We start from the raw sequence: 144,179 nt of genomic DNA on the forward strand, positions 1-144,179 counted from the left end.
TTACATGTCCACACATCAGCACCGAAGCCTCTCAGAATGATGTCGAGGGCACGTCCTGAGAACGCCCAGAGACTTTAGTCTAAATCATGATCCTGCTTGGGGCTGTCTCCTGCTTCTATGGTTCTCAGGCTCTATGATCAGAGTCAACGACAGGACAAAATTAGTGATGTTTAGCATTTGGGGGGGGGGGGGTAGCACCTGGGTCCCCCTGGCCAGAAGTTGGATGCTTTGGGACTTAGAGATTAGAGGGTTGTTGTCCCAAAGCCTGACCCCAACCTGTCTAGAAAGGGAGAATCCCACTGTGTTCCCCTCTTCCCACTTCCTATCCTTTTGCTCTTTGAGTTTTCACTTAACCCTGGCAGTCAGCTCCCTCTCCCACCCTAACCCTAGACCCTAGTGGCTTTAGGTCCCTGCCTGCCTCCAGTGCCATCCTTATAGGCTGGGTCTCAGGAGATGAGAGAGGAATTTGTTTGAAGGAGAGGGCAGACTGAGTATGTTGGAGACAAGTGAGAGGCATGTCATGAGGAGGTGAGTGTATGTGTGTTTGGTATGGCTTGGGCCTGCTTTCCCTTCCCTGGTAAGAAGGCTTCCAGAAGAGAATGTCTTTTAGGCAGAAAGGAAAATGTGTAGAAAGGCTAAGAGAGTTTTTGGGGGTGGTGTTGGTCTTTATTAAAATAAAGAAGAAAGGCAGTCCCTTGTGTTTTCCAGAAGAAAAGAGCAGGTAGAGAAGAATGGGGAGTGTTTCAGTACCTAGGGTCCATCTAGAACAGATTGGAAAGGACCCAAATTTAGGCCACAGGACAAAGGGGCTCAAGGAAACAGCTACTTATTAGGCCACATGCTGGATTTCCCCAGGAGGTTCTTAATGGTCACTGACTTTGTGGCGAATGGACATCACCAGCAACCAGCCAGTCTGAGTTGGAGGCTCTGCTTCCAGAATATTCATCCCCCAGACTCCTAACTGGTTTTTACCTGTTTCTCTTATCTAATCCAGAACTAGCACCTTAAATTTCTTCAATCAGTGAGAGCCCAGTAACCCTAACAGGTCAGAGGGGTGGGTCCTACATCCCCTAACTGAGCCCCAGGGCCTAGGCACCATTGAATGGATCTGGAAGGAAGGCAGGCTTGTTTGTTTCTGGTGACTGGTACCTCTGATGAGTCCTGTGGCCACTGAGCTTGCTGAGCCTGCCTCACTGGTGTGAATGGGAAGACTGGGTGCAGTACACACTCAGGCATGATGCGCCCTTCCTTTGTAGTAGCCTACGTCTGAGACACACTGCTCTTGCATGTTTGTCTCAGAGGAAGAGGGGTTAAGAGAGCCACCACTCTTGAACCTGCAGCTTATTCTCCACAGGTTTTCTTTCAATCTAGACACAGTGAGGGAAGGGCCTCACTAAGAGATCTACAGCAAGGTAGCTTTTGAGCAGGTGTGGGAAGACACAATGGCTGGATCAGAACTGCTAGATGCCTCTAAGGCTCCGGAACTTTGGTGAGTTCCTCATGGTGCTCACACAATCCTTCCCAGCTCCTTGTGGGGGTCACAGTAGGTTTTCCCTCCACCTCCCCACCCCCATAGTGAAGCAACTTTGAAGCAAAGGAAATGGATCTCAATATGGCTAGATGCGAAAGAAAGAAAGAAAGAAAGAAAGAAAGAAAGAAAGAAAGAAAGAAAGAAAGAAAGAAGGAAAGAAGGAAAGAAGGAAAAAAATTCTGGGATCAATGGTGGTGCTAAACTATTTCCATATTTCTAATATTTTAATGGTATTTTTAAAATTGTTCTCATCACGTAAATGTAGTGTCCTCAGCCTGCCACTTTCCAGGTGTCCTCTATCACTTTGACAGGACTCTTTGGTCTGCAGAAAATGCTCTGTCTTGGCATGCTTCTAGACTGTAAGATTTGGGTTGGTTTTTGTATTTTGTTTACGTTTACATGCATCTTGTATTTCCCTGAAAACTAAATAAAATTTTTGGTCTTTTTAACTGAATCTAATCACCTCTTGATTCTCCCTGTCCCCAGAAAACCTATCCAGTGGAATGGCAAAAGCCCTGTTTTCTGTATGGGAAAGGAAATGCAGGTTGCAGGTGGGAGAAGGGGGTGGAGAACTCCTTCCATGATTGGTAAGAATCATGCTAGTGCTGGGGAGACAGCAAAATGGTAAGTTAATTAATTATAAGACTTAATCAAGCTCTTCCCACACACACACCACCACCCACCACTCCTTCTCTGTCTTCTGGAGGCTTTCTGGACTATGGCCCAGACTGAGAAATGCAGGGACCAAAGGCCCCCTGACCTGCTGGACTCTGGATAATAAAGGCTGGATGGGGGCCAGAAGATGGTGCACCCAGTTGGGCACACATGCTGCGGTGTGCAAGGACCCAGGGTCAAATTCCCAGTCCCCACTGCAGGGAGGAATCTTCACAAGTGGTGAAGCAGTCCTGCAGGTGTGTCTTCCAGTCTCCCCATTCTCTCTCAATTTCTCTGAATCAAAACAAGAGAATTTAATTTTTTTTTTCTATCAGAGCACTGGCTTATGGCTTATGGTGGTGTGGGGGGATTGAACCTGGAACTTCAGAGCCTCAGGCATGAGAGTCTCTTTGCATAACCATTATGCTATCTACCCCCACCCTTAAAAAGGGGGGGATTTTTTTAAAGGGTTAGATGGCCCTGAGTAGTGAGCATAGGTGTTCAAAGTCAGAGGCAGGCAGCAGAGCATCCTCCCAGAAATGGAGGCAGGAAGACAGCACCGCCTGTGCCTCTGAAGTCTGGCCCACCAGGTAGTCATGATTCCCACTGTCCCCGCCTTCTGCCTCTGAAGCCAGCTACGTCTCCCCTGCACTCTGCAAAGTCTCTTTAATGTCTCTATCCAGGGATCTCTCTCTCTCTCTGCCCAGCTGCCCCACCTACGTGGTAGAGGCGGGGAAGCTGTCATCTTCTGATTAGCCCCTAGATGGCACTGCCATCCACAAATCAGACCAGGCAGAGGCCCAAAGAGGAAGTAAGCTCTATGCTGCAGCCCTGCGATGCCACCGGAAGACAATGGCTTCTCCATTTACAACAGGGCTCACTCACCATCAGGTCCTGGGTGCCCAAGTCCCAGGTCACACTCCAGCCATCACCCCCCCCCCCCCCCGCCCCACTGCACACATAACACTTCAGTTTTCCCTGGCTGGAGGTGCCCTTCTCATCCAGGACAGCTTGTCCTCCCTTCATCTCAGCACAGCCCGAGGCTAGTACGAAATCATGTTTATTCACAATCACAATGACCCCCACACAAACAAGGAGACAATTGATGGATGGTTTCTTTTCCCAACCTCAGCCCATACAGCTCCTGCTCTTAAAACTTCTCTTTAAAATCCTCCTTTCCCTCTAAGATGGGCCCCTGACTGGATTCAGGGCCACCACCACTATTTGCCCCAATCCCACAGGAAGAGGCTCCAGGTCAATGTCAGGATTGAGACCCACAGAGGAGTAGTGAGTTCCCAAAGGCATGACCCCAGTGCTTCACCCCACCCACCCCCCATAGCTGCAAAGAACTCTCAGGAGACGGACACACACACACACACACACACACACACACACACACACACACACCAGTTACACAGCTGGCAGCTGAGGCTAAGAGGCCTGGAGCCACACAGCTGGTCTGGGGTAGGTCCAGAAGCCCATGTCCTGCCAGCTACCACAGGAGCAGGGCAGAGTGCTGGGTACGGAGCTGGCCCGCCCACACCTATCAGGACCAGACTGTGGGGGTCCAGATGGCTGTGGCCTCTGAGCAGGTGGGGGGCATACCCTTAGCAGCACCCTTAGAGAACCGTCCCTGAAAACAGGCTCCCCACCCTTCTCTACCTGGGCACCCTCAGCCCTCCTCCCTGTCCCACACTAGACTGCTCTCTCTCAGACTCCCCAGAACTTACTATGTGTGCATGTGTGTGGGGGGCTGTATGTTTATGAGCCAACTGAGATGACCACACAGGCCTGGGAGGAAGGGCACTTGGGGGCCCTGGGAACAGAAGGGGCTGAGTTTGCGTCTCTGTAAAACAATTTACCAGGCAGCCTCTCAACTCAGCCCCTTTTCACGGAGTCCTCATTCACACTAAGTGGAGTTGGCTCTGGGCTCTTAGGGGAGTCTGGGAAGATTCTGAGGGGTGACCCCCCATTCATACTGCATCTCTCACCCCCACATAAGAGGGCAGGGAAAAGGACACACACACACACACACACACACACACACACGTGCACACACGCACACACCCACCCACCTCCAAATAAATTAGTTCTATAAAGAAAGAGGCTAGTCTTACCCCAGGAAACCTGCCCCTCCCCCATCACACCCCCCAGCCCAGGGTCCTGGCCACTCCTGGTGATGCTACATCCATTGAGCACCAGCCAGGCCTGGGCCCTCACTGAGATGCGGGAGGACATGCCACAGAGCAGGTGGCAAAGGCAAGCCCTGCTCCGAGGCCCACACCAAGACGATGGACGGGGCAGCAGCATCCAGTGAGATGCCCAGGGCAGGAAGGCGGTGGCCCTCCACATCTCAGCTGGGACAGGGTGAGCAGGAGAGGGACATGGCATGGAGGCTGCAGTGAGAGGCACCCACTGGCCTTCTCCCTGGCACCCAGGGGCAGGGGGCAGGTAGAGGGAAAGAGGCAGGTGGGCACAGGGCAGAGTAAGGAGCTACCCATTCATGACTGCTGCTCACAGCTGGTTCGGGGACACATGGGGGCCAGTGGCCAGCCCACTCCCTTCTAGCCAAGCCAAGTGTGCTGGCTCAAAGCCTCATAAGCCCGGAGAAAGGGACACATTTTCTAATTCTCAGAAAGGTGCCATGTGGGCTGGAGGGACCTGCCAGAAACCTGCCTCAACTAGGGAGGGGTTGATGAAGGCAGACTGAGACCCCAAGTGAGCCCCTTGGCATGCAGGGAAAATGAGGTGCACAGAAAGGAAATACAGGTAGAGTGTGGGCTTCCTCCCCTCCGCTGGGTGAGCTGCTTCTGCCCACCCCCACCCCCATACCCCTTTTCTCCCTAAACCATCATGGGCCTCAGTTTCCTGTGTTTAATGGAAAAGGGAAAAGAGTTTCCAAAAAAGAAAAAGAGGAGGTGGGGCTTGTTGGTCTGCCCAGCCAGAGCTGGGCAGCGGTCTGAGCTGTCTAGGGGGACGGGGGGGGGGGGGGGGGCTAGGAGCTGCGGTAGGTCTTGATGATGTCCTTGATGGGGCGGCGGCAGATGGGGCAGCAGGCATGGAGAGCTTTCTTGAGGCGCAGGCCGCAGGCATAGCACAGGCACATGTGTCCGCACGTGTAGATGACCGTGTCCACCGCGTGCTCGTAGCAAATGGTGCACTCGTCGATCCACTGGCCAGGGCCTGGGGTCACGGGTGACTCAGGCAGGCTCACAGGCGAGTTGGGGGCTGTCCCTGGGGGCGAGGTGATATGGGTCAGGGGGACATGGGCCCAGCATGGCCCATGTTTAAAGAGAGCAGAGCCCCTGGGATGCTTGTTCCCCCACCACCTATCTCAGTCTGCCTGTTTACCCTGATGACCGGACTTCCAGGACACAAGAGGAAGTGGAGGTGCACTCATTCTGGTCCCTAACCCCCACCCAAGGCCAGAGGCCAAGATGGCCATGAGGCAGTGAGAAGAGGAATCAGAAGGAAGCAGGGACCCCAAAATCTCTTAAACCAGCCTCCTCCTGAGCTGTCCTTTGGTGTCCCCTGGACACAGTTGCCCAGCTGAGTAACAGGGTGAGAGGCACCCCATAAATCAGCACCTAGTATGCTCCCCCGGGGTCCCAGAGGTGCTGAGCAGCTGCAGCCTGCCTCAACAAGAGTCCGGGGCAGGTGACCTGGCAGAGCCAGCCTACTCACCGCCCACGGAGCTGCCCAGGAGTCCAGAACTGCACGTGCTGAACAAGGGATCAGAGAGGCGGCTACCCAGGGCACTGGGCGAGGTTGGCGTGGAGGCAGGGGAGCAGGGGAGAGATGGGATGGTCCGTTCTGCCAGGATGGTGGAGCCTGTGGACGGGCAGGAGGGAGGAACACACTAGCTGCACAGCTCTGCAGAGCTGAGGTTCAAGCCTCACCTCCCCAGGCCCCGGGTAGAAAAAGCAGGCAGCACAGCAGACCACACAGCCCGCCACCAAGCTCAGGGTACGAGTCCATAGACTGGCTCCGTGCCTTGCCTCTGCTCTCTGTCCCAGCCCTGAAACTGGAGGGCCACCCGGCCCTCAGCTGTTTCCACATCAGCAGCCTCCAAGCAAGTCCGCGGCCTAGAAGGTGCCTCCCCCTCCATGACATGCTGGGGACAGTCACCTGAGTCCCGCCAGGAATGGCCCTTCGGGTCCCAGCCTGCCCCTCTTATTCCGAGTCCCATGATCTCCACAGTCTGTGGGCACCTCCCGCTGTCTCCTCTGGCACCTCTGAAATGCCCTTCACCATCTCCCACACTTGTTCTTTCCCTCCTTCCTGCCCTCACTCCCATCTCCCCTTCCCTCCCCCTTTCCTAAGTCCTCACTGAGAGCACCAGGCACCAGGCACAGCGTGGGCATGAAACCTACAGCAAGACCAACAGGGTCCTTTCCCATCCCTGCAACTGCTAAGTGGCAGGCAAGAGGCCTTTCGAAGGGATCTTCTCCACACCACTCCACTGGGCAGCTCTCCCCTAGGGCACTATTCTCTACTGGCTACATGGGACTAAGCAAGCGCAGAGCTCAGGGTTGGACTCGTCTTTGCCCCACTAAACCAGGAACTTCCCAACAGCAGGAAGTCTCATTCACCTCAGACTCTCCCACAGGCCCTAGCATCGCCCTCCACATAGGCAGGTCCCTATGAGATCTCTGCTCTAAGTGAAACCACAGCCCCGAGGGACAGGGCTCCTCCTTCAGCGGGCCCTAGGAGGGCAAGGTGATCTGGCACTGAGAAGCCGAGTAAAACACAAGAAAGTGGCTTTTTTTTTTTTTTTTTTTTTTTTTTTTACAGAAACTTCTGCAGAAGGGGGCAGAGCTCAGGGGAAGAGCATTTGACTGCAGAAACTTCTGCAGAAGGAAAACCCATCATGATCCAGAAGGTCACGTGACTTGATGGCCAGAAAACTCATACTTGCCCAGGGTTGCTGCTTGTCATTTGCCTTCAGGGCAAACGAAAGAGCTTAAACCATGTCGGAAGACCAGGCTTGGTGTCACTTGGTGGTGACAAAGCCCTGTTTGCATAGCCCCAAATCCACCTCCAGTTTTCAGTTTCCAGACCCTCTACTACCTGTATAAATATCTAGAATGAAGTAAGGGGAGAGGGCAACTTGAGCATTGTTCTGGCCTCCACTGTTAATCTGAATGGTAAGAAAACTTCTCTTTGTGCAAGAGCTGGTGTAAGGTGTGGAGCAGGTTTTCACTGGCTGCATTTTGAAGATTCTCCAAAGTCTGTAGTGATGGCATTCGTTAATATGGGAGAAATGACTGATTTCACCTAATGCGGGTCAGAAGAAATGAGTTTTGGGTGAAAAGGATTGTTACACCTGGGAACATCTCACTGATTGTTCATCTCAGAAAGCTCAAAGAGACACCAAGAACACTGCCCTGTAGCACCTGTGGGACCCCAGGGGAGCATACTAGGTGCTGATTTATGGGGTGCCTCTGACCCTGTTACTTAGCTGGGCAACTGTGTCCAGGGGACACCAAAGGACAGCTCAGGAGGAGGCTGGTGCGACAGTATTTGGCTTTCCATGGCACTAGGCAGTGGGACCGCATTTGCTTCATTAGTAGCTATTGGCTGTAAATCATTAGTCTTACTGTTTCTTTTCATACGTATGTACTTTCTTTTTATTCTTTCCCTTTCTTTTATTTTCTAGGACAGAGAAAATTTGAGAGAGCAGGGGGGAGATGAAAAGAAAAAGACACCTGTAGCACCGCTTCAATGCTCATGAAGCTTCCACTCTGCAGATGGGGACTGGGGTTTTGAACCCACGTTCCTGGGTATAGCCATATGGACACTCAAGCGGGTGCACCAGCTCCTGGCCCCAGTCTTACTTTTTCTGAAACTATTCGCTAGACATTTGCAAGGTTTCCATATTACTGCTAATAATTTTCAAGTTCATTATTAGCTCCTTTCAAGAAGTCCTATCTCTCCTCCGCCTTTCTTGCCTTATTGCACTAGTGAGCAATTCCAGAACAATCCTGTGAGGTATCCCTACCACATTCCTGAGTTTGCCAGCACTGCACCATGTGAACCTGGGCAGTGGTTTTGGAGTAAAGGAAATACCTTCCATTCTTACCTCACTCCAGTAAAGCAAGGCATCCCACTACAAGGTGAACAGGTGCCCTGCACACACAAGTGTCACTGACTGATGTTTGCTTTGAAGGCTGTCGGGCTCTGCTCACATAGAAGTCTGAATTATTCTTCAATGTCCATTTTGGCCCATTTACCTCTTGGGACATTTAAATCCTGACTTGTTTTTTTAAGCCTCTCCTTTGCTCCAATCTAGTAAGCCTCTCTGGGCAACAGAAGCCTCACTGGAAAGCTCCTTATAGCTATTATTAGATGGTGCTGAGGCAAGAGAACACCTTGGCCTTATGCAGTTTCCTTCATGTGAGCAGCAGTGTCTCTTGGTGAGTGAGCCAAACATCCCGTTGCCTCAGCTTGATTTATTTCTCTGCAGCCTAGTCTCATCTCATCATTTTATTCCATTCTCAATTCGCACCCTCACTTCTTATCTTTCGGATGCCTTTCCATCTAGCCTGATTTCTTTTTATTGCCCCTGGTTTATTTTAGATCTATAAAGCCCAAATCTCTGGAGGTTGGGGTCTCTGGGGTCTGTCTCCACGCGAATCTAACGAAAGCAGCCCAGCTATTCGCTCTGGGAAACAAAGGTCCCAGTGGGTATTTTCTGAGAATTATTTTCTGGTCAGATCTGTCTGGAGAAGCTGTGTGCCCTATCACTGTCCCTTCCTTAATGATTCACCTGGAATCAGGGCCAGGATATAACTCACCCAGTAAGAACACACATCGCACCAAGCACAAGGCCCTGGTTCAAGCTCTGGGACAATATGGGAACAACAAAGACCATGCTAGGGAACCCTTCCAGGGATGGTGGAGCAATGTTATGGTGTCTCTCCCTCCATGCCTCTTTTCTGCTAAAATAAAGAATGGGGGGAAAAAAATCAGTCTGGAGAGGCTGAAGCAGTGGCATTGTACATACTTGAGGCTCTGAGTTCAGTCCCCAGCACTACAGAAAATAAAATAAAATAAGGTGTCAGGCGGTAGCGCAGCAGGTTAAGTGCACATGGTGCAAAGCACAAGGACCGGCGTAAGGATCCTGGTCCGAGCCCCGGCTCCCCACCTGCAGGGGAGTCACTTCACAGGCAGTGAAGCAGGTCTGCTGGTGTCTGTCTTTCTCTCCCCTCTCTGTCTTCCCCTCCTCTCTCCATTTCTCTCTGTCCTATCCAACAACAACGACAGCTATAACAACAATAACAAGTGCCACGATAAGGGCAATAAAATGGGGAAAATAGCCCCCAGGAGCAGTGGATTTGTAGTGCAGGCACTGAGCCCCAGCGATAACCCTGGAGGCAAATAAATAAATAATAAACTAGAGGAGTCATCAAAATAGCTCACTTGGATAGTGTGCTGCTTTGCCATGGGCCCGACACAGGTTTGAGCCTGGCCAGACTGCACTGAAGGAAGCCTCAGTACTGTGGTGTCTTGTCTGTCTGTCTGTCTGTCTGTCTGTCTCTCTCCCTGCACCACTGCCTCTGCCTTACTCAGAGAAGTTCTCTAGGATGAAGAATCTCCTGGCTAAAACAAACAAAAAACCGTGTCACTTCCCAAACTTTCTTGACCCAAAGGGCCTTTCTCAAAAGGAACCTAGAGCACCCTGGCCAGCACGGCTCTCACAACTCGCCGTCACCCGTCCGTTCAAACTCGGCACTGGCACCGGAACGGCAGGCAGGGCCCCACACCCGGCCCACCCTGCCGAGGACACGCCGACTCCGACTCGCAGTCACCCGCAGCAGCAGCCGCAGAGGCCTGGAGTCCCGGCTGCGTGAAATGGAAACTAAGCCCCAAAAAACCAGCTGGTGGGGGCCGCGCGCTGGCGAACATCCTAACCCGCGGACCCGCGCTAAGATCCGGGTTCGAGCCCCGGTCCCCCAACTGCACAAGCAGCGAAGCAGGTCTGCAGCTGTCTGTCTCCCTCTCCTCTCTCGATTCTCTTTGTCCTTTTAAATACTAATAATAAACCGCAGGAAAAGTGGATTCGTACCACAACCAGCGATAATCCTGGAGGCAAAAAAAAAAAAAAAACTGGTAGTGGAAATGTTTTTTTTTTTTTTTAATTTTAAGTGGCCACGGGGCCGTGCGTACCTGGGATATATACGCGTGCGTGTGTGTATACTATGTGTCCACATGTTCACACAATGCGCTGGATTCAACAGGCTGCGGTGAGCTCCACGGCCGCCGCCTTTCTCCCCCTGCCCCAGCAGCTGGTGAGACCTGAGGACCCCAGCGCTGAGGGACAGGCGCGCAGGAGCCGGACGACCCGCAGCCGGCAGGGGGCGCCGTGGGGGCGGCATGGCGCCATGCCCGGAGCACTCACCGAGGATGCGGATCTGCGTGACGGCTCCGTGCAGGCCGAAGAGCATCCAGAGCGGCTGCGAGGCGTCCACGCACAGCTGCATGCCCGCGGCCGCGCCGTTGTGGCTGAGGTGCAGCTCCCCGTCGGCGTTGACCACCAGGCCCAGGATGTCGCCGCTGTGCAGGGGCCCGGGCACGCGGCCCACGGCCCAGAATTCCTTGCGGTCCCCCAGGGCCTCGGGGCCGAAGGGCAGCTCGGCCGGCCGCAGCGTGCCGGGGTCGCACGTGGTCGCCCCGAAGGAGAGCGCGCCGGGCCGCGCGCCGCCGGAGCGCGTGACCTTGACGAAGATGGTCTCGGCCACGCGCACGGGCCGGCTGGTGAAGACGAGCGCGCGCTCGTCGCGGCCGTGCTCCAGGCGCGCCACGGTCTGCTCGTCCAGGATGCGGACGTGCGCGCCGGCGCGGAGCGCGTGGAAGCGCAGGTCGCCGTCGAGCTGCGCCGGGAGCGCGCGGCTGTGCTGGGAGTTGAGCGAGTTCTGCGGGATGGGGCAGCCGGCGGCCGGGCCGGCGTCGTCCGCGTCGGCGCCCGCGGGCACGTTGAGGTCGCACAGGCTCACGGAGAGGCGCGCCTCGTCCGCCTCGCGCCGCAGGGACGGGCGCCGCAGGGCGGTGAAGGAGCGCGGCCGCAGGCAGTCGGGGAGCACCAGCTCGCTGTCTGCGGGAGGGGAGGGGAGGCAGCGCGTCACCGCCAGCCGCCGCCAGCCGCGCGGAGCAGCAACGCGGGGCAGGGCGGGGCGGTGCAGCTCGCTGTCTAAGCAAAGCGCCGGAAGGGTCGGAAGGAATGACGCCAAAACTGAAAATACGTGTATTTTTTAGTGTCTCATGCTTAGTGTCTCTTTCATTTTAGTTTTATTTTATTTGATAGGACAGAGAGAAATCGAGAGGGAGAGAGACAGCTGCAGCGCTGCTTCACTGCTCTTGAAGCTTGACCCCCGTGGGGGTTTGAACCTGGGGCCTTGCGCATAGTGACACTGGCAGTCAGCCAGCTGCACCACACGCGCACTCCGCCTCTCCCCTCCCTGCGTCCTTCTCTCCCTCCTCCCCCTGCTAAACTCCCAGTGCAATGTAATCTCTTTCTCCTCCTTTCTCCTCTCTTCTCTCCTTCTCTCTCTGTAGGAAATACCATAATGGTTATGCAAACTTTTTATGCCTGAGACACCAGAAGTCCCATATTCAATCCCCAGCACCATCATATGCCGGAACTGAGTAGTACTTGGATTTTTTTTTTAAATTCTCTCTCTCTCTCTCCCCCACCCCCTCTATTTCTCTCTCTCTCTCCCCTCTGTCTTTGTATTTTTTTCTCTGTATCTCTCTCATTAAAATAAATAAAACTTTAAAAAAAAAGTAAGTGTCCAGGTTCAACACCCAGCACCACCATAAGCCCTAGCTGAACAGTGCTTTGATCTTTCTTTCTGTGCCTTTTCCATGTATCTCTCTCATTAAACAAAATTAATTAATATATTTTTAAGTGCCTTCTCCCTAAATCCAGTGAGTAGCTTCAGGGCATCCATGAATCACACATTCACAGGCACAAACTCCATGAAAACAGTGCTATACAGATGGCCTATTCAAAGCCAGGGTCGGCATATACTATGCCCTGAGCACCTTTCCAATACAATGAATGCCCCATTTTCTGACACACTCTTTGGAGGGTCTGTTGTGTCTGAGTTTGTGAAGTCCTTTAATTTATAATGAATGACTCCTTAAAGCAGCCCTGGGAGTTGTTCCCAATATGGAGGCCTGAAATTTCTATCCAACTCCCAGCATTCTTCCCTTCCTGGCTCTCCTGTTTATTGATTCCCTCTTGTGGGGGGAGGAGGGCAGGTTGAATGTGGCCAAATTTGGCTAATGCTAAGGCAGGTCACACTGTGGGCCAGTCCCTGGCCTGGTGACTTTGAACCTCCCCAAGGGAGAATCTGTACTTTCTCTCCAGGAGCTGATAAGGATGGTTAGGGCGCCCGGGTGTCAGAACAGAGGGATGCTGCTGCTCCGGGAGCCAGAAATTATCTCTAGTTGAAATCCAGAGACTGTTCTGAAAGCCTCCCTGTTGTGTGCCGCCCCCCCCCCCCCCCCCGCCCGCCCCACTCCCCCAGTGCTGTTTGGGCCCAGGCAGGGAGAAGGCACTGCAACCTCCCTGCAGGTCTCCTGCTGCTCTGGAGGAGCCTCCTGGGGCCTGGCTGGTTGGGGTTTCCCAGCATTGTGCTTGGCAAGGAGGAGGGAGCCAAGCGGAAAATGCGATTATTCCAGGGAATTGACTCTGTGACAGCCATGGTGCAGAGAGGCTGTGAGGCTGCAGAGGCAGGAGGAACTGAGCAGGAGGGGGGGCGGCAGGAGAGACAATAGCAGGGAGGGCTGTGGATTGACCTGGACCCCAGGGGACAGCCCTTGTTCCCCAGCCACTAGGGACTCCAAGCACTGATCCCTGAGGATGCCAGGGGGTTGGAGATGCCAGAGGGGAAGCGACAGGGACAAGGGGAAGGAGGAAAGAAGTGACTCAGAGGTGCCCAGCCAATCAGGGCCTGCAGGAACATGGCTGTCATGGGGGCCCCACACGCATGATGCCCACACTCCCCACCCACCCCACTGTGTATAAGCTCATCATTCCTGAGCTAGCCCTGAGCCATCATTCCTGAGAAGCCCCAGACTTCTAGATGGGGCTGGATAGGAGTGCTTCTGCGCTATGTACCTCCAGAAATCCTTTTCATCTTAAAGATGCTCAGTACCTCCACAAAACCTGTGCCATTGCTGAGTCAGTCTCAGTCTCTCTCTCTCTCTCTCTCTCTCTCTCACCTTTTACCAGAGCATTACTCAGCTCTGGCCTATGGTAGTGTGGAGGACTGAACGTGGGGCCTTGGAGCCTCAGGCACGAATCTGTCTCTCTTCTTGATAGGATAAAGGACAAACAGAAATTGAGATGAAAGATGAAGAGAGACAGAGGCACCTGCAACACTGCTTCACCACTCATGAAGCTTCCTCCCAGCAGATTGGAACTGAGGGCTTGAACCCAGGTCCTTGTGCCTGGTCATGTATGTGCTCAACCAGTGTGCCACTACCCCGACCTTGAAAGTCTTCTTCATCCTGGTTCGAGCCCCTGGCTCCCCACCTGCAGGGGAGTCGCTTCACAGGTGGTGAAGCAGGTCTGCAGGTGTGTCTTTCTCTCCCCCTCTGTCTTCCCCTCCTCTCTCCATTTCTCTCTGTCCTATTTAACAATGACAACATCAATAACAACAACAATAATAATAACTACAACAATAAAAAAAGAAACTCTTCTTCAGAAACTCTTTTTTTATATTTTTTAATCTATTTATTGAATGGAGACAGCCAGAAATCAACAGAGAAGGGGGATGAGAGAGAGAGAGACAGACAGACAGACACCTGCAGCACTGCTTCACCACTCGCAAAGCTTTCCCCCTGCAGATGGGGCCTGGGGGTTTGAACCCAGGTCCTTGTGCACTGTAATACATGCACTTAACCAGGTACGCCACCACCCAGCCCTTCAGAAACACTTTCTACAAGCACTGTTTTAAGAAAGTGTTTCCATTTCTTTATATAAAATATATCTCCCCATATTTTCTTTTTTAAGATTTAATTTTAATTTTCTGTTTCACATGAAGCAGAGAAGAGGCGGTCAGAAGGAGAAGCCAGAGCACCACTCTGATACATACAGTGCTGGGGAATCAAACCAGGAACCTCAAGCATGAAAGTCCAATGCTCAACCACTTGTGCTATTTTCCCAGCCACTGCCTCCCTCTCTATTATTTTCTATCCACTATCTCTGGGGCTGCCTCTCAGCCCCACGAGAAAGACAAGATTCCTAAACAGAAGGATGAACATGGGATGATCTTATTCACACGCAGAAGTTGAAAACCAAGATCAGGAGAGACAACACAAGTAGAACTAGAACTGGAGTTGGTGTATTGCACCAGAGTAAAAGTCTCTGGGATAGGTGGCGGGGAGAGTACAGGTCCTGAAAAAGGCTGACAGAGGATCTAGTGGGGGTTGTATTGTTATGTGGAAAACTGATAAATGTCATGCATGTACAAACTATTTTATTCACTGTCAAATGTAAAACATTAATCCCCCAATAAAGGGAAAAAATAGTAACAAATGCGAAAGAAAGAAAGAAAGAAAGAAAGAAAGAAAGAAAGAAAGGCAAGATTCCTTAAAGAATACTTGGACTCCCCACTCCCCCTCACCATGCATCTCCTTCCTGCTCTGTACGTGCCCTCTTAGATAGAGCACAGAACCTGACCCAGTACCTCTGATGTGTCCTGAACTACTCAAGGTACAGTGTGGCACCTAATAATGCACCCTAAATGTATTTCAGCTTTTACAATAACCAAAATCCATATGCTGGTGGACAAGAGAGGAGCATGCTTAAGTGCAAGGACTCAGAAGGCACCTTCTGGGTTCAAACCCTGCCTCCCCACTGTCTGGCTGGTTTCCATCGACAGATGACTGGTAAAAGATGTTATGGGATATATATTCCATGGAATACTACTCTGCAATAAAAAAGATATTGTATCCTTTGGGACAAAATGGATGGAACTGGAGGTGATTATGCTTAGTGAAATAAGATAAAGACAACTATCAGGTGGTTTCACTCATGTGGACTCTAAGGAACTGATACATATGAGCTTGCAAAAAAAAAATAAGAAGCAAACTTTGTAAGAACTGTGGAGTTATCTTTGGGAGGTGGGAGGGTGGAGACACAGAATTTTGATGGTAACCACTTTTGACATAAACCACTACTAGCCACAAATAAAATATGGCTTTTATAAAAAGAAGAAAGAAAGAAAGAAAGCGAGAGAGAGAGAGAGACAGAGACAGAGAGAGAGAGAGAGAGAGAATAGCTAGGGGACTGTGATCCATCGTTATTCCCATGCTGCAGGGCATAGACTCAGGAGAGTGAACTTCGGGGTGATTCAGGGCTAAGTGTCAAGGTGTAACCCAGTACTTGGCTGATGCTCTGTGGATGACAAATCTGAGGCTCCCAGCCTCAGATCACTTGCCTGGCAGACAGGGCTCATGGGACCTGCCTTAAGATATAGTTACCAAGGTCAGGGACATAGTGGGAAGCCCCTGGCACCTGAGTCCTGGAAAACTTCAGAGTTTAGTATTTGCTCAGGTCGGGCCTGCCAGTCAAGGTCACGTGCACCTGCACTCAGACAATCCACTTTCTGTGCCTTAGTGGAGGACTTAGACAACTGTAACCAACACCTGGATAATTGCTAAATGACATCAATGATTACAGACCAGGAAGGAGAAGCTACATGGGAAATTAGAGGAGAAAGAGAAGAAAGATGAAACAACAGTGGGGAGAGAGAAGGGGGAGGAAAATGTCCATCTGGCCTTGCTTCAGATGTTGCTGGCATTGGAAAAGGAGGCTCTGGAGATGCTGGGAAATAGCTAAAAACAGAATCCCGAGAGCCAGTGCCCAGGGCCAGTGTCTTCTCTCCCATCCCCTCCACCCCTCCGGTCAGAAGCAGCATCAGGCCACCAGCAGGCTCCAAAATAACCCTCCCATCAGTGGGCCCAGCTGCACCCGGGCCCAAAATAGACGAAACTCGAGATGGATTTGCTGGGCAGAACACACTCTGCAGAGGGCCAGCAAAGGTCACAACTACATGAGCCCACATCGAGTCAGAGGTCAGAAAGGGCCCAGCACCCCAAACCAGGCAAGAACACCAAGGGACCAGCCTCAGCTCAGGACTGCACCCCAAGGGGAGAGCTGAGAAAATCCCGGCAGGTAGCCTATAACCAAAAGCTGCGGGGGCCTTATGTGGAAGCAACATGCAATGTAATTTGTGCCTCAACCCATGCTGCCCCCTTTGGAGGACTTTATGATGGGGGATCCCCTATTCCAGAAAGAGCTTGTCAGTCCTCATCACCTGCCTCTTCTGGAGCAATGGATTCTGTAGACTCCCTAGGCCAGTGCAGCAAGAAGCAGGCCTCCAAAGGGCAGGGGGGTCCAGGACCTCCAAGGTGGCACTTAGTCACCCACTGACTATTCCACTGTGTGCCCATTCAAGGCAGGGGTGGCAGAAAGAGGAAGAAGCCATCACCCATAGGGGTGGGGAGGTGGATAAAAGTTGGAGGAAGGGGCTGGGGTGAGGTGCACCTGATTGAGTGCACACATTACAATGCACAAGGACCCAGGTTCAAGACCCTGGTCCCCATCTGCAGGGGGGAAACTTTAAGAGTGGTGGAGCGGTGCTGCAGGTGTCTCTCTATCGCCCCCTTCCCTTTGAATTTCTCTCTATATCCAAAATCAACAAAAATACTTATTTTTTTCAAATTAATGAGTCATTTAAAAATATACCTTAAAATAAGTAAATAAATAAAAATACACCTTAAAAGTAATAACAAAGCTCAGAAGCGTGAACATGTTTGGATACCATTTTTTTTTCTTTTTTCTTTTTTACCAGAGCTTTGGTTTATGGTGGTGCAGGGGATTGAACCTGGGACTCAGAGCCCGAGGCATGAGAGTTTCTTTGCATAACCATTATGCTATCTATCCCGCCCTTCTTTTTTCTTTTATTTGATATATAAGAGAAAAATTGAGAGGGATGGGGAGATAGAGGAGAAGAGAGAGAGAGAGAGAGAGAGAGAGAGAGAGGCCTGCAGCATTAGGTCACTGCTGTGAAGCTTCCCTTATAGGTGGGGAGTAAGGATTTGAAGCCAGGTCCTTGTGCATGGTAATGTGTGAGCTCAACCAGGTGTACCACCACTCAGCCCCTAGATACCATTTCTTTTTTAATTTTATTTTATTTTTTAAATATTTATTTATTTTCCCTTTTTGTTGCCCTTGTTGTTTTTTTTATTGTTGTTGCAGTTATTATTGTTGATGTTATTGATGTCATTGTTGTTACATAGGATAGAGAGAACTAGGCAGAGGAGGGGAAGACAGAGGGGGGGAGAGAAAGAGAGGCACCTGCAGACCTGCTTCACCGCCTGTGAAGCGACTCCCCTGCAGGTGGGGAGCCAGGGGCTCGAACTGGGATCCTTACACCAGTCCTTGTGTAGATACCATTTCTTATCTTAGTGCCTCCTGTTAGGATCTGAGACAGAAGAGAACAAGAAAGTCCTGTATCTTTCACCCAGACTAAGTTAGAATGCCCCTGAGGACAAGAGACTCACCACCACCCAAGATGTCTGCCCCCTATTTTTGAACACCATTGTGAAAACTCTCCTTGCACAAATCTTCAAGTCCCAGACCTACTCCCGGGGCCTCTTTGGTGCCTAGTCTTCTGGAGAATAAACATTCCTTTTAGGACAAAGCTCTTCAATTGAGGGCAGTCCCAGAATCAGAGTGCATCAGAGGAGGCATCTTGGAAGAAACAAATTTTGACTTGAGCCCTGAAGGACAGGAGAGTGTAGACTGACAGATAGACTTGAGAGTGGGAATCAGAGTGGGGAACTATGTTTGCAAATGCCTGGAGAAGAGTCGGAGCAGGGCCAGGAAGGTGGGGGGGGGCTGAAGGAAGACCAGGGGCCCAGCTGTTGGCAGGGGCCCCCGGGGCCTCCCCTGCCTCAGTGCAGGGTGGCCAAGGCAGGACTGGGCACTGGTGCAAGAGGCCTCCGGAATAGGCAGTGGGCCCCTTTGAAGTAGGCCCCACCATCAGCCCAAGTCTTGTTTGTTTGGATTCTCACATCCGGAGGCTGGATAATCTTTAACTGTGGGTTAGGCCGTGGCTGCCTGCTGGTCGGCTGGCGGGTATGTGCGGGCCCCATTTGGGAGGCGCTGCCAGCCCATTTACTGTCTCCATAAACATCCTTCTGCCGGTCTGCATCTGACACGGGGCAGGGGAAGGAGCTGGGAGGGTGGGGTCATGGCTGGACTGGCCCCCGGGTTCTCCACCACTCTGGGCAGCTCCTTGAGGCCCACACCCGTCTCCACCCTCTCCATAGAAGCCCAAGTTCAGGAACACCAGGAGAAACAGACACTTTCAAGACTCTGGGAGGGAGAGGCAGAAAAGTCCCAGAATCACTGGGAGACACAGCCTTAGAGTCAGTCTTCAAGCTCTTCTTCTGAGTATAGATTATCAGAAACATCAGGTGTCGGGGTTCTCAAATTTTCCTCCCCACCCCCTCTTTTTAACAGTGGGCTCCTTTTGTCCAACAGCACCAACTTTCTGGGTGAAGTCTAAAATGCAGGCATAGAGTCGGCCCTCCGACTTCCCTCTACATGTCTCAGCTACCTCAGAGAAACCTCAATAGAACCCTAGGGTGCCAAGGAACCCAGCTGACGAACCAGAGATCCTGTTCCTAGAAACCACTGAGACTGTGTGGTTTGCTTTCCATCAGACATAGAGACTTGGTTTCAAGATTTATTATTTTTCTTTTCTTTTTTTTTTATTGCCACCAAGGTTATTATTGGGTTATTATGTGCCTACATGTTGAACCCGCCACTCTGGTATCACTCTTTCTTCCTTCTTCCTTCCTTTCTTTCATCTGATGGGACAGAGAGATATTGAAAGGGGACAAGGGAGATAGAGAAGAAGAGAGAGACACCTGCAGCACTGCTTCACCGCTCGTGAAGCTGCCCCCCTTCTGGTTGGGACTGGGAGGCTTTAACCTAGACTCTTAAGCACTATAATGTGTGTTCTCAACTGGATTACCGTTACCCAGTTTGAAAGATTTACTCTTAAAGGCACTGGTTTGGAGGGTGGGGGGTGGGATGATTTGTCCTTTAAGAACACTAGCCCTAACACAAGTAGAACCTGAACTGGAATTGGCGTATCGCACCCAAGTAAAAGACTCTGGGGTGGGTGGGTGGGGAGAATACAGGTCCATGAAGGATGATAAATGACATAGTGGGGGTTGTATTGTTAAATGGGAAACTGGGGAATGTTATGCATGTACAAACTATTGTATTTACTGTTGAATGTAAAACATTAATTCCCCAATAAAGAAATAAATTTAAAAAACAACAAACAAACAAACAAACAAAAAAGAACACTAGCCCTTTCTGTTTGTGTCAACACTTTTACAGGAGCATTGTAGAGTCTCTGTGAGGTCAATGGTACCCAAAGAACAGATGAGACAGCTGAGAAGCTGAGAGACTTGCCCTAAGATAGATGTGGGCTAGGTCAAGTGTCTACTCAATCAGGCCTCCTGCTTCTGGAGAGCTTTGCCCCTAATACTGCCAAGTCCCAGCTCCTCCCTGACACACATGCCTACCTCACTCCTTCCCCCCAGGTCTCCCCAGAACAAGATCTTGGGCCAAAGAGATACTTTGAGAAGAAGATACTGTCATTTTTGTAAATCACAGTTGATAGTAGCAGTTATGTGTGGTTGTGCTTTACATGTCCCTGTGGTGGTTGAAAGCTAGAGCCCACCATGAACAACAGAGCAGAGGCCTGGAGGCCTCAGGGGAGCATGACTGAAAGGCTGAATCCTAATGCTGCCACCTGGTGCCTTCTCCCTCCTGGTGATGGCCTTGGAAGGGCCCTGCTGTGCGCAGCATGTGTAGCTGACCCCTGCCGACTTGAGCTCTGTTCTGGAAGACACAGGAGGGCCACAGTCCTCACCTATGGGAGGCATCCAGATGGCACAGAGAGACCAGATGGCTCATCTTTAGAGATTCTAGCAGGGGCTAGATAGTGGCACACCTAACAGAGTGCACATGTTACCATGCTCAAGGACCCAGGTTCAATCCCTGCAATTAAACACAGATTCAGTCTCCTGCAAGAGGAAAAGCTTTACAAGTGGTGAAGCAGTGCTGCAGGTATCTCTCTGCCCCCCACCTCCCCACGAGTGTCAGGTGGCCCACGGAGACAGTGAGCACAGAGGAGACTAGGCAAGACTTCCTAGCAGAGGAAAGACTAGGGGGTGGGCCCTCATGAAACTGGCCAAATTGGGGGTGAGAAGAAAGGAAGTGCTTGGAAGAATCTCTAGGGTCAGACGGTGGTGCCACACCCAGTTAAGCACACATATTACCACTCTCAAGGATCAAAGTTCGAGCTCCTGCTACCCACCTACAGGGGAAGGGCTTCATGAGCAGTGAGACAGGTCTGCAGGTGTCTCTCTTTCTCTCTCCTTCTCTATACCTTCTTAATTAATCTCTATCCTATCCAATAAAACATAAAGAGAGAGGGAAATAATGAGTCTCTGAAGCAGAAGGGATATATATATTCAAGAAGAAATGAGGGCCAGCAAAAAAACTCACTAGGACAGTGCATTGCTTTGCCATGTCATTGACTCTGGTTAGGGCCTCACCCCCACTACATTTGGTCTCTCTCCTTCTCTCTCTCTCTCTCTCTCTGTGTGTGTGTGTGCCCTTCCCCTCTTCCCTTTCTGTCTCTATCTGAGAAAGTCATCCCAAAGTGGTGAAATCCCAGAAATGATTTATGAAAAATAAAAATCAAGAAGAGGGCCCAGGTGATGGCGCACCAAACTGAGCGCACACATTACCGTGTGCGAGTACCCAGGGTCAAGCCCAGACTTTCCATCTGCAGAAGGAAACTTCATGCGTAGAAAAGCAGATCTTCAGAAATCTTTCTCTTTCCCTCTCTTCTCTCTCAATTTTGCTCTGTCTTATTAAATAAAATAGAAAGAAAAATAAAAGGGGAAAAAAGACCTCCAGAAGTGGTAGAGTCATAGTGCAGGCACCAAGCCCCAGTGATAACCCTGGGGGCAAACACAAAAAAATGAAAATTACAAGATGAAAAAAAAATCACCAGAGGAAGCAAATGACCACCAATATGCTCGGCTCTTTCCCCACCCTAAGAGCTTAGACCAGGCTCCTGAAACTAATGTTTGCCTCCAGGGCCCTGGCAGCCACAGCTCAGGGTAAATATTGGTTTAGCCTGGGAAGTGGAAGCTCCAGGGGGCAGTGTGATCCTCAGCCAGCCCACCCGCCCACACTGGGATGGCTCGAGCTCCTTGTGAGGCCCAGCTGAGGCACACCCTGCAAGCGGGACCTGGCTACAGCCCTCTCTCTGGAGAGGCCCAGGCCTCTTGTTACAGGGCAGCTGGCTGGCCCGCCAACCCAACAATGGGCCCAGCAGCAGCCTGGCCCTCTTCCTGGGAAACTTGACAACGCAGAAGATACTAGAAGCTTTCTACTCGTGTGACTCCTCTTCCCTCTCCCCTTGATCCGTGCACATACCCACAGCTATGCATAGAAGCCACCCTCTGAAAGCCACCCCTCTACCTTTCTACTGCCCTCCTTCTCCTCAACTATCAGCTCCTGGGCTGACAGCTAATTCTCCTCCTCTGTGCCCAGGCACCCCCATGTCTGCCTGGTCTAAATGGTTCCTCATAAGCCAGGCCATTCTTCCCATGTTCTTTGTTTCTGAGCTCAGAACTCATCTCTTATAGGAAGTCCTCCTGGAGGACTGGCTCCCCAGCAGCACCCAGAAGTTAGTGGTTTGTTTGTTGCCACCAGGGTTGTCACTGGGGCTCAATGCCAGCACTGTAAGTCCAGCTCTGAGCAAACATTTTTCCCTCTTTTTTTCTTTCTATTATTATTTTTTTACTTGATAGGGCTGAGCAAAATTGAGAGGGGAGGGGGACATAGAAAGGGAGAAACATAGATAACTGCAGACCTGCATCTCTGCTCATGAAGCACCCGCCCCTGCAGGTGGGGAGCAGGAGCTCAAACCCAGGTCTTTGAGCATGTGATGTGTGTGCTCAGCTGGGTGTGCCACCACCTGTGCCCCGCACCTGGCACTTTCATTCTCTACTCACACCGAACTGCAGGATGGTATTCAGGTCACCCTAGGGGAGGGAGGGTTATGATGTGTGTCCCTAACCCCATGTAAGCCTGGATCTGAGCTGACAGCACTCTAAGAGGGGTGGCATCCCACAAGAGGACTCTGCCACTGGCTGATCTTCCCCAGTCAGTATTTCTAAGAAGGGCAGGGAGACCTTGAAAAGCTGGGGTAGGAGCATATCTTCCCAAGTATTAATCACCCCATAAAACTCATGTTTATTTAGTTGTTGGCAGAACCTTCTTCCTGGAGGTAGGAAGCTGTTATTCTTGGAGAAACCACCTCGGCCTTAGGCCAGGGTGCCCCAAAGAAAGGGCGACCTGCTGAACTCCCGCATAACAGGGCGCCTGGAAGGCCTATAGTGGGGGGTGAGGAATGGATGGGGTACCAACATGCCTGAGGTATGGTCAGAGCCATGGGGTGGGAGGCAGAAATGGGGAACCTGCTGGTGGCATTGTACAGGGAGAAACACCACCACCCCTTCCCCACCTCTACTCTGCCAGAGGAGGCAGGCCATCTGCCCAGGCCCTAACGTGTGAGCCTACTGTGTGCCAGGCATCTTGGTGTCTCTGGCTGGAAGAGCAGATACTGAGCAGGTGGGCTTGGAGGGCCTGGGTTACAGACAGAGGAGGGGGGCAAGGATTGAGCAGGAAATCTCTCAAGTTGGCATGCAGACAGAGAGCACCTGTTGAGGAGGGAGCTGAGAGCAGGTCAGAGAAACTGGGGTGGGGTGGGCATCTGAGCAGAGAGGGGGGGAACCCCAAAAGACACAGATGCAGTGGCCCTGAGACTGTACAGGGCTGCCGGCAAAGAACAGAGGACAGGGGCCACAGGCGAGGGCACAGAGCAGCATGCCCAGCACCAAAAACAGCACACAGATCGCCTGGTCTGACCAAAGTAGAATCAATCTAGGAAGAATGAAGGGGAGATAGTTTAACCTGTCAGTTGGACGTAAGGACCACAATCAGCATCTGGGGAGTTGGGCGGTAACACAGCGGGCACAAAGTGCAAGGACTGGCCTAAGGATCCCGGTTCGAGCCCCCGGCTCCCCACCTGTAGGGGAGTCGCTTCACAGGCAGTGAAGCAGGTCTGCAGGTGTCTGTCTCTCCCCCTCTCTGTCTTCCCCTCCTCTCTCCATTTCTCTCTGTCCTATCCAACAACAATGACATCAATAATAGCAACAGTAATAACTACAACAACAATTAAAAAAAACATAATCAGCATCTGAAAAGCCCCAGGATCACAGTGCTTTGCAGCTCAGATGGGCACAGTGGGTGCACTCACACACTGCCACCACCACAGCCACCAGCAGCAGCAGCAGCAGCAGCAGGGAACTCCACGCCAGCTGAAAACACTGCATAAAAGTTCATTTCTAGAGGCCAGATGGTGGCACGCTTGTTGAGCACACATGATACCATGAGCAAGGAACCAGATTCAAGTCCCTGCTCCTGAGCAGTGAAGCAGTGCTGTAGGTGTTCTCTGTCTCTCCTTCTCTGTCTCCCCCTTCCCTCTCAATTTCTCTCTACCCTATCAAATAAAAACAAAAAGGTAAAAGAGGGATGGGGAAACAGCATAATGATTATGCAAAAGACTTTCTTGCGTGAGGTTCTGAGGTCCCAGATTCAATTCCCAGAACCACCATAAGCCAGAGTTGAGCAGTGCTGTGGTCTCTATCTCTACCTTTATTTCATTCTCTCCCATTAAAATAAAATATTAAAAAAGAAGAGGAAAAGCCCATTTCTAGTCAAAGATGGGGAATGGACCTGGTCTAGGCTGGGCACCTGGGCTCTGCTGCAGGGAAGAGCCCCACAGATCACCTTCCAGCCACCGTGCCCCCACCCCACACCCACAGCCCTGGAGGTTAGGAAGCTTCTTCTCACCTGACAATCCCAGCCCCTCCTGGGACTTGGGAGACCCCTCTAAGGGGGAGGGGCAGGGACAGGAGATGAGAGGAACAAGCATTGGTTGAGCTGGTACCTGAAACTGTGCTGGGTACTTGATTCACTTCCTGTCATTTAATCTTCCTACCACCCCACTTCTCAGAGGTGAAAGCTGAGGCCTATGCACTGCCTGGGGACACTGCCTGTTTGTGTCCGTAAACAGAGCAACGAAGGAGGGTTCAAGTCAGCCGGCTTTGAGATCCAAATAAATCACCAGCTTTCTGTGAGCCCAGGCAGTCTTGAGACTCACTGAGCAGTTTTTCAGGCCCAGCACTTGAGAATCCATGAGCACACTCTCTGGCTAGGACCTCAGCAGCCCCAGGCTCCCCACCTCATCTTTTTTTTTAGTTGTCACCAGGGTGATCACTGGGCCTTGGTGCCTGCACCACAGATTCACCACTCCCAGTGATCATATTTTTCTTTTCTTATTCTTTTTGATAGCAACAGAAAGAAACTGAGAGAGGAGGAGGAGATAGAAAGGGGAGAGGATACACCTACAACACTGCTTCAGTTTTTTGCTTTGTTATTTTTGCCTCCAGGGTTATTGCTGGGGCTCAGTGCCTGTACTACGAATCCACTGCTCCTGAAGGCCATTTTTCCCGTTTGTTGCCCTTGTTGTTTATTGTTGTTGTTGTTGTTATTGTTATTGCTGTCTTTGTTGGATAGGACAGAGAGAAATCGAGAGAGGAGGGGAAGACATAGAGGTGGAGAGAAAGATAGACATCTGTAGACCTGCTTCACCGCTTGTGAAGCGACCCCCCTTGCAGGTGGTGAACCGGGGGCTCAAACAGGGATCCTTGCACTGATCTTTGCATGACACGCCATGTGCACTTAACCCACTGTGCTACTGCTGGCTTCCTGCTTCACAGTTCTTGAGCCTTCCCACCTGCAGGTGGGGACCGAGGACTCAAGCCAGGCCCTTGCTCATGGTGATGTGTACACTTACCCGTGTGCACCACTGCCAGGCCGCTCACAAGCTTTTTAAAGATGTGTTGCCTTCTCCTCCCTTCACTGCTCCTCTCCTCCTTCCTCCTCTCTTCTCACGAGCTATCTGCCCTTTCTCCTCAAACAAACCACTTGGGCTAAAGTTCATGAGCAGTTAGAAGAGTCTTAGCCACTGCCCCCAACTCCTGCTCCCCACCCCAATGCTTGGTCCCTAACCCCCACCTCTCCCACCCTCACCTCTGCAGAAAGCTCCAGGGTGGGGTCAGGGGTCCCAGAAGGCTGCAGAGCCCAGGGCCAGGGGACTGAGAACCAGCTCCATCACCACCAGCTGTACCTCCAGGGACCAGTAATTTGGCCCCCCAGGACTTGAGCCTCCCCTTCCTGGACCCCCACAAAGTCTAGAGTCTTCTCCCTGCACAGCTACATGGAACAGCAATGACAGTGTGTCCAGTCTAGAATCCCTACTTGTGACTGATGTTCCCCACCTCCTGGGGCGGGGTCTGCCCAGCACGATGGGCAGGTTGCCCACTGCTCAAAGACACAAGCTGAGAAGCCTCACCCAGCCTCCACCTGCTGGACCACACATCAGGTAGTAGAGTAGCAGGTACTCACCGAGCAGCTGGACACCCCGAGTGAGGCCATAGACATCCACCAGGGCCCAGAGTGGGTCAGCCGTGCGGACCCCATTGAAGAAGAGCATGGCGGCCGAGTCGTTGATGCGGTAGAACACTCGGCCCTTCTTGTCCACCCAGAAGGCGATGATGTTGCCCTCATTGGCGAACTCCTCAGGCAGCGCCTTGGCCCAGAAGCCGCTCTGGGACACCAGGTCAGGACAGGCGTACTTGGGCAACGAGTCAGGATGGATGCAGGACGGGTCCTTGCTCGTGAAGCCCAGCCGCAGTGCCCCGCTCCAGCAGCACTGCTTCTTGGTGATCTGGGCAGCACAGGGTGGCCTCAGTCCCCACCCAACCTCCCCCCAAAACCATGGAGCCCCAGGGAGGCAGCAGGCCCACCCACCCAGCTGGCAAGAACTCGAGGTCCCCTTGGCCATCCTCACCCCCCAGTTCTTTCTTTCTCACATAAGCAAGACTGAGAACAGAGTAAGAAAGAGGGGAGAGAAAGGAGATGCAGAAAGAGCATAAGTGGCAGCAGAGAGGAAGGACTGGGTGTGGAGGGCAGCCATGACAGGGAGGCAGAGGTGGAGAGCAGAGAGGAGCCCCCACCTTTAGCCTGACTTGCTCGTAGATGAGGACCGGGCGGTTACTGAAGGTGATGGCATTGCAGAAGCTGGCCTGCCTCTTGACGGCCTTGTGGCTGAGGTCCATGAGGATCTGGGAGCCCTTGGTATGTGGGTGGAAGAGTAGCGGTGTGGCTGGGAGCCCCCCACCAGGCAGAACAGGCGGACAGTGCTTCTGCTTGTGGTGACATCGGTGAGAAGTGACAGGGAAGGAGCCCCCGATGGAGTCTACAAAAGAACAAGCCACAGTGTCAGAGAACTTGACAGGACACCATCTGGACCAGCCCTCCTCCAGGAAGGGCAGGACATAAGCAGAAGTAGCCAATATTCCCCCAGCACCACACCCAGCATCCCTGCTGCCTTTCACTTCCACCTACTGCTACTATCTACTGCTACTTCCCACATCACTGTCTACCACTATACTTCACCCACCACCATCTACCTCCATCTTTCACCAATTGCCACACCATCTACCATCATTCTTATCCACCACCAACACCCCCAACAACCACCATCCTTCACTCATGACCACCACCTCCGTCCTTCACCAATCATCACCACTATCACCAACAACTACCCCATCATCCTTCACCCACCACCAACCCCACCACCATCTACCACCATCCTTCATCCATCACCACACCATCTACCACCATTCTTCATCCACCACCAACATCCCAACAACCATCATTCTTCACCCACCACCTCCTACTACTAACATCTACCATCATCCTTCACCCATCACTAACTACCACCATCCCTCACCTATCACTTCCCATACCACAGCCATCTACTGATATCCTTCATCCATCATCCCCACCATCAACTACCATCTATTGTTTCTCATTGTTTTTTACCAGCTACTTTAATAATTAATGGTAATGCCAACATCCACCACCATTCATTGTCACTCACTACTGCCATAATTTATTTGTCCAACAAATATTTATGATGAATCTGCTGAATACCAAGCCCTGTTCTAGACCCTGTAAATTTAGACATGAGGGAGTCGGGAGGTAGCACAGCGGGTTAAGCGCATGTGGCACAAAGCACAAGGACTGGCATAAGGATCCTGGTTTGAGCCTCTGGCTCCCCACCTGCAGGGGAGTTGCTCCACAGGCGGTGAAGTAGGTCTGCAGGTGTCTATCTTTCTCTCCCCTTCTCTATCTTCCCCTCCTCTCTCCATTTCTCTTTGTCCTATCTAACAATGACAACATCAATAACAACAATAACTACTACAACAACAAGGCAACAAAAGGGAAAATAAATAATTTTTTTAAAAAAAATTAGACATGAAATATATATAGACCCTGTGTTCAAGATGCCAACAAGTCAGGTAGGGAGATAAGACTTGGACAGAAATTACAAACAGCACAGTGATTAGGGCGGGTCACTTCTCAGGAAGGTTTCCTGGAGGCGGGGAGGAGATGGTACTGGAGCTGGGCTGAGGTGGACACCTGACCTGAGTTGCTAGTGGGGACTAGCAAAGTGGGTGGGGCAGCTTGTGCAGAACCATCCCATCTCTCTATTCCCCAGGCCTTCCCTTGCCCCATCCCAGGCCTGAGGCCACAGTGTCTCAGACACATTGTGGAACTTGCAAATGAGCGAAACTCAGATCTGCCTTAAGAGCCTCTGCCCAGGGAGGCTTGTGCTGTCTCCCACAGATGCTTCTACCACATTCCAAAATGGGAGCAGGCCCTGTACAGGGCTCCATTCAGAAGAAGGTGCTTCCCAAATACCCAGGAGAAAGGGCAGAGGAGGAAAGAACATACCACAAGCCTTGTGTGACCCTGGGGAAGTCACTTCCTATCCCTTTCCTGTCTCTGGCCTAGGGGGAGGCCTCTCCTCTGTGACTCACAGACATTTATCAGCTGCACTAGGACTGTTACCACAAAGCCTGGGAAGATGGGGCAAGAGCAGGGAGTCTGAATTTCTTCCTCAAGATCTGGGTCCTGTCTGTCAGGAAGGGTAACCCCCAACCATGCTGCCATTTTGAGAAAGGGGTGGGGGGACAGAAAGAAAACAAGAGAGGTGTTCCAGCATCTGGGAGGACCCAGACTTCTGACCAAAGGTGTTTGCATAATTTTGCATCTTTGTTTCCTCTTTCCCACAGGTCCCAGCCACCATAGCCCAGGGCTAGCCAACACCCTTGCATTGGCCTCTAGGCTTCTCTGGGGCAGCTTCCTTCATGCTGGGTTCCCAAGGGAGGAAGTAGGGGTGCTTCTCACTCAGGAGACAAAATTGGAATCAACCCAGCTGAGCTCAGAGAGCTGAGATCACTCAGCGATAACCCTGGCAGTCTGGGAGGACTATCTGGAAAAGGCTGAGTGACCCCAGCTAGTACAAAGCAAGGGAGGTATTCCAAGGAAGGAGGCAGTAGGGGTGAAAGGCCAAGGATAGCATAGGTGCTCTCCCAGGTAAAGGTGCCCAGTGGGTTCAGGCCAGCTCAGACACAGCCTGATTCTTGGCTCCATACATTACTTTCAGGTAAAAGGCAGCTGTGTACATTGTTTGGGGCTGTGCAAATGTGGACAGGGCAGCAGAGAGGAAAACATGAAACATGGCAGCTGAGTGACAGATAAACAATTGCAGCACACCCCAACCGATGGGATACTACTTCAAAGTGAAAAAAGGATCGGACACCATGAGAGGCAACATGGCTGAAGTGCAACTATGCTGATGGAAATAAGCCAGCATTTTTCCCCCAAGCATACATAATCCATAGTGAAACTGCAGGGCCTCTGTTCTCTTCCTCTTCCTCCACACTAATGTCATTTGTATCAATTCTGAACATGTAAACTAAACTACAGTGATAGAGAGCAGATCAGTGGTCCCTGAGGCAGGTGTGGGGAGACGGAAGGATAAGGGACACGGGACATCGGAGGTGATGGATGTTAGATATGTTCACTACCTTGATCAGGGGCAAGTGGTGCAAATGTTAAAATTTATCCCACTGCTATTTTTAGATATAGACAGAGAAGGGGGAGAGACAGAGAGACAGAGAGAAAGGCACCACAATACTGAAGCTTTCTTCAAAGCAGTGGGGGTCAAGCTTAAATCTGGGTTGTGCACAAGACAAAGCAGCACACTGTCCAAGCAAGCTATTTCACCAGCCCCCACTGCATGCTTTTAACATATGTATCTCAGTACATATCAGTTATAGCTCTTTGAAGTTTTTTAATCTTTTTTTTTAAATCATCTTTGCTGAGCCCAGGAGCTTCTCCTTATGGGGAACCTCAGCCCAACCTCAGCTCAGAATCCACAGACCAACTGATGGACTCCAACTTCTTTCAAAACACCACCTCTCCTTCTCACATATCCCAGTTAAGTCCTCAGGTTCTGGGTCAAGATCCAGGAAACAATGACTCTGGGCCACATGGAGAGTAGGGGTAGGGGAGCATCAGACCCTGGAAAAGCCATTCCCAGTGAGAACTGGTATAGCCTCTATGGAAAGCAGTATATCCTCAAAGAGTCTTCAATAAAAAAGTAAATGTCTTATGATCCAGCAATACCATTGCTAGGCATACAGCCAAATGACGTGAACACTCTAATTCCAAGGGACATGTGCATCCTTATGTACACAGCTGCATTTTTCACAATAGCCAAGGAGTGGAAACAACCTAAATGCCCACTGACAGATGACTCAATAAAGAAGTTATGGGATATATATTCAATGGAATAGTGCTCTACAATTAAAAAGATGATATTATGTCATCTGGAACAAAATGGATCAAGCTGGAGGTGATTATGCTTAGCTAAGTAAGTTAGGAGGTGAAAGACAACTACTAGATGGTTTCTCTCATTCGTAAAGTAGAGAATCGAAACCCATGAAGTTGAGAAGAAAAAAAAAGGTAAATTGCTTCTAAGACTTTATGAGAAAGTTTTCAGGGGAGAAGGGGAGCACAGTAATTTGGTGGTGGGTGTGGTATGGAATGCACCCCCAAAATCTTATACTTTTGTAAACCATTATGAAATCACTAAAAAAAGTTTTTATTTTTTTTAAAAAGGAACCATTCCCCAGGGCCTTTCTTTCCCAAGGAGGGTGTCAAGTTGGCAAAGGCAGCACAGATCCAGCCACCCCACTTATAGCAGAACAGATAGAAAATGGGACCAGAAGCCTGTACCCAGATGTGTAGCTACAAAAATGCATGTTCACATCTGTGAACACACAAAGGTATCCCACACCCTGGGAAAGAGGAGAAAGGCTTCTCTAAGCCCTGAGACTAGAAGCCACACATCGGCATGTGTACCATGCACACACATACAAAACAGCCCACATAAAGCACATGAGCTTCCAGTGTGAACCATGAGCATGTAAGCATGATGGCAGCAATTCAGCAACTGTTACCACATGCTAGGGCCTCAACTAGGAGGCTCACCCTCCACAGCAGACTTAGGAGGAAGGAAGACAGTCTGTTCCATGCACCAGTGATGAGTCTGAGCCACTGTCCTAGTCACACAGTGGCAGGAAGGGGTGATGTGACTGCACAGCACACACCAGCCCCTAAGCATTAGTGGCCAAGAAGGTGTGGGTTTGGGGTGTTAGATACATTTTTAAAGGTGTTTTAAAGTACAATCATAGCCAGTGACATTTCTGGAGCCGCCTCACGTAGCACAAGGTGGGAGGGAGTATCTGGCAGCCTCTTCTTTTACCCCCACAATACACCTGTTTATGCCACCAAAACATAGAAGTACAATTAGTGGGGGGGGGGGGGGCTGTAGTGCAGCGGGCTAAGCACACATAGCGCAAAACTCGAGGACCGGCACAAGGATCCTGGTTCAAGCCCCCGGCTCCCCACCTGCAGGGGCGTCACTTCACAAGCAGTGAAGCAGGTCTGCAAGTGTCTATCTTTCCCCTTCTCTGTCTTCCCCTCCTCTCTCCATCCTATCAGACAACAACGACATCAATAACAGCAATAATGATAACCACAACAATGATAAAAACAATAAGGGCAACAAAAAAGGAAAATAAATAAATAAAATATGTTAAAAAAAAAAAAGAAGTACAACTCATGGCATCATACATCACCCTCATAATAGGTGGTGGGCAGGGAAATGGTGTGTCAATGTGGAAAATAGTTTGGCAGCTTACTTCTTTTGGATTTTTTTAAAAAGGATTTTTATTTGTTTACTAACATGAGAGAGAGAGTGCCAGAGCATTATTCTGGAATCATTCTGTGGTGCCAGAGATCGAACTCAGGAACTCATGCTTTTAAGTTCCATACTTTATCATGCGTCACTTTCCAGGATGCTCTATACTATTTGCGATTTAGTAAAGGTTATAAGAGAATGGGCTACAGGTGTATAGTTCCACACTACAGCCACCACCAAAGTCCTATGTCCTCCCCTCTTCCCCCCTCCCCCCCATAACATCCATAGTTCTTAAAAAGTCTTAGGGTTTGGCAGTTTCTTATAAACACCTTTCACACAACTCAGAAATCACACTTGTAGGTTCTTACTCAAGAGTAATGAGAAATATGCACACAATGGCCTGGGTGTAAATGCCTAATACCTTCATTCATAATAACCCCAAACTGAAAGATGTCCTATTAATGGCGAGAGCGGTTCACCTGCGTATCTGTCATCAGATCATACACTACATAAAGGAATGAAGATTGTCTATAAAGTATACTTCTAATGCAACAACAGACAAGGTTTTCACTAAGAAAATGGTGTCAGGGAAGTGGTTCAGCGGTAGAATACATGACTTGCCTGTGTGAGGTACTAGCAAGCCTCCGAGTAGGGTCCCAGGAAGAGCCTTAGAAGGAGATAAGCATTTGTAGGGGGTAAGCCATGGAAGGGGGTAAGGTCTCTCTCTCTCTATCTCTCTCTCTCTCTCTCTCTCTCTCTCTCTCTCACACACACACACACACACACACACACACACACACACCCCAAGGAAAGAAAGAAAGACTGGGATTCCTACAGCTTCTAGTAGGCTGTAGCCCCACAGGCTGTAGGGAAACTGGATTTCCCAACAGCCACCCCAGGCAGTGCTGATATTTAGACCACCAAACAGGATTCCCCCTCCCCCAAAGTCTAGCAGGACATGGCACTCTCAAGCCTGGCATGAATGGAGTTCCTGACCCCTGCCACCTCTGGGTATAAGGAGCACTTGGAAGTGACCAAGCACCTTCACTGGCTCCTGAGGTCTGCACAGTCCTCTGACTGCCTCCCACCCACAGTGAGGTCTCCTGGAGACTGTTCTCAGCCACTCCTCTCTGCACCCCATCAACAACCCCCCATGCCACCTTGGAAAAATTACTTGAAACACCTCTCTGGTCTGTTGGGCACCTCCTGCTCTTGAATTGTGCTCACCTGGCACTTGGCAGACCCTCGCCGACCTCCTGGCCCTAACTTTCCAGCCTCACTGTGCTCTTGGGAGCACCTCCTCCTTCCCAGCCTTTTGCTTCCACCTCAGAGATGAACACTCCTTGGCTCTGTGCCCTCCTGTCTTCCCAGAGGTAGTAGCCCAACCTCAGACCTAGTCCTTTGTGTTCTGCACAAGGCCAAACCCACTGTATACAATCACATCTACTGTGCCCTCAACACCTCCAAGGGGCAGCATTCTCATGGGATACAGTGGGAGCAGTGGCCTCTGAGGTGTACAGTATGGTGGCCCCAACCAGACTGACCACACTTCCACCCTGGGTGTCCCTGCTTCCACTATTTCCCACCTCCATTTCAACTGGCATTGTAATCTGTGGGGAGGAAGGAGAGAGAGCAAAATAAGAATTAACTCCAAGCCCAGGGTCCAGTGAGCAGCTGGGAGCAGGGATTCTGTCCTGCCCCATCTTAAACTTCCCTGTGGCATACGCGTGTCCCTTAGCATCTCCAGTTTATGCATAGACAAGTGACTGTGGTCAGACTGGTCAGTCAGCCTGGAGAAGGTCACAGAGCTGGGCCTCAAACACAGGTCTTCCTGGCCCACTAGGGAAAGATAAAAGCAAGATGGAGATATGGATCAGCCTGTCAAAGCCCATGTCCAATAGAAAAACAATTACAGAAGCCAGATCTCCCACCTTCTGCACCCCATAGAGATCTCTGGTCTATACTCCCAGAGGGATAAAGAATAGGAGGGGATGGGATGTGGCACTCTGGTGTGGGAATTGTATCAATTGTACTCCTCTTATCCCACAATCTTGTTGCTCATTATTAAATAACTAAAATGATTTTTTTTAAAAAAAACCCACAGGTCTTCCACAGCCCTTTGTCCTACTCAGCCTCAAACACAAGAACCCATTTCTCTGCAAGTTCAAGATGGCAGAAGTCCTGGGGAGCTGAGGGAAGGAGTGCTGCAGCCAGTGGCTTCAAGAGGGCAGGCCTGTGCTGCACAAAATGCTCTCCAGGTGGTGAAAGGCCCTGAGGGAGTCTCATTCTCACCACCAGGCTCTGGATGAGCTCCCTGGGAGCAACCCCTCCCAGTGACAGGTTTATAAGCAGCCCTCTGGGAAACACAGTGGGAGCCTCCCTTAAACAAGGCTGCTGCTGACACCCTGGAAGCTTTCCTCAACACCCCAGGTCCTTCTGGCATTTATGAGCTGCCAGACACAAGTGTGGCCCCAGCTAGCACAGGTCCCATTCCTATTTCTGAGGCGCAGGGGCTTAGGAGACCCAAGGAGGCTCTGAACACAATGCAGCCTCCAAAGGTCTCCCTATTGCCCCCCGACTGTTCGGGCTGAGCTCAGCTGCCAAGGACCGGCAGGGAGCAGGCGATGCTAGTGAGTGTCTAGCCTCCATTGGCTTAATGGGATGTATCTTCTCTCAGCCCTCACTGGCATTCTGAAGCAGAGTGACTTTCCAAGGGCATACAGCCCAAGTGAAGAGCTCTGAACCCAGGCCTGCTGCCTCCAAACCCCACAACTCTGGGATGACCACTATCCATTAGAGCCTAGCTTATCTCGTCTGTAAAATGGGGTCATGGTAGAGCTTCCTCATGGGATTCTTGAGGATTAAATGAGATGTGTAATGTAAAACTAACCCAGGACAAGGTGGTTATGGTAATAACAATAGTTGCAGCTAGTAATAATTAATAATAATACATCAACAATTAATTTTATCTAATTATGTTAGTAACTGCTATTAATGAACTATCATAACAATCTAATTATTAATTATTATTATAAAATTCTTGCTACTGACAATGATGTCTGTGCTCCCACTCCTATCCCCTTATCTGGGTTCAAGCCATTTCCCCCCACCCTGAATAATTTTCCTCCCAGCCCCACAAACACCTCTCTGAATCCCACCCATATTTCAAGGCCCACAACATTCAGAATTGCCTTGTTCTGAACTTCTGGGTGCTAATACCAGTGCTGGCATGACCACTGGCATCACCTATAAAGGAAGCTTGTCTCATTGTCTGGATCCCAGTGGTCCAGGGTAAAAGGCCTGAGCCTCAGAGACAGGATACCTTGGGTTCAAGCTGAGGTCATGTCACAGACACCAGCAAGGGTTGGGGTAACAGTGATGATGGTCACACTGGGCAGATGTGAACTTCTCTGGACTCCCTAAGGGGTCTACATCACCCCACCCCACCTATCATTTGGCTCCAAAATGGACCAGCCCATCTCTATGGGAACATTTTTCATCTTTCTCCCAATTTCTCCTCCTCCTCCTCTTTCTTTTTTTCTTTATTGGGGATTAATGGTTTATAGTCAACAGTAAAATACAGTAGTTTGTACATGTATAGTATTTTTCAATTTTCCACATTACAATTCAATCCCTTTTAGGTTTCTAGGTTCTCCTCTGCCATCATGTTCCAGGACCTGAACCCTACCTCCTACCCCTGACCCCAGAGTCTTTTACTTTGGTGCAATACACCAAACCCAGTCCAAGTTCTGCTTTGTGTTTTCTTATTTTTCAACTTCTTTTTTATTAGTGATTTAATAATGATTGACAAGATTGTGGGATAAGAGGGGTACAATAGCATACAGTTTCCACCCCCAGAGTGCCATATCCCATCCCTTACATCGGAAGATTCCCTATTCTTTATCCCTCTGGGAATATGGACCAAAGATCTTTATGGGGTGTAGAAGGTGGGAGGTCTGACTTTTGTAATTGCTTCTCTTCCTCCCAATTTCTATACCTGCCTGGTTTTTGTTGTTGTTGTTTGTTTCTTTGGTGTTTTTTTTCTTTTCTTTCTTCTTTTTTTTTTTTTTTTAACCAGAGCACTGCTCAACTCTGGCTTATAAATGGGGGATTGAACCTGGGATTTTGGAGCCTCAGGCATGACAGTCTCTTTGCATAACCATTATGCTCTCTACCCCCTCACTTGTCCTTCAGACCTTGGTTTATTTATTTAATTTGATAGAATAGAGAAATTGAGAGGGAGGGGGAGATAGAGGGAGAGAAAGGAAGAGAGACACTTGCAGCCCTGCTTCACCACTCATGAAGCTTTCCCCCTGCAGGTGGGGACTGGGAGCTTGAATCCAAATCCTTGCACATAGTAACGTGCACTTAACTGGGTATGCCATTTCACTCAATCTGTATTTCAGGTAGAGAGAAGGAGGGAGGGAGGGAAGAAGGGAGAAGGGAGAAGGAAGAGGGCAGATGGAGACAGGGAGAGAGACTGCTCAACTGCTTTCCCATTTGCAGAGTTCCCTGTAGTGTGCTCTCGTGTGGTGCTGGAGCTTGAACCCAGGACCTTGTGCATAATAAGGCATGTACGCTACTGCATGAGCTATACTATCTTATGAGTCCCCTTGGTTTTTTTTTTTTTGTTTATTTATTTATTTATTTATCTCATAGGACAGAGAGGGGAAGGAAAGAGAGAGGGAGAAAGACAAAAACACATCTACAACATTGTTTCGCCACTTGTGAAGCGTCTCCAGGGCAGGTGAGAATCAAGGTTTGAACCCAGGCCCTTGCATATGATAACATGTGCACTCAACCTAGTTAATGACCCAGCCCCTCCCCTTGATTTTAAAGTCTTCTTTCATTCAGAAGACTTTACCCCAAGGCCAGCTCAGGGGTGCTGCTATGGAATCCCAGGAACCCCAACATTCCTCTCAGAACATCTAGCATCTCAGCCACCGTTCTCCAGGGGCAAGTCCTAGTACCTCAGGGTGGCATGTATTATATGCAGTACCTGACCTGTCTTTGCGGTCCTGGGGAGACAGGTGAGAAGAGCCATGAGATCGTGTTCTGTGTTCTGGGGTACAGCTTTCTGGAAAGGTTGCAGGACTGTCCGTGTCTACCCATGATTTGCTGGGAGCTTCCTGCCAGCAGCGGCCACTGTCTTTGTGTCTTTGTGGCTGCTGTTTCTGCGGCACCCAGCTCAGAGCACATAGCAGGTACCCAGTGAGGACTGTGGAAAGAATTGCCACTGTTCCATTTTGCAATCCACTCACCAACTAACAAATGGCCAGTGAGTAGCCACTTTGTGCCCTCTATTTCCTGGTGTCCTATGGTGAAATCAGAGGAAGGAGGGTGGAAAAGACAACTGCCTTTCCTGCCCAACACCAAGATCCCACACTACAAACCTGACTACAGTCCTTTCTACTCAAGAACTTTCAATAGCTCCCTACTCTTCTGTAGAAGAAAAGGAAGAAGGGCTGGTTCTTTTGTATCAGATACTGTCCCAGATGCCTTCAGTTCAGCTTTGTCTCACCTTCCCAGTCGGCAAGACAGGCATCTATGGGAAGCAACCTCTAGTGAGGCCTCAGAGATTCCTATCTGCTCCCACTTCCCAGCAACAACTTTTGCAAAAAGTTCCTTTTGCAAACCACCTCCCCCCACCCCGACCCCATCTGAGCATAGAGTTCATCTAGCAGCTAGCATCAAGCAGTCTGAATATAGCTTGAATATGGGATGCCACTCCCATGATTGGGTTATTTAAAGCCTTTGTCTTCTCCCTTGGTTGCTTTCTCTTGCCTCTCAGGTCAATTCCTCTGGAGGAAGCCAACTGTTATGTCATGAGGGAGAGCAGCCCATACAGCAAGGGTCTGAGGACCACCCATGACCATATGAATCAGCTTGGATATGGCTCTTCTCCAGGCAAGCCTTCTGCTGAGACCACAGCCTGACTGTGATCTCCTGGGAGACGTTAAACTGGAGGGGCCATGTGAGACTGCATCAAGTGTTCAGATATACAGAAGCCATGAGACAATTAAGTGTTAGTAAAACAGTTAGCATTACGCTTCTAACTTGGGGGATAATATGTTATATATCAATAAAGGGTTAATTTAACCAATTTCAGAGATAAAGGTATGGAGGTTCTGAAAGGTACTGGTGGGTCCAGGGTCCAACAGCTGATCAGAGCTGGGCTCACAACTCTGCTGTGTCTCACTGAACAGCTGTCCTCAGCTAGCTGGTCAGCAAGCTCTGCATGAACCCTCATGGCCTCTGCAGCCCCCTTTGTGGTTTAGGGTAGGGGCTCCGTGAGCACGCCTCTCATCTCTCATGCAAGGCAGGCAGCAGGCCCTGCTATTCCTTGGGAGACTGGATCCATGAGGATAAGAAGGCTAGAAAAGAGTGGAGGGGCTGGGCAGGATATGCACCTTCATAGCCAAGTTAAGCACCATGCCCAGCCTCCTGCTCTCACTCATCCTATGACTTCAGTCTCTGGCATTTCAAGCAGCCAGATGTGCATGCAACTGTGCCCTCCAATAGCTGTGCTACTGAGAGAGGGCGAGCATGTCTCTTCTCCTTCTCTCCCTCCCTCCACAAACCCCAAAACTCTGGAAGAAGATTCCACATCCCCTCTTATCCTTATCCTGTCGCAGTTTCCATTTTATAAACAGAAAAAATTTGGGAGTCAGGCGGTAGCACAGGGGGTGAAGCGCAGGTTGTGCAAAGCGCAAGGACCGGCACAAGGATCTGGGTTCGAGCCCCAAGCTCCCCACCTGCAGGGGAGTCGCTTCACAGGCGGTGAAGCAGGTCTGCAGGTGTCTGTCTTTCTCTCCCCTTCTCTGTCTTCCCCTCCTCTCTCCATTTCTCTCTGTCCTATCCAACGATAATGACACCAATAACAACAACAATAAAAAAGGGCAAAATAAAATAAATAAATATTTTAAAATATTTTAAAAACTTAATAAAGAAAAATTTCAAAAAAGAAGGAGAAGATTCCACATAACTATATATTTGGGGTTCAATTCCCTGTCTGTGTTCCCCAGACCAGCCTTAGAGAATGCAGCATGGCTCAGTCACCTACATCCACACACTTAGTAGGCCATCCATCACCCTTATCACCCCTATGCCACTCCACTCTCACTCATGTGCACTTAGGTGAACATACACAACAGATGGGTGTACCTGAAGGTGACCACAAACCACAAACACCCAAGAAACATTCTGTCCCAGGGACCAGCAAGAGTGGCAGGAAGCAAAATGTACAATCTTGGTTCTTTGAAGTAAACAGGGTGTGTATTTGGTATATGCAAGTGCCTACTGGATCTGGAGGAACCACCAGGGAAACATTCAGGGAAACACCACCATCTCCACAGTACTAACTCTTCACCAGACAACACCTTTATGCCCACTGGCTCACTTAACCCTTCCAACAACCCCTGGGTTAAGTCTTATCAAATGCTTGATTTACAGAAGTAAACACTGAGACTCAGAGAGGTGAAAAGATGACCCAAAACTGCAGTCAGTAAGACTGGGACGGATTTACACACCCCCAATACCCCTCATCCTCCTCCATCCTTGCCCTGAAAGGAGTACTGTGGGAACGGAGGGTCACCAGCACTGCTCTGTCTCCCTCTATGCCCCACCCTTCCAAGATTGGGAGCAACTCTGGCAAGCTGCCTGATTCTTTATTTTTTTAATTTGCTTTCCCCCCACTTTTGTTGCCCTTGTTCTTATTGTTGTTGTAGCTATTATTGTTGTTGTTGTTATTGATGTCATCATTGTTAGATAGGACAGAGAGAAATCGATAGAGGAAGGGAAGACAGAGAGGGGGAGAGAAAGACAAACACCTATAGAGACCTGCTTCACCGCCTGTGAAGTGAGTCTTCTGCAGGCGGGGAGCCAGGGGCTCGAACCCAGATCCTTACACTGGTCCTTGGGCTTCGCGCCATGTGTGCTTAACCCGCTGTGCTACCGCCCGGCCCCCAAGCTGCCTGATTCTTTTTTTTTTTTTTTTAACCAAAGCACTGATTAGCTCTGGTTTATGGTGGTGCAGGGGATTGAACCTCGGATTTAGAAGCCTCAGGCATGACAGCCTGTTTGCATAACCATTATGCTAGCTATCCCTGCCCTAAGCTGCCTGATTCTTAGCTTCCGAGATCAGGCGTATTCAGGGTGGTATGGCCGTAGACGCACACAAGCTGCCTGATTCTTTTTTTTTTTTTTCCTCCTCCAGGGTTATTGCTGGGCTCGGTGCCTGCACCATGAATCCACCGCTCCTGGAGGCCATTTTTTTCCCCCTTTTGTTGCCCTTGTTGTAGCTTTGTTGTGGTTATTATTATTGCCCTTGTTGACGCAATTCGTTGTTGGATAGGACAGAGAGAAATGGAGAGAGGAGGGGAAGATAGAGAAGGGGAGAGAAAGATAGACACCTGCAGACCTGCTTCACTGCCTGTGAAGCGACTCCCCTGCAGGTGGGGAGCCGGGGGCTCGAACCAGGATCCTTACGCCGGTCCCCGCGCTTTGCGCCACATGCGCTTAACCCACTGCGCCACCGCCCGACCCCCAAGCTGCCTGATTCTTAAGAGATCAAGCACATAACTGCCTAAACCATTTTCCAAGTGGGAAGCAATCTCTCCCACCAGCCCCCTGGCAGGCTGGTCCCCAAGAAGCCTGACTCTCTGTTCCACGCCCCACACGCACACACAGTACTGCCACAGAAACACTGATATTCACAGACTAGCAGGACATGTCATGGGTACAGAGCCACTCACACATGAAAATGCAGAAGCAACAAGTGGTGATGCTGAAGCATCGCACAGATAGATGCACCCCACACAGGAATATGCACAAGGTGGGGGGAGGACACAGAAGCAACATACAAACAACTATACAACCACACACAGAGTCTCGAATTGTTCTCTGTCACTTCATGGTCACAAGTCACTGTAATTAGAAATCCCAGCTCTACATTCTGAACCAAGCCAAACTTTCAAGGCCCACAGGGGAAACACAGTCCAGAGTGGTGAGCTGTGTCTTCAGGGATGGGCTGTGTGGGCTGAGTGTGCCCTGGGAGGAAGCCAGTCCCTTTGCAGGTGGAGGTAGAGCCAGAGCATGGGTGTGGACACAGGAGAGGACAGGGTTCTGGTTAAGGGATGCCCCGGGTGCAGGCAGCTCCCCACCCCCCAAGTCACAGCTCCAGCTCCAATTGCCTGCTTGTGTCACTTCTCTCTCGGGGCTGAGAGGCACCGAGGCCAACTCAGTGGAGACCCCGCCTGAAGAGGAACATTTGGTTAGCACTTTCCACTCAGCCCAGACAGAACTTCTAGAGTTCTCAGTGTGTTCCCCCAGCTACCTTCCTGTCGCTGGGGTGGGGGTGGGCTGGTTGGGGATATGACCCTGGCATTTGGCATGCCTTTCCAAGCCCTTTCATTTTTGCTCCATGCTGAGTCCTTACTCTGAGGAACCCTTATGGACACCCTGGAAGGAGGGGCCTGTCCCCAACCCCATTGGCAGAGGAGGAAAGCAGGTCTGGTAGACACTAGTTCTCGCTCCCACACATGTCTGGGGTTGAGTGCACGAGCCCTGGGTGACCACACTGTGGTCTTGGGCACTCTCGCTTTCACACCCACTGAAGCCTGTGCCTCTGAGTCTGCTCTGAGGGCTGCTCCATCCACCCTAGGCCCAGGGCTTGTCCGAGTCTGACTCCAGTGGAAAATGCCAGTCGACTCCAGATGCTCTGCCAACTGTCACTGCCGGGGCCAGTGAGTCCCAAGACAAGCCCCCATCCCACAGACAGGCAGGGCCAGGCCCAGGTCAGCCCAGCCCAAGACAGGCCACTGGCACTGCCCCTGGTCCTGCCCGGATTATATGTCTTCCAGGGCCTTCCATCTGTCACTTGGCCCTCTGGGCTCAGGACAAAATTCATTTTCTTTTAAGAGAGCCAATGACTTGCTGTTCTCATGTCTCCTGTCCTTTTTTCCCCCTCTTTTTAAATTAGAAATTACTCTCAAAGTTCAGAGCCTGGAGGGGAGAGGTCACCTGGTCACCAATCCCAGTCACAGCTTCCCCCTCTCTCAAGCCTCTGCCCCCTCTCCGTCCTGGGCCTCTCCCAGCTCCCCAGTGCCCACTGGACTCCACAGAGAGAGCCTGCCCATGTCCAGGTGCCCTGCCTGACAGGGAAGGAGAGCACACAGGGCAGTATGGCAAGGACTCCTGAGGTCATCCACCCTGTTCTGGCACTGGCCAGTTTGCACAGGCGCCCCCACTCCTGGGCCCTGTTATGACAAAACAAGCTCCTGGGTCTGGTGCTACCATAGGAGCCATGTCCCTCCCAAGACCAAAGCACTTGAACCAGATGGACGACGGGGCTGAATCTGGGGAGAGCAGGGGCTCTGAGCAGAGTGCTGGCCGGCGTTGCTTCCTCTCATTCCTTCACCCACCGTTCTGCCATGGATGTGAACCCTGGGGCTCAGAAGTTCCTTGGCCTATCCAGCAGAGCACACACTGAGAGCACACCATGTGCTTAGGAGCACAAGCTAACACAGGTGCGCACCCCACCATCTCCAGGGCACACTCGGACACTTTGCACACGCGTGTGCACCCACACACCTCCCCACAGCTCCCTTGTGGGACACAGTGCTGACCCCCCTATACCCTCACACTGGTTCCCCCAGCTGCCCAGCTGAGGTCTGCTTTACTCCTGGGGGGGAGAAAAGGATATAGACACACAGAATCCCACATCCCACTTGGGGGCTGATCAGCACTCTGGGGAATGAAAAAGACAAGGAGAATTTGGGAGGAGACTCAGCTGCCTCTTCTCTCACCAGCTGAAAGAGAAAGCCCCCCCCCCATGTTTCCCAGCCCTTCTAATATTCCCCTACCTCAGTGCCCAACATTCAAGGATTCCCCCTCCCACAGCCCCAGAGCCCATCGAGAAGAGGCAGGGAGGGGGTGATGGTGTCCTCAACACTCCTCCCTGTGACTCTGGGCCCCAGCCACTCCAGGTGGTCCAGTCCCCGGACACCGGCCCAGACCTTACCGTGGAGGCTGTTCCGAGTGATCTGTCCCCCCATCGCAAAGCAGCCAGCAGCACGGCCACCTCCGTTTGGCCAGTCAGACTCGTCACCAAGCTGCCCTGGCCGCTAGCTCCCCTCCTCCTGCCCCCCTTGTCCCCCGGCGCCAGTGGCAAGCATGGCTGGGCCAAACCCTCCCCCCCCGCGCCCCCACAGGCTCCCTCCCGCACACAGCCGCCCGTGAGCCTCCAGGCCACACACGCACACACCACACGCACACCCCTCTTGCCCTGCTCGCTGTGCCTCCCGGTTCCCACCCACTCTGGAGCCTCCCCCACCTCCCCGTTGGTAGAGGCAATGGGATCTGTCATGTTTATTTACATAAGGAGGAGGAGACTCCAGGCTTCCTGAAATAGCCAGGCTCAGAAAGCCTAGAGATGCCCCAGCCCCAGCACACACACACACACACACACACACACACACACACACACACACACACACACACACACACCACATCTGCTCAGGCCCACAGCCATTCACACGTCACTGTGCACATACACACAGACCCCTTAAGGCAGCAAGGCACAGCAGCATGGCCCCTGTCCTGATGGAGCTTACAGTCTGGAGCTGTTCCCTCACCCAGGTTCTGTCAAATGGTCAGTTGGAGCATCAGTTCCCTCTCCCTGGGGGCCTCAGGGAGTAGCACTATCCTCAGGCCCCATTGCTCTTATTATCTGAGCAGTGAGGAGCAGACACTGGGGGCCCACATGGAAGGTGGCAGAGCTGGAATACAAAGCCAAGCAGTCAGGCACCAAGCTGTCCTTCCACTATGCACAGACACAGGTGGACACCAGTATGTGTAGGGCTACCACGTCCCATGAGCAAACACCCATGCTCACAGTCCACACTTAGCACACACACACACACTCCCACAAACTCAGGCTGCCGGTGAGGAAATGTTGAGGTGCAGAGCCCAGCACCCCACACTGAGGGGGGAGGCACAGACAGAAGGTGGAGGGTGCAGGGAAGGCAAGTCCCTGAGCCCAGGGTGCTGCATAAACCGCCTGATTTCCCCTCAGGATGGCTGGGATTGCTGCTACATTCATTTTTATAGAAGGGAAAGTGGAGGCTCTGAGAGGTCTGGGAACTCACCTGAGCCCACCCACCAGCAGGTCAGAGGAAGAGTCAAGACTTGAACCCTGATCTGTAGTCCATCACACACCATGGTAGGCTCCCTCCTCCAGGCTCTGACTGCACCTGTAGGCCATATCCTCATGGTCAGGAATCCAGGTTCCCAGGGAAAGATGCAGGTGGGGATAGAAGGCTGGTGGGTGAAGGGATAGGGGCCAGGGAAGCAGCCATAAGAAGAGGGGGGCTGTCCTGAATCAGATGGGACTCAGAAGTCTGGGCTCTGGAAGTCTCTGCTGTGTCCTGAGGCCCCAGCTCTGCACCCTGTTTCTGCCACCCCTGCTGGGTCTGAGGAGGGGAGTTCAAGCCTGATCCAGGGTCACCAGCCAGACAGCTGGGCTGGTTCTGGATGCAAGAGCCCAGAGTGCTGGCCCTCTTGTCAGACTAAGGGTGTACCTGGAACATCTCCCCAGAAGCTGGGGAGCCACACACCACACAAGGCTACTCCTCTCTCCGGGTTCACACCCCCAAATCTGCACAGCAAGACACACACAGCCTAGCGCCTCCAAGGGAGGGAGAAAGTACCCCACACTCTTATAAATAAACATAATAACAGCAAATGCAAAGCCTTGCTGTGTGAAGTCATTTCTTAGCACATTGTACCCAATAATGTGTTCTAGCCTCACAACCACCCCAAGATACAGGTTGTGCTTTGATGCCCATTTGACAGATGAGGAAACTGAGTAAATGAGGCTGTCCCTGCAGCTGCAGAGTCAAGCCCTCATCCTGCCTATCTTTCTGCTTTTTTATTTATTTTTATGATTTTATGATTTTTTAATTTTTTAGTACTATTTCTTTTTTATTGGGGAATTAATGTTTTACATTCAACAGTAAGTACAATAGTTTGTACATGCATAACATTCCCCAGATTCCCATATAACAATACAACCCCCACTAGGTCCTCTGAATCCTTAGAATCCTGTATTCTTCCCACCCACCCCAGAGTCTTTTACTTTGATGAGATACGCCAATTCCATTTCAGGTTCGACTTGTGTTTTCTTTTCTGATCTTGTTTTTCAACTTCTGCCTGAGAGTGAGATCATCCCATATTCATCCTTCTGTTTCTGACTTATTTTGCTTAACATGATTTTTTCAAGGTCCATCCAAGATGAATGAAATGGAAAAAATGGTGAAGTCACCATTTTTTACAGCTGAGTAGTATTCCGTTGTGTATATATACCACAACTTGCTCAGCCACTCATCTGTTGTTGGACACCTGGGTTGCTTCCAGGTTTTGGCTATTACAAACTGTGCTGCTAAGAACATATGTGTACACAGATCTTTTTGGATGGATGTGTTGAATTCCTTAGGATATATCCCCAGGAGAGGAATTGCAGGGTCATAGGGTAGGTCCATTTCTAGCCTTCTGAGAGTTCTCCAGACTGTTCTCCACAGAGGTTGGACCAATTTACATTCCCACCAGCAGTGTAGGGAGGGTTCCTTTGACCCCACACCCTCTCCAGAATTTGCTGCTGTTACCTTCTCTGATGTATGACATTCTCACAGGAGTGAAGTGGTATCTCATTGTTGTCTTTATTTGCATTTCTCTGACAATCAGAGACTTGGAGCATTTTTTCATGTGTTTCTCGGCCTTTTGGATCTCTTCTGTGGTGAATATTCTGTCCATGTCCTCCCCCCATTTTTGGATGGGGTTATTTGTTGTCTTGTTGTTGAGTTTGGCAAGCTCTTTAGATATGTTGGTTATTAAACTCTTATCTGATGTATGGCATGTAAAGATCTTCTCCCATTCTGTGAGGGATCTCTTGGTTTGGGTAGTGGTTTCTTTTGCTGTGAAGAGGCTTTTGAATTTGATGTAGTCCCATAGGTTTATACTTGCCTTAGTCTTCTTTGTAATTGGATTCATTTCATTGAAGATGTCTTTAAAATTTATGCGGAAAAGAGTTCTGCCAATATTTTCCTCTAAGTATCTGATAGTTTGTGGTCTAACATCCAAGTCCTTGATCCACTTGGAATTTACTTTTGTATTTGGTGAAATACAGTGGTTCAGTTTCATTCTTCTGCATGTTTCAACCCATTGTTTCCAACACCATTTGTTGAAGAGACTTTGCTTTCCCCATTTAATAGTCTGAGCCCCTTTGTCAAAGATTAGATGTCCATAGGTATGGGGGGCTTTCTGTTTTTTTTTTTTTTAACTATTGTGCTATACCTTTTTTTAAAAAATATAATTGACATGCCAACATTACATTAGTTTCAGATGCACAACATGATTTACTTCTGCCTTTTCCCCCCCAGGTGTTCCACTTGTATTTATCCAAAACAATATGTAAACATTAATTCAAAAAGACATATACAAAGTTTTTCTTGTTTTTTATTTGTTTTGTTTTGTTTTTCCTAGATGTTTCATGTTTTCACACTGGATGTTTAGGGCTGTTCTCCTTTCTGGGTCTATTTTGTAGGTGGCAAGACCAGCTCTCTCCTGTGATGTTCAGTTGTTCCAGCACCACCTTTGAAAAGACTGGCTCCCTTCCTCCACTGAACTGCTTCTGCACCCTTGTCAAAGTACAAGGAGCACAGTTACACAAATCCATTTCTGGGTTTTCCATTCTGCCCTATGGATCAATTTCTTCACATATACCCATTGTCTAGATAGCTGTAGCCATGTAGTCCACTTCAGCACTAGCTAGAGTGATGTTCCCCCACTTTCTTCTTTTTCAAAATTATTTTACTATTTTAAGTCCCGAGTCTTTCCATAAAATTTTTAGAATAAAAAGCAGAACTAGGACTGGATTCGGTGCATTTCACCAAAGTAAAGGACTCTGGGGCTGGGGGAGTGTTCTGTCCTGGAATATGATGGCATAGGAGGACCTAGGTCAGGGTTTAGAGTGCTATGTGGAAAACTGAAAAATATTACACGTATACTGAGGGCAGGGCGGCAGCGCAGTGGGTTAAGCGCACATGGCGTGAAGCACAATGACGGGCTCAAGGATCCCAGTTTGAGGCCCCAGCTCCTCACCTGTGTGTGTGGGGTCACTTCACAGGCAGTTAAGCAGGTCTGCAGGTGTTTATTTTTCTCTTCCCCCCTTTCTGTCTTCCTTTCCTCTCTCGATTTCTCTCTGTCCTATCCAACAACAACAACAGCAATGACAATAACAAGGGCAACAAAATGGAAAAAATGGCCACCCAGAGCAGTAGATTCATAGTGCAGGCACCGAGCCCCAGCAATAACCCTGGAGGCAAAAAAAAAATTACACATGTACCAACTACTGTATTTTACTGTTGACTATAAACTATTAATCCCCTCAATAAAGAAAAAGAATTGTTTTTAAAATGGCCTTGCCTGTATCTCCAAAAAGGATACTGGCTGGCCTTAGGGGAGGATAGTGCTGCCCTCTTAATGTACCTGGGACCTTCCCCACCGAGCCTGGCACCCCACTCCAGCCTCCCTCCCACCTTCTCTTCTGCCTTCACCCCACTTGGAGTGGCCTCCTGCCACCCAACCAGCAACACAGATTGTTTCTAGGAAGGCCCTTCTTGGGGCTTGTCTCTTCCTCCAAACGCCTGAGCTCTGTCTCTCCCAGACCTTTGTCTTCCTCGATCTTACACAGAGTCAGGCCTCTCTGCATACTCTGGCTCACCAGGTGCATCCCAACAATTCAGCTTGGCAAACAGTGACTGGGCACCTACATGTGCTGGCAGCTAAACTACCACTGAGGTGCCATGATGACCAAAACCAGACCGATCTGGCCTTACAGTCCAGAGGGCAAGAGTTCTATTAAGCAGACACACAAAGGAGCCAACCTATGAGACCTCAATCCCAGAAAAGTGTTCTGGAAAAAGGGAAGAAGGCTAGGCTGGAGAGGAGGGTCAAGTAGTAGAGGCATGTCTTGCTTGTGTGAGTCCGGTGTTCCGTCACCTAGCACTGAGTATGACAGAACAGAGAACAACACTCTGGTCTAAAAATAAATAAATATAAAACAATAATAATATCATATAGTTCTGTGAGGACTCAGAGCAGGCAACTATAAAGGGCAAGCAAGCATCTCCATGAGTTGTGGAGAGAGGTTAGGGAAGAGAGTGAGCACATGTGCAAAGGCCCTGTGGTTGGAGGGAACCTAGCACAAAGGAAGCAAGGTTGGCATGGCTGGAGCAGGGACAGCAGAAGGAGCCTAGAAAATTTGCTAGTGGCAAACCAAAGTGAGCCAGGGACACTCCCAAAGGGCCTCCAAGATGTGTGTGTGTGGGGGGGTGCAGAAGGTGGTTTATTTCTGAGGGCATCAGGGAACACCTATAGGGTTCAATAGAGACCAGGGCAGACCTGAATGAAATCACTCTGCCACTGGGTGTGCAAGCTGCATTTGGGGGGGTAAGGGGATGAAACCGGTTCCAGGGAGCAAGCAGGAGCAGCTGTAGCACCAGGCCTGCCCCTGATGCTCCTGAGGTCTTGTGTGGCATGGCACAGAGCAGACACCCAGAAAACACCCACAGAGGGGACAGTGTCATGTAGTTCTCCAGACTCTGGACCCAGAAGGGGAAGTAACCAAGCAGGGTGGGGCTCAGAGAGTCCAGAGGAACCAAGAGTCCTCAAGTGGGTGGTGGTTTTTCTCCCCACCCTAAGCCCCAGTAACTTGAGGGGGGATAAAGAACTGGGAGAACAGCCCCTCCCAAGCACAACACCCTGCAGGGGGAGGGATGGTTCAGCAGATTCATAGAGGTCCTGTTTACCACAACCCACTTCCACAACTGTAAAGGGAAGCGACCAGTCTATGTCTCAGGGTTTCCTGTCACCTACCTAGGGTGGGAAAGAGGCCTCTAAAGGTGACAAGGCAGGCGGTGCTGTGCCCTTCTCTGTCTATCCCTTTACAGCTCTTTGTTCTAGTCACCGGGACAACAGACAACATTTCATTTGGCCAAAGGATTCTGTGATCAAAAGGGAAAAGAGAATCACTGAATTCAATCATTCACTCATTCATTCATTCATGCATGCATTCAATAAGCATTTGCTGAGTGCTAACAATAGACTCACTGATGAGCAAGCCCAGCAACTGGAATCAAGGAAGAAAGGGCCTTCAGCTATAGCTCTGGGTCCCCTTCTGCCTCCAGAAAGCACATAAAAGGGGGTGGAGGAGCCATCAACAGGTCTACAGGAGAAATGACACTCTGCAAGTGTAGGGCCCACGCTCTGCAGCTCAGGCGTATGACCCCAACTTGTCCCCAGCAGACCCTTGCAGGTCTGTCTCAATCTCCACCCCTCAGGCTGTCAAAGTGAGGCTCAAGAGAAGACTGCACAAGTAAATACAACAAACAGAGCTCAAGCTCAGACTGCCTGATATCAAAGCTCATCCTAATCCACAAAAGGTAAGGGCTCTGGGGCCTGAGGAAGAGAAGATGATGGAGAAGACCTATGGCAGGGCTCTATGTGGAGGCAGAGCTGTGGAGTTTCACAGAGGACAGAGCATGGCATCCCAGGCATGAAGCTGAAGTGAAGGCAGGGAGGCCTAGTGGCCAGGCTGAAGACTGTCCTCTAAGGGAGAGCACACATGGGGAAGCTTGGAAAAGACACAGCTATCTGTGACCTGATGGGGACTATGACACTGCCCAGTTCATAGGCAGAAGGTGGGGCTGGGTGTGTCTTCAGAGAGCCTTAGGGCCTGGCAGAAGCCCTGCCTGGCCTTAGGAAACATTCACACACCCCTCCCCCTTTCTGTCTAGACCTTGGAATATCTGCTCTCCAGTTCCATTCATGGAACTTCCCTTGGCCCCCTGGCTCTCTGAAGACCCTCAGATCCCAAGGTCACCCATACACACCCCCCTCAGAGTCTTTCCCCCTCTCTTTCTGCCCTCAATTTACCTCTGCCCTCTGGGCTCCATAGTGGGCAAGTTTCTCCTCATCAAGCCCTCTTGTCCCCAAGACTCAGCTGCTGCATCCTCAGGCTGAGGTCACCCTGCAGAGCTGAAATTCCTAGGCAAATCTAGCAACTGCAGGATCTGTGGTCTCAAGTTCAATCTCCAGCACTGCATCTGTGGAACGATGCTTTAGTTCATTTTCTGCCTCTATCTCCCTCTTGCTCATTAAATGAATACATCTCTAGCCAAAGGAAGCAGCATGCCCAGTGTACAGGGGCAGCAAAGTCAATCTCATAAGATGTAGACTGTCCCGTGGTTGCACAGTGGGTAGAGGGCAGGAGGGCTTGACACTACATGCAAGTTGGGGTGTTGGAAGGCAAAGAAGACCAGACATGGCAGGCTGGGTGGTGGCACATCTGATTGAGCACAAGGACCCAGGTTCAAGCCCCTGTCCCCACCTGCAAAAGGAAAGCTTCACAAGTGGTGAAGCAGTGCTGCAGGTGTCTCTCTGTCTCTTTCCCCCTCTAGCTCCCCCTTCCCTCTCAATTTCTGACTGTCTCTATCAAATAAATAAATATAATTAAAAACATTTAAAAGGGAGCCAGGCAGTAGCACAGCAAGTTAAGCGCAGGTGGCACAAAGTGCAAGGACCGCCATAAGGATCCAGGTTCAAGCCCACCTGCAGGGGAGTCACTTCACAAGCAGTGAAGCAAGTCTGCAGGTGTCTATCTTTCTCTCCCCCTCTCTGTCTTCCCCTCCTCTCTCCATTTCTCTCTGTCCTATTCAACAACGATGACATCAATAAGGACAATGAGAACTACAACAATAAAACAACAAGGGCAACAAAAGGGAATAAATAAATAAATATTTTTTAAAAACATTTAAAAAAGAAAGAAGACCAGACATGGTGGGGAGCTGCTATCCAGAACAGTTTCTAAAGAGAGGTCAAGGAGGAGGCACTGGCTGGGGGAGCCGGGAGGCAGCTCATGGTTGCTAACCTGTCTTCTTTGTCCAAATAGAGGGGTCATTTGATAGAGCTGATGGGGGCCAGGCAGTGGCACACTGGGTTGAGCACACATATTACTCTGTGTAAGGACCCAGGTTCAAGTCCCTGGTCTATATCTACAGCGGAGAAGCTTCATGAGCAGTGAAGCAGCACTGCAGGTGTCTTTCTCTTTCTCCCTCTCTATCCCTTCCTTCCCCCCTCAGTTTCCCTCAGATTCTCTCTCTATCCAAAAAAAGAATAAATAAATAAAATATTGAAAGGAAAATCTAGGTGACAATTTTTTTTAAAAAGAGCTAAGGAGCCATCCGTCATTCGGGACTAAAGTCTAACCTGCCATCCTCTGTGCCGTCATGGACTGGACTTGACACTGGAGAATGGAAGCAGGAATCTCACTCACAGCTCCCTCCCAGGCCCAGGACCAGGGCAAGAGTGAAGGCCTCTGCCTGAAGGTTGGTCCAGGCTAGCACTCAGAGATGAGGACAAGGACACACAGGGACAGGGACCATGTGCTGCAGGAAACCCAAGCCAGGGAGCCCCGGCGCGTCCTCTGGGACTGGGACAGGTGCCCCAGCAGTGACAGCTGCGGTGGTGGTAGGGATGATGGGAACACAACAGGTGCAGAAGCAGGGGTGGAGACAGAAAGGAAATCCGAGAAAACAGCCTGGAGCTGAGTGCCCCTCCCAGACCCCAGAGCTCATGGCCCAGCAGCCCTTGCTCAGACCCTGGGAGACAGAGGAAACTCTAGCTCCTATTCCCCAGGCTTGGCCTTGGAGCCATTCAGACCACCTAGATGAGACAGAGGGCCACCATTTGTGGTGGGCAGAAAGGCCAGAACAAAAAAGAAGCCTGGTTTCGATTGCCAGGACAGAGTGTGCCCATCAAGGTCCTCAGCCACAGATCCTCCAGCCGGGAACAGACTTTTGCCCATGATAAGATCTCAGTCACTGGCTGCCCAGAAGGCTGGGTGGATGCACCGGCCCACCCATTCACTGCATCGGGCCTGAGCCTGTGGTCAGACAGGAAGCCCTGCAGCCACAGGGCTGGTTGAGCTGCCGAGCTCCCTCCAGGCCCAAGCTTGGCTCAACAAGTAATAGTAATAAGCACCACTGGGGTTGTTCAGAAACTCAGAGTTTGGGCATCCCGGTGGCAGCTGGGAGGGCTGGGGTCCTTGTCTCTCCCTCAGGGTGGTATGATTGATGCAGAACAGGAGTTTGGCACTAGGTCTAAGAACTCCCCACACACAATCCAGGAAGAAGGGGAGGGCCACCTACGTTCTCACGCCACCACCGTTCCTTGGCTCTTCCGCTCACCTGCTCACCTGGTGCCAGCCTCGCCCACGGCCCTGCCCGCATCACTGCATGCCACCCCTGCAGAGCTCCGGGTGACAGCAAGCTGATGTCACTCTGTACCCGTGACTCACATCAAACCAGGCCTTGTCCCTAGTCATAAGTGATCGATGGCCTGAGTTGGAATTCATCAGCTGTGCCCTAAAGGTCGACCTTTCTGAGCTGGGTGAGAAAGGGCAGACAGTGAGATGTTTGTGAGGGTGTGGTGGTGTGGGGGAGGGTGAGACAGAGGATTGAGAAGCCACAAGGGGTTACAAAACACAGAGCACATGTGGTGCTGTAAGCAGAGCCTTGTCTGGCAAAGCTCTGTACACATTGGCTGATGCTGAAGGCCGGCCCAGATTATGAGAAGAGCTGGTCGCTGACAATCTCTTCTGTAGGCTGAGACCCCCCTCCCTCACCTATCCCCATCTCATCCCCTCCTCTCTCTCATACACACACACACACACACACACACACACACACACACAGAATGTTTCAGTCCCCAAGGCTCTCCATGACTCCTGACACTCAGAGCCCACCCAGCTGAAGCCCCAGGGCCTCTGAGGACTCCCCACTGCCCCTCACCACTCCCAGGTTCTGTTTCCTGGGGGTGTGAGGCAACCTAGGACTTGGAAACCTGGCCCTCCGCTATTCCCATGCCTGGTCTCACCTCCTGTTCATGTCTGAGGGGTTTCAGCCCTGCAATCAGGAGCAGACCTAAGAGAGTGATAGACACCCCTCCCCCAGAGCTGGATACTCCCTATAGGACCACTGGCAGTCAGACCCCAATCACTTCATGGTCCTAAAGACTCTTCATGGGAACCAAGCAGTGTCAAAAACAGTAAAGCACACAGTTACCATGCAAAAGGACCTGGGTTCAAGCCCCTGGCCCCCATCTATAGGAGGAAAGCTTCACAATTAGTGAAGCAAGCTGCAGGTGTCTCTCTTTCTCACTCCCCCTCTCACCCCATTTCTGTCTCTATCATAATGGGAGGTGGTGGGGGAATAGCCACTGGGAATGGTGGATTTGTTGTGAAGGCTCCAGCAACAGCCCTGGTGGGAAAGAAAGAAAGAAGAAAAAGGAAAAAGAAATAAAGGTTCTTCATACCCAGTCACTTGCTGTGTGCCTGTACTAGGTGCTTCATAAGAAGTTATGAAGGGCAGGCTCTGGAGTCTGGGTTTAAATTCTATTACACCTACTCTGTGTCTTTCTTCTCCTGACTATGAGCTTGCTAATAATAGCACCTCCCTCCCTCACCAAGCTGTGGGGGGTGAATGAGAGCACCCTTGTGGTGTGCTCAGCACAGGGCAGAAGCACAGGAAGGGCTGTGCTCTTCTTCCTGCCTATGGCAGCTGTCAATGAATCCTGCCTGGCCTGAACTTGGGAAAGAAGCCCCGTTACCAGCCCACCTGACAGATGGGAGCTGGGACACTGGCCTGAGGTCAGCTGCCTCAAGAGAGCGCACTTTCATTTCCCAGACATGCCTGATTCCACTGCTGTCAAGGACTTCTTTGTCCTTTTTTAAAATTTCAGTTAGAAAGGGAGAGAAAGGAGAGATGTCACAGTACCATTCCACCACTTAAGGTGTTTCTGATGGTGCTGTACACAGTGCTTCCATGTGGTGCTAAGAGCTTGAACTCAGGTCCTCGTGCCTGGGAAAGTATGTATTCTACCAGATGAACCTCTAGAGTTTGCAGCAGCAGCAGTAGTTAGAGACAGGGCACTGCACTGAAACCTCCTTCAATGCAGTGGATACTGGGCTTAGCCCTGGGTTGCACATATGGCAAAGCAGCGCACTAACCAAATGAGCTATTCTGCCAGCCCCAGAGCCTGCACTCTTAAGTACTTCATGGAGCACCTCCCAGGAGGTCCAGTGAATGGTCACAGGTTTGGCCTTTCTGAGGACCAGCCTGGAGACCACACAGGCCCCAGGTGGGGTTTAGCTGCAGGGGAGGAGCTGATAGCTAGCAGGCCACTAGAGCAGAGGTGGAGCTGTGAGTCCTGGGGGAGCTGTCTGAAGGTGGGGCCCAGAAGTGCCGGAATTCCCAGACCAAAAGAAATGCCTGTGCTCAGAGCTGTTCTGCCAGTCGAGAGAATTCCCCTGGGCGCAGCTGCCTGAACCCCTTATCATGGAGGAGGGAGTGGGGGGTTCTAGCACCATTTCCTCCCACAAAAATTTGGGAGGAGCTAAGACAAAGAAGTATCTAACACAACTAGGAATAGTTTACATGAAGATAGCATTTTGCAGCAATTGCCCTGGGGTTATAGAAGGCAGCACTGAGAACTCATCACCTAGGTGGGCGAGGAGATCTCTGTGGCAGCCACCCAGCTCACCCACCACTAAACTGGGACGTTTGGACATCATAATTTTCCACCATTTGGGCCCACCAAATAACCATCCAGGTCTTAATTTAAAAGCTACAAATACTTTCACCACAATCGTATTGCATTTGCACCCAGTTCAGTACTGTGAGGCGGATGAGGAGGGCAAAGGCAATAGGCAAAGGAGTGACTTGCCACAATATGAAAAACACCTGGGCTGGGCTAGAACTGGACCTTCGATTCCAAAGCCCAGGTTCCAGGACTGTGCCCACACACAGCACTGCCCTGAGAAAACTCACCCTCAATTAAACCAGTACAGTCTTGGTTGGTGGCATCAAGGGTCTCCCTGGGCACAATGGTAAAATCTGCTACTCTGGGCTTGTGTTGTACTATGCCAATAACAGGTGTCCCTGCCAAATTTCCAAGCATCCACCCACCCACAGGCAGCCCCCAGCTGGTCCCTGGGACCAATGTGTAGATTGTGAGCCACCTGATGACTGGTAGGTTCTTTTTTTTAACCTCTGGATCCCCAGGCCCTAATACAATGGGTATTCATTCAACAGTGTTCAAGGTATACTTGTGAGAGAAGCATGAAGAGAGGGAGAAGAAGAGAAAGAAGAGGAGGAGGAAGAGGGGGGCCTAGGGATGATGGCCACAGTCTTTCCTCTTTTTTTTTTTGCCTCCATTATCTCTGGGGCTCATTGCCAGCACTACAAATCTACTGCTCCTGGTGGCCTTTTTTTTTTTTTTTCCATTTTACTAGATAAGACAGAGAGTTTGAGAAAGGAGGGGAAGATAGAGAGGGGGAGAGAAAAATAGACACCTACAGACCTGCTTCACCACTTGTGAAGTGACCCCCCCCCCCGCAGGTGGGGAGCTGGGGACTTGAACCAGGATCCTTGCACGGGTCCTTGTGCTTCATACTATGTGCACTTAACCCCATGCATCACCAGCCAACCCCTAATGACGTGGTGTTTCCTTGGCCTCACCTGCCTCTCTCTTCTCCAGTCTCCAGACCACAACCCTGAAGTCACCCTCAACCCTCCTGGCTACAACATCCTAGGTCCCAGAGGCACCCAGAGGTGACAGATCAACCACGTCATCACAGCCATTAGTCCTGCTGGCAGTATCAGTTGGTTCTCATGCAGATGAGAAGGGCCTAGAAGTCAAGCAGCCAGGTGTGTCCTGGAACAGTGAGTAGTGGAACCCTATCTGACCATCTTCCCTGAAGGGAAGTTGAAGGGAGAAAGAGCTCCCTTCCGCCTACTACAAGGGGAGCAGATGCTAGAAACCAAGCACCTGGTTCCCTCCCGCTGCTCCCCCTATGAACCCCTCCAACTCCTTTGCATAAACCATTTATAGCAGTGCATTCAAACCCACGCCTTCCCAAAAGAAAAAAGCCCACTGGCTGCCGTTGCCTATGGCTTCTCAGTCTGTCATTTCCCCTTCTCTTGTGTGTTTCTTTTTTTCCCCACCTTTATGGCAAAATGCTGTGCTCAGGAAAATATCTTATTGCTAGCAGCAGAAAAGCTGAACTGACTACTCTCTCTCCTAAACAAAAGAGACAGACCATACCGCAGGGTCAGTTTGTAGTGTCCCTGAACATCATGCATTCACTCAGTCTTCCTAGTAACTACCGGGAGATGCCAGCTGCCAATCCCCATTTTGTAGGCGAAGGAGGGAGCAAAAGCTCATACAAGGTGAAGTGACTTGGCCAAGCCACATAAAACTGAGATGTGACTAGAACAGACTTTGTAGTATCTGTTCTATTAAAAAATGGCAGTGGATGGCTTCCCCACTCTGGCTGAGCATTAGCATCGCCAACAGAAGATTTAAAACTACTGATAGGGCTGGGGAGAAAGCATAATGGTTATGCAAAAAGACTTTCATTCCTGAGGCACCTCCATAAACCAAAGCTGAGCAGTAAGCTGGTGATAAATAAATCAATAAATAAGGGGCAGGCAGTGGTTCACCTGGTTAAACACACATGTTACAATGTTCACAAATCTGGGTTCAAGCCCCCACTCCCCACCTGCAGAGGGAAAGCTTCACAAGCAGTGTTGCAGGTGCCTCCTCTCCCTCTCTCTGTCTCTTTCTCTCTCTCTCTCTCCCTCCCTCCCTCCCTCCCTCCCCCTAACTTCCCTCTTCTCTCAATTTCTCTCTATACTACCTGATATAAAAGAAAAAGGGGGTTAGGGTGGGGAGAAGAGAAAGTGGCTGCTGGGACCATGGATTCATCATGCAGGCACAGAACCCAGCAATAACTCTGGTAGCAAAAATAGTAATAATAAAATAATTTAATAATAACAGAGAGAAAGAACCCAAGTATCGCTCAGGCACATATGATGCCAGGGATCAGATCTCAATAGCTCATGATTATATGTATATGTATATGTATATGTATATGTATATGTATATGTATATGTATATGTATATGTATATGTATATGTATATGTATATGTATATGTATATGTATATGTATATGTATATGTATATGTATATGTATATGTATATGTATATGTATATGTATATGTATATGTATATCCAGCACTCTAGCCACTGTGTCACATTCTGGGTGTGATTACATCATCTTAAATAGAGAAAATTCTAAGGACTGGAAAGAGAGGTCTCATGGCAAGTTGCCTGTGTAGCCCTGCAGGGAAACCCAGGATCAAGCCCTTAATGCGCTCTACGGAAATGCTATGGCACCAGAAGCTTCAGTGCTGCGGTGTCTCTCCCTTCCTCTTGATATATTTTTATGAAAGAGTTAATAGTGATTTACAAGATATAAGATAATAAAGGCATAATTCCACACCACTCTTACCACCAAAGTTCTGTGCTTCCATCCATCCACTGGTAACTATCATCATTCTCCCAAAATCATAGATATGGGTTGACTATATATATATATTTTTTCAAGTTTATGTGTTTCAATTTTCTATGTTCCACTTATATGTGAAATCATCCCATAGTTGGTCTTCACTGCCTTACTTACTTCACTAAGCAGAGTCACTGCCACTACCATCCATTTAGTCCCAAAGGACACATTACAATCTTTTTTTTTTAACTGCTGACTAGTACTAGTTTATGTCCTGTATTTATAAGACTCAAATTAGTGCTTTTTATTCCATTGTTAAAGACATCCTAACTCTAAGTATTTTTCAAAGGTTCTCTCCCTCTCCCCAATATTTTAACTTTCAACAAGGAAAATGAAAAAGCACAGTGGCCCAGGAGGTGGAGCAGTGGATAAAGCAGTGGACTCTCAAGCATGAGGTCCTGAGTTCGATCCCTGGCAGCACATGTACCAGAGAGATGTCTGGTTCTTTCTCTCTCTCCTCCTATCTTTCTCATTAATAAATAAATAAAAAGTTTTTTTAAAAAAAGAAAAAGAAAAGAAAAGAAAAAAAGCACATACCAGAGGAGCAAGTGGCCAGAGTACCTATGAGGAAATCCAACGATTCCCTGACTAGGACCTCAGGAGATGAGGTCTCTCTTTCTCTCTCTCTCTCTCTCTCTCTTTCTCTTTTCCTCTCACTCCTCTCACTCTCTTTCTCTCCCTCCCTCTCTAATTCCCCTTTCCCTCTCAGTTTCTCTGTATTTCTATCCAAAACAAAATATTTTAACAGATTAAGGATCAAACCATAAGACCTGAAATCACAAAACTCCTAAAAGAGAATATAGGAGAAAAGTACCTTGACATTACCCTCAGCAATAATGTTTTTACATGTATTTGTGACTCCAGAAACACAGATAATAAAAGCAAAAATAAACAAGTGGGGTTGCATCACATTAAAAAGTTTCTGCACAGCAAAAGAAATAAGCAGAATGGAAAGACAACATATGATATGAGAGAAAATATTTATAACGCATGCCTCTGATAAGGGGCTAATGTTTAAAGTATGTAAGAAACTCAACAGCAAAAAATACAACCAAGTTAAAACAACAACAACAACAACAACAAAAAAAAACCAGCAATCTGAATGAATGCTTCCAAATGAGAACTTATAAATAACCAGAGGAAAATGCACATCAAAACCACAATGAAGGGCTGGGGAGACAGTATAGTGGTTATGCTAAGAGACTTTCATGCCTGATGCTCCAAGGTCCAAGGTTCATTCCCCAGCACCACCACCAGCCAGAGCTGAGCAGTGATTTGGTTTATGTCTTTCTCTCTATATCTCTCTCATTAAAAGTATAAAATAAATAAAGGCATTTTTAAAAACTGCTGGTTAATTTATTTAAAAGACAAAACAAGCATGGGTGAGGATGTGGGGGGGGATGCAACCCTGGTGCGCTGATTGGTGGGGATATAAATCTGTAGAATAGTGTAAAATAGTGCAGTGGAAAGGTTCCTCTAAGATTTAAAAATAGCAATACCACATGGTCCAGCAATTCCTCTTCTGGGATTATATCCAAAGGAAATAAAATTGCTATAGCAAAGCGATACCTGCACACTCGTGTTCACTGCAGCCAAGACACAGAAATAACCTAAGAGTCCATCCACACATGAAAGAATAAACACTATGTGACATCTATTGCATGAAAAATACCCCACTATATGTGTGTATAGCAGACACACATACATTTAAAATACACACTGTATAATGCTGTATATACATATATAATTATGTTACCTATAGACATAAACTAGAGCAAAGATATATTTATAAAATGTTTATGTATACTGTAACATTATCCATTTCATATTTTTTACAATAAGGATGAACCTTATGGACACTGTGCTAAGATAAAGAAGTCAGACAAACAGTCTGTGGCCACAGCACTCTGAGTCTACAGTCATACCACTCTGAATACACCAGATCGCATAAGCTAAGCAAGGTCAGGCCTGGTTAGTATTTGGATGGGAGACAAATACTGCAAGATTAAGCTCACATGTAAAATCTTTTTTTAAAATGTCACTTTCATAATAGTAAAGAATTTAGTGATGCTTGCCCGGGGCCAAGAGGTGGGGAAGATCACTGCTGGTGAAAGGCTTTTGCTACTCTTCTAATCCTTTCTGCAATAAACTGGAAGCAGTTGTGCAGGTGGTGGTAGCATAGTTTAAGACAGTGACAAAAATCATGAGCAGGATGCAGTGTGATGTCAGAAACAAGGTGTCCCAAACCACACAGGCTCAACGAGAACTTGGCTCTTCTAGCTAAGTCCATTAGGGGTTGCTTATCTAGAATGTTCATTAGCCCCAGAGACATATGATACACCTCCCTCCTTTGCCCAAGATGACTCCCAGGGCCCCCATGTAAGGACCATCCCTAGCCCTGTCCTGACACTTAAGTGAAGAGAAGAGATAAATGCTTTTTAGCTTCATTAAGCACCAGGCACTATCACTGGCCAGTCTATGTCAAGTATCTTTTTTTATATTTATTTATTTATTCCCTTTTGTTGCCCTTGTTGTTTTATTGTTGTCGTTATTGGATAGGACAGAGAGAAATGGAGAGAGGAGCAGAAGACATAGAGGGGGGAGAACGCTTGTTAAGCGACTCCTCTGCAGGTGGGGAGCCTGGGACTCGAACCAGGATCCTTATGCTGGTCCTTGCGCTTTGCGCCACCTGCGCTTAACCCACCGCGCTACATCCGACTCCCTGTGTCAAGTATCTTATTCATTCCTCAATACAGCTTGTCAAAGTGGGGAGCAGACTACACACCACCTTCTCTTTTAAGGGAGGGGACAAAGTATTTAAAGTGTTTAACTTGTTTAAAGTTTAAACTATAAAAGCAAGATACGCATATCATTTAATATATAAATACAACAGTGGTCTAGGAGGGGGGTACAGTGGCTAAAGTGCTTGACTTAACAAGCATGAGATCCTGAGTTTAATTCCTGGCACTGCATATGCCAGAGGGATGCTCTGGTTCTCCCTTTCTTCTTTTCCTCTTCCTCCTCCTCCGCCCCCACCCCACCCCCCAATAAATAAATCTTGAGGCTGAGCGGTGGCACACCTGGTTGAGTGCACACATTACCATGAGCAGGCATCTAGGTTCAAGCCCCCAGTGCCCATCTGTGGAGGCAGAGGGGAAGCTTCCAAAGCAGTGAAGCAGTGCTGCAGGAGTCTCTCTTTCTCTATCTCCCCTTCCTCTCTCAATATCTCCTGTCCTATCAAATTAAATAAAAATTTAAAACAAATTAATGCTTTAAAAAATAAGAGTAAATAAACAAACAGCACCAGTGTGTATGAAGTAAAAAATGAAAATATCCCACCCCCTACCATCTCCCATCCCCATCCCAGTCCCAGACACAACCACTAGTCACAGTTGGATGGGCAACCATTCAGCCGTGGACTGTGTGCAAGCAGAATAAACGAGGGTGGGTAAGGGACAGATGGGCAGATAGCTAGCAAGGTGCTAAACCACAGAGCAGAGTAACTCTAGATATCAGCACCACTTACTACCTCAGCTCCTCCCAATTACAGTCAAATGCTACCAGGCCTTCACCGGCCAACCTATTTTTAAATGTAAACATCCTCCTGCCCCCACCCCCAGCCCTAATCCGGATCACTGCCACGCCCTATGATTTATTTCTCTCCATAGCACTTAGCACCATCTGACATCCCATATGTCGCCTTTTTCCCCCCAGTCTGCCTCTTCTCATAAGAATGTGACTCCACAAGACAGGAAAATTGTTCCCTGCTATACCTCGGTGCCTAGAACAGTATCTAACACACAGTAGGGGCTGAATGCCTACTAGCTGAAAAGAATGCCTACTAGGGGAAAAGAAAGGGAGGAGAGAGGGGATGAAAAGGAGAAAGGCACAATATAATGTTCTAAATACAAAGAGGATCATACTTGGCACAAGATCAGTTTGGGCTTTTTCTCTTAACAATATGAAGGGCATGTTTTATCATATCACCTCACAATATTAGTTGCTGTTTTGTTTTTTGTTTTGTTTTGTTTCTTGCTTGAGCTCTGCTCAGCTCTGGCTTGAATTGGTGCTGGGGATTGAATCTGGAACTTTAGAACCTAGAGCATGAAATTCTTTTTTTAGAACTACTTTTTGTTTAGAACTAATATTTTGCGAAATGATGATGTTCTCTCCTCCACCTTACCTCATCATATTAGAAACAGCAAAGTGTCTACCTGTATGAAGGCCTGTTCATTGATTTAAGCCTCTCTCTCCTTCTTGAATCCCTGTGTGGACAGTAAGTAGAGAGAGGGCCCCACCCCATGGCACTGGGCAAATTCCCCCTGAATTTCAGTCTATAAGATCAGCTGGTCATGGATCAGGGAGATGAAATAGTTCCCAAGCCCAGTAGGACCTGTAAGGGACCTGATCACAGATATTAACAAGCCTGAAGAAAAACAGATGTTAACTGGAGGTCCAGGAATCAAGGGGAGAGGAGGACATTAATAAGGTTAACCCTGGTGGGGCCCATACACTATAAAACAGACACTAGGAGGCAGCGCTCTACCAGGCTAGTCCAGGAGTTGGGTCAACCATCAATGAAGGAGTCTGGGAAAAGTTCAGGGACTAAGTCCCCAGCTGAGGAGCTTCCTGTGGAGCAAAAAAAAAGTGTCAAGCAGTGGACACACCGTCCAGTTGGTCAGAGTAAACTTCTCACTGCGAAACAGTGAATAGACTTCTGATATGATCCAGGGGGTCTTTGTAGATGAACCCCTGTCTATCAACTCAGCACCACCACATGCCAGAGCTGGGCAGTACTCTACTCCCTCTCTATCTCTTCTCCCATTCTCTCTCAAAATAGGTGACGGATGGATGGATAGACAGACAGACAGACAGACAGACAGGGTTTTGAAATAAATTAAGCCTTCATTGACTCCTACAGGTGACCCAGTTCTCACATCTCCTTTCTATTTTCATTTTTTGTTTTTTTCTCTTCTCTTGTTTCATTTGATAGAACAGAGAGAGACTAAGAAGAGAGGGAGGGAGAAAGAGAGACATTTGCAGGACTGTTTCACCACTTGTGAAGCTTCCCTCCTGCAGGTGGGGACTGGGAATTTGAACCTGGGTCCTCATGCGTGGTAATGTGTGCACTTAACTGGGCAAACCACCGCCCACCTCCCTCACACCTCCTTCTTTGACTTGTAATGCGGAGTTTAATGTTTCACTAGGTGGCAGTTGGCTCTTGGCAATGAGCCACTCTTTTGTAAATGAGGGCCCCTGCAGCAGACATTTAATGTACCTTTCTAAACAACCCTGGATAATAGTATTCGAGAGATGGCTAAAGAAACAGAGCCTGGAATGTTCGTAGTAAACAACACTATGGCTTCTGCCCTCATTTCCCCATCACCAAAGGCCTCTGAGTCAGAATGCTCAGGCCTATACTTTCTAACACCTCTCTCATCTCTCAGCGGTCAGTTACTGCTTCTTAATTCCCAGTTGTATGTCCTCTGTGAAAATAGTATGTGAATAAAAGAGACACATTTTTCTCAAAGTGGAAGATAGATGTTGTTTAATTGGATGTCAATATTCAAATTTGTTTTTCTTACCAAAACACTGCTCAGCTCTGGCTTATGGTGGTGCAGGGGACTGAACCTGGAACTTCAGAGCCTCAGGCATGAGAATCTCTTTATAACCATTATCCTATCTACTCCTACCCAATATCCAATGTTTTAAAGATTTTTATTTCATTTACTTTCTTTTGCTACCAAGAGCCCTATGCCTACATAATTCCACCATTCCTTATGGGCCTTCTATATATATATATTTTTAAAATAAAGTAAAGGTTGAGAGACAGAGAAGGAGAAAAAGACCACAGCACTGGTCCACTGTTCATGAAACTCCCCTTTGTGTGGTATTCCCATGTAGTGGCTAGGGGTTTGAACCCAGGTCCTCCCACAAAGTAAAGTATGTGCTTTACCTGGAGAGAAAAAGAGAGATCTGTTTAGTGCAGTGCCAGGGATGGAACCCGGGGCCTCTTATTGTGTGAACCCAAAATTCTACCCACTGAGCTACCTCCCCAGCTTTGAGACGTTCTTGTTAAAGGCTGTTAAATGGCAGACTTCCTCTAGAAAGACTATCTAAGCATGCACTGGTGTTGGAGTAGGGGCCTAGGAGTGAGCCAGGGAAGACAACCTCAAGTTATCTGGGGAACCAGGCTCAGCTCAACGGCTGCCATGCTTCCTGTCCCACTCCCCACTCCCCACTCTGCTTATGGCGCTCAGGTGCAAACACTGTGCGTACCTGAGTTCTTGCTACCCCTACAATGAGTCTCAGTGCTCCTTCTAGAAGCCCAGGCTTCCAAGTTCTGCCCCTAATTAGTAGCCCATCTACTAAGTGTCTGAGTCAAAAGCAGAAACAACTCTAACTCTAAAGCTCTTGTACTTGCAGAGAACCCATGAAGAGGCCATGTCTCTGCTCCCTAAAGGGAAGCCTAGGCACAGAGAACTAGTGCGCCTGCCTGGTGAGCTGGTCTGCATGGCCCATGCCCAGTAGTGATAAACACTGCTCCTTGACCTTCTCCTTTTGGAGATATGCAAAGGCACACCAAGCCTCCATAACAAAGACCAAGTCACAATGACAGCAGGAGAGTCCACATCAGGATCAACTCTGCAGCCTCTCAGCACCACTCCCTTCCCACACATCATCCCTCCCTCTCTCCCCCTTCCTCCTTTTAGTCCTTCTCCCCCTGGACTCCCCACTCCAGGCCTCTGTACCTAATTGCTTCTCCAGAAACTTTGGAAGAGTCCCAGACTGCAGGCCACTTCCAGCCAGATCCCAGAGGGAGTCCACCCCTACCACCCTTAGACCAGAGAGACTCTGGAACAGCAGAGAGAGCTGAACATCAGGCAGTCAGGAGCTCCGGGTTCAAACCCTCTGGCTGTTTCTACCTGCCCTGGGACTCTGGCACCCCACTCCCCTCTCAGAGCCTTAGTTTCTCCTTTGTAAAGGGGTGAGTGGGACCATATGACCTTCCATCCAAGACAGTGGGTATGGCAGGTGTCCCTGAACCAGCCCCTGAGTCACAGACACTTTGGTCACATCTGAAGAGGCCACATCCTAGAGAATGGGGACTCCCCCCTTAAGTACCCCCTTCCTCAAGTCCCCTATTGCTTCTCAATGAAAAACAGTTAACTTCAACCCAAATAAGGGAACTTACAGCCAAGTTTCCTGCCATGGCTGGTTCCGGCTGGTTTATGTTAGCCGGACAAGACTAAACAGACCTTCACTTTCTCAGCATTAAGCACTGAAAGTGAAAAAAAAAAAAAAAAAAACTGCTATGTGTCTCTGGAGCACTGGGGTGAGGGAGCCCCAGAGGCTCACCAGAGGCCCCAGAGACTTGCTGGACTTGCAGAAGTGGGGGTGGGTGCCGGAGAGGGGCAACCAAGGTAAAGAGGGGTTTCAACAGACAGCAAAGGGGACAGACACAGGGCTATGTGTCCTGGGAATAGCATGTGAAGAGGTGTGTGTGTGTGTGTGTGTGTGTGTGTGTGTGTGTGTGTTTATGTGTGTGTGTGTGTGTGTGTGTGTGTGTGTGTGTGTGTGTGTGTGTGTTTAGATCAATGTACTTAATTATAAAAGACTGAGAAGTAAAGAACCAGACCTTCACTCTGGTGCATTTGATGCCAGGAACTGAACTTGAAACCTCATGCTTTAAAGTCCAGTGCCTTAACCACTGCATCTCTCAGGCTACACAAGTGGCCCTTTGAGTCTGCTGAGGCTGGATCATGAAGGGCACCAGACAATGTGAATGAGGCAAGACAAAGAGATAAAAAGAAAAGAGCTTTTCCCCTGCATGTAAAGACCAGGGATTTAAATTAGGTTCTTGAGCATAACTATGTGCTCTACTGGGTTAGTCACAGTTCAGCTCCCTATCTGATTTATCTTATGCATCTTGGTTATAGTTTGAGTCAGGTAAGAACCCTAGGTCTAAGATCCTCAGTAATAGGAGAAAATATTCACATAACATATATCTGACAGAGAATTAATATCCAATATATGCAATGAACTCACTAAATTCACAACAAATATGATTTTAAGTTACAATAGTTCTGCATCAATATTTAAAATGTGATTAAAGTGTATGGCAACAAAAAAGTAAAATAAATATTAAATTTAATACAAGTAGAACCTGTACTGGAATTGACATATTGAACCAAAGTAAAAGACTCTGGGGTGGTTGGGGGGGGGAGTACAGGTCCTGGAAAAGGATGACAGAGGACCTAGTGGGGGTTGTATTGTAATGTAGAAAACTGAGAAATGTTATGCATGTACAAACTATTGTATTTACTGTCAACTATAAAACATTAATCCCCCAATAAAGATTTAAAAAAAAAAAGAAGACGAGAAGCACAGAACAGCCTAGAACATTCCATTCTCCCCACCAACCCCACCTCACCTGCCATGACCAAGGGGCCAGCAAGGAGGATCTGGGGGTAGGACAGGGCCTCCATCCCTTCCTGGACAATCTAGCACTTTGTTCCCAGCTGCCTCAGCTGCCTCCTGCAGTGTGGACACCACAAACTCAAGATAAGAATTTAATGATTTACAAAACAGAGAGGACTGCCTTCTACTTTCCCACACAGACATACCTGCCCTCAGGGCTAACAAAACCCACAGGGCCTGGCTCCCAGCCCTCTCCAACCAGCCTGGGCCAACTCCTTCACAAGGTGCATCCACTACGGCCTTCAGCTCTGATGCCCAGCATCCTGTCCCCATCTTAGAGGCAAATACGCTGACACTGGAGAGTGACATGACCTGCCCAAGGGTGGAAGGATTGATGATACCCATGGCTCCTGAGTCTATCTTCAACCCACCACTCAAGGGCCCCTGCCCTCTCAGGCCACAATCATTGACCAGCCCTGCCCTGAACAAAGCCTTCTCCATCTTCATGCCCTTCCTAACTGAAAGTCCCAACTGAACTTCCCCCACCATTCTTCATAACAACCCTCTCCTCCTGGAATCCTCCCTGACTCCACTCAACCTAACTGGCCAGCTCCTCTTGTCTGACCTTCTTTAGTCCCAGGGTCCAGCAGAACATCTATGCCACAAGGAAATAAAAAGATGAATAAATGAGTGAACGAATGAATGAATGAATGAACAGATCACTTGATCTCTCACTTAAAAAAATTATTTATGGGACTCGGGCGGTAGTGCAGCAGGTTAAGTGAAAGTAGCGCAAAGTGCAAGAATCAGCCCCTGGCTCCTCTTCTTTCTCCACTTCTGTCTGTCCTATCCAACAACAACGAGAACAATAATAACTACAACAATAAAACAACAAGGGCAACAAAAGGGAATTTAAAAAAATTTAAAAAGATAAGGGCCTGGCTCAGCTGCAGGCCCAGATCTAAAATATTTATGTATTTATTTATTTATTTATTTATTTATTACCACAAAATAGTAAGAAAAAGAACTAGAGCATCATCGTGGGACATACGATGAATACTGGGGACGGAACTCAGGACCTTGTTTTTCCAAGTTCAATGCCTCACTCATTGTGCCACCTCCCAGACCCTGACTGAATTTTTTATGAAAGATTTATTGGGGACAGGGTGGTAGCACAGCGGGTTAAGTGCACATGGCACAAAGCGCAAGGACCAGCATAAGGATCCCGGTTTGAGCCTCCAGCTCCCTGCGGGGATCGGGGGGGGGGGAGTCATTTCACAAGCGGTGAAGCAAGTCTGCATGTGTCTGTCTTTCTCTCCTCCTCTCTGTCTTCCCCTCCTCTCTCAATTTCTCTCTGTCTTATCCAACAACAACAACAACAGCTATAAAATAATAACAACCACAATAAGGGCAACAAAATGGGAAAAATAGCCTCCAGGAGCAGTGGATACATAGTGCTGAACCTGGGATCTCTAGTGTCTTTAGGCCTGCAAAGCATGTGCTCTAACACACTGAACTATCTCCTAGACCCTCTCACCTTTTGTCTTGGCCCCAGGGCCTGGAATTCATGAGTTATCATTTCAACAACCAAAAAGGGGGGGGGGGGAGAAGAGGAGAAAATAAAAGAATAGAAGGAGATTCCTGGAGGAGAGCTTCACCTACCCCTAGCAAGTAGCTGATTAAGTTGGGGACTGAGAGATATTTATCATGAGTGCTAGCTGCTGGCAGATAGATAGGCCCTCACCAATCTACACCTGACTGATAGTAAGCCAGCTGTGTCCTTACAGTCTACAAACACCCCCAGGGACCTTCTAAAGCATAGCCATCTAGCAACAAGGTCCCAATGCCTGATGTGCTCCCTTGCTGGCCCATATCATGTCCAACTGTGTTCCCAGAAAATCCCAGAGTGTTAACTCTGTCACCACCTGGGACTGAGACACCAGTCTCCTTTCAGTCACAAGCCTGTAAACACAGCAGTTACGCACCCATGCCTTTAACTCCTGGTCAATACCCAGGCTCATTCATGCACAGAACCCCAGCCCAGGTTTGCACAGAGCATCACACAGAATAAGAAGACAGAGGAAATTACCCACATTGATGAATCAAGACAATTTCCTAGGACTAAGAACAGAAACAACAGAGCCATGTAGATTTCCTAAAGAAGACTTCAGAATAACAGCCCTAAGGATGTTTAATTAATGAAAAGATCAATCAAAGAAAACTCCAAGAAGTATGATAAAAGTCCTAACAAAAACCGTAAGATTAAGAAATGCAGTAGCTAAGATAATAATAATAATAGCTATAGCAGAAGCTCCTCCAGCAAAAAAAAGGAAGCCAAAGGTCACAACAGTGAGTTTGAGATTGGGGTAGAGGAAGCCATTAAAAGAGGGGGGGGGGGTGCTGGGTGACTTTGGATGTCCGCACAGTTTTGGTGCAGAGTGTACACAGTCCCAGGCCTTGCAGGTTTGATCTCAAGCTCTGTAGAAACCATGCTCTGTCAAATCATCTCTCAGGCCAGAAGCATCCTAGCTTGATGCCCCTCTTCATCTTTATTGGAGCTGGAGATACTGGAGCAGCACTGTATGTTATGCACCTGGCATTGTTCAACCCAGATGTCAGTTGGGACAGGAAGAATAACCCGGAACCCTGGAGAAAACTGGGTCCCAATGATCAGTACAAGTTCTACTCAGTGAATGTAGACTACAGCAAACTGAAGAAAGAAGGTCCAGACTTTTAAATGAAATATTTCACTATAAAGCTGCTTAAAATAAAGGGCTTCCAGGAGCCATCCACACAATTTTCCACTTAACCAGGAATTCTGCCAGAAGAGAATGGCAAGATATCTATCAAGTGCTCAATGAGAAAGGCTTTCAACCAAGACTACTGTATCCTGCTAGACTGTCATTCAGACTAGATGGAGGCATCAAAACCTTCTCAGACAAGCAACAGTTGAAAGAATCAACTATCACCAAGCCTTCCCTGAAAGATGGTCTGAAAGGTCTCCTATAAACAGTCAGACCACCATAAATAGGCCATATATCAGAACACTAAAAATCTACAAGAATGGCATTAAAATATCTTCAGTCTTTGATATCAATAAATGTCAATGGCCTGAATTCACCTATTAAAAGACACAGAGTAGGAAGATGGATCAGAAAACACAACCCAACAATATGCTGTCTATAGAAAACCCACTTAACAAGATAAACATAGACTCAAAGTGAAAGGATGGAAAACTATCATACAACCCAATGGCCCACAAAAAAAGGGCAGGAACAGTTATTCTCATATCTGACATGATAGACTTTAAAATAAATAAAATTTAAAAAGTTAGGGATGGACACTACTTAATGTTCAGTGAATCAGTCAATCAAGAGGACTTAACAATTATTAACATCTATGCACCCAATAAGAAGCCATCTAAATACATCAAACATCTACTAAAAGAGCTATAGCAACATATTAACAGCAAAGGCCAACTCCTCAGCTGCATTCTGTCCAACCTGCTTTCCTCTGTCACCTTACCTCCAAGTCAAGACTGAATGTCCCAAGACCCCCCAGATTGCCTCAGATAACCCCAGAGGGATACTGGGATGCAGCAGAATTCATTGTCTGGGTTGAGTGTCCATTTCCCAGAGGGTCCACAGGTGTCTAAACCAACCATGTACCCTTGTCAAGCCAAAGAGTGAGGTTTGGGGCTTCCTGAAAACTCAGGGGGGCCCACACCCCTGGAATAGACATGGTATTGAAGAAAACTTGATACTCTCTGGTACCCAAGTTTCCTAAGCCACTTGGAAAAGATTCTGTCCCAAGAGTGACAACCCTCTAGAACATTAGAGAAATTGTCCCATGTGGCCTCACCTTTATATTTCTGTGCCATTTACTACTATCCTCATTTGAGTAAAGAAAGAGGAGGCCCACCAAGATGGGAAACCCCACCTGCAAAAAGAGTGGATGGGGCATAGAAGACCATGAGACAGGACTCCCCACTCATGGTCTGCTGACCAGGGTGAGTGGACATGGGCAATATGAAGGGTGTCCACCCAATTGGACCTCAGGTTGCTCCTTCAGAAAGTAGGAAAACCCAGGATGAACAAAATAGAAGTTTCTCTTCCCAACAACTCTGGCTATGAATAGGGGGCCCCACATTAGAACCATGGGAGAAAGAAACAGGAGAGGGGGCTAGAGCTGTGGTCCTATATAAAAGCCCATGTTTCTCAGCTGGGTATTAGCCAGGTTGGGTATTCATATTCAAGGACTCAACTATCCTTCTACATCTCAGTCCTGTGCAGAGCACACAGGACAGCACCAGACCCCTTCAGATTATGGTTCACAGAACATCTGTCTGTCCCACTGCCAGGGCTATAGGAGCTGATCCACTGGGGACAGAGGCCATGGGCCCAACCCAGCCCAGCTCCTAGCCCTCTGCCAGAGTCACACACAAAGCCCTAAGGACCCAGATTTAACATAACCCAGTATGTGCTCCCTCTCCCCAAGGGACCCTCAGCACAAGTTAAGATCTGATTGGCACTAATTGGACCAAGCTGGCAGTGCCCAGGGCAGCCTGAGTGCTGTCATCATGGATTTGGCTCACTGAATAATGGCCATTGGTGCTTTTGGAGCCCTCCATTAGTGTCATTGAAGGATCAAGTGAGCTTGGATGGCGCTTTGTGAGTCAACACCACTGTCTGGCCACACTCTAAGCTAGAGGCCTAGATCTTATGAGTGACTTATCCTTAGCCTAACATTCAAGCAAGGGCTAGAATGCAGGTCACCTAGACATCAGCTCATCTGTCTATGCCTCTATTACTTGCCCCAGGAAGTGTTGTCTAGAAGGAAAAAAAGAATGGGGAAGGATGTTGAAGCTCTTTGTTTTCTCCCACAGCACAAGTCTTTCACTTTGATAATCAGACTCCAAGTCCAAAAAGGGAATCTCTTCTCAACCCTAGAACTCAAACCCTAGAACAGATAGTTTAAACATGGATTTTAGGCCTCAAAATTCAAAACTCAATTGCACTCATGAATTCCAAACCCTGAAATGGAAATTCCCTTCCAGAAATGAACTTCTCACCCTAGCACAGAACACACACACACACACACACACACACACACACACACACACACACACACACACACACACGAGCACTGCTCAGCTCTGACTAATGGTGCTAGGGAAGTGAACCTGAGACTTCAAAGCCTCAGGCATAAAAGTCTTGAATAATCATTATGATACCCACTCCCATCCTCTTTCTTTTACACAGCTTCAACTTCAGGTTCGGATGAGGAGACCAAAACTCCCTAGAGCAGTTTCCTTCATGTTTTATAGTAAAGGAATAAGAAAGAACTTCATGTGTCAAAGCTCCAATTTCTTTTTTTTAATTCTATTTGTTATTAATAGTTTGTTACAAGTTATAAGTTTACAATGTATAGTTCCACATCACACCCACCACCAAAGTTTTGTATGCCCACTCTCCCACCTCCCAAAGATAACAACCATAAGTCTCATAAGTCTTACAAACAGTTTGCTTGCTTCTGTTTTGTTTAGATTTTTTTTTTCTTTTGGCAAGTTCATGTAAATCAGATCTCTAGATTCCACACATGAGTGAAACCATCTGGTAGTTGTCTTTAATTTCTTTACTTATTTTGCTAAGCCTAATCACCTCCAGTTCCATCCATTTTGCCCCAAAGACACAATATTGAACACAGAGTAGTTTTCCATGGAATATATGCCCATAACTTCTTTAGCCAGTCATCTGATAATCAAAGTTCCAATTTCTAAGCATGCTGCAGAAACAGCCATATGTGTAACACCCTGTCATTCACAGTTTCATCCTCGGAATTTCTCTATCCTCTGGCATCCAAACCAGAGTCATGGGTCTCCTCAGTCCCAGGGTTTCTGACAGCCCCAGTCAGGAGCAAGAGAGACTATTTCTGCCCCTCTCAGAGGGAATTCCCTGATTTGTTACTGCTCTTCTTAGATTTTCTATCTCTTCAGGATTTAATCTTGATAAATTGTATGTTTCTAGGAACTTATCCATTTCTTCTAATTATCTCAACTTGGTAGCATATAATTATTCACAGTAGCCTCATTTCTATTCTGATCTCTGTTACTTCTTTCCTTCTACTAACTTTGGGCCTAAGTTGTTTTCTTGTCTAGTCCCTTGAGGTATAAAATTAGGTTCTGTGAGATTTTTTTTTCTTAATTTAAGGATTTCTATGAAATTCCCTCTTAGAATTGCTTTTGTTATAATCCGTAAATTTTGAAATTTCCACTTTTGTCTCAGGATATTTTTTTCATTTTTTATTTATAAAAAAGAAACATTGACAAAACCATAGGATAAGAGGGGTACAACTCCACACAATTCCCACCATCAGAATTCTGTATCCCATCCCCTCCCCTGATAGCTTTCCTATTCTTTATCCCTCTGGGAGTATGGACCCAGGCTCATTGTGGGATGCAGAAGGTGGAAGGTCTGGCTTCTGTAATTGCTTCCCACTGAACATGAGCATTGACTGGTCAATCCATACTCCCAGCCTGTCTCTCTCTTTGCCTAGTGGGGTGGGGCTCTGAGGAAGCAGAGTTCCAGGACACATTGGTGGGGTTGTCTGTCTAGGGAAGTCTGGTTGGCATCATGCTAGCATCTGGAACCTGGTGGCTGAAAAGAGTTAACATATAAAGCCAAACAAATTGTTGACTAATCATGAAACTAAAGGCTGGAATAGTGCAGATGAAGAGTTGGGGGGTCTCTGTTTTGTAGATAGCTAGTAGGCCTATTTTAGTTATATTACAAAGCTTGGATCAACAGCGGTAGAAAATGTTACATCCTCCAATGGGAGGCTGGACAACATACTCTATGTTCCACCTGAGGTAGATGGGTCCTGAAATTGGGGCAGCTTACAACATTCCTACTCATGACCACAGAATGTGAGCTCAGATCTACAGGGATGAAGAGGTCACATAGGCTCCTAAGCTGAATATGGGCCCCAGATCACATCAAATCAATGGGGTTTACAGTCAACAATATTTTTATACCTTTCCCATATTAAGGAGCTACTCTCTTCCCTGATCCAGCTTTCTGGTCCTTTTTCCAACCATGACATCATCTCCCCAGACACTAACTTGGATCCACCTGCATATCAGATTTCAGGCTCGGGTTAAAGAAACAAAATACAAAAAAAAAAACAAAAAAACTAGTATAGTCATGGGCCCTTTGGAATATAATTAAAATAAGCCTACTAGTTATCTACAAACTGGAGACACCCCCCCCCCCAACTCTTCATCTACACTATTCCAACCTTTAGGGATATATTTTTTTAAGTTCTCCTTTGATTTCTTCTTTGGCCCACTGGTTGTTCAGGAGTGTGTTATTCAATCTCCACGTATTTGTGAATTTTGCAGTCTTTCTCCTGTTGTTTTGTTTTAACTTCTAATTCTGTACCATCACAGTTGAAAAAGATAGTTGATATGATTTCAGTCTTCTTAAACAAGTTAAGATTGCTTTCTCCTAATATGACCTATCCTGGAGAATGTTCCAGGAGCACTTGAGAAGAATGCATATTAGGTACTTCTTTAATAATTTTTTATTAGTGATCTAGCATTGCCTTACAGAATTAACAGATTTCAGGAATATTTTCATACCCACACTTGGTGCATGTTAAGTCACTATCATGCTACTATCTTAAGGAATGTTTTTTATATGCCTGTTAGGTCCATTAGGTTTAAATTCAGTTCAAGTTCAGTGTTTCCCTATTGATTTCCTGTCTGGATGACCTATGCAATTTTGAAAGTAGAGCACTAAAATATTCTAGTATTACTGTATGATTGTCTACTCACCCCTTCAGACCTGCTTATATTTGTCCTATTATTCTCTTTATATGCTGGTATGCTGTGGTACGGAGTATAAATATAATTTGTATGATGCTGAATATAATTAATAAAATTATTTCTTCTTAATGAACTAACCACTTCATCATTATATAATGACTTTGTTTCTTATTACAGTTTTTTCTCACTTCAATTCTATTCTGTCTGATATTAAGTCAAACATATCTGGTTTCCATTTACATGGGATAATTTTTATGCTCCCTAACCTTTCAGTACATAAGTGCCCTTGATGTTAAAGAAAATTTCTTATAGCTAGGAAACTTGTTCGGTGTTTTTTTTTAAAATACATTTAGCCACTGCCTTCTGGTTTGGGAGTTTAGACTATATCCAGTTATTAAAAGCTAGGAATTTGCTACTGCCATTTTATTAGTTGTTTTCTGAGATTTGGTCCCTTCATTCCTCTGCTGCTGTCTCCCTTTATGATCTGATAATCTTCTGTAGTGGTTTGCTTATATTGCTTTCCCTTTTTCTTTTTATCCACTATTGGCTTCTGCTTTGTGGTTGCCATGAGGTTTACATTAGACATTTTATAGTCATAACAGTCTATTCTGAACAAATAACAACCAAATTTGCTTGTATACAAATGCTTGACATTTTCAGTGCTCCCTACACTTTGTTTTTGGTGTCATAATTCATATATATATATGTACATATATATACATATCACATTTGATATCCATTAGCAAATCATTGTTGTTATAGATGTGTTAATTCTATCTTTTAGCCTTTATACTATAGCTATAAGTGATTTATATATCACTATTGATTGCAATGCTAGGTTTTTTTTTTTTTGCAATGCTAGTTTTTTAAATATTTTTCTTTTCTTTATTAGTTAGATAAAGACAGAGATAAATTGAGAAGGGTGGGGAAGATAGAGAAGGAAAGAGACAGAGAGACACCTACAGTCCTACTTCACCACTTTTGAAGCTTCCCCCCTACAGGTGAGGACCAGGGGTTTGAACCTGGGTCCTTGTGCACTGTAATGAGAGTGCTTAAACAGGTGCCTGGCCCTGTTAGCTTTTTTTTTTAAGTTATATATTTACTAATGAGAAAGAGAGACGGAGACGCAAAACATCACCCTGGTGTTTGTGATGCTGGGGATGATGCTTGTGAATTCAACACTTCATCCATGGTACCACCTCCTGGACCACATTAAAGCAGTTTTATTTCAAAGACATATTCACCATTACCACTGAGCTTTACACATTCACAAGCTTTCATGTTACTACCTAGTATCTTTCCTTTTCCTTTTGAATTTTTTAATTGGCTTTATTAGTTTAGTGAATAGAGACAGCCAGAAATCAAGAGAGAAGTGGGTGACAGAGAGGAAGAGAGACAGAGAGACACTTGCAACACTGCTTTGCCACATGCAAAGCTTTCCTCCTGCAGGTGAAGGCCAGGGGCTAGAACCTGGATCCTTGTACATTGTAACATGTGCGCTCAACCAGGTGCACCACCACCTGGCCCCTCATTTTCCTTTTCAACATGAAAAAATGCCTTAGTATTCTTGCAAGGTAGACTGATTGCTTATGAACTCTTCCAGTTTCTGTGTGTCTGAGAATGTTTGTTTCTCTCACCAATTCTTTTTTTTTTTTTTTTGCCTCCAAGTTTATTGCTGGGACTCAGTACCAGGATGCATTGGATCGACCTTCCCGTGGTGCATCCCGTGAGTACCCATTCATTGGGGAAACTGACGATCCTTCCTAGCCGACTGAATCCACATGGATCCCAGTCACTTTCAAAGCCATGAACTGGCTACGGAAGAAGGGCAAACGCTAGAAGAAGAAGAAGAAGTGCCTGCACCAGGAATCCACTGCTCCTGGAGGCTATTTTTTCCCCTTTGTTGCCCTAGTTGTTTTATTGTTGTGGTTATTATTATTATTGTTGTTATTGATGTTGTTGTTGGATAGGACACAGAGAAATGGAGAGAGGAGGGGAAAACAGAGAGAAGGAGAGAAATATAGACACCTGCAGACCTGCTTCACCACTTGTGAAGCAACTCCCCTGAAGGTGGGGAGCCGGGGGCTCGAACCAGGATCCTTATGCCGGTCCTTGCACTTTGAGCCATGTGCACTTAACCTTCTGCGCTACCGCCCGACCCCCTTCTCTTATCAATTCTAAAGGATAGTTTGCTGGACAGATATTCTTAAATTTTCCAGCAAAGAAAAGTCCACAGCTGTATAGCCTCATTGGTGAGTTAAGGAATTATTATCGGGGCCCAGGCTGTAGTACACCGGGTTAAGCACACGTGATACAAAATAAGGACCCAGACAAAGATCCCAATTAGAGCCCCCAGCTCCCCACCTGAAGTGGCGGTCACTTCACAAGCAGTGATGCAGGTCTACAGGTGTCTGTCTTTCTCTCCCCCTCTATCTTCCCCTCCTCTCTCAATTTCTCTCTGTCCTATCCTATAAAATGGGAAAAACTGGCCTCCAGGAGCAGTGGACTCATAGTGCTGGAACCGAGCCCCAGAGATAGCTCTGGAGGCAAAATAATAATAATAATTATTATTATTTATTATTATTATTATTATCATCAAACCTTCTCAAACTCTTCCCAAAAATGTAGAAGAAGGAATACTTTCAAACTCATTTGGAAGGCCAGCATCACTTTGATACCAGGACCAGAGAGGAGCATGAGAAAAGATAAAGCAAGTTATCTCTTTATAAATTACATATTACTCCGAAGGTTCCATCCAAAATGAGGCTGAGATCTGAAATTTTGGTAACTTTTGAAATCCGTAAAGCTGCAGAGTACAAAGTCAATATACAAGAAGTCACTTGTGTTTCTACATACTAACAATGAACTGTCCAAAAGGACATTAAAAAACACAAACTGGGGGCTTTGTTAGATAGTTGACCAGCTAGAGCACCTGCGTCCAGGCATGCAGCATAAGTTCAAACCTCTGCTTTACGTCAGAGATGCTATCATACAGAGGGATGCTCTGGTGCTGTGGCATCTCTTCTTATCTCTTCTTATCTCTGTTTCTCTCCCATTCTCCTTCTGTCTCTCTAACTGAATGAAAAAGGGGCCCAGTGCAATGAAATTATGCATCTATTTTGCCCTAACTCTACCAAAAGAGGCAAATAAACCAATATCATTTACAACTGCATCAAGAAGAAAAAGTACTTATAGATAATCTTAACCAAGAAAGTTAAAAGTATGTACACTGAAAACTATAAAAAATTCATGAAAGAAACTGAAGAAGACACAAAGAAATGCAAAGAAATCTCATGTTCATAGATAAGAAAAATTGATATTGTTAAAATTTCTAGACTACCAATAAATTTTTAAAAATAAATTGTAATGAGCAATCTACTTTAATTGCTTCCCCTACCAGATTTGTGTCGCTATCAAAAGCTCAATAGTATTTTCACAGGCATGGATAAAACAATCTCAAATTTTTGTCTGGAACCACAAAAGACCCATAATTGCTACAGAACTTATGAAAAAGTACAGCAAAGTTAAATGAGTTACACTTTTTGACTTGAAATTGTATCACAAAGACATAGTTATCAAAACAGTACGGCATTAGGGGCCAGGAAGTGTTGCACCCAGTTGAGCTCACACGTCACCATGCACAAGAACCCAGGTTCAAGCTCCCGCTCCCCAACTGCAGTGAGGATGCTTTATAAGCAGTGAAGCAGACCTGCAGGTCTCTTTTTCTCTCCCTCTCTACCTCCCCCTCCACTCTTAATTTCTCTCTGCCCTATCAAATAAAAAATATAAAGAAAAAATGGCTGCCAGAAGCAACCGATTCATCGTAGTACAGGCACCAAGCCCCTGAGATAACCCTCATGGTAATTTTAAAAAAGTATTTCTTCTAACAAAGTCCCATAACCTAGATATACACCAGTTTCTTTGAGAGAGAGCTTATGTGCACACGTATCCATAAACTACTGCAAAATATATAACTGAAAGCAGAAGTACACTAAAGTTTGCAGTGAGTACCTCCCTAACACTTCCTCTCCACTATTCCAAGCTTGGGATCCATGATTGCTCAACAAATTGTTTGGCTTCGTATGTTAACTCTCTTTTCAATCACCTGGATGCTGGCCAGGCTTCCCTGGACTGAAGACCCCACCAATGTGTCCTGGAGCTCAGCTTCCCCAGAGACACACCTTACTAGGGAAAGAGAGAGGCATGCTGGGAGTATGGACCGACCAGTCAACGCCCATGTTCAGCGGGGAAGCAATTACAGAAGCCAGACCTTCTACCTTCTGCAACCCTCAATGACCCTGGGTCCATGCTCCCAGAGGGCTAGAGAATGGGAAAGCTATCATGGGAGGGGGTGGGTTATGGAGATTGGGTGGTGGGAATTGTGTGGAGTTGTACCCCTCCTACCTTATGTTTTTATTCATTAATCCTTTCTTAAATAAAAAATTTTTAAAAAGGGGAAATAAATAAATACATAAAAAAATAAACAAAAAAAAGTATTTCATAAAAAACATAGATTTTAATGAAGCAGAATAGGAAGGGCAAAAACAAAACCATGCATATACAGTCAATTAATTTACAACAAAGGTGCAGAACAGAGTTTTCAATAAATGTTGAAATAACTCAATAAATATTGATATATACACAGATATAATTGGCCCCTTATTTCATGCCACACACACAAAAATAACTCAAAATAAGTTAAAGATAAAAATATAAAATCAGTGAAAACTCCTATAGGAAAGCATAGGTGGGAAGGTGCTTGACAACTGATCCTTGCAGTTATTTTGACTCAAAAAGCACAGACAACAAAAGTAAATAATAATAATAATCAATTGAGACTACCTCTACTATGAAACTTCTGCACAGCAACCAACAAAATGAAAAGGATTCCTTCAAAGTAGGAGAAAATATCTGCAAACCATGTATTGGATGAGACATTCACATCCAAAATACAGAAGAAACTATACATCTCAGTAGCTTAAAAGTAATAAGCTTGTCCAGTTTTTCAGAGAATGTACATTGATGAAGTCTTTTTTGAATAAACATGATGCTTCTTCAAAGAGTGTTTATGACTCAACAATCCCATTTCTAGGTGAAGATCTGAAAAAATGAAATCAATATCTCCAAGAATTACCATCTCCCAATGTTTATCTCAGCATTATTCATAATAGTCAAGACATGGAAATAACCAAAGTGTCTGCTGATGGAGGAAGGATAAAGAAAATATTTTGTATATATAAATAGGATATTATTCAGTCAATAGAAAGAAGGTTGGAACATGATGGCAGAGGAGAACCTAGTGAGGATTGAATTGTTATGTGGAAAACTGAGAAATGTTATGCATGTACAAACTATTATATGTCACTGTCAGCTGTAAACCATTAATCCTCCAATAAAGAAATTTTTTTAAAAAAGGAAATCTTACAACCTAAGAAGTGGTACAAAATGCAGAGCAATAGATTATTTTGTTTGGTTTTTAAAATTTTTTTATTGGTTATTTAATATTGATTTACAAAATTATAACAGGGATATAATTCCATATGGTTTCCACCACCAGAGTTCTGTGTCCCCAATCCCTCCATTGGAAACTGCGGCAGTTCTCCCAAGGTCACTGATATGCGTTGATTCTATAACTATCTATCTGTATCTATCTGTCTACACACACACACATTTGGCCCAATTTTTTCACCAGTCCTGCCTTCACTACCTTTCAGAGTCAGCCCTACACCTACTACTACTTTCAAGGGTTCCTTTTTTCTTTCTTTTCCTTTCTCAGATAAGAAAAACAGTGCCTGTCTTCCTCTGGTGTTTTCCAGATTCACGTCCCTTGCAGTGATGTTATAAATATAAGATTGCTGATGACCAGTTCTTCAGGTCCTGGTGGAATGGAGGTACAGAGCCCTTTGGTCATCTTGCCCTAACATTTATCCCTTTGGGAGTATGGACCAAAATTCTTTATGACGAGCAGATAGTGGGAATTCTGGCTTCTATAATTGCTTCTCCACTGGACATGGCCATTGGTAGATCCATACCCCAGCCTACTGGGGTAGGTAGAGCAACAGATTTGTATGGATGAGGTCCCAAGTTCAATCCCTGGGATAGCACGAGCCAGAGGGATGCTCTGGTGCTGCCTCTCCAGTTCTCTCTCTCTCTCTCTCTCTCTCATTAAAAGATAAATGTATCTTTTTAAAAAGGGGGCCAGGTGGTAGCACAGCAGGTTAAGCGCACTTGGCACAAAGCACAAGGACCGGCATGAGGATCCCGGTTCAAGCTCCCGGCTCCCCACCTGCAGGGGGGTCACTTCACAGGTGGTGCAGCAGGTCTGCTGGTGTCTATCTTTCTCTCTATCTGTCTTCCCCTCCTCTTTCTCTCTCTCTCTGTCTTCCCCTCCCTTTCTCTCTCTCTGTCTTCCCCTCCTCTTTCGACTTCTCTGTGTCCTATCCAACAACAATGACAGCAATAACAATAAACAACAAGGACAACAAAAGGGAAAAAATAGCCTCTAGGAGCAGTGAATTTGTAGTGCAGGCACTGAGCCCCAGCAATAACCCTGGAGGCAAAAAGAAAGAAAGAAAGAAAGAAAGAAGAGAGAGAGAGAGAGAGAGAGAGAGAAAGAAAGAAAGAAAGAAAGAAAGAAAGAAAGAAAGAGAGGGAAAGAAAGAGAAAAGAAAAGAAAAGAGAAGGATTCGACTTCCGGAGGCGGAGCTACGAGCAGCAGATCGCTTTCTCTCCTCTCCTCTCCTCTCCCGGATCAACTAGGAATACCAAAGGAGACCACCCGGACCGAAACAAGACAGGACTAGAATGACCACAGAAATCCAGTAAATCACCCGTGAGTACAAACACGCGTGGCTGGTGACAGAGAAGAGAGAGGGGCATAAGGAGAGACTAAGTGACTGCTAACAGTTCAACAGTTTGTCAGTGGAGACACCACCTCCAGTCTGCTCCACCAACAAGGGGACAGCTGAAGGGAGGAAAGGACTCCCCAGAGACTCTCCAAGTGCAACTCTGAGTCTCCATTGCTACTACCCTCAGAATCTGGAGCAGCAACAGGGAGGGACACCAGGGTACACCAGGGTACAGAGATCTAACCGGGAAACTCAGGAGAAGACCTATACCTCGGTGGCATAGCTGAGGGGCTGTGAAAGTCTCTTTGCATAACCACTGGATTATCTCTGCCACACCCTGCTTTATCTCTTGGTCAGGAGTCAGTGATTAAGCTAAGAAGCCTATTGATAGTTTAAAAGCCCTCAGGCTCCCATAGCCTACAGGGGGAAAAAAAAAAGGCTTTTACACCACTGAACTCCAACTCAGGGATTGAAAAAACTGTTAATTTATATAAAATGGTTAAAACAACAAGAAAAAATATTGGAGACTCAAACCAGGAAAAGAGTCCAGCTAAAAGTCCTCCAGAGGGTGAAGCACAAAACAACGAGTTCAACATCCAAACATTAGCTAAGGAAATAATAACAGGAGTGAGTAAAGAATTTGAAAAAATTGTAATCAGAAATGCAGGAACAACAAATGAGAATATGGAAGAAAATTCTAATTATCTCATGGTTATTAGAGAGCTGAAAGCTGAAATCGCTGAGCTAAGAAGGCAACTAGCTGAACAAGCTAAAACAGTATCAGAGCAGGGCAACAAAATAGATGAACTCCAGAAAGCAGTAGAGGCCAGAGAAAATAGAATCAATGAGGCTGAAGACAGAATTAGCAAGATTGAGGATGAATTAGACACAACCAAAAAAGAAGTAAGAGATCTCAAAAAGAGATTAAGAGATTCTGAAAACAACAACAGAGTCCTATGGGATGACTTCAAAAGAAACAATATACACATTATTGGCTTATCAGAGGAAGAAAGAGAAGGGGAGGAAGAAAGCATTCTCCAGGCCATAATAGCTGAAAATTTCTCTAGTCTAGACAACATCAAAGACATAAAGATTCAAGAAGCCCAGAGGGTCCCAAACAGAATTAACCCAGACCTAAAGACACCAAGACATGTCATACTTAGATTGGAAAGGAATAAGGATAAAGAAAGGATCCTCAAGGCTGCAAGAGAAAAACAAAGAGTCACCTACAAAGGAAAACCCATAAGATTAGCAGCAGACTTCTCCATACAAACACTACAGGCCAGAAGAGAATGGCAAGATATCTATCGAGTGCTCAATGAGAAAGGCTTTCAGCCAAGAATACTATATCCTGCTAGATTGTCATTCAGACTAGATGGAAGCATCAAAACCTTCTCAGACAAGCAACAGTTGAAGGAAGCAACCATCACCAAGCCTGCCCTGAAAGAAGTTCTGAAAGGTCTCCTATAAACAACCAGACCACCACAAATAGGACATATATCAAAACACTCTAAAACTCTACAAGAATGGCGTTAAAATATCTTCAATCTTTGATATCAATAAATGTCAATGGCCTGAATTCACCTATTAAAACACACAGAGTAGGAAGATGGATCAGAAAACACAACCCAACAATATGTTGTCTAGAGGAAACTCACCTAACTCAACAAGACAAACAGACTTAAAGTGAAAGGATGGAAAACTATCATTCAAGCCAATGGCCCACAAAAAAGGGCAGGAACAGCTATTCTCATATCTGACATGATAGACTTTAAAATACATAAGATTAAAAAAGATAGGAATGGACACTACTTAATGCTCAGAGGATCAGTCAATCAAGAGGACTTAACAATTATTAATATCTATGCACCCAATGAGAAGCCATCTAAATACATCAAACTTCTACTGAAAGAGCTACAGCAATATATTAACAGTAACACAATCATAGTAGGGGACTTCAACACCCCACTATCTCAACTTGACAGATCATCCAGGCAGAAAATCAGTAAAGACATAAGGGAGCTAAATGAAGAGATAGATAAACTAGAACTATTGGACATTTTCAGAGTCATTCATCCCAAGAAACTGCAATACACATTTTACTCAAATCCCCATGGATCATTCTCAAGGATAGACCATATGTTAGGCCACAAAGACAGCATCAGCAAATTCAAGAGAATTGAAATCATCCCAAGTATCTTCTCAGACCACAGTGGAATTAAACTAACACTTAACAATCAAGAAAAGATTAGTAACAGTGCCAAAATGTGGAAGCTCAACAGTACACTTCTTAACAACTTCTGGGTCAAAGAGGAAGTCAAGGAAGAAATCAAAATGTTTCGAGAGTTCAATGAAAATGAAGATACAAGCTATCAAAATATTTGGGACACAGCTAAAGCAGTCCTAAGAGGGAAGTTCATAGCTATACAAGCACACATTAGGAAACAAGAAAAGGCACAAATAAACAGCCTGATTGCACATCTTAAAGACCTAGAAGAAGAACAACAAAGGAATCCTAAAGCAACCAGAAGGACAGAAATTACTAAAGTTAGGGCAGAAATAAATAACATTGAGAATAGGAAAACCATACAAAAGATCAATGAAAGTAAATGTTGGTTCTTCGAAAGAGTAAACAAAATCGACAAACCTTTAGCCAGACTCACAAAACAAAAAAGGGAGAAGACCCAAATAAATCAGATAGTAAATGAAAGAGGAGAAATCACAACAGACACTGCAGAAATTCAACATATCATGCGAGGCTTCTATGAACAACTATATGCCACCAAGCTAGAGAACCTGGAAGAAATGAATGATTTCCTAGATACCTACCAACTTCCAAAACTAAGTAAAGAGGAAGTGGATAACATGAACAGGCCCATCACAGCTAATGAAATTGAAACAGTTATCAAAAATCTTCCCAAAAATAAAAGTCCTGGACCAGATGGTTTTACAAATGAATTCTACAAAACTTTCAAAGAAGAGCTAATACCTCTACTTTTAAAAGTCTTCCAGAAGATTGAAGACACTGGAATACTCCCTGCCAGCTTCTATGAAGCCAACATCACTCTGATACCAAAAGCAGACAGGGACACAACCAAAAAAGAAAACTACAGACCAATATCTCTGATGAACATAGATGCGAAAATATTGAACAAAATTCTAGCCAACCGGATACAACAGTATATCAAAAAAATTGTTCATCATGACCAAGTGGGGTTTATCCCAGGCATGCAAGGTTGGTTTAATATACGTAAATCAATCAATGTGATCCACCACATCAACAAAAGCAAGACCAAAAACCACATGGTCATATCAACAGATGCAGAGAAAGCCTTTGACAAAATACAACATCCCTTTATGATCAAAACACTACAAAAAATAGGAATAGATGGAAAATTCCTGAAGATAGTGGAGTCTATATATAGCAAACCTACAGCCAACATCATACTCAATGGTGAAAAACTGGAAGCATTTCCCCTCAGATCAGGTACTAGACAGGGCTGCCCACTATCACCATTACTATTCAACATAGTGTTGGAAGTTCTTGCCATAGCAATCAGGCAGGAGCAAGGAATTAAAGGCATACAGATTGGAAGAGAAGAAGTCAAACTCTCCTTATTTGCAGATGACATGATAGTATACATGGAAAAACCTAAGGAATCCAGCAAGAAGCTTTTGGAAATCATCAGGCAATACAGTAATGTGTCAGGCTATAAAATTAACATTCAAAAGTCAGTGGCATTCCTCTATGCAAACACTAAGTTAGAAGAAATTGAAATCCAGAAATCAGTTCCTTTTTCTATAGCAACAAAAACAATAAAATATCTAGGAATGAACCTAACCAAAGAAGTGAAAGACTTGTATACTGAAAATTATGAGTCACTACTCAAAGAAATTGAAAAAGACACAAAGAAGTGGAAAGATATTCCATGTTCATGGGTTGGAAGAATTAACATCATCAAAATGAATATATTACCCAGAGCCATCTACAAATTTAATGCTATCCCCATCAAGATCCCAAGCACATTTTTTAGGAGAATAGAAAAAATGCTACAAATGTTTATCTGGAACCAGAAAAGACCTAGAATTGCCAAAACAATCTTGAGAAAAAAGAACAGAACCGGAGGCATCACACTGCCAGATCTCAAACTGTATTATAGAGCCATTGTCATCAAAACTGCTTGGTACTGGAATATGAACAGACACACTGACCAGTGGAATAGAATTGAGAGCCCAGAAATGAGGCCCCACACGTATGGACATCTAATCTTTGACAAAGGGGCCCAGACTATTATATGGGGGAAACAGAGTCTCTTCAACAAATGGTGTTGGAAACAGTGGGTTGAAACATGCAGAAGAATGAAACTGAATCACTGTATTTCACCAAATACAAAAGTAAATTCCAAGTGGATCAAGGACTTGGATGTTAGACCAGAAACCATCAGATACTTAGAGGAAAATATTGGCAGAACTTTTTTCCGCATAAATTTTAAAGACATTTTCAATGAAACGAATCCAATTACAAGGAAGACTAAGGCAAGTATAAACCTATGGGACTACATCAAATTAAAAAGCTTCTTCACAGCAAAAGAAACCACTACCCAAATCAAGAGACCCCTCACAGAATGGGAGAAGATCTTTACATGCCATACATCAGATAAGAGTTTAATAACCAACATATATAAAGAGCTTGCCAGACTCAACAACAAGACAACAAATAACCCCATCCAAAAATGGGGGGAGGACATGGACAGAATATTCACCACAGAAGAGATCCAAAAGGCCGAGAAACACATGAAAAAATGCTCCAAGTCTCTGATTGTCAGAGAAATGCAAATAAAGACAACAATGAGATACCACTTCACTCCTGTGAGAATGTCAGACATCAGAAAAGGTAACAGCAGCAAATGCTGGAGAGGGTGTGGGGTCAAAGGAACCCTCCTGCACTGCTGGTGGGAATGTCAATTGGTCCAACCTCTGTGGAGAACAGTCTGGAGAACTCTCAGAAGGCTAGAAATGGACCTACCCTAGGACCCTGCAATTCCCCTCCTGGGGATATATCCTAAGGAACCCAACACATCCATCCAAAAAGATCTGTGTACACATATGTTCTTGGCAGCACAATTTGTAATAGCCAAAACCTGGAAGCAACCCAGGTGTCCAACAACAGATGAGTGGCTGAGCAAGTTGTGGTATATATACACAATGGAATACTACTCAGCTGTAAAAAAATGGTGACTTCACCGTTTTCAGCCGATCTTGGATGGACCTTGAAAAAATCATGTTGAGTGAAATAAGTCAGGAACAGAAGGATGAATACGGGATGATCTCACTCTCAGACCGAAGTTGAAAAACAAGATTAGAAAAGAAAACACAAGTCGAACCTGAAATGGAATTGGAGTATTACACCAAAGTAAAAGACTCTGGGGTGGGTGGGTGGGTGGGGAGAATACAGGTCCATGAAAAATGATGAATGAAATAGTGGGGGTTGTATTGTTAAATGGGAATCTGGGGAATGTTATGCATGTAAAAAAAAAAAAAAAAAAGGAAGAAGAAGTAGAAACGCAAAGCAGAAATTGACTGAGTTTGGAGTATGGCACCAAAGTAAGAAAGCAGAAGTATACTAGAGTTTGCAGTGAGTACCTCCCTAATACTTCCTCTCCACTTTTCCAAGCTTTGGGTCCATGATTGCTCAACAATTTGTTTGGCTTTGTATGTTAACTCTCTTTTCAGCCACCAGGTTCCAGATGCCATCAGGATGCTGGCCAGGCTTCCCTAGACTGAAGACCCCACCAATATGTCCTGCAGCTCTGCTTCCCCAGAGCCCCACCCTACTAGGGAAAGAGAGAGGCAGACTGGGAGTATGGACCGACCAGTCAACGCCCATGTTCAGCGGGGAAGCAATTACAGAAGCCAGACCTTCTACCTTCTGCAACCCACAATAACCCTGGGTCCATGCTCCCAGAGGGATAGAGAATGGGAAAGCTATCAGGGGAGGGGGTGGGATATGGAGATTAGGTGGTGGGAATTGTGTGGAGTTGTACCCCTCCTACCCTATGGTTTTGTTAATTAATCCTTTCTTAAATAAAAAAAAAAAATTTCTCTCTGTAAAAAAAAAAAAAAGAAAAGAAAAGAGAAAAGGGAAGTCTTGCAATTTGGGACTACAGAGACAAATCTAGAAAACATTATGCTTAGACAAGCAAGTCAGAAGGATCACTTGTATGTGAAACAAACAAACAAAAAAGCTGAACTCACAGAAACTGAGGCTACAGTGGAAGTTGTTAATGACTAGTAGGTTAAGGGAAATAGGGAGAGGTTGATTTTTTTAATTACCAACTGTGAAATATATATCCAGTAGGATACTGTTGGGGCATTAAAAATGGCACCATCATGCCTTTCAGGGCAGAATGAATGAAAACTCAAGGTGATTGAGCTAAGTGAAATAAAGTAAGGAAGTGAAAGGTGTTGTCAATCATGTGTGGAATACGGGAGACTAATTCAGACACAGATGAAAACTACTGTAGGGGGAGTAGAAGGGTTCTCTCTGGTGCAGTGGTGCAAAACTTTGGAGACAGGCTTGGTGTGTGTGTGTGTGTGTGTGTGTGTGTGTGTGTGTGTGTGTGTGTGTGTGTGTGTAAAACTATACCCCTAAAATTTTATACTATTGGAATCATCATGAAATCAATTTTTAAAATAAAATTAAGAAAATCAGCCATTTTAAAAGTACTGACTTTGCCATAAAAACATATCAGTTCTAAGTATCTTAAGTACAACACAGTGATTACAGTTATTGATACTGAGTTACTTGCTAAGAGAATAGATCTTAATCCTTCTGGCAAAAAAAAAAAAAAAGATGAGTTATGCTACTGTGTGAGGTGATGACTATGTTAACTTGAGGGTGGGAATGACTGCATTGCACAATGGGCACATTTAACACATTACCACCTTGCAAACTTTTAAATATATTATAATGTTATTATTCAACTAAACCACAACAGAGCTTGGGGAAGAGAGTGCTTTCTACCAAAAAAAAAAAAAAAAAAAAAAGTTGGTGTGGGGGATCTGAGAGAGAATAATCAAGAGCCTGGCAGGGACAGATACTCTTTCTGGTCTGAGCTCTGCCTTCTCCCAAAAGCTGCATAGTCCCAGGGACTCAAAAGAAAAAAAGGTGGCTACCGGGGCTAAGTGGGTGGGGCTCCATTTGCTCACCCTCATCTGTCTCTTGAGAGAGAGAGTCAAGCACAGTGTTAACCTAACACTGTGATTCTATGAGACCTCCCCCCACTTCCCAAAAAAAGAGTCTGGAATAAGATCCAGAAGTTCAGACATTGATACTTTCATGAAAGTCTAGGCCTCAGTTTCCCCCTCTGCAAAGCAGGACAATCCCACTCACCCTGGGACTCCTGGTGAAGGTAGGGGTAGTTTAAGCACTGTTCAAACACCAGGGATAATAGCCCAATGAAGTCTCCACACTCTGGAGCTGTGACAAACAGTGTGTGTGTGTGGGGGGGGGTATTTTTTGCTCTTCCCTTTTTCCCTTTTCCCACTGGCTAGCTCACTTCTCAGCCCACTTCTCCACATTCTGTTTAACCCTCTATCTCCCGACAGTTTGATCACTTGATAACTGTTGAGCCCCAGGGTGAGGGGCTAAGGCTTTGATCTTGACCCTGGGAAAATCTGCTCAGCCTTGGCCAGTCCCTGCTGATTGATGGCTGCTTTTCCCAGCGGTGTGTGCACTGGAACCCGCCCAGTCAGTCAGCTCAGGGCTGCAGGCCCCAGAATTCAGGAGCTATGGGAGCCAGCTGTGGCAGCTAAGAGGATACTCATAATAGATGGTGCCCTGGGGATGGGGATGGAGCCAAGAGCACAGAGCCAGCACTGCCCCTCTCACCTGTCTCTCCTCTCAGTAACAGTCAGGTTCTTGGGTGGGACTCACAAGGACACCCAGGCACCAGCACACACAGCATGACACCTCCCTTCCCCAAAATGGCTCACCCTCCTGGCTCTCCCAGGACAAGCCATCTGCCTACCTGGTTGACCACTGGCCCAGAAGTCAGAGTCCCAGAGATCTGTCTTCCAACAGCTCTACTCTGTATCCCTTCCCACCTCCAGATCTTCAGGCTGACCTTCTATCCACATGCCTCCCCACTCCAGAAGAAGACAGATCTAGAAATGGACCTACCCTATGGCCTAGCAATTTCTCTTCTGGGGAAAACAAAAACACCCATAAGAAGAGATCTATGTACATCTGTGCTCATAGCAGCACAATCTGTAATAGCCAAAACTTAGAAGCAACCTAGCTGTCCATAACAGACAAGAAAGTTGTAAGGCATATATATATTGTTAAAAATTATGAAGCCATTCCCTTTGCCTCATCTTGGATGGAACTTGAAGACATCATGTTAAGTGAGATAAGCTAAAGAGAGAGAGAAGGACAAATACCAAATGATCTCACGTATAGGTGGAACTTAAGAAATAGGGGCAGATCCAGTAAGAAGCTTTTGGAAATCATCAGGCAATAAGTAAGATGTCAGGCTACAAAATTAACATTCAGAAGTCAGTGGCATTCCTCTATGCAAACACTAAGCTAGAAGAAGATGAAATCCAGAAATCAATTCCTTTTACTATAGCAACAAAAACAATAAAATATCTAGGAATAAACCTAGCCAAAGAAGTGAAAGACTTGTATACTGAAAATTATGAGACACTACTCAAGGAAATTGAAAAAGACACAAAGAAGTGGAAAGATATTCCATGGTCATGGGTTGGAAGAATTAACATCATCAAAATGAATATACTACCCAGAGCCATATGCAAATTTAATGTTATCCCCATCAAGATCCCAAGCACATTTTTTAGGAGAATAGAACAAATGCTAGGTCTTTTCTGCAGAAAAGACCTAGAATTGCCAAAACAGTCTTGAAAGAAAGAACAGAACTGGAGGCATCACACTCCCAGATCTCAAATTGTATTACAGGGCTATTGTAATCAAAATTGCTTGGTACTGGAACATGAATAGACACACTGACCAGTGAAATAGAATTGAGAGCCCAGAAGTAAGCCCCCACACTTATGGACATCTAATCTTTGACAAAGGTGCCTAGACTATTAAATGGGGGAAGGCCAATCTCTTCAACAAATGGTGTTGGGAAAAATGAGTTGAAACATGCAGAAGAATGAAACTGAACCACTGTATTTTACCAAACCCAAAATTCCAAGTGGATCAAGGACTTGGATGTTAGACCACAAAATATCAGATACTTAGAAGAAAATATTGGCAGAACTCTTGTCTGCATAAATTTTAAAGACATCTTCAAAGAAATGATTCCAATTACAAAGAAGACTAAGGCAAGTATAAACCTATGGGACTACATCAAATTCAAAAGCTTCTTCACAGCAAAAGAAACCACTACCCAAACCAAGAGACCCCTCACAGAATGGGAGATGTTTACATGCCATACATCAGATAAGAGTTTAATAACCAACATATCTAAAGAGCTTGCCAAACTCAACAACAAGACAACAAATAACCCCATCCAAAAATTGGGAGAGGACATGGACAGAATATTCACCACAGAAGAGATCCAAAAGGCCGAGAAACACATGAAAAAATGCTCCAAGTCTCTGATTGTCAGAAAAATGCAAATAAAGACAATGAGATACCACTTCACTCCTGTGACATACATCAGAAAAGGTAGCAGCAACAAATGCTGGAGAGATTATGGGTACAAAGGAACCCTCCTGCACTGCTGGTGGAAATGTAAATTGGTCCAACCCCTGTGGAGAGCAGTCTAGAGAACTCTCAGAAGGCTAGAAATGGACCTACCCTATGATCCTGCAATTTCTCTCCTGGGGATATATGCTAAGTAACCCAACACACCCATCCAAAAAGATTTGTGTATACCTCTTTTCATAGCAGCCCAGTTTGTAATAGCCAAAACCTGGAAGCAACCCAGGTGTCCAACAACAGATGAGTGGCTGAGCAAGTGTGGTATATATACACAATGGAATACTACTCAGCTATTAAAAAGGGTGACTTCACCGTTTTCAGCCCATCTTGGATGGAGCTTGAAGAAATCAAGTTAAGTGAAATAATTCAGAAACAGAAGGATGAATATGGGATGATCTCACTCTCAGGCAGAAGTTGAAAAACAAGATCAGAAGAGAAAACACAAGTCGAACCTGAAATGGAATTGGAGTATTACACCAAAGTAAAAGACTCTGGGGTGGGTGGGTGGGTGGGGAGAATACAGGTCCATGAAAAATGATGAATGAAATAGTGGGGGTTGTATTGTTAAATGGGAATCTGGGGAATGTTATGCATGTAAAAAAAAAAAAAAGAAGTAGAAACGCAAAGCAGAAATTGACTGAGTTTGAAAAAAAAAAAAAAGAGAAAACACAAGTTGAACCTGAACTGGAGTTGGTGTATTGCACCAAAGTAAAAGTCTCTGGGGTGGGTTGGAGGGAGAATACAGGTCCAAAAAGGATGACAGAGGACCTAGTGGGGGTTGTATTGTTACATGGAAAACTGAGAAATGTTATGCATATACAAACTATTGTTATTTACTGTTGAATGTAAAACATTAATCCCCCAATAAAGAAATAAAAAAAAAGAAAAGAAATCGGAACAGAGAGCAAAAATACAAAGCGAAACTGGGACTAAGCATAGTGTATTGCCCAAAGCAGAGACTCTAGGTGGGAGAACCTTGGGGTCCTGTTGCATGATGATGGGAAGAACCTAAGTTACAGGTGAGTGTGTTCTACAGAGAACTTTCACAGGGAGATGAGAGATTGCACTCATGTGTCAATAACTGCAGTGTAAACCATTAACTCCCAATAACGGTTGATTTTAAAAAAAAAGACAGTTCTCTCTGCCCCCTGACAACTACCGTAAGTCTCCTGCCAGGCCTCTCCCTGGCCCCTACTCTGGCCAAGAACTTGCTACGCCATCAAAGTGATATTGTCACTTATAAGACAGGTCATTCAGTAGCTTCCCTCAGGATAGGCATCTGAATCACCATCAGAGTGAGCCGTTGTGCCCTCAGTGTCCCTTGCAGTCAGCTGCCATCAGCTCCTGAGCATCAACCCACAAATTCAGATCCAGAGGACCTCGGGTGACCAATGGCCTGACCCTCCCCTGCGGAAGAATCTGTTTCGAAGATCAGCAAAAGGCAAGGAAAACAAAGGAAACATGGAGCAAAAGAAGGGCTTCTGGAGCCTTCTGACAAGGAGGACTGTGGGGATTGGCTGAGGCCGGCTGTGAGCACCTCCAGGGCAGAGATGATGCCCGACAGTGAGGTCTCAGTTCTCTTGCCCCCATCACGACTGGCACAGGCCGAGTGCAGACACACATGTCTCACTCCACTCTTCAGGGCTGACTGCGATCTACCAAGCTCTCAGGGCTCCGGGACACACACTCCAGACAGCCCCCCTCCAAGACCCCCGAGAAGATCAGCCAGGCAGAGGCTGGAGGAAGCCAGCAGGAAGAAGTGAAAGTGAGAACCAGGAGCAGGTGGGGCTGCCAGCACCTTCCCTGGCAATGCCCTGCCTCCCTTCTCTGTCCCCAACCCAACCTCTGGAACAGCCAACACAACATCCTGGGGGCCACAGATGTTCAGAGAGAGACTGGGGAAGCCAGCAGCTCTGTGTCCTCCCCTCTTTCCCTTCACCCCAAAAAGGGCCCTCTCTCACCTTCCTGCTCTGCCTCTGTGGGCATAGCCTCTGTGAGCACAAACCTGATCTGAGATCAGAGATGAGAAAGATGTGGTTTCCTGATGTGCGGCTGCAGGTTTCTTGGCCTGGAGGGGTGAGACTACATGGAGCTAGGCTTAGTCCCTCCCAACTGAGTGATAGCAGTGCACCAGCCAGAGCTCTGGCCCCAAGCACGGGAGATTGTTCTAGATCCCCTGCCAGAAACTCCCTTCCCTGATGCCCTCCATGCCCAGCTTGGTGCTCTTGCCTGGGGGGTGGTTGTGCCCCCTTTCCCGAGTGCCTTTGAATATACAAGAGTCGTTTTTCAATGTCATAGTGACAGCTGGACTGGCCAGTGGGATCTAATAGGCAGGGCCAGAATGCTAAATGAACATTTCCACATATGACACACCAGGAGCACCCCCTGGAGGAACATGGGTTAAAATGGTTCCTTCATCCAGTTACTCCATCCCAGCTCCCTGGATTCCTCTCTCACAGTCTCTGCCCAAATAATAAGTGCTGGACAAATTCACGGGAGAATATCGAACAAGGCAGTTAGAGAAATTTCCTTCAAGAAATTGGGACATGAGACTGAGTGGTTGAGTGCACATGTTACAATGCACAAGGATCTGTGTTCAAGTTCCCAGACCCCATCTTCAGGGACAAAGTTTTGCAGGTAGTGAAGCAATGCTGCGGGTATTTCTCTCTACCTCCCCGTTCCCTCTCAGTCTTTCATGTGCAGACTTTCTCCAGTAAATAAATAAATTCTTAAAAACAAAAGAGGGGCTGGGTGGTGGTGCACCTGATTGAACACTACACAAGGACCCAGGTTCAAGCCCCCAGCCCCCACCTGCAGGGGGGAAGCTTCACAAGTGGTGAAGAAGGGCTGCAGGTGTCTCTCTGTCTCTCCTTCTCTATCACCCCTTCCCTCCTGATTTCTGGTCACCTCTATCCAATAAATAAAAATAAAGATAATTTTTTAAAAGAAAGAAGTTGGGACATGCTGCACACAGGGTCCTTCTTCTGAAAGGTGTAACAAGAAAAAGGAGAGAAAGGATAACTTGAACTGAATTCACAGCAGAGAAAGATGATAAGCATTACCTCAGCCAAAAGATCAAAATCAACATCAGCATAAGTCACATTGGTGGTATGCAGCACGAATGTAATGTTATGGAAACGGTATGTTACTGCTGCAGTTTCCAGCTCTTATGCTACATTTGGTCATGAGAGGAAAAGTGGTCAGATCCCAACAAAGGGACAGTCTACAAAATACCTAACTAGTGCACTAGAACAGTCAGGGCCACCCAGCAGGGAGATTAGGAAAAACTGTGGCAACCAAGAAAAGCTTAAGGAAACAAGACAATGAAGCAAAGAATGTGGTAATCCAAACTAGCATGCGGCATCCTGGCTGGGGTGCTGCTACAGGAGAAAAAAGAAAGAATATGAAGGGAAACTGAGGAAATCAGAATCAAGTATGGACAATGGCAATGGGTCACTGGACATATGAACAATGTATGTACAATGGTTCATGGCAGTCTGTCAATGTTGATTCATTGTCACAAAAGCCCCAAATGAATGTATGATGTTAATAATGTAAATGAAACTGGGTGTGGAGGCTACAGAAATTCCCTGTACAACTTTGCAAAGACTTCTGAAAATTTAAAGTGGTTGTAATATGTAAAGTGCATTTCAAAGAACAAGAGAGTGGTCAAGGAAGTGGCACAATAGATAAAGCATTAGGACTCTCAAGCATAAAGTCCCAAATTCAATCCTCTGCAGTGCATGTGCCAGGTGATGTATTCTCTCATTCTTTCTCTCTCTCTCTCTCTCTCTCTCTCTCTCTCTCTCTCAAACATAAATATTTAAAGAGAGAAAGAGAGCGCACAGAACAAGTGAGGTTCCTCAGCAATAGAGTATAAGCCTTGTATGGTTGAGGACCTCGGTTCTATCCTTGACACTACATAAAAGCAAGACAGACAACACATCATAAATAGAACATCATAAATAGCACAATGGTGTTCTGATATCATACACAAGCTCTCTCTCTCTCTCTCTCTCTCTTTCTCTCTCTCTCTTTCCTTCTTCCAAAGAAACCTGAGAGATCTTGGCTAGCATCCCAGCCCTACCTCATACCAGCATATGACCTTAGGCAGGAGACTTAACCTCTCTAAGCTTCCATTTAAAAGATTTAGTGAGATAATATGTGTAAAGCACTTAGCAGAGACTCTAACATGCGGCATGTTGGCAATTATTCTTCTCTTCTGATTCACTGTTATGTGTTTGTCACTTGGCCTTTTGTCATTTTTGTCCCATTCTGCCTCCCCTACTGAAACGGAAATTCAATGGCAAGCCCTCATCTGTTTTGTGGGCCCCTGTGTCCTCACACCAAGGAGGGTGCCTGGCCCATCGTAATGCTTCATGTACATTTGTCAAGTAAGAAGCCTTCTCCATCAGAATTACCCAGCTATTACTCTGGGAGAATTTCTGGTCCAGATATCTGCTCTCCCCATGCACACCCCACCCCACCCCCAACTTAGCGAGAGAAAGTCAATTCCTCCTGCCTGCCTTCAGCGCCTGGTCTATCCTCCCCACCAGCTCCCCACCAAGCCCTTCTTTTCTCCAGGCCCTGTCCCTCACAGGCATCAGCACCTGCTCATTCTAGAAGCAGCAGGATCTGGGTAATAACATCAGATAAGCATCTTTTAATAAAGCATGGAGCTGGATTGTCCCTCAGAGCTACATTCCCCCCTCCCACCCCCACCTGCCCCTCTCCCCGGGCAGGCCACTTAGCGACTCTGGTCTGGGCAGGCCCTCAAGTCCCACAGTGCTTCTTGGGGAGTGGCCAATGGGCAGCCAGTCTGAGCCTGCAGTCTTAGGGCCCTGGCCCAGCACTGCCTGTGCCACGCAGCCAGTTCACTCCCCTCCATCCCTGCAGGCAGGGCTCCCAGTCGTTACCAGGGAGACCACTTGCATCCTGCCCAGGGTTGCCAAAGCAACCGACTGAGGGGGAAGCAGCCCCTTGTCCTCTAGCCCCTGGGTATGTGGGACCAAGAGAGTCACAGACCGACAGGAAACAGCCCAGGCAGCTGGCACACCAGGGTGGAGCCAACCTGGCATCCCCTGTGCCATGAAGCAGCACCTGCTCTCCCTCCTCCCCCGCCTCCTTCTGCTACTGCTCTTGCCCATCCTGCCTCCATCCTGGGCTCTGTGACTTAGGACCACACACAACATGTGCATCTCAGAAGTAGGAACGTGCCACCCCAGAGTCAGGGGAAAGAAAGCACCCACAAGCTCTAAGACCAATTTTTCCCCAGCAGACTCAGGCTCAGAAATTCCAGTAGCAGTCCGTACTCCCAGCCTGTCGACCTGTCAACACCCACGTTTAGCGGGGAAGCAATTACAGAAGCCAGACCTCCTACCTTCTGCACCCCATGATGATCCTGGGTCCATGCTCCCATGGGGTTAAAGAATAGGAAAGCCATAGGGCAGAGGTAGATAGTATAATGGCTATGCAAACAGACTCTCATGCCTGAGGTTCCAAAGTCCCAGGTTTAGTCCCCCGCAACACCATAAATCAGAGCTGAACAGTGCTCTGGTAAAAAAAAAAAAAAAAGGAAAGCCATCAGGGGAGGAGATGGGATACAGAGCTCTGGTGGTAGGAACTGTACCCCTCTTATCCTATGGTCTTGTCAGTGTTTCAATTTTATAAATAATTTTTAAAAAAAGAGGGGCCAGATGGTGGCACACCAGGTTGAGCGCACACATTATAGTGTGTGAGGAGCTGAGTTTGAGCCCCTGGTTCCCACCTGCAGTGGGAAAGCTTTGCAAGTGATAAAGTAGGGCTTCAGATGTCTCTCTGCCTCTCTCCCTCTCTATCACCCCCTTCCTTCTTGATTTCTGGCTGTCTCTATCAAAATAAATATAATTTAAAAAATTTAATAAAAAAAATTCCAATGTCTTCCATGTCCTTGGACAGTGTTTCTGAACAGCCCTCCTAATATCCATTAGTCTCAATTTTTTCACCTATAAAATGGGAAACAATATTTTGCTTACTCTATTTATTTACCCACTTCAGTACAATACTGAGGAATGAATTCAGGTCCTCACACATGTACAACACCACAGAGCAGCTTCCCAGACCAAATTTCTTAATTTTTTATTTAGAGAGAGAAACAGAGGGAAAGGGGAGAGACATCACAGCACCATTTGACCATCCAAATGCCACAGCCTTTCCCATATGGTTCCAGGGCTCAAACCCAAGACTTCAAGCATGGTAATGCACACACTCTACCAAGTGAGCTATCTCCAGGCTCAAAATTAGAGCAAATAGCACCACCCCTCATATTTACTGAGAGACTAAATTAATTCATCTGTATCAAAACAGCCAGTACTATATCCAGGATCAGGACTTCAGGACTTGAGTTTCTTCAATCTCTCTCTCTCTCTCTCTCTCTCTCTCTCTCTCATAAGTAATGCTCTGCTGACCACAGCCATTGGTTAGAAATGTTTTCAGATTCATCTGTGAAAAGGAACCCCTAGCAGAGTCTGTCAGCTGCCTATCCCACCTCTTAGCTTGGTCTAGAAAAGAAGCCTAGTAGGTACCATCTCTATCTCTCCCTGTTTTTCACCCTCTATAAAGAAAATAAAGAGGGTGGGGACATAGCATAATAGTTATGCAAACAGACCCTAATGCCTGAGGCTCCAAGGTCCCAGGTTCAATCCTCCATATCACCATGAACCAGAGCTAAGCAGTGTTCTGATGAAAAAGAAGGAGGAGGAGGAGGAGGAGGAGGAGGAAGAGAAGGAGGAGAAGGAGAAGAAGAAGAAGAAGAAGAAGAAGAAGAAGAAGAAGAAGAAGAAGAAGAAGAAGAAGAGGAGGAGGAGGAGGAGGAGGAGGAGGAAGAAAAAGGAGAAGGAGAAAAAGAAGAAGAAGGAGAAGAAGAAGGAGGAGGAGAAGGAGAATAAGAAGGAGAAGAAAAAGAAAAAGAAGAAGAAGAGAGGAGGAGGAGGAGAAGGTGAAGGAGGAGCAGGAGAAGGAGAAGAAGGAGAAAGGGGTGATTACCAGAAATAGCAGAGTCATCATGCATACACTGAGCACAGTGATAACTCTTGATAGTAGAAAGCTAAGTGTCTGATGGGTCTACCTGATTGCAGGCTGAGAGGGAACATCTGGAATCCCATGGTCCTCCCTTTAGTTCCTCTAAGACACTGTCCAGAGAGTGGATAATTGCTCCCCAGTTTCCCACAATGAAACACAGAACCCACCAAGGCTGAATTCTATGGAGCAGATGATATACTGGTCACAATAGTGAGGATGCTAGCCAAGAAACTCAACCCTAGCAGTTACTAAGTGTGAAGTCTGAGAGAAGTGACTTAACCTCTCTGAGCCTTTAATTCCCCACTTACAAAATGATCTTATGATACCTTCCTGCACAGGTTTTTCAGGAGGATATAAATGGAAATAATCTACATACAAGTACTTGGCACTCAGTAACACAGGGTAGCGATTATAAACAGTATTATGGTGAACAATACAGGGTCCAAGGTCAGTCTGAACTGAAAACCAGCAAGCATGCTGGATGGATGTTCAGGACGAGTGTGGTCTTCAGGAAGCATGAACTTGACCAATGGGCTGACTCAACCTAGCCTCTCTGAAGTCTCTGGGTGGCTGAGGGTCCATTAGCTGCAGGCGGATTTCAGTCAGTGCTATGTCTCACAATGGTCCACTTCAAGGAACCAAGACCCCTCTGTTGGCCTTATATGCCTGCCCCCCAATGGCCGGAAGCCTCAGTCATCATGGGAAAGAGACTCTGAAAACAACAGGTGTCTGGCTGGCATCAAAGGCAGCCAGAGCTGCAGGGGGAGTCTTCCTGTGGCTGTCACAGCCATTGTCTTTGTGAAACATCCAAGTCAAAAAGCAGTAGCTTTTAGAAGGTAGAGAGTTCATCTTGAAAAGATGGAAGAATTGACAACAGGTGTTCAGACAAAAAATAACAATAATCATAGCAGAGAAACTCAAAATAATAAAAATGTGGTAACGACTCAAATATCCATCAACTACAACTATATGCCACCAAGCTAGAGAACCTGGAAGAAATGGATGATTTCCTAGATACCTACCAACTTCCAAAACTAAGTAAAGAGGAAATAGATAACATGAACAGGCCCATCACAGCTAATGAAATTGAAACAGTTATCAAAAATCTCCCCAAAAATAAAAGTCCTGGACCAGATGGTTTTACAAATGAATTCTACAAAACCTTCCAAGAAGAACTAATAACTCTACTTTTAAAAGTCTTCCAGAAGATTGAAGACACTGGAATACTCCCTGCCAGCTTCTATGAAGCCAACATCACTCTGATACCAAAAGCAGACAGGGACACAACCAAAAAAGAAAACTACAGACCAATATCTCTGATGAACATAGATGCGAAAATACTGAACAAAATTCTAGCCAACTGGATACAGCAGTATATTAAAAAGATTGTTCATCATGACCAAGTGGGGTTTATCCCAGGCATGCAAGGTTGGTTCAATATACATAAATCAATCAATGTGATCCACCACATCAACAAAAGCAAGACCAAAAACCACATGGTCATATCAACAGATGCAGAGAAAGCCTTTGACAAAATACAACATCCCTTTATGATCAAAACACTACAAAAAATGGGAATAGATGGAAAATTCCTGAAGATAGTGGATTCTATATATAGCAAACCCACAGCCAACATCATACTCAATGGTGAAAAACTTGAAGCATTTCCCCTCAGATCAGGTACTAGACAGGGCTGCCCACTATCACCATTACTATTCAATATAGTGTTGGAAGTTCTTGCCATAGCAATCAGGCAGGAGCAAGGAATTAAAGGCATACAGATTGGAAGAGAAGAAGTCAAACTCTCCTTATTTGCAGATGACATGATTAGCATACACAGAAAAACCTAAGGAATCCAGCAAGAAGCTTTTGGAAATCATCAGGCAATACAGTAAGGTGTCAGGCTACAAAATTAACATTCAAAAGTCAGTAGCATTCCTCTATGCAAACACTAAGCTAGAAGAAATTGAAATCCAGAAATCAATTCCTTTTACTATAGCAACTAAAACAATAAAATATCTAGGAGTAAACCTAACCAAAGAAGTGAAAGACTTGTATACTGAAAATTATGAGTCACTACTCAAAGACATTGAAAAAGACACAAAGAAGTGGAAAGATATTCCATGTTCATGGGTTGGTAGAATTAACATCATCAAAATGAATATACTACCCAGAGCCATCTACAAATTTAATGCTATCCCTATCAAGATCCCAAGCACATTTTTTAGGAGAATAGAACAAATGCTATAAATGTTTAGTTGGAACCAGAAAAGACCTAGAATTGCCAAACAATCTTGAGAAAAAATAACAGAACTGGAGGCATCACACTCCCAGATCTCAAATTGTATTATAGGGCCATTGTCATCAAAACTGCTTGGTACTGGAACATGAATAGACACACTGACCAGTGAAATAGAATTGAGAGCCCAGAACTGAGCCTCCACACCTATGGACATCTAATCTTTGACAAAGGGGCTCAGACTATTAAATGAGGAAAGAAGAGTCTCTTCAACAAATGGTGTTGGAAACAATGGATTGAAACATGCATAAGAATGAAACTGAACCACTGTATTTCACCAAACCCAAAATTCCAAGTGGATCAAGGACTTGGATGTTAGACCACAAAATATCAGATACTTAGAAGAAAATATTGGCAGAACTCTTGTCCGCATAAATTTTAAAGACATCTTCAAAGAAATGATTCCAATTACAAAGAAGACTAAGGCAAGTATAAACCTATGGGACTACATCAAATTCAAAAGCTTCTTCACAGCAAAAGAAACCAATACCCAAACCAAGAGGCCCCTCACAGAATGGGAGAAGATCTTTACATGCCATACATCAGATAAGAGTTTAATAACCAACATATCTAAAGTTTGTTGCCAAACTCAACAACAAGACAACAAATAACCCCATCCAAAAATGGGGGGAGGACATGGACAGAATATTCACCACAGAAGAGATCCAAAAGGCCAAGAAACACATGAAAAAATGCTCCAAGTCTCTGTCAGAGCAATGTAAATAAAGACAACAATGAGATACCACTTCACTCCTGTGAGAATGTCATACACCAGAAAAGGTAACAGCAGCAAACGCTGGAGAGTGTGTGGGGTCAAAGGAACCCTCCTACACTGCTGGTGGAAATGTAAATTGGTCCAGCCTTTCTGGAGAACAGTCTGGAGAACTCTCAGAAGGCTAGAAATGGACCTACCCTATGATCCTGCAATTCTTCTCCGGGGGATATATCCTAAGGAACCCAACATATCCATCCAAAAAGATCTGTGTACACATATGTTCTTAGCAGCATAGTTTGTAAAAGCCAAAACCTGGAAGCAACCCAGGTGTCCAACAACAGATGAGTGGCTGAGCAAGTTGTGGTATATATACACAATGGAATACTACTCAGCTGTAAAAAATGGTGGCTTCACCGTTTTCAGCCGATCTTGGATGGACCTTGAAAAAATCAAGTTGAGTGAAATAAATCAGAAACAGAAGGATGAATATGGGATGATCTCACTCTCAGGCAGAAGCTGAAAAACAAGATCAGAAAAGAAAACACAAGTTTCCTGAAATGGAATTGGCATATTGCACCAAAGTAAAAGACTCTGGGGTGGGTGGGTGGAGAGAATACAGGTCCAAGAAGGATTCAGGGGACCTAATGGGGGTTGTATTGTTATATAGGAAACTGGGGAATGTTATGCATGTACAAACTATTGTACTTACTGTTGAATGTAAAACATTAATTCCCCAATAAAAAAATATCCATCAACTGACAAGTGGCACATCTGTACAATGGAAAGTTATTCATTTGCAAAGAGGAAAAAAGAAGGTATGTGTTATGACATAAATGAACCTTGTAAACATTACATTAAGTGAAAAAAGCCAGATACAAAAGGACAAAAGGACAAATATAGCATGCTTCCATTTATATGAAACGTCCAGAGAACAGACAAATCCATAGAGACAGAAATTAGATTAGTGGTTGCCAGGGATTCAGGGGAAAAGGTTATAAGGAGTGACTGCCTAGTGGGTACTGACCTTCCTTGGGAGGTGATGAAAATGTTCTGGAACTAGATTTCAGTCATGGTAGCACACCATTGTGCGTATACTAAACACCACTGAATTGCTTGTTTTAAAATATTAATATGGTGAGTTATGTGTTAAGTGAGTTTTACCACAATAAAAGAAGGGAGGTACCCCATCCAAACCCCATTGATGAGTGTGAGTAACCCTCCCCAAATGTTTTCCTTGTTACTTTTCTCTCAGCTTAGCACTAAACAGGCAGACACTCAGAAGTTAGGGAAGGAGGAAGATCTCATTATCTGCATTTGTCTCCAAGAGGTATAAGTCCCCTACCATCCCACCCTGTACCCATCACTGAGGATACAGTGGAAGCATACACTCCCTCATTTCCACTTTGAAGCATCTGCCACATATCCCTTCCTCTAGCTCACTCCCAACAATCTCATACTCCCACTGCACCCCCTGCCATCTATCCACCTCCTCCTGCAGTTCCATGACTAGCTCAAACCCTTCCCTGATCTCTCATTTTTTACCTCTGTCCACGAGCTTGACCCCATTCTGTCCCTCAGTTTCCCTATCCAAATAGACCTCCAACTTGTGAGTGTCCAGGGAAAGCAGGAGCCCTCAGCCCTAAGCCAAGTACAGAGCAGCTCCTTAGTAACATCTGTTGATCCTAAGTCTAGAGATACACCATGACTGCCTCCCCTGCATACTCTTAAAGCAACACTTCAGATGCCAGTGAGAATAATCCACCACATTCATAGCTGCATTATTCACAGTGGCTAGAGACTAGAAGCTGCCTAAATATCCATCAACAGATCACTGGCTAAAGAAGCTATGAGACATATTTATTCCGTGGAATACTACTCTGCAATCAAAAAGATGGTAGTGTTCTTTGGGAATGGATAGAACTGGAGATGAGTATGCTTTGCAAAAATAAATAAAGGGAAGAAAGACTACCAGATGGTTTCATCTTGTGGAATATACAGAACTGATACACAAGGAAAATGAGGAGGAGGAGAGGAGGAAGAAGAGCAGGAGAGAAGGAGAAGAAGCATGAGAGGAAGAAGAAAAGGAGAATGGGGGATCAACTAGGAATACCAAAGGAGACCACCCGGACCGAAACAAGACAGGACTAGAATGACCACAGAAACCCAGTAAATCACCCGTGAGTACAAACACGCGTGGCTGGTGACAGAGAGGAGAGAGGGGCCTAAGGAGAGATTAAGTGACTGCTAACAGTTCGACAGTTTGTCAGTGGAGACACCACCTCCAGTCTGCTCCACCAACAAGGGGACAGCTGAAGGGAGGAAAGGACTCCCCAGAGACTCACCAAGTACAACTCTGAGTCTCCATTGCTACTACCCTCAGAATCTGGAGCAGCAACAGGGAGGGACACCAGGGCACAGAGATCTAACCGGGAAACTCAGGAGAAGACCTATACCTCGGTGGCATAGCTGAAGGGCTGTGAAAGTCTCTCTGCATAACCACTGGATTATCTCTGCCACACCCTGCTTTATCTCTTGGTCAGGAGTCAGTGATTAAGCCAAGAAGCCTATTGATAGTTTAAAAGCCCTCAGGCTACCATAGCCTACAGGGGGAAAAAAAAGGCTTTTACACCACTGAACTCCAACTCAGGGATTGAAAAACCTCTTAACTTATATAAAATGGTTAAAACAACAAGAAAAAATAATGGAGACTCGAACCAGGACAAGAGTCCAGCTAAAAGTCCTCCAGAGGGCAAAGCACAAAACAACGAGTTCAACATCCAAACATTAGCTAAGGAAATAATAACAGGAGTGAGTAAAGAATTTGAAAAAATTGTAATCAGAACTGCAGGAACAACAAATGAGAATATGGAAGAAAATTCTAATTATCTCATGGTTATTAGAGAGCTGAAAGCTGAAATTGCTGAGCTAAGAAGGCAACTAGCTGAACAAGCTAAAACAGTATCAGAGCAGGGCAACAAAATAGATGAACTCCAGAAAGCAGTAGAGGGCAGAGAGAATAGAATCAATGAGGCTGAAGACAGAATTAGCAAGATTGAGGATGAATTAGAGACAACTAAAGAAGAAGTAAGAGATCTCAAAAAGAGATTAAGAGATGCTGAAAACAACAACAGAGTCCTATGGGATGACTTCAAAAGAAACAATATACGCATTATTGGCTTACCAGAGGAAGAAAGAGAAGGGGAGGAAGAAAGCGTTCTCCAGGCCATAATAGCCGAAAATTTCTCTGGTCTAGACAACACCAAAGACATAAAGATTCAAGAAGCCCAGAGGGTCCCAAACAGAATTAACCCAGACCTAAAGACACCAAGACATGTCATACTTAGATTGGAAAGGAATAAGGATAAAGAAAGGATCCTCAAGGCTGCAAGAGAAAAACAAAGAGTCACCTACAAAGGAAAACCCATAAGATTAGCAGCAGACTTCTCCATACAAACACTACAGGCCAGAAGAGAATGGCAAGATATCTATCGAGTGCTCAATGAGAAAGGCTTTCAGCCAAGAATACTATATCCTGCTAGACTGTCATTCAGACTAGATGGAAGCATCAAAACCTTCTCAGACAAGCAACAGTTGAAGGAAGCAACCATCACCAAGCCTGCCTTGAAAGAAGTTCTGAAAGGTTTCCTATAAACAACCAGACCACCACAAATAGAACATATATCAAAACACTCTAAAACTCTACAAGAATGGCATTAAAATATCTTCAATCTTTGATATCAATAAATGTGAATGGCCTGAATTCACCTATTAAAAGACACAGAGTAGGAAGATGGATCAGAAAACACAACCCAACAATATGTTGTCTACAGGAAACTCACCTAACGCAACAAGACAAACACAGACTTAAAGTGAAAGGATGGAAAACTATCATTCAATCCAATGGCCCACAAAAAAGGGCAGGAACAGCTATTCTCATATCTGACACGATAGACCTTAAAATACATAAGATTAAAAAAGATAGGAATGGACACTACTTAATGCTCAGAGGATCAGTCAATCAAGAGGACTTAACAATTATTAATATCTATGCACCCAATGAGAAGCCATCTAAATACATCAAACTTCTACTGAAAGAGCTACAGCAATATATTAACAGTAACACAATCATAGTAGGGGACTTCAACACCCCACTATCTCAACTTGACAGATCATCCAGGAAGAAAATCAGTAAAGACATAAGGGAGCTAAATGAAGAGATAGATAACCTAGAACTATTGGACATTTTCAGAGTCATTCAGAGCAAGTTTTGGTATATATACACAATGGAATACTACTCAGCTGTAAAAAATGGTGACTTCACCGTTTTCAGCCGATCTTGGATGGACCTTGAAAAAATCATGTTGAGTGAAATAAGTCAGAAACAGAAGGATGAATATGGGATGATCTCACTCTCAGGCCGAAGTTGAAAAACAAGATTAGAAAAGAAAACACAAGTCGAACCTGAAATGGAATTGGAGTATTACACCAAAGTAAAAGACTCTGGGGTGGGTGGGTGGGTGGGGAGAATACAGGTCCATGAAAAATGATGAATGAAATAGTGGGGGTTGTATTGCTAAATGGGAATCTGGGGAATGTTATGCATGTAAAAAAAAAAAAAAAGAAGAAGTAGAAACGCAAAGCAGAAATTGACTGAGTTTGGAGTATGGCACCAAAGTAAGAAAGCAGAAGTATACTAGAGTTTGCAGTGAGTACCTCCCTAATACTTCCTCTCCACTTTTCCAAGCTTTGGGTCCATGATTGCTCAACAATTTGTTTGGCTTTGTATGTTAACTCTCTTTTCAGTCACCAGGTTCCAGGTATCATCAGGATGCCGGCCAGACTTCCCTGGATTGAAGACACCACCAATGTGTCCTGGAGCTCAGCTTCCCCAGAGACCCATCCTACTAGGGAAAGAGAGAGGCAGACTGGGAGTATGGACCGACCAGTCAACGCCCATGTTCAGCGAGGAAGCAATTACAGAAGCCAGACCTTCTACCTTCTGCAACCCTCAATGACCCTGGGTCCATGCTCCCAGAGGGATAGAGAATGGGAAAGCTATTGGGGGAGGGGGTGGGATATGGAGATTGGGCGGTGGGAATTGTGTGGAGTTGTACCCCTCCTACCCTATGGTTTTGTTAATTAATCCTTTCTTAAATAAAAAAAAAATAAAAATAAAATAAAATAAAAAGGGGGGGAGAGGGAAGGTGCACAAATGTGCCTCATGTGATTCATTTTATATTATGGTCAACTATAGTAAAGTGGCTGCTCTCAAGCTGAAGAAGAAACTGATGTGTGGTCTGGGAGATGGAGCTGTGATAAAGCTTTGGACTCTCAAGCACGAGGTCACAAGTTCGATCCTTGGCAGCACATGTGCCATAGTGATGTCTGGTTCTTTCTCTCTCCTCCTATCTTTCAAATAAATAAATAAATAAATAAAATATTTTTTAAAAAGAGAGTAACTGATCAATAATATAATAAACAGGTGCGAAGGGTGTGAAGTTTGTGGGAGTGAATTTTGGGAAGGAAGATCATCAGGTCTGCCTTCATTTTCAAATGATAGGAAGTTAAGTTATCTAAAATTGGAAGTGGGGCCGGGTGGTGGCACACCTGGTTGAGCGCACATGTTCAAGCCCCTGGTCCCCAACTGCAGGGGGAAAGCTTCACAAGTAGTGAAGCAGGGCTGCAGGTGTCTCTCTGTCTCTTCCTCTCTATCTCCCCCTCCCCTCTCAATTTCTGGCTGTCTCTATCCGATAAAAAATAAAGATACTTAAAATAAAATCGGAAGCAAAATTAGAACAATGGACATGAATAGCTATGATTCATAACACAATCAGGGAGATGAAGACTTTGATGTCTTTGGGGGCGTGTGTGTGTGTGTGTGTGTGTGTGTGTGTGTGTGTGTGAGTGTGTGTGTGTGATGTGCGTGAGCATACGCGTGCATGTGTCCATTTGATGCAGAGACACGTTTCATGTGTTCTAGGGCAGCTCAGTCAGTTGGATGTGCTTTCATATTTTCCCCTAGTTTTTCTCATTCAGAGCTTCTCACACAGCAGACGCAAATCTGCATTACACATATTGTTTCCTAATATATCAGTCACATTGGAACAGATTTGTATCTTCAGGATAAGCATTACAGCAGAACTGTCTATAAAAAAAAAAATAAAAAAAAAAAAGAAAAGGAGAATGGGGAGGTAAAGGAAAAGGAGGCAAACTATTTCTAAGACCTTGTGAAAACTATGGTGGTTATCGCTGGGAAGTGGGGAGGGTGGGGACACAGAACCTTGGTGGTGGCTGCAGTGTGGAACTATACTCTGTAGTCCTACAATCTTGTAACCCATTACAATCATAAATAAAAATAAAACAAATGTGCTCCGGAAGGTGGCGCAGTGGATAAAGCATTGGATTCTCAACCATGAAAGTCCGAGTTTGATCCCCGGCTTCACATATACCAGAGTGATATCTGATTCTTTCTCTCCTCTTACCTTTCTCATGAATAAATAAATAAATTATTTTAAAAAATAAAACAAATTAAAAAAAAAAACATCAGCAAAGTGAGGTTCTTAAGTCTAGAAAAAAGACTGAAGTCTACCATCACCCAGCAGTTGATGGACAAGACTCACTTTGCCAACCTGACACCCAGACCAATCTAGGGCCCCTGTTATACCAGGTCGCTACCAGTCTTAAAAAAAAGAAAGGAAATAAATCAATAGAGACTGTAATTATAGGGGGGGGGAATCAAGAATCCCCTGCTCCTAGCAAACTTCCGGATGGACACTGATAAGATAAATTCTGGGTGAGCTTAGAAGCAATGGCAGTAGGACTCTGGGTAGACAGTCACAGGTCACAGTCAGTATCAAGGTCAATGCCAATACCATTGGAATGGAGTTCCAGAAGGCCACTGCAAGATCAGAGAAAGTACTAGGTCAATGCTGACACAGGAGGGATTTGGAGTGAAGCAAGACGGTGTGGCCAGGTGGTGGTGCACCTGGTTAAGGACCCTAGTTCAGGCCCCTGGTCCCCACCTGCAGGGGGGAAGCTTCACAAGTGGTGAAGCAGGGTTGCTGCAGGTGTCTCTCTGTCTCTCTCCCTCTCTATCTCCTCCACCTTTTTCAAGTTATCTGTCTCTACTCAATAATAACAATGTATTGTTTGCGGGAGGGAGAGTCAAGCTAAGACAGTGGGCCCAGGATGAAAGACAGAAAAGGCACCACAGGTGACCTTCAACTTGATACATCAGCTTGGGGTCAGAAGGAACTGAAAAAAAAAAAATTCTCCTGTTCACTGTAGTGATTATCTTTGGGAGGGAGGAGGGGGGATTCAGAACTTTGATGGTGAGTGTGGTGTGGAACTATGCACTGTAATCTTGCAATCTTGTAACAAACTATTAATAACAAAAAGGTTAAAATTAAAAAAAACTCCTGTCCATCTCTGCCAGTTTCAAGGGACAGGGGAAAAGGGCTTCTGAAGATCCCAAATTCAAAGACCTTACATCCCCACAATCCCCAGCTTTAGGTTTTAAAAAAGGAGGTGGAGGTTACAAAAGGGAACCACTGAGATAGCATCATGGTTATGTAAAAAGATTTTCTTCTTTTTTTTTTTTACATTTATTTATTTTCCCTTTTGTTGCCCTTATTTTTTTATTGTTGTTGTTATTGATGTCATTATTGTTAGAACAGAGAGAAATGGAGAGGGGAGAGGAAGACAGAGGGGGAGAGAAAGATAGACACCTGCAGACCTGTTTCACCGCCTGTGAAGCAACTCCCCTGCAGGTGGGGAGTCAGGGCTCGAACTGGGATCCTTATGCCAGTCCTTGTGTTTTTCGCCACGTGCACTTAACCTGCTGCGCTACCGCCTGACTCCCGTAAAAAGATTTTCATACCTGAGACTACATGATCCTAAGAAGATTCAATTCCCAACCTTCATTACATCACAAAAGAGTTGCTCTGGTTAGAAAGAAAGAAAGAAAGAAAGAAAGAAAGACAGAGAAAGAAAAAGAAAAGAAAAGAAAAGAAAAGGAAAGGGAAAAGGAAAAATAAAGAAAAGAAAAAAGAAGAAGGTACAATTCCAAAATCTTCTCTGGCTTCCCTAGAGTCAAGGCTAGAGCAAGGTTGCTTCTGAGCATCAAAGGACCAAATCAATTCACTGGTCTCCAGATATCCTGTGTCCTTGCAGGTTTTGTCAGCCCAGTTTTGAACCTTCTCTTGACAGACAAAATGAGTAACCAGGCAAATAACTAACTATCCTGTTACTTTATTCTGCTCATTTGTGTGAGGGTAAACTCAGTGATGCCTCTACCATGAGAAATCTGTCCCCAACAGATAGGGTGAGAGAGAAAATGGACACCAGGGGCCAGACGGTGGAGCACCTGGTTAAGCACACACACATTACAACGCACAAGGATCTGGGTTTAAGACTTCATGAACGGTGAAGCAGGGCTGTAGGTGTCTTTCTCTCTCCCTCTCTATCTCCCTCTCCTCTCTCAATTTCTCTCTGTCTCTATCCAATAGTAAATAAATTTTTAAAAAATGGACACCTGCAGACCTGCTTCATTGCTCACGAAGTGTCACCCCAGTCGGTGGAGAGCAGAGATTAAACCTAAGTCTTCGAGCATGATAATGTGTTTGCTAAACCAACTGCTCCACCATCCAGCCCCTTATGTCATTTCTTGTCAACAAAATCGGCAACTTTAAATTTTTAAATTATTGTTATTATTATTATTTAATATTTATTTATTCCCTATTGTTGTCCTTGTCTTTTTATTGCTGTAGTTATTGTTGTCGTCGTTGTTAGATAGGACAGAGAGAAATGGAGAGAGGAGGGGAAGAGAGGGGGAGAGAAAGATAGACACCTGCAGACCTGCTTCACTGCTTGTGAAGCGACTCCCCTACAGGTGGGGAGCCAGGGGCTCGAACCGGGATCCTTACACCAGTCCTTGACTTTGTGCCATCTGCACTTAACCCACTGCGCTACCGCCCGACTCCCCAACTTTATATTTTTTAAGTACCATGCTGTGAACCTTTTCCCAAGTCAACAAATACTCAGAAATACTTTAAGACTATGTAACACTCCATCAAGAGGATATGCCATGCTTATAAGCATTTAAGTTGTCTTCCTAGTAGTAATAGCAGCACCAGAACTTAAGAGATAATGTGCCTTTCCAAGCATGCAACCCAGGTTTGAGCCCTGACACCACACGGGAATACCATAGTACTGACAGAAGTTCCAGTGCTGTAATGTCTCTCCTCCCTCTGCCTCACTCTCCCTCTCTTGATCAGCCCAAGAGTAGTGACACTGGTTATACAGGAGGCCCCAACCTGGCAAAAATCAACAGCACTGTCATGAACATCCCAAACTCATATGCAAGTATCTGCCTGCATTTCCACATCCTTAAGATCAGCTCTTCTAGGAGACACTATAAGGCCAGTGGATATAATCTTTTACAAGGATCTGACATGTGCTACTGCATGTGCTTTCAGAAAGATGCAATATGTGCATTAATATGCCCAAAATGAGTGAGAGGTAACACTAAATTAGAAAGCTGGAGTTAGAAAGCACGGTGGTGGTTTTTCCTCTCCCTTAGTTTCAAAGTTTGTCTGACCAGCAAAGGAGAGGCCAGGATTCTAAGCCAGGAACACAGGTCTACAACCCAGCCTTATGTCTGCCGGTTTTAGAAACCTAAAACAAGCACTGGTTCTCCTCCTAAGTGGCTCTGATGAGCTCAGCTGACTACTCAGAGCACAAAACAGTGGCATGAAAGTTCTTTATAAACTTCAATGCTTTGCTGAAGAGCATAAGTACTACCTCTCAAATCCGGGGGAGTGGGGCAGTACTGAAGAAATGGTTATTTTCTCATGAAAACCCAGAGGGGCTTCCCTTCCTAGCTCTGAGCCAACCATCAGAACACCAGGTCAAGTACTGGCTATTTCCAGTAGTGACAGAAAAACAGCTTTGTAAAGGAAATTAGTGAGGTCTGGGGGTCTGACAGATACAAACTGTATTTTCCAAAGGCCAACAGCATGGCCAGACCGGAGTCCAAGGCCTCCCTGAGGGTGCTGGTGGGCGGGGGTAGAGGGTAAAGATCTTTCTGGCAGATGCCCCTCTGTTTTCAAGGCTCCAGGGTCCTCCTCCTTTCTTGCGTTGGATCTGGGCATCTGGCCTTTGGGGGAACCAGAAGCCCGGTTTATTCAGTGGATGTGAAAAGTAAACAGCTCCAGAGGGCTCCAGAGGCCATGGGCTCTGCTCTAAGTCAACACCCGGTTTTGAAGAGCTTCCCAAAGGAAAAGCAACTAGTACTTGGAGTGTGACCTCCGGCAGGTGAAGAGGGCCACCGCCATGCTTCCCCTGAGCAGCACAGCTGGCCTGAGCATCGCCACGCCGTGCCCCGGCTGCCAGCTGATGCCCTTCCCGCCGCTCTGTGCCTGCCCAGCACCACAAGCCAAGGGGACTCAGCGCCGCTCCAGGAGCGGCCGAGCTAGCTGCTCAGCCCCCACGGCAGGCCACCCGCTGGGCTCCAGGCCCCACCAGCGGCCCCCGACCCCCTGCCCACCTCCACCGCCCGGTGCGCATCCCCCGCCTCCGCCGCGGCCCAACAGGTGGCGCCCGCCCACCCCTCCACCTGCGCCCCGGCCCCTGGCTGCGCCCCGGCCGAGGCTTACCTTTGAGGGTCGGAGGGTGGCTCCGCGGCGCCCGGCTGGGGTTTCCTCGGGGCAGAAAGGCGATGCTGGACAAGTTGTTGCCCATGGCCCCGGGCCGCCGCGTTTGGGCGCGGGAGCAGGGCGGGCGCGGCCGGCGGGGGTGCTGTGTGCGAGGGTGCGCGCTGGCGGGTGCGCGCCGCCGGGGGAGGTGCTGCGGGGCTGCGGAGCGGGCGGGGCGCCTCTCCTCCCGCTTGTGGACTGCGGGCTGCGGGGCCGCAGGGTGGCGGGGCCGGCCCGCCTCGGGGTTCTGGCTCTCGGGCTACCTGGCCCCCATGGCGAGGGACCGGTGCTGGGGGCTCCTCTCTTCCTGATGGCAGCGGCTGGGGCGCGCTCCCCCCGGGCCATGGATTCAAGGCTCGGCGCGTGGGGTTCGGCGGCTGGGCCTGGCGGGTAGCCCCGAGGCTCGGTCCCCGCCCGCGGGGACGGCCGCTGCGGTGCGGTTCGGTGCGTGGCGCCCCCCGGCCTGCGGGTGCGCACGGAGCGGGGCTGGGTGGGCGCCCCCGCGGTGCTCGGTCTCCCCCCCCCCCCCCCGCCGCCGCCGCCGCTCCCCGCGGTCGCCAGGATTCCCTCGCCCCGGTTGTTATGGTGACAGCTGCTCGGGTGAATGAGCGTCCTGTTGACCCGCGCGCGCCGGTTGGGCCAGATGCGGTCCCAGGACGCGTCGCGATCCGCGTTGCCACTACTTCTGCCGCGCCGAGCCCAGTCAGGAGGGGTAAGCTGCCAGGCAAGAGCCAGACGCCGAGTTCGCTGAGCCAGGGGGACCCGGTCTTAAAAACTAGGGCGCAACAGCAGGAGCATCGGACAGCTCAGCGCACATTTTCCGCAGCACCAGGTACACACCTGGCACATGTGAGCTCACGAAAGAAAGAAGGGGGGGGGGAAAGGCTAGTGGGTGATTGGACCGCTGAATAGACGAAGTAAACTAAGGGACGTTGGGATAAAGGAGACCAGGAACCCTGACTCTCCACTCTCAGAACTGAGGGGGAGGGGGGGGTCCTGGGCAAGGAGCGGGAACACACACCTCAGACTGTCCAAACACTGCACACAGGTTGGGCACCTTAGCATGAAAACGGACTAGATCTATGGGGTGGAGGTGGACATATCCTAAGGGCAAAGCATAGGGAATATGCCAATTTGACCAGAATGAATAAGAGGTGGTAAGAGGTGGGGAGAGAAGAGGGTCTCTGCAGCCTGTAGCACCAGGGAAGGCTTCCTGGAGGAAGGGGACTTCCACAAATCCCCTGTTCTAAATACTCTTCCACCTGTAGCTTGGCACTATGCCAGGAAGCCTGCAGGAAGGAAAAAGGAAATCACTGTTCCTACCTAGGTACCTCTTCTCTGGGTCTACCCCCTCCCATCTCCCCACTCCCAGAACTCCTTCTTGTCCCTTTTGTCACCTCTAGCTCCCTGGTTGGACTCAGCAACTCTGAACCAGGGCCTAGGAAGGATGAGGGCTGTGAAGGGCCATTTCCTCCATCCTCATGGAAGGTTTTCACCTCAAGGCTCCCTGTGGCTGCTCCTCAGTCAGGCACAGTTCAGGGGTCAACACTCCCTCACCTGATGAGCTTTCCACATCAGCGGAAGATTCCATTTCCTCTTCTGGAATAAGTGTGCAAATGACCTCCCCCCTCCCTTGGTTTATATGTTCTGCCTTCTCCACACAAATGTAAGCTCTGAGAGGGGGCAGAGCAAGCCATCACCATTCACCAAGATGTTCCCAACCTCCAGGGACAGTGCCTGACATGTGACAAATCACTCACTACCTGTGGAGCAGATGAAGCCCCATGCCAGCTAAGCTCCCTAGAAGTGAAGCCTCAGAACCACTTTTTTCTCCCCTCTCTGCCCCCACATTCCCACCCCTGTCCCATTCCAGGAATCACATCCTTAAGTGTCTGGGACTGCAGACAAGCCAGAAATATCTGTTACAGCTGCTCTCTGGGGTCTGAAAGGAAAGACAGCCCCACCCCCAACCCCAGCCTGTTAAATGCCCCAGATCATGTGGCCAGCCCACTGCAGAACGGACATGGCTGGTCAGGGGTGCTGTCTCCTTTCTGGGTGTATCTTCCCAAGGCTCACTCCCAACCAATGACTCATGCATCAGAAATCCTTGGGCTCAGAGTAGAGGGCAGCTCGCTCACACTTACACATACACACACCTCAGTGCTATCATCTGTACTCACTTCTACACAAGCACACACTCTCACACACATACACACACACTCATACCCACTCCCTATCTGCTGAAATGAGGTCACTGTGAGTTGGCTACTGATGATGCTGTAGGGGTGAGACACATTCTACAAGGACCCTGGTAGAGTTTGCAGACTGTGGTTTTGGGGAGGCCAGTCCTAGAGGAGGCCCACCCTCCCAACCCCACTGGAGTATGGGCTAAGGGATAGGAAGACAGTGAAATTCTAAGGACAGAGGTAACTGGGATGTCACAGGTCCCAGCAGTCTAACACTGACTGTGGACAACACAGAAAGAGATAGAAAGTCAGTGGGAAGTGGAGACTGAGGCCACAAGACAGATACCATCTGCCAGTCCAGAGGCAGCACCAGGATCTGCAGCCCCTAGCAGTCCTGTCCAGCTGGGGGTGAGATAGAAAACCTCCTTCCACCCCAAAGAAGGGAAATGATGAGGCTGGGAAGGGGCCTCTGAGGAAGAGTTCATGCTTTGCATGCATGATGCCCTGGGTTTGATCCCCAACACCACATAAAAAGAAAGAACCCTTCAAAGCATAAAAAGTGCTGGATCAGGGGGTCCAGCAGTAACGCAGCAGGTTAAGTGCATGTGGCACAAAGCGCAAGGACCAGCGTAAGGATCCCGGTTTGAGCCCCCAGCTCCCCACCTGCAGGGGTGTCACTTCACAGGCAGTGAAGCTTGTCTGCAGGTGTCTCTCATTCTCTCCTCCTCTTTGTCTTTCTCTCCTCTCCATTTTCTCTCTGTCCTATCTAACAATAATGACATCAGTAACAATAACTACAACAATAAAACAAGGGCAACAAAAGGGAAAATAAATAAATATTTTTTTAAAATGCTGGATCGGGAGTCGGGCAGTAGCACAGCAGGTTAAACACATGTGGTGCAAAGCACAAGGACCTGCGTAAGGATCCCAGTTCAAGTCCCCAGCTCCCCACCTGCAAGGGAGTCACTTTACAGGTGGTGAAGCAGGTCTGCAGGTGTCTATCTTTCTCTCTCCCTCCCTATCTTCCCCTCTTCTCTCCATTTCTCTCTGTCCAACAACACAACATCAATAACAACAGTAATAATAACTACAACAATAAAACAAGGGCAACAAAAGGAAATAAATATTTTTTAAAATTTTTTTAAATGCTGGATCAGTGATCTGCTCAATAATGCTGTGTGTGTGTGTGTGTGTGTGTGTCAATTAAAAAAGGGGATAAAGGGCTAGTAAAGTAGTTCACTTGAACAGTGAGATGCTTTGCCATGTGCAGCACCCTGGTTTGAGCCTGGTCCCCACAGCACTGAAGGAAGCTTTGGTGCTGTGGTCACTCTCTTTCTATTTCCCTCTCTGTCTCTATGTCTAAAAAATAGTAACAGAAAGAAGATGAGAAAAATAAAGAAGGGAGGGAAGTGAAGAGCTATCAGGAGTTCCACCAGAGCCAAGATTAAGAGGTGGTGATCAGTGTGTCCCCAAAATGTTGAAGGACCTGGCTCCCAGGGCTATGCCTCCCCTGTACTTGCTTCAGTCTGAAACTTAGGCCACCTCCTCAGCCTCACTCTAGCTCCTCCAGGAAGCTCTGTGCTGTGGGGGTTGGGGTGGGAGTCTGGGGTGTGGGGGATGTGCCATTGTCAAGAATTCTCGGAGTGTAGGACCTAGTCCGGATTGTATTGTTATGTGGAAAACTGAGAAATGTTATGCATGTACAAACTATTGTCTTTACTATTGACTGTAAAACATTAATCCCCCAATAAAGGAAAAAATAAAATAAAGGCCTTCCATATCATCTTTTTTTTTCATATCTTAAAAAAAGGGGGGGAGTCGGGCAGTAGCGCAGCAGGTTAAGTGCACATGGTGCAAAGCACAAGGGCAGGTGTAAGAATCCTGGTTCGAGCCCCCGGCTCCCCATCTGCAGAAGAGTCGCTTCACAGGCGGTGAAGCAGGTCTGCAGGTGTCTATCTTTCTCTCCCTCTCTCTGTCTTCCCCTCCTCTCTCCATTTGTCTCTGTCCTATCCAACAATGACAACATCAATAACAACAACAATAATAACTACAACAATAAAACAACAACAGCAACAAAAGGAAATAAATTTAAAAAAAAAAAAAAAAGTTCTTTGAGTATAGGTTCCCAGCAGCATAATGGCCTGGGGCCTGGGAGAGAGTGTAGCCTGCTAGAGCACCAGCTTGCATGTGTGAGGCCACAGGTTCAATCCCTGGTACCATATAATGCCAGAGCTGAACAGTGCTCTGCTGTTATCTCTCTCTCTCTCTCTCTTTTTCTCTCTCTCAAAAATGTGAAACAGTGACAGAGAGTCAGTGTCATGCCTTGGAGGGACCCAGAGAAGCAGAATGTAACAAAGTCGGTGTCCCAGGATCCCTTCCCACCATCACCCCCCAGTAAGGGCTATGGTCAGACTAGCTCAGAGGATCAAAGAATTCCAGCTCTCTCCTCCAGCCTCCCTCCTACCTCCACAACTCTAGGCAGACCACTGAGGCCTACAAGCCTTCCTTAGCTGGGATAGCTGCCAGTGGGCAGGGAAGTAATCTGCATGGCCCTTGGGGGCCTTTACTGATCCCTATACTGAGAGGGAGGAGGAAGATAGGCTGGATGAAGTTACCATTCTGGTGGCTTCAATGGAAGTTATTATGGTGTTCTGGCACCTGTCGCTGTGGCAACCCCGCCTCTCCAGCTGGAGACTCTAAAGGCAGAGGGGGGGGGGGGCAGGTGCTTATGTGTTTGCATGTGTGTGCACCTGGCCCTCATGAGCATGAGTGGGCACTGGGAGTGTTCAAACCAGTGCACAGGAAAAGGGGGACCCCCACGACGGAATGGGGGGTTTCTATCTCTTCATTATCCCCTCTCTTCTCTCCCTCCTTTCTTGGCTTGTTATTGGTTAAGGATTCTTACTTTTTTTAGAGAAAGAAAAAGTTAGTTTTCCAGGCTTTTACTCCAGCCTGCTAGTCCTGAGCTCTATCACCAGGCCACCCCCAACCCAGACCTCCCTCCCTCCTTTTGTCTGCCTTCCCTTTTCCCTGCCTTTCTCTGCTTCTTTCCACCCTGGACCCTCCCTGCCCCTGTCTGTGCTCTGTGATCCTTGCCCAGACTCCTTCCACTGCTGGGCCCTGCCAGAGCTCACGTGAGTTGACTCTCAGATAGGAAGGTAAACTTTACCTTCCCATCACTAGTTCCCATCACTAGTTCAAGAGACTACGTGAAAAGAAAGAAACTCTGGTAGGATTCTAGTATGAACACACTTGTTTATTGGGGGGGGGGGGGTTTGGGTTAATATAGAAGGTTAGACAAAGAACAGTTTTCACATATGTCAGAATTCACAGGTTTCTTAAAGGTCAGCATGCCCCTGTGGCAGGGGCTGGTATGACAAGAGTTGATACATAAAGATCAATACAATTGGTCTCCTGATGTAGGCATTTAATTATACAAAGGCATCTGAGAGAAGAATAGTGGTTGAACTAGTAAGGTGAGATAGAGAAGGAAGAACAAGGCTTTAAAGACATCAAAAGGGCTCCAGGAAACAAGGTTTTGGGGGCTTTTCACTTGTCCGTGTTAGGAGTGTGTGGCAGGATATGCTCTTCCTTTGTGATCAAAAGGTTAAGTGGAATGTGTGAACTCTGAGTGAGTGAATTCTAAAGCAGTTAACCATTTGGCTGATAGTAGGGGAACTAAGTGAGAAAGGATGTAGGCTCTTTGTGAATTTTGGGAGTCTTACAGAGGACAAGCTGAGTCTGATAGACTTTTGTCTCTTGGCTCATCTCTATGGAGAGAGGCTAACAAGAGAGGTGTCTTTACAGACCTCCATCCATGAAGATGGGGGGAGCTTCCCTAAGCTCCACAACTTCCACATAGTCCCACAGGGCCCCCTCTCTCTGCCCCTCCTTCCTCATTCCCCACTGATCAGTTCAGGTCTGGAAAGAATTTCCATGGTGCAGTAAGAGCATTTAAAATCTACACTTTCAGCAACTTTCAAATATATGACAGTGTTGTTAACCACCATGTGTTGTAGCCAGCATGTTATATCATACATTAGAGTCTCAGAACTCATTTATCTTATAGCTGGAAGTGTGTTCTTTGACCAACAGTGAGGATTCCAAGTGAATTTATTTATTTATTTCCACCAGGGCTTTGCTGGGAAAAAGAATTGTGCCCCTCGTATTGGTGAAAGATTTAAGCAGACACCCTAACCAACTTAAGCCAGAGCTGAGTAGTGTTCTTATGTCCTCTCTCTCTCTTCATCTCTCTCTCCCATAATAAATAAATCCTCTTTAAAAAATAAAGTTTAGGGAGTCAGGCTGTAGCGCAGCGGAATAAGCACAGGTGACGCAAAGCGCAAGGACCAGCGTAAGGATCCCAGTTCGAGCTCTGTCTCCCCACCTGCAGGGGAGTTACTTCACAAGCAGTGAAGCAGGTCTACAGGTGTCTATCTTTCTCTCCCCCTCTCAGTCTTCCCCGTTGTCCTCTCTCCATTTCTTTCTGTCCTATTCAACAACGATGACAACAATAACTACAACAACAATGAAAAACAACAAGGGCAACAAAAAGGAATAAATAAAATAAATATTTAAAAATAAATAAATAAAGTTTAGGGGGTCAGATGGTACCTCAGCGGGTTAAGTGCCCATGGCATGAAGCACAAGGACCGGCATAAGGATCCTGGTTCAAGCCCCTGGCTCCCCACCTGCAGAGGAGTCGCTTCAGAGGTGGTGAAGCAGGTCTGCAGGTGTCTTTCTCCCCCCTCTCGGTCTTCCCCTCCTCTTTCGATTTCTCTCTGTCCTACCCAACTACATCAATAACCACAACAATGATAAAACAACAAGAGCAGCAAAAGGGAAAAAAATAAAACCAGGAGCAGTGGATGTGGAGGGTGCCTCAATTGATCAAATGCCTTAATAATGTTTAATGTCCTCTTTTACAAAACATACCAAAAAAAAAAAAAAAGATGTGACTGGGGGCGGGGAGAGGAACATTTCCTTACAGCTATGAATTCTAATCCCTGTGATAATACCCCCACATAGGCTTCTTCTAGTCTGATAAAGACAGCTTTCTGCATGGAGTGTCCTCACTGAAAGTTCCTGAGTGCCCCTCCCTGCTAGGATTCCAGGGTTTTGACTCAATTCTCTGGGATTTAACCCAGGACCAAATGAGCCCTCATGAAAACAGAATAAACTGAAAATATTAAACTCAAAACAAAAAAGTGGCGGAGTCAGACATTAGCACAGCAGGTTAAGCACAGGTGGCACAAAGTGCAAGGACCAGCATAAGGATCCGGGTTTGAGCCCCCGGCTCCCCACCTGCAGGGGAGTCGCTTCACAGGCTGTGAAGCAGGTCTGCAGGTGTCTATCTTTCTCTCCCCCTCTTTGTCTTCCTCTCCTCTATTTCTCTCTGTCCTGTCCAACAACAACAACATCAATAGCAACAATAATAACTATAACAATAAAAACAAGGGCAACAAAAAAAGAGGATAAATAAATATTTTTTTAAAAAATGGTCAAAGGAGAGGTAATACCTCAGATATTTTCTCTCTCATAGATGTAAGTAAATTTTACTTGGTAGGGAAGTCTAGTTATGAAAGCTATAAAGACCAAAGAATCACAAAGGAAATGCATGACTACATAAAAAAATTGAAGTCTAGTCTAATGAAATAACTCACTTGGATAGTGAGCTGCTTTGTCTTGTGACGCTGATTGAAACCTGCTTCCCACCACTCTGAAGGAAGACGCTTCAGTGCTGTGGACTTTTTCTCCTGCTTGCTCTGCTTCTGTCTCTATCTTTAAAAAAAATTTTTTTTTTAATTCCTTTGTGTCAGAAGTTGGGAGGCAAGTAGAGGCTAGGAGGCATGTGTTCAACAAACCCACAACCTTCAGTCACTTCATTTGTCCTTCCTCCCCAGAACCAGACTAGGAAACAGACATTTCTTCATTGCTGGTGGCAGTGTAAGTTCTGGCTTCTATCCACCTTCCCCGAGATACATCCCTGTGGCTCTGGTATGTTCCAACCTTCACCCAAAGGCGCCTCTGGGCGGGCTTCTCTTCCCAGTGAGGACGGCTTATGGAAAGTTTGCTCCCTGCAGAGTGAACTGTTTATCCCTTTTCCCACTAACTCTCCTCCCTCCCATCGAATCTTTCAAGTCACCACTAGGAAGCGCTAGAACTCCATTAGAAGATGGGGGGGTACCTCAATTGATGAAATGCCTTAATAATCTTTAATGTCCTCTTTTTCTCTTTTTTAAAAAATATTTATTTATCTATTCCTTTTTGTTGCCCCTTGTTGTCTTTATTGTTGTTGTTGTTGTTGGATAGGACAGAGAGAAATGGAGAGAGGAGGGTAAGACAGAGAGGGGCAGAGAAAGATAGACACCTGCAGACCTGCTTCACTGCTTGTGAAGCGTCTCCCCTGCAGGTGGGGAGCCAGGAGCTCCAACCGGGATCCTTATGCCGACCTTGTGCTTTGTGCCACCTGCGCTTAACCCGCTGAGCTACAGCCTGACTCCCCAATGTCCTCTTTTTCAAAACATACCAAAAAAGAGAGAAAGAGAGAGAGAGATGTGATTTGAGGGGAGAGCGAACATTTCCTTACAGCTTCACTGTAAAGAAAACATACCACTGATAAATGTAGTCCTAGTTTTTTGTAATTTATATTACTAGTGATTTCACAGTCATTCACAAAATTATCATTTCAGTAAAGCTCTACACCCATATAAGTGTATGTGTATCAAGTTCACACACCCACCAAAGCCCCTCACCCCCACCCACAACCACCATATTCTTACAAAGTCTAAGAAACAGATTGGTGACTCTTTTTTTTTTTTTAAGACTAGCTTCATTTATTTAATGAGAAAAAGAGAAAGAGAAAATCCAGAGCATCACTCTGATATGTGCAGTACTGGGGATCAAACTCAGGACCTTATATTTGCAGGCCTAGAATTCTATTATTACATCACCTCAAAGGCTGCCAGTTACTAGTTCTTTTTCAACAAGTTTGTTTGCTTTAGTCATCTATATTCCACATATAAATGAAACTATCTGGTAGTTGTCTTTGAGCTCTGTATTTACGTCACCAATCACCCCCATTTCCACCATTTTGCCCTGAATGATACATCATCCTCTCAAATTGCAAAGTAGTGCATTTGATATTAGATAATTTCTTTATCTAATCATCTGGGGGAGTTAGAAATAACTTCTATATTTTGTAGCCCTGCTCTGTAGACACTGAGACGTTATCCTCAATCTGTTTGTTTTACTGAGACCACTTTCTCACCTTTCAGCCTCTGACTCAGTCCTCCATATCATAGTGGCCAGGCAGAGTCAGACCACCAACAGAGATTCTCTCCTAGACTTGAGATCAAATGTCCCCAAACTTAGGCCAGATTCAGGTCCTCTTCAGAGTGCTCCAGTTCACACTGATGCCTGGATGGCGGCATCTGGCCTCCGACGCAGGTACCTGGGTGTGCTCAGCTCCTGGCACTCTGCAGTGGATACCTGCTGCTCTGTAGTCAGAGGTGGGTGTGGCCATACCAGCGTCACTTCTTAGCTTGGGTCTCTGATATTACCCAGCTGCCCTCAGAGCTACATTTTATGGTTGGACTGTAATTCAAAGAGTTCTCTCTTGGTGATGGCAAGGCTGTTTCCCATTTTATTGCCTCTAAAGCAAAGCTATAATGACTAATCTTTCTCATTTATCTCAGCTACTTCTGCAGATCAGGAAAATGCAGAACTACGTGATGGTTAAGTCAAAGGGCATGTGTATATATCAATTTTACTTCAAATAGATGTCGTATCATCCTGGAAAATCTTACAAATTTGCACTTAACTTCACCCAGGCTGCTCCCTTGAACTCCTGGTGGCACCCAACTTCACCTCCATAGGGCTTCTTTGGGTGTTATCAACCTTGACGTTCCTAAAAATTTTGTAAGTCTGCAAAGGCACCTGGGTGTTTAATTATGAATAAGGATCAAAATCTTTTGAAGATTTTCAGCCACTGGTCTCCCTTCTTCTCCTCTCCCAACTCCTTCTCCTCCTCCATCTCTTCATCTTCTTTTTATGGAGTCAGAAAGGCAGAGAAAGACTGAAAGAGACCACAACACCAAAGCTTCCTTCAGTATGATGGAGGCTGAGCTCCAGTCTGGATCGTGCACATGAAAAAGCAGCACACTGTCTAAGTGAGATATTTATGGTCTATCTTTTTTTTTCTTTTTTTTAATTGCCTGTTTACACTCTTTGCCCATTTTCCCATAAGTTTGCTCATCGTTTTTACTGATTTACATACTCCCTCTGCAAATTAAGGAAGATAGGCTTTTGTGTGGCCTATGCATGGTAAATACCTTTTCTAAGTTTATTTTCATTTTGTCTGTTGGCATTTTGCCCACAAAACCATGAGGCTAACTTTATCCATCTTCTCCTTCTCCACTGACTTCTGTGCTTTGCTGACAAAGACCTGCCCTAGCCTCTGACTATGAATGAATATGTCTACACTCTCTTGTAAAAACTTTTTTAAAAGATGTATTTGGGCATCATAGTTTACTTGGATGATGTGTTTATTTTGTCAATGGACATGACCCAGGCTTGAGCCCAACCCCCACTGCTTTCAGAGAAGATTCAGTGGTGTGGTATCTTTCTCTGTGTCTTTCTACCTCTGTCTCTGTCATTCTATCTGGAAAAAAAATATTGGCCTGGTGTGATGACTCCCCAAAATATTTATTTATGAGAGAGAGAAGCAGAGCATCACTCTGGCACATACACTGCTGGGGATCAAACACAAGACTTCATGTGTGACAGCCCAACACTTGATCCACTGCACCACCTCCTGGGTCACTCTTATAGAACTTTTTTGATTATAACTTCTATGTTTAATTATATGAGTCATTTGGGATGGATTTCATTGATATTTCTTTGATATTTGTACTTATTTTGAATATATGTGGAGGTAGGGAGTCACTTTAATATTTTCCCAGTTGTTCTAAGGTGGTTGTTATCCTTTTCATCCCCTTCTCAGTTATAAGAACCAAGTGGAACTTGAAAAGTCACCAGAGAAAAGCCCTCAGAAAGGCCACAGTGATCTCTTTCCCTGTGTCTCCCAGCCAGACCAGAAAGGCTTATTACCAGCATTCCAGGGAGGCCTCTGTCATCTGGGCAGAAGAGAAATAGATATCTTAGTACAGTGAGGTGTTGTTAAAATATCGGAAGGCTCTTGCCGGCCGGGTTGGCTTGCTTCACGGTGGTGAACAGAGACGCGGAGACAACGGCTGGGCAGGGAAGCTGTATTTCTTTATTCAGGAACAACGATTCATAAACTAAGACAAACTAATCACCAAACAGAACTCTTGCTGTCTCTTTGCGGCGGCGCAAGCACTCTCTCTTTTTCTCTAGAACTCAGGAACCCAGGAACTCTGTCTCTCTGGCACTCTCTCTTACTCTGTAACCCTGAAACTCTCGAACTCAAGAACTCTCTTTTCTCTCGAACTCAGGAACTCAGGAACTCTGTCTCTCTGGCACTCTCTCTTACTCTGTAACCCTGAAACTCTCGAACTCAAGAACTCTCTTTTCTCTCGAACTCAGGAACTCAGGAACTCTGTCTCTCTGGCACTCTCTCTTACTCTGTAACCCTGAAACTCTCGAACTCAGGAACTCAGGAACTCTGGCACTCTCGAACTCAGGAACCCTCTCTCTTACTCTCGAACTCTGAAACTCTCGCACTCTCGCACTCTCGAACTCCGGAACTCAGGAACTCTGTCACTGGGGAACTCAGGAACTCTCGGACTCCGAAACCCTCTCCCAGGGTCCCTTGGGGCGGGGCCAAGCAGGCCCGCGAAATTAACAGGACTCATCCAATTCTCTTGGAGGGGGAGGGCTAGAACAAGCCAATGTAAAGCATACGACAATTCCCCCTTTTCTTTTTAACTAAATGACTATAGTATCAAGGGTGTGGGGTGAACAGAAACATATATAACCAAAACCAGCATGTTGCCAAGGGAAGGCCTGAGGGGGCCATATCTGAAAAAAAAAACATTTCTTGCCTCTGGGGGGCTACTTGCCTCGACGGGCATTTGCATGGGGGCGGGGAACGGCCTAGGGTCCCAAAGGCAGCTGGCTGCAACTTACTTACTATGAAACAAAACTTGTTATTAGCATATCTACTGCACGATCTAACATTTTTAATAGAGAAGGAATTTGAGACTTTTACATATCAACAACGTCTTTTAACCTTTTGTTACACCCATTCAAGATGGAGACACACCCTAGGTGTGGGCCGGAGAGGAAACCTCAGGCATGAGAATAATTAGCATAGCCATTGTGCGATCTACCATTTCTAATAGAGAAGGTAGTGTTTTACATATCAACAAGTCTATTTAACCTTTTGTTTAGACCAACTTAGTTGAAATATATTGATTGTTAACTAATTTTTACCTCAGACTTTAAATGTAAGTTAATTTTTATCTTTATGAGAATTACGTTGAAAACCTTTTTCATTTATCTTTGACTAGTAAGAATTTAGCCTTAAAGCTACTGTTTACCAAACTTTAAACATACACATAAACATAGTCATTAATACACGAGGAGAGAAACCTTTGTTACGAAGACATGTCATTTTAAACACGAATTTAAATCTATATTGTCTTAGTTGTTGGGGGGGGTTCACCATCCGGAGGTGGCTTCCCGCGCAGCTCCACTTCTAGGAATTGCAGGTTGCAATCTCTGCACAAATCTCTGCGTACTCCAGCTTGTCTGTCTTCAGACCGGACCGGCGGCTGGAGATCTCGTGTGCCCAGTTTTGGCAGGGAGCCCGGGGGTCCGGGAGGCCCGGGACGGTTCCAGAATTTATAGAAAGAGGGCAGGCAGGCCATCTTTGTAGAAGGCGTGAGCCTAGGTGCCCAGGGGTGGCGGCCATGATAGGCCGCCGCGGCCCTGCCCCATGGCCCTGCCATGTCTGCTGCCCTGTTCGCAGTGGCCGAGCAGCGTGGAGGGATCACGCATCCAGTGCCCTGCACCACGCGGTGGAGAGCCGGCTCCTGTGGGCTGGCCTCAGGCTCCAGCATGTTGGCATCGGGCTCCAGCATGTTGGCATCGGGCTCCAGCATGTTGGCATCGGGCTCTAGCGTGCTGGCATCGGGCTCTTGCATGGTGGCGTAGGCCTCCTGCGGGCTGCGGGGCTGCGGGGTTGCTGGCGCGGTGCGCGGGGTTGTCTGGGCGCAGCCGGCTGGCTGGCTGTTTGACCAGGTGGAAACAGCAGCTCCGCGCCTTGCCTCCCGCCCGCTGGCTCTTCCCGCTGGCTGTTGTGAGTTCGCCAGAGCGAGTGGAAACCACAGAGTGGTCCAGAGATAAATGTTCCAGAAACAGCAAAACAGTCTCGTGAAGAAAGAGCAGAGGCCTTTGGAGATCTCTTCACAAGCAGAAGAGAAGGCCATAGTACATAGGTAGCCAAATTGTCTTTACTTATCTGAGAGATGCGCAGGTCAGGTCCACGTGGGCGCCATTTGTTGTTAAAATTTCGGATGCTCTTGCCGGCCGGGTTGGCTTGCTTCACGGTGGTGAACAGAGACGCGGAGACAACGGCTGGGCAGGGAAGCTGTATTTCTTTATTCAGGAACAACGATTCATAAACTAAGACAAACTAATCACCAAACAGAACTCTTGCTGTCTCTTTGCGGCGGCGCAAGCACTCTCTCTTTTTCTCTAGAACTCAGGAACCCAGGAACTCTGTCTCTCTGGCACTCTCTCTTACTCTGTAACCCTGAAACTCTCGAACTCAAGAACTCTCTTTTCTCTCGAACTCAGGAACTCAGGAACTCTGTCTCTCTGGCACTCTCTCTTACTCTGTAACCCTGAAACTCTCGAACTCAAGAACTCTCTTTTCTCTCGAACTCAGGAACTCAGGAACTCTGTCTCTCTGGCACTCTCTCTTACTCTGTAACCCTGAAACTCTCGAACTCAGGAACTCAGGAACTCTGGCACTCTCGAACTCAGGAACCCTCTCTCTTACTCTCGAACTCTGAAACTCTCGCACTCTCGCACTCTCGAACTCCGGAACTCAGGAACTCTGTCACTGGGGAACTCAGGAACTCTCGGACTCCGAAACCCTCTCCCAGGGTCCCTTGGGGCGGGGCCAAGCAGGCCCGCGAAATTAACAGGACTCATCCAATTCTCTTGGAGGGGGAGGGCTAGAACAAGCCAATGTAAAGCATACGACAGTGAGGATTACTCTTCTCTGTTCAAATGAGGGAACAATAGTCCCCCAGTCCTGAGAGAGAAGTGGGACATGCATCTAATGTCTTCCCTTCAAAGGAATAAGATATAGAGGAATAAGAAATAAGACTGTACTCACTCTACGGAAAGAAGAAAAACTACCAGACCAATATTTTTGAAAATACAGACACTTCTACTGCGCTCACACTACATGCAAACACACCACACACATGCACCCAACACATGAAATGCATACACACATGTCAAACATACACAATCACTCACGTATTAGATCAAGTGAGTTTCTAGTTGTACAGAACTCACTCAACCACAGAAACTCCAAGAGTGGCAAGTCCAGTTCTTCTCAAAAAATATTTGGCAGGCGAGAATTCTACCACTGAACCACCAATGCTCCAGCTTCAAAAAATATCTGGAGAGAGGCCGGGCTCACTCTGTGCACATTGGGTTAAGCGCACATAGTGAGAAGCTCAAGGACCGGCACAAGGATCCCAGTTGGAGGTCCCAGCTCCCCACCTGCAGAGGGGCTGCCTCAAAAGCTGTGAAGCAAGTCTGCAGGTGTCTGTCTTTCTCCCCCCCCCCTTTTATCTACTCCTCCTTTCTCAATTTCTGTCCTATCCAACAGCAACAACAACAATAACAGCAACAACAACCATGGAAAAAATGGCTTCCAGGAGCAGTGGATTTACTGAGCCCCAGCAATAACCATGGAGGCAAGAAATAACGGTGTGTGTGTGTGTGTGTGTGTGTGTGTGTGTGTGTGTGTGTGGAAATAAATGGTGGGCTTAATCTATTTCAAACACAAAATCCAGGAGCTGGTGATGTGGCTCAGGGTAAAGGAGTGTTCCTCATGCATGAAGCCCTGGTTTCCATTTCTGGAACCAAAAGCTAATGTAATATCCAGAGGCCTGGGACATGGTAGAGAGCTAGATTTGCAAGCATGAGGTCCCAAGTTCAAACCCCAACATCGCATATATCAAAGTAATGCTCTGATTCTATCCCTTTCTCCTCCCCACTCATAAATAAATAAATAAATAAATAAATAAATAAACGTTTTAAAAATATTTCATCTACTTTGGACACCTACTACAGGGAGATGAAAGGTTGTACCTATGTGTTAACTGTACTGCAAACCATTAACCCATCTCCAGTAGAGTGTGTGAGTGAGGGGGAACTAAATACATAACAATAATAACGGAAAAGAACATTGGGGGTCGGGCATACTTGGTTAAGCATACATAATACAAAGTGCAAGGATCCTGGTTCAAGCCCCCAGCTCCCCACCTGCAGGGGGGGACACTTCATAAGCAATGAAGCAGGTCTGCAAGTTTCTATCTTTCTCTCCCTCTCTAGCCTCCCCTCCCCTCTCAATTTCTCACTGTCCTATCTAATAAGACAGAAAAAAATGGCCATCTCGAGTAGTGCTGGCACTGAGCCCCACCAATAACACTGGAGGCAAAGGGGGGGCAGGTGGTGGCAAACCTGGTTAAACACACACACTAGAGCACACAAGGACCCAGGTTCAAGCCCTTGGCCCCACCTGCAGGGGGAAGCTTCACAAGTGGTGAAGCAGAGCTGCAGTGTTTTCCTCTCTCTCCCTCCCCTTCTCTACTCAATTTCTCTGGGCCTCTATCCAATAATAAATAAATAAATAGTTTTTTTAAAAAGAACAAAAAGTAAAGATACCCCTTCACCTCAAGACAATTTGAATTCAGACAGCATATTTTAATAATCATTTCAGTTGATATAATATGGATAGTATGTAAATTATACATGATTGTGATAGCAACATGATTGTGAGATATGTGTACTGCACAGAGAATGACGAAATATGGAAGACATCCTGTGAGGTGGTCTGACTTCAAACACTGGCTAAACAAGCTACACAAAGTACATTTTGCAGGTTCCAGGGGTGGCCTCAAATAGCTGGGGAAGAAGACACTGAAACAGACATAGTGAGAGCCTTGCGTAGTGTTAAGAAAAGGAGTAGACGTGCCCCAAGTGGAAAGAGTTGTGGCTGCCTGAGCAGCCTCTCATGGCTCTCTATGCTGAGCAGAGACCCCTAGTGGTTGGTTTACGGTGCCTAACGATTCTCTCCAAGGGTAAACCAGTCAGTCAGCAGGTGTGGGCAGGTACTGAGAAAAGTATGGAAGGACACAAAGTAATGGAGGGACAGAAAGAATTCACAGGGGTGGGAGGTGCAATGATAGAGAGATATCCATGTTCTCTGTTTTTTTTAACTTTTCATTATAGTGTATTTAATCAGAAAGTAGACTGGACCCTATCAAGTGCAAGGACCCAGGCTAAAAACCCCAGTGCCCTGTGGTCCGGGAGGTGGTGCAGTAATTAAAGCACTGGACTCTCAAGCAGGAGGTCCTGAGTTCAATCCCTGGCAGCATATGTACCAAAGTGATGTCTGGTTCTTTCTCTCTCCTATCTTTCTCATGAATGAATGAATAAATAAATAAATAAATAAATAAATAAATAAATAAATAAAATCTTAATTTAAAAATGTGCCCCCTGGGAACCCTATGCATGGAACCAAAGGAAACTTCATGAATGGTGGTGTGATACTATGGTGCCTCTCCTCACTCTTTGTCTATCTGAAAAAAGAAAAAAAAAAAAGTCCTCCAAGAGCAGTGGGATTGCACATGTACAAGACCCCACTGGCCAAAAAGAAAGGGAAAAAAAAAAAGGAGGAAAAGGAGGTAGAAGAAAGGAGGAGAGGGAAAGAAAGAGTGGGAATGAGTAGAGAGTGCATTTAGTAGAGCACACACTTTACCAAGAGGAAGGACCAGGGTGGGGTGGTGGCGCATCTGGTTGAGTGCACATGCTACAATGTGCAAGGATCTAGGTTTGAACCCCTAATCCCGCCTTTGTGATTGTGAGTGGTAAAGCAGTATTGCAGGTGTCTCTCTCCCTCTCTATCACCCCTCCCCTCTCAGTTTCTGGCTGTCTCTATCCAATAAATATATAAAGATAATAAATTAGAAGGGGAATAAAGGAGCCAGGTTAGAGCCCTCAGCTACCATAGGGAGCACCTGTATAGGGACGTTTCATGAGTGGTAGGACAGTGCTGTAATGTCTCTCCTTGCTATCCCCCTCACCTTCTATCTAAAAAAAGAAAATCAAGGAGTCTGCCAGGAACAGTGGAATTAGGCAGGCAATATCCCTAGGAGCAAAAATACAAGAAAAGAAAAAAAATGGAGATATTATCATCATCTAAAAGTTGTTTGAGAACATAGGAGAAGGGTGATCAGCACAGCTGTGTGGTCCTCACAAGCTGGGGCAGAGCTGGCCTCTAAGGAGGGGGAGCCGGGAGGGTCCTGCAGCACGGGCTCTGGCGGATGGCAGCAAGTCCTAGGCATCACCATCCGGGTCCAGAATCTGGGGTTCCAATGTGTGAACTTAACCAAGATGCCAGGATGCCCACTGACTGAGACTGGACATCAGAGGGTCAAGGTCATCTACATTCTTCCTATTTCCGGGTGTCCCTTGGCTAGGGATAGGGGAGACAGGGAGATAACAATTGAAGAAGAACCTGAGTAATTGGGGTCTGGTCACTGGCCCACACCATTCAAGAGGCTCCTATGGGTGCCTCCACCCCATACCTCAAGCCTGGTGCCCAAGACAGAGGAGACGAGGAGGGAGAGATAGGCAGGAAAAAGCAGCAATACATTCAGCACATTGACAGGGATGGAGCTACAGAAAGAGAAGGATAAAATGAGAGAGAAAGGGACAGAATGAGAGAAAGACAAAGGAATAAAAGCCAGGACCTACATCCCACAGTGATGCAAATCCAGGTGGATTCCGGGGACAGAGTTACAGAAAAGGCAAAAGAGGTCACAGAGGATCAACCATCTCTGCCACCTGCTGTGTGTTCAGTACCTACAGAGCCAAACTCACCAGGGAAGGTTTGCTGAAAAGGCTATACCTGCACTGCCTCTTGAAGAGTAGATGGGAGGAAGGGGGAGAGGATAGCAAATGCATCTGGGTCCAGCTAAGAGGCTTGAATGCAAAGCTGAGGAGGTGGAGGGAATCACTGGCCATACTCAAGAGGAGGAGTGATTCAAAGAACCTTTGCTTTTGGAAGGTCCGGGCAAGAGGGAAGTAAAACAAAACAGAGGAGAGACCTGCATGCAGGCACCTATGTAATCCTCCATCACCTTCTCCCAACACCCCTTGTTGATGTGGTATTCCAGCACCCCCAGATGTCTTGCTTCTCACCTCTGTGCTTTGTCCATGTGGCTTCCTGGACCAGAAAGCCTTCCCTGTTCACCATCCCTTTGAAAAATGGTGAAATATAGTTTTAAACTCTTTTGTAGTAGGGCAGGGGTGACAGCATAAAGGTTATGCAAACAGATTCCCATGCCTGAGGCTCCAAGTCCCCAGGCTCAATCCCACCATACCACCATAAACCAAAGCCAAGCAGTGTTCTGGCAAATAAATAAATAATAAAATTAACTTTTTGTATCAGCTCAGGAGGTGAATAGGGCACATTGAATAGGGTATTGGACTTTCAAGTATGAGGTCCTGCGTTCTAGTCTCAGCATCACATGTGCCAGAGTGATGCTCTGGTTTTCTCTCACATACACACTCTTTCCTTCTTTCTCTCATAAATAAATAAGTAAATGCCCTCCACATAGGTATACTCTTTCAAGAAACCCCCAGACAAGGCAAGCAGCTTCTCTCCTCATTCCTCCCAGCACACAAGCCAGCATAAAACCTTCCCAAGCTCAGCTGAGTCATGTTTTTGATCAAGACCAGAAATCCAGTCCCATCAGCCTCTTTGCCTGGTCACACCCAGAATTTGCCTCTCTCTCATGAGAGGTCCACCCTCCATCACCCCCTCTAGTGGTCAGATCCCAGATTCTTTAAGCGGGGGAAGAGAGGAAGGGACAGGGCCAATTTGCCTAGAGGCCTTTGGGACTGGCAGGTCACAGAGCAGTGACTCATTCTACCAGCCAGGAGGGGAGTGGAGGGGAGTCAGGGACTATCCACTGTTTGGGTGGTGCCTTGCCAGAGAGCCTGCCCCTGCCTGTGTCCTTGGCTGGGCTCAAGGAAGCTGGGTTGGAAGCTGGAGGTAGCCTCCTCCTTGTCCCCTGAAACCCCTGACAGAGAAGACAGAGCCTCGTGCAGACCTCCGGCTCTCCAGGAAGGCGCTGAAGCCCCGCTGCCCAAGCCCCCAGACCGAGGCCATGGATAAGTTTCGCATGCTCTTCCAGCACTTCCAGTCGAGCTCGGAGTCCGTGATGAACGGCGTCTGCCTGCTGCTGGCGGTGGTCACGGTCAAGCTCTACTCCTCCTTTGACTTCAACTGCCCCTGCCTGGAGCGCTACAACGCCCTCTACGGCCTGGGCCTGCTGCTCACCCCGCCGCTCGCCCTGTTCCTTTGCGGTCTCCTCGCCAACCGGCAGTCGGTGGTCCTGGTAGAGGAGTGGCGCCGGCCCCCCGGCCACCGGAGGAAAGACCCCGGCATCATCAGGTGCGGCCCCACACCATCCAGGGAACCCCAGGTGTGGGCAGCAGCCCCCACCTGCACAGGTGCTGCTGAAGAACCTCCACACCTCACCTCAACCCCTCCCACCACCACAGGAAGGGAGAAGGTGCCCCCCCACCCCCCACCCCGCATCAAGATCAGAGGATGGAGTCCAGAATTTGTGATTTTCTTTGACCAACCCAGAGTACCTGCTCGGTCCCTGGTGCTGGGCTGAGTCTGCTCTGAGCAGACTCACTTCAGCCCTAGCTCTGCACCTGCTCTGCACCCACTTTTAAGGATGACAGGCTTAAGGCGCAAAGGGGTTCAGCATTGAGTTTTCACAGTCAGGGTGAGACATGACTTAGATCCAAGAATGAGCTGGCCTCCACAGCTCAGGCTGGGACTGTTGCCCTTATCAGTTTGTTTTGTTTTGGACAAAGGTCTAAGTGTTCTGGGGGTGGTAGCAGGAGGGCTAGGTGGGCTTTAGCTCATCATGAGCTCCTCCTTACCCCTATTGGACCATCAAGCTGTCTCAAACATGTGTAATTATTAACTCCCTAGAAAGTCATCCCTTTGTCCCACCTTCTAACTACATTGTCTCCCAGGAGATGTTGGAACCACCACTGCCTACACTGATGTATTTATATTTCTATGCTGGGTAGATCAGATTCTCTCTCTCTATCTCTCTTTCTCTTACACAGAATTTTGAGTTTTGTATTCAATCTAAGTTAAATACAACACTGCATCCTGTGGACAAGCAAATTCTTCCATATTCCATGGGAGGGTGCTCTCTAGGTCTGAAAGGAAGCAGGTCACAGACACCCACTGTGTTTTCCTCTGGGATTCAGTGAGTAATGCTCCTCTGGCCTCCTATCCTGTGACCAGCACACAACCCAGGCCTCTGGAGGGGCACCATGGGTCAGGAGATGGCAGGAAGTGGACTCTGAGGCTCTGTGTCCTGCCTCAGAGTGCCCCCCAAGCAGATTCTGGGCAATATACAGTTCAGGCCCAGTCTTTCTGGGGACCCTCTGGAACACCACAATGAACACACCTGAGAATCAGTTCAGTGGTGTCTAGCAGGCTCTGTCCTTCTTGGGCTGAGGTGGGTTTGGTGGAGTTAATACTCCAGAGCAGTCAGATTGTTCATCTGAGAAGCAAAAAACTCCTCTAAGCCCTCAGGCAGAGCCTGGTAGGTGGTTATGGTCCAAGGGCACCAAGGCCTCTGCTCCCACAGGAAGTGAGCACCAATACTGCAGGTGCCTCTGGCATGGGCAGGGCACCACAGAGTTTGCCATGAGCCAGGCCTATATACAGCAAGAGGAGTGTTCCAGTCCTGGGAGCACAGTTCTCTATTCTCCCTGTCCCCTGCAGCAGCAGGAGGCCCAGCTGTTCCTTTGTAGCACCCAGCTTGATGTCTCCCAGTCTTTGCATTCCACACCTCTGCTGTCCTTTGTGACACCCCCCCTCCAGGTACATGTGCTCCTCTGTGCTGCAGAGAGCGCTGGCCGCCCCTCTTGTCTGGGTCCTGCTGGCACTCCTGGATGGAAAGTGCTTTGTGTGCGCCTTCAGCAACTCTGTGGACCCCGGGAAGTTTCAGGACTTGGCCAACATGACCCCCAGCCAGATGCAGCTCTTCCTAGCCAAAGTGCCTTGCAAGGAGGATGAGCTGGTGAAGGACAGCCCAGCTCGAAAGGCGGTATCTCGCTACCTGCGGTGCCTGTCACAGGTAATGCAGGCCATTCTTTCCCTGCCCTGGCAGATCTCCTGCTTGGGTTCCCAGGGGCTCCTCTGCATGGCAGGAGACACAAAGTATAAGCTCAGTAAGAGTCAAGTCTGGGTCCCCAATACCTCCCCCAAATACAGGGTGGGTAGATGGGATGGATAGCCTTATAAGAATGAATGAATGACTGAATACAATGATGTCTAAATAGATAAGCAAGACTTTACCTCTGGCTATAGTGTCTTCATCAGTAACTCTGACAAAAAGACTTGAAAGTGAGAGAAAAACAACTTATTCGTGTGTGCAGTACATCATGCAGGGCAAGCAAAGTCAGAGAGACCAGAGAGGTGACTCATCAGGACCTGTATGTTTGGGACCCCAGATTTGATCCCCAGCACCATACATGCTGGTGTGGAGCAATGCTCTATTTTCTCTTTCTTGTTCTCTCTGTCTCTCTCTCTTCTTCTTCTTCTTCTTCTTCTTCTTCTTCCTCTCTCCCTCTCTGTCTCTCTTAAAACAAATAAAATATATCTTTTTAAAAGGTATGACAAGAAAAAGTAAGTCAAAGTGGTAGCTTATAATTCCAGCTAATAGGATGTGTTCAGCAAAGAAAATGACCGAACAAAGGAATGTAATTTTTGGTTTCCAAGGGTGAAAGCTGTGGGAAGGTAAATGTACAGCAGAAACAAGTGGAGGAAGGTTTGTTTGCAGATTCCTCTGGTGACACCTCTGTCTGCAGTAGGAGGATTTATCTCCTGCCTCTAGGCAGGAAAGGAGAGAGTAAAGCAAGCTTTCTTTATGTTTGTTGCTTTCTTCAGCTCCAAATCATTTCTATGTCAAAGAGACATATTTGGGGGATGACATATTCTGGTTTTCTTCAAGATGAAAGTTAGGAGGATGAATTGTGGGTGGACAGAAAGCTGGTTAGATAAACAGAAGGGTGAGAGTGTGAGAACATGGATGAGTGGATGAGTGGGAACAGAGATCGAGAGAAGATGAATGATAAACAGATGGAAGGATGGATGGACAGATGGATGTATTGGACAGATGGAAGGATGGATAAAAAATGGCTGGGCAGGAAGATAAGAGGATAAATGATTGCATGGATGGGCGGACAGACAGTTGGATAGATGAATGGATGAAAGGATCAGAGAGTGGATGGAAAAGAGGATGGATGCGTTTCATAGGATGAATGACAGAGTGGTACAATGGGCAGACTTGAGGAAGGACGGGAAGGGTAAGATGTAAAGATGATGGGTGATGGCTCTCACATGACAGCACACATGTTACAACATTTGAGAACCTGGGTTCAAGTCCCGGGTACCTACCTGCAGGGGGGAATCTTTACTAACAGTGAAGCAGTACTGCAGGTCTCTCTCTCTCTCTCTCTCCCTCTCTCTCTCTTTCTCTCTCTCTCTTCCCCCTTCCCTATCTCCCTTTTCTCTATCTCTATCAAATAAATAAATAAAATAATATTTAAAGAATTATATTTGAGTGGTCTGGGAGACGACCCAGTGGGTAAAGCACTGGTCTCTCAAACAGGAGGTTCTGAGTTCAGTCCCCAGCAGCACATGTACCAGAGTGATGTCTGGTTCTTTCTCTCCCCCTATCTTTCTCATAAATAAATAAATCTTTTTTATTCTTTTTAAAATAAATTTTAATTTTTTATTCTTTTATTTATTTGTTATTGGATAGAGACAGAGAGAAAATGAGAGAGAAGGAGGAGATAGGAAGGAAGAGAGACAGAGAGACACCTGCAGATCTGCTTCACCTTGTGAAGCGACTCCTCTGCAGGTGGGGAGCTGGGAGCTTGAACCAGGATCCTCACTGATCCTTGCGCTTTGCACCAAGTGCTCTTAACCCGCTGCGCTACCACCCAACTTCCAATAAATCTTTTAAAAATAATAATAATTATATTTTTAAAAAATAAAAAGAGATTTTGGAACACCCTTCCCATGGAATTCTACATCCCTAGCTCTGCCCACACCCACCTCGATGTCCCCTCCCTCCAGGCCATCGGCTGGAGTGTCACCCTTCTGCTGATCGTGCTGGCCTTCCTGGCTCGCTGCCTGAGACCCTGCTTCGACCAGACAGTGTTCCTGCAGCGCAGGTACTGGAGCAACTACGTGGATCTGGAGCAGAAGCTCTTCGACGAGACATGCTGCGAGCACGCGCGGGACTTCGCGCACCGCTGCGTGCTGCACTTCTTCGCCAGCATGCAGAGCGAGATGCGGGCCCGGGCCCTGCGCTGGGAGGGGCACGCCAGAGGCCACGACCACACTCCCATGCCTGAGCCCCAGGAGGAGCTGGATGCTGAGCGTGGGAAAGCCCACCTGCGTGCCATCTCCAGCCGAGAGCAGGTGGACCAGCTCCTGAGCACCTGGTACTCCCGCAAACCGCCCCTTGACCTCCTGGCAGCCCCAGGACTCTTGGGGAGCAGCCTCAGCTATCGCGCCCCCACGGTGGCCACAGACGCCAGGCTGACCCAGCACACCGATGTATAGGGGCATCAGCATTGTCCCTGAGTGAAAATGCCCATGCCAACAAAGATTTAGGGGTGGCTCTAAGGACCCCAAGGCAGAATAGCCTAACCCTTGTTAGCCAGACTCCCCCAAATAGCTCAGTCTCTGGCCTGCTCCAACACCACCCATGTTTAACGTATGATAGTGCCCAGAATTGAACCTGGGACCTCAGAGCTTCAGGCATTAAAGTCTTCTTTTTTTTAAATATTTGTTTTATTTACTAATGAGAGAGAACCAGAGCATCACTCTGGTGCATGTGATGCCAGGACCTCATGATTGAGAATCCTAGGTTTTATTATTATTATTATTATTATTATTATTATTATTATCATATTTATTTATTTATTTATTGTATAGAGACAGCCAGAAATCAAGAGGGAAGTGGAGGAGCATAGAGAGGGAGAGAGACAGAGAGACACCTGCAGCACTGCTTCACCACTCGTGAAGCTTTCCCCCTGCAGGTGGGGACCTGGGACTAGAACCTGGATCTTTGTGCATTATAACATGTGCGCTTAAGCAGGTGCGCCACCACCCAGCCCCAGGCATCAAAGTCTTTTTTACAGAGCCACTAAACTGTCTCCCCAGCAGCCTCCTATGTTCTAAGACAGGTTTCCCAAGTTCAATGTAAACTCTGCTCATTCACCTGGGGCTCTTATCAAATGCAGAACCTGACTCAGTGCCTTTGGGACCACTGAAACTGTGCGGCTTATGTGTCTCAGCACTGATGCCTCTGACCAGAGGCTAGACAGATCTCCCTTATGTTCTGGATCCAAAATGTTCAGATTCTAAATAATAACAATAAGCAGAAGAAAAACATAGGATCATATGGAACAATGTGTCAGGTATTGCTCTGATTCTGTACTGTTCTAATTCATTTAACCTTCACAACAGCATAAAGAAGTAGGATGACTTTTTGTTCAGTAAAAGTTTTATTGCAACAAACTGCACTATAACATTACATAGATTTTCATGCCTGAGGTACCAGATTCAGTACCCTGTACCACCATAAGCCAGAGTTGAGCACTGCTCTGGTGCTCTTGCTCTCTTTCTTTCATTAAAACAGATAAAATAACATGTAATATAAGGTGATTATGTATTTCTTTAAAAAATGACATCTATGTATGTTACTTTATTTTTAGACAGAGGTAAAAAGGCAGAGAGAGAGGCCACATAACTGAAGTTTTCTTCAATGCAGTGAAGATGGGCTTGAACCTGGGTTCTGTGCATGGCAAAGCAGTTCCTTTTTAAGAGAAAATGGGGGCATACCAGGGTAAGTTGTCGGAGGCTGTCTTGTGAGAGCTGAAATTTGATCCCAGGAGGCCAGTCCCTGGAGGAGCTCCTGCATTACTCTGCCTACAGGTACTAGTGTCTGTGTATTTGTTTCCAGTGCCCATTTGGGTTTCCTGTAGCTTCTACAAGCTTCTCTGAGTGAACTCTAGCGAGGTTTGAGCAAGTTCTGCTTCTGAGTTCCTCTTAGAAGGACTAAGTAATGCCTCTTGCTGGATACTGAATAGTTTCTTATTTTCCTTTCAAGGGGACTTCTGCTTTGTTTTCTTTTCTTTTTTCCCCCATTTCTATTTGTGATTTCCTCAGGTTACAAGATTGAAAGATAACTGTATATAGTTGTACACCACATGCACCCCCATCAAAGTCTGTAGGGGATTTCTGATTTTCAATGTCCAGTACCCTGACTTTCCCAGAGCCCATCTTCTTAAGTCCAACTGGTTCTATTTCTAGTCAGCCACGGCTGACAGCCCCACCTGGAGCCACCTCTCCAGAGAGGTAATAACTCTCTCCCTTGGCCCAGTTTCCGCTCACCTCCAGTCAGCTGACCAGCCTCCCTCACCTCCTCCCTTGATCCACCTTCAGCCTGAGCCCTGAGCTTACTGTCTCTTTCTAAGCTGCCTCCTCACCTGGATATTCCCACAAATTATGGCCCCGTTGCCCTTGGTCGCTGGTTAGGATTTCCTCAGGTAGATGGAGTAGGGACTAGATCTGCCAAGAGTTGAATTTGGGAGAGGAGGAAGTGGACTAGGCTGAACAAGTACCCAGGGGGGAGTTAGCAAGTGTCAGCGTTTAAGCATCTTAGTGTCAAGTCTGGATCTGGAGTTTGAGTCAGAGACAAGAGCCCTTGGACACCAGGCTTAAATCATGCTGGTGAAAACTGCCACTTGATCTCTGTGGCTCAAACAGGAAGGGCTGGGGAAGGGTTATCCTGCCAGATGACTCACTCACCACACCCACACATGCTCGTAGACACACACACACACACACACACACACACACACACCCTGCTATTGCCTTCATCTGCAGAGGGTGGCCACAGAATACAGAACCCTGTGATCTTAGTTCCTGGGGCCTGGGAGCAATGTGGGATCCCTGAGTGCCCCCCTAGACCCAGCCCCCTCCACATCAGAAAATCTGTGCAGATCAGCCTAAACCCTGCCTATCCTTTTGTGGTTAGGCCATGCAAATGTCAAATGCAGATTGGCCCTGGGGTAGGGCAAGATTTAGGCAAAGCATTGGCAAGGATTTGGGCATGGAGGAAAGAAAGAGGCCTTAAGATGGCCCAGTCAGCATGAATGAGCTCCAGGTCCCAAGAAAGGAGACTTGGGAACTCCACTTGGGGCTGTAGAGAAACAGCATCCTGATGTATAAAAAACTGACTTCAATCAGTATACTTGCCTTCTTATACCAAGTATGTAGAAAGCACCTAGTACACTGTGCCAGGGAACAGGAGAGAGACTACACAGATGATAAGTTCATATGACCAGCCCCCAAAGAGCTCACTATCTCCTAGAGGGACAGACATCGCTACATCAGGTAGATGCATTTATAACAGTGCTGTGAAGGGGACATACATCCAGGGCCAAAGATTCAGGAACTTCTCCAAAGAAGGAACCATTCAACTGAAATCTTTTTTTTTTCTATTTTTTAATAAGTAAGTGTATTTTGTAACTATTTATTTATTTATTCCCTTGTTGCCCTTGTTGTTTTATTGTTGTAGCTATTATTATTGTTATTGACATTTTTGTTGTTGGATAGGACAGAGAGAAATAGAGAGAGGAGGGGAAGACAGAGAGGGGGAGAGATAGATAGGCACCTGCAGACCTGCTTCACGGCTTGTGAAGTGACTCCCCTGCAGGTGGGGAGCTGGGAGCTCAAACCCGGATCCTTATGCCGGTCCTTGTGCTTCGTGCCACCTGCGCTTAACCTTCTGCACTAGCGCCCAACTCCCCTGAAATCTTATTTCTTTAAGATTTATCTACTACAGCTCGGAAGCTGACATGGTGGCTAGTGCATTGGTCTTAAAAGTGTGAAGTTGGTATATGTAAAAAAAAAAAGTGTGAAGTCCTGAGTGTGATCCCCTGCATCACGTGTGTTAGAGTAATGTTCTGGTTTCTATCTCTATTTCTATCTCTCTATATCTCCCCTCCACCTCCTCTCTCTCATCAATAAATAAATCTTTTGAAAATAGTTATTTATGGGATGATGTAATAGCTCACTTGGACAGTGCACTGCTTTGCCATGTGCATGACCCCAGGTTCAAGCTAGCCCCCACCACATTAAAGGATGCTTTGGTGCTGTGATCTCCATCTCTCTCTCTCTCTCTCCTCTCTCTCTCTGTCTCTCCCTCTCTCTCTCTCTCCCCCTCCCTTTCTGTCTCTATCTTTGAAAAAATAATAATTAATTAATTTGGTGAGAAAGAGAACCAGAGCATCACTCTAGCATGTTCAGTGCCATTGTTTGAACCCTAGCCTCACACATGCAAGTCAGACTGAGCCCCCTCCCCACATACATGTACCATTCAGCTAAGCTGGCACACCTCTGATTTCACAGGCTGACAGCATTTGAGCTGCCTTGAAGGTGCACCTCCTGATGGCTCCTGCCTCCCCCACAGCCCTGGCCCCTGGTCACATGCCCCTGTACTCCTACACAAAGTAGGCATTTTCCTAAACATCCAATGCCCACTGTCCTGACACCTCATTTACATGCTACTTTTCCTAAGTTTCTTACCTCCTTCCCCTTAGAGGGGACTCATGAGCACTGGAGCAGTGTGGGGACCACCCTCTGGTGGGAGGTGAAGGGCTGGTACCTATCCCTGGTGGGGGCCCTGGATGAGTTTGCTCTCAGCTCCTTGATCAAATGGTAGTGCCTGCTTTCCAACCGCACACAGACGTAATCTGACACAAAGCATGCTGGGGGCACCAAGACCCTCTGTAGTGGGTGCTGTGGGCACTCCAGGCCCTCCTCCTAGTCTCCAGGACCTGTGCATATGGGACCTACAGAAGCCACTTTGCACATATGATTTTGTGAGGGATATTGAGCTGAGGAGCCACTCTTGGGTGATCACAAATGTCCTTACAGGAAAGAGGGGAGAGAATTGAAGCAGAAGTGGTGGCCATCATGAGGCAGCAGTCAGAGGGCTGCTGTGTCACAAGCCAGGAACTGCGGTGCTCTCTGGAAGCTGTAGAAGACCAGAAATGAGTGTCTTCCAGAAGGAGCACAGCCTGTCAACTCCCTGATTTTGAACCCACCAAGACTCAAGTCAGACTCCCAAGCCCCCAATCCATGAGAATAAACTAGAATAAACTTTCCCCACTAGAGCTGTATAGACGTGTCATGCATCTTATCTGGGTCTCTGGCAGGTTAGGAAGCTCTGCCTGAAAGGATAAAGAGGAGGGGTTGAGGGGGTGGTCTCCTGAGCACCTACTGAGGCCATACCCACGTCAGGGACCACACAGAGACACAGGTTGCCTGAGGGAAACTCTCAGGCTCTGTCACCCCTTTATTTGTGCTGTCCTCTCCTACAGTGCCATCTCCTCTCACTCTCTGCCCATCACTAATACTTCCAGGCTCTTTCCATTGACCCATTGCTTTTTCCACTGAACAATGAAATCTTCTCTTAGCAAGATAGTTTGTGAGAGTGGTTAAAGTGATCTAACCTGGCGGCTGGGCGGTAGTGCACCAGGTTAAGAGCACATAGTGTGAAGTGCAAGGACTGGTGCAAGGATCCCGGTTCCAGCCCCACCCCAGTTTGAACCCCCAGCTCCCCACCTGTAGGAGGGTAGCCTCACAAATGTTGAAGCAGGTCTGAAGGTGTATTTCTCTCCCCACCTCTGTCTTCCCCTCCTCTCTCTGTTTCTCTCTGTCCTATCCAACAACAACAACATCAGTAACAACAACAATAATAACCACAACAACGATAAAACAAGGACAACAAAAGGGAAAATAAATAAATAAACAAACAAATAAATAAATAAATAAATGTTTTTTTAAAAAAGAAAGAGAGTGGTCTGGGAGGTGGCACAGTGGATAAAGCATCGGACTCTCAAGCATGAGGTCCTGAGTTCAATCCCCGGCAGCACATGTACCAGAGTGATGTCTGGCTCTTTCTCTCTCCTCCTATGTTGCTCATTAATAAATAAATAAATAAAATCTTAAAAAAAAAAAAAAACAGCTATTTTACCAAAAACTATCTACAACTTCAATTTCCCTATCAAGACCCAGTGGCATTTTTCATGGAAATTGAACAACCTGGAAAAAGAAGGCCTCTTCAACAAATGGTGCTGGAACAACTGAACAGACACATGTAGAAAAATAAAAAATAAAATAAAAAAAGAGGGGAGTGGGGCGGTAGTGCAGCGGGTTAAGTGCAGGTGGTGCAAAGCACAAGGACCAGCGTAAGGATACAGGTTCGAGCCCCCAGCTCCCCACCTGCAGGGGAGTTGCTTCACAGGCGGTGAAGCAGGTCTGCAGATGTCTATCTTTCTCTCCCGCTCTGTCTTCCCCTCCTCTCTCCATCTCTCTGTCCTAACAACAACATAAATAGCAATAATAACTACAACAAAAATGAAAAACAAGGGCAACAAAAGGGAAAATAAATAAATATAAAAAATAAAAAAGAGAAATATGAAATACAAAACATTAGGAAAGATATTAAATATTGGATTTCTATGAAACATCAAGATGAAATCTCCCATTTTTAAGAACTATTTATTGATTTATTGGATAGAGAGAGAAATCGATAGGGGTCAAGAGATAGGAAGACAGCCTCAGCGCAGTAGGCAGCGTGTCAGTCTCATAATCTGAAGGAGACAGGAAGAGAGACAGCTGCAGCATTGCTTCACCATTCATGAAACCTCCCCCCTGCAGGTAGGATCTGGGGGTTTAAGCCTCAACAACAGATTATTCAAGAATTTATGCAGAACTTTAAAAAAGCAAAAATAGTGGGAGTTGGGTGGTAACGCAGCGGGTTAAGCACACGTGGCGCAAAGCGCAAGGACCAGCATAAAGATCCCAGTTCCAGCCCCCAGCTCCTCACCTGCAGGGGAGTTGCTTCACAGGTGGTGAAGCAGGTCTGCAAGTGTCTATCTTTCTCTCCCTCCCTCTGCCTTCCCCTCCTCTCTCCATTTCTCTCTGTCCTATCCAACAACAACAACATCAATAACAATAACTACAGCAACAATAAAACAAGGGCAACAAAAGGGAAAATAAATAATAAAAATTTAAAAAAGAAAAAATAGCAAAAGCATTACTAAGGAAAAAGAGGAAAAATGATGGGGTATGTAGGGATGGTTTGGTCTTTGTCCAGATATGCCGTGGAAAGGGAAGAAAGAGGGCAAGAGTGAGATGGAGAAGGGGAAACATCTGAATGGTGTGACTGGAAGCAGGAAGTGGGTCTTTGCAGGTTTTCATGATTATGGATAGAAGCTAAGGTTACTAGAAACCTTCCCCCTGGCATGGCTGATGGCTGTGGCTGAGTGGTTAAGTCGCTGGATGTGAAGTTAGAGGCCCGTGATCGAATCCCTTGAGTCAAATGTCTCTACTCTCAGGTAAGTCTGAAGGGAAGTGGGGGAAGCGGGGGTGAATACTATCTCAAAGACAAGTTGGTAGAGTCTTGGAAAGAGGTGTGTCCTTGTTCATTGTAATATGCGTGCTCTACCAGGTGCGCCACCACCAAGCCCCTCTCCCAGACTTCTTAAAATGAGATCTTACTTTGACAAGCAGTTTTTTTAAAGAATGTCTTTCTTCTAAAGATTTATGTATTAGTCATTTTATTGGAGAGAGAGAGAGTGTGTGCAGACCACTGCTCTGACACATACAGTGTCAGAAATAGAACCTGGGCCTTCAGGCATGCACGTCATGTGTTCTGCTGAGATATCCCCAATGAGATGTTTTAACATCAGGTTTTCTTTTGCATGAAATTACTACAGGTGACTTTTAAAAAATATATTGATTGTGGTCCGGGAAGTGGCGCAGTGGATAAAGCATTGGACTCTCAAGCATGAGGTCCTGAGTTCAATCCCCAGCAGCATATGTACCTAGTTCTTTCTCTCTCTCCTCCTTTCTCATTAATAAATAAATAAATAAAATCTTTTTAAAAAAAAGATGTAAAAAAATATATTGATTAACCAGGATGGGGGAGAGAGAAAAAGAATCAGAGTATCACTCCAGCACACGCAGTACCAGAGATTGATCTCAGGACCCCACAACTGTGATTGCAATGTTTTATCCACTACACCACCTCCCAGCCGATACAGGTGACTCTTATGCTAGGTTCTTTTATTTTCATTGAATTACAACTAATATATAACATATAATTTCAGGTGAGTAACAGTATTTGCTATACACACATATGGTGAAATGATCCTTACAATAAGTACTTAGTATCCATCACCACACATAGTAACAACTTTCCTTTTTAAAAAAAAAAAAGATTTTATTTATTTATGAGAAAGACAGGAGGAGAGAGAAAGAACCAGACATCACTCTGGCACATGTGCTGCCGGGGGATCGGACTTGGGACCTCATGATTGAGAGTCCAAAGCTTTATCGCTGTGCCACCTCCCGGACCACATAGTAACAACTTTCTTATGGTAAGAATTTTTAAGATATACTTTTTTCATTTTTTAGCAACTTTCAAATATATAATATATATAATATATATATTATATATATAATATAGTATTAACTATAACACCATGTTGTACATTATAGTCCCAAGATGTATTTACCTTATGACTTGGCATTTGTTCTTTTTTTTTTTGGCATCTGTTCTTTTTGATCCCATTCACTGTTTCACTCACCTTCACCCCCTCAATGTTTTCAGATTTGGGGATTCAGTTTTTGTCATCAAGACCATGCCTGATTTCACTACTACAGGCCTACTTTCTCTCTTTCTTTTTTTCTTTATCTCTGTTCTCCTTTCTTCCTTCCTTTTACTTAATAGGATAGGAATAAATTGAGAGGGGAGGGACAGATAGGAAGAGAGAGAAAGGTATATCTGCAAACCTGCTTCATAATTTTTTTATTTAATTTTTTAAAGTTTTTATTTATAAAAAGGAAACACTGACAAAACCATAGGATAAGAGGAATACAACTCCACACAATTCCCACCACCAAAACTTCGTAACCCATCCCCTCCTCTGATAGCTTTCCTGTTCTTTAAACCCTGTGGGAGTATGGACCCTGCGTCATTATGGGGTGCAGAAGGTGGAAGGTCTGGCTTCTGTAATTGCTTCCCTGCTGAACATAGGCGTTAGCAGGTCAATCCATACTCCCAGCCTGTCTCTCTCTTTCCCTAGTGGGGTGGGGCTCTGGAGAAGCAGGGCTCCAGGACACATTGGTTGATTTCTCTCCTGCAGGTGGGGACCAGCAGTTTAAAGCTGAGTCCCTGTGCATGGTAATGTGTACACTCAAGCAGGTTCACCACCAGCTGACTCACAACTTTCTTTTAGATAGATAGATAGATAGATAGATAGATAGATAGATAGATAGATAGATATGCACATAAGTATAGAGATCATAGCACCGATCCCAGATCACAGCCTTCCAGGTGAGCTATCTCACTACTCACCTCTAAAAGATTTTATTTATTTATTCCTTTTTGTTTTATTGTTGGTTATTATTGATGCTGTCATTGTTGGATAGGACAGAGAGAAATGGAGAGAGGAGAGGAAGACAGAGAGGGGGAGAGAAAGATAGACACCTGCAGACCTGCTTCACCGCCTGTGAAGCAACTCCCCTGCAGGTGGGGAGCCAGGGGCTCGAACACAGATCCTTACGCCGGTGCTTGCTCTTTGTGCCACCTGTGCTTAACCCGCTGTGCTACCACCGACCACCTAAAATATTTTTATTAGTGATTTAATAATGACTAACAAGATTATAAAATAAGAGGGGTACAGTTCCATACAGTTGCCACCACCAGAGTTCTGTGTCCCATCCTCTCCATTGGAAGCTCCCCTATTCTTTATCCCTCTGAGAGTATAGACCAAAATTCTTCTTTTGTTTGTTTGTTAAATATTTTATTTATTTATTCATGAGAAATATAGGAGAAGAGAATGAAAGAACCAGTCATAACTCTAGTACATGTGCTGCCAGGGACTGAACTC

At 46.7% G+C, this 144,179-nt stretch overlaps 2 protein-coding genes across 7 annotated transcripts; one reads left to right on the top strand and one right to left on the bottom strand.

The window, feature by feature from the left end:
• Nucleotides 1-5,045: 5,045 nt before the first annotated feature.
• On the bottom strand, nucleotides 5,046-111,191 carry NEURL1 (neuralized E3 ubiquitin protein ligase 1). Of its 6 annotated transcripts, none has more exons than XM_060171393.1 (7): nucleotides 42,575-42,811; nucleotides 27,561-27,664; nucleotides 26,450-26,691; nucleotides 25,839-26,160; nucleotides 10,587-11,279; nucleotides 5,870-6,016; nucleotides 5,046-5,419 (listed from the first exon to the last, which is right to left on the bottom strand). In XM_060171393.1, exons 3-7 carry the CDS (start codon nucleotides 26,549-26,551, stop codon nucleotides 5,181-5,183), a joined length of 1,503 nt encoding a protein of 500 aa, XP_060027376.1. In that variant the 5' UTR covers nucleotides 26,552-26,691; nucleotides 27,561-27,664; nucleotides 42,575-42,811; the 3' UTR covers nucleotides 5,046-5,180. The 6 variants fall into 6 exon arrangements, with proteins under 6 accessions (XP_060027376.1, XP_060027373.1, XP_007530569.1 ...); XM_060171390.1 differs by lacking the exon at nucleotides 27,561-27,664 and adding an exon at nucleotides 36,559-36,772; XM_007530507.3 differs by lacking the exons at nucleotides 27,561-27,664; nucleotides 42,575-42,811 and adding an exon at nucleotides 110,629-111,182.
• Nucleotides 111,192-129,971: 18,780 nt separating this feature from the next.
• Nucleotides 129,972-135,813, top strand: CALHM3 (calcium homeostasis modulator 3). Its single transcript, XM_007530514.2, has 3 exons — nucleotides 129,972-130,548; nucleotides 132,013-132,268; nucleotides 134,275-135,813. Exons 1-3 carry the CDS (start codon nucleotides 130,262-130,264, stop codon nucleotides 134,764-134,766), a joined length of 1,035 nt encoding a protein of 344 aa, XP_007530576.1. The 5' UTR covers nucleotides 129,972-130,261; the 3' UTR covers nucleotides 134,767-135,813.
• The last annotated feature ends 8,366 nt before the right edge of the window (nucleotides 135,814-144,179 follow it).

The sequence above is a fragment of the Erinaceus europaeus genome, chromosome 14, assembly GCF_950295315.1.
Source record: "Erinaceus europaeus chromosome 14, mEriEur2.1, whole genome shotgun sequence".
Taxonomy (NCBI): Eukaryota; Metazoa; Chordata; class Mammalia; order Eulipotyphla; family Erinaceidae; genus Erinaceus; species Erinaceus europaeus.

Coding starts and splice junctions, on each gene's coding strand:
- CALHM3 (XM_007530514.2), top strand. CDS start 130,262: ATGGATAAGTTTCGCATGCTCTTCCAGCACTTCCAGTCGAGCTCGGAG. Junction 130,549..132,012: donor AAAGACCCCGGCATCATCAG/GTGCGGCCCCAC, acceptor CCCCCCCTCCAG/GTACATGTGCTCCTCTGTGC. Junction 132,269..134,274: donor ACCTGCGGTGCCTGTCACAG/GTAATGCAGGCC, acceptor CCCTCCCTCCAG/GCCATCGGCTGGAGTGTCAC.
- NEURL1 (XM_007530507.3), bottom strand. CDS start 110,713: ATGGGCAACAACTTGTCCAGCATCGCCTTTCTGCCCCGAGGAAACCCC. Junction 26,692..110,628: donor CCACCCTCCGACCCTCAAAG/GTAAGCCTCGGC, acceptor GTTCTTTTGTAG/ACTCCATCGGGGGCTCCTTC. Junction 5,420..5,869: donor CCTGGGCAGCTCCGTGGGCG/GTGAGTAGGCTG, acceptor CCTCGCCCCCAG/GGACAGCCCCCAACTCGCCT.